The sequence below is a fragment of the Peromyscus leucopus genome, chromosome 15 (genome assembly GCF_004664715.2).
Source record: "Peromyscus leucopus breed LL Stock chromosome 15, UCI_PerLeu_2.1, whole genome shotgun sequence".
NCBI lineage: Eukaryota > Metazoa > Chordata > Mammalia > Rodentia > Cricetidae > Peromyscus > Peromyscus leucopus.
This window is the reverse complement of record NC_051076.1, coordinates 6,739,933-6,884,111: the sequence shown is the minus strand read 5'-3', so window position 1 is coordinate 6,884,111 and position 144,179 is coordinate 6,739,933. Positions and strand designations below refer to the sequence as shown.

Genomic DNA, 144,179 nt, shown 5'->3' with positions numbered 1-144,179 from the left:
CACAAGGCTCTTGGCTCTCATCACTTCATGGGACTTGCCAAATGGTTTAGGTTTGAAAACTTAAACTCTTTTGTGCTTCACTAAACCTTCCCAATCTCTCTGTCAAGAGGTTTCCTGAATGTTGGAAGAGAAAGTAAACCAAGCGGGCGTTTGTTTCTCATCAGTGAAAGCAAAGTGCTTGGGAGAGGTGCACTGCTCTATTTTTGTCCTTATGTAGTGGAGGGTTGCCAAGAACAAGCAGAGGCGTTCTCCTGTAGTCAACAGCAGAGTTCAGAGGTCAGGATTGGTGGTGCTGGGTCTTGATGCTGGAGAAGGAAGGTTTAAGAATAGAATTCAGAATCTGTGAGCTATCAGGATGGTCTTAGATCCACCTTCAAGTTCAGACCCCTTCTCCTTCACATCCCTGAATCTTCTTCTGCCTGAGTGAAGGACTGTGGAGCATTCCTTCTTCTGCTAATAGGAAGTAGACATCAAGCCTTGTGAGGGCCTTACAGTACCTTCATTTCACTGTGTGATGCTCTGACTGCTGGTATTCTGAGCCCTAAATGCAGAGGGCAGGCTCCTCTCCACGACATTCCTTGGGCGGGAAGACATGCTATGCGCTAAGGCACAAAATACCAAAGGGTCAGGTTGACTCAAAGCATCCGGGGACTGTCCTGCATTTGAAGGTTGAAGACAGCTCAGAGGAACGCTGACTCCACAGACCCAAAGAGTTCTGGGTTCCAGAACTTTGCGTGTGGGACCAAGGACAGCAGGGATTAAATGAAAGCAATTTGGGGACTAAGCCGCCCTGAGGTCCTGGATTATTTTAGCATTTGTGTTTTTGTTGGTGATCCATCGCAAGTGTGAATTCAGAGTGCATTAAAAGAAAACTAATATTTTTAGTGCAGATTTCAAAAATCCATATAGAATACGGATTTCTCAGTAAGCCTGAGATGACTCAGAAAACTTGAACATTTTTCTAATTGACTGCTGAGCACTTCGGCTTTAAGAGAAGGATCCTGGGCAGACAGTTGGCTGCTGACATCTAAACACCCTGCATGCCGTTTAGGGACTATATTGACAAGTCTACAAGGATAACTTAACACTAGGCCCGTCCAATCTTAGTAGATTCCCAGGGCTGCTGAGGGAGTGGATGAGATGATGTGCGGTGTGCTTAGTAATCACTCAATAAAAGCCCTCTGGTGGTGATTATATATGTACCTGAGCTGTATGTGGCATGGGACATGCAATTGGGTCATCCTCCTACCTGCTAATATTGCCTCTCTTGCCCCAGCAAGCTTCCTGCTTGCCCTATGAGGTACTTTGGGCGCCAGTCTGACTTTCTTGGATTTGCTTTCTATTCTTTTGGCAGACTCTGGAGCAGGTGTGATTCCTCTTTGTGTTTGTTTAGAAATGCTCTTGACCACTGAGAGGACTCAGGCCTCCCCCAGAGTGGTTTCATTTGCTTCCGTTCCTTTGTGTCTGTGTTTACGCTTGTGTTTATGTGGTGTAACTTCTTGGAACTGCAATGTGTATTCTCTGGAGACATGAGCACTAGGTAGACATAATGGCATTCCTTGGATTTGGAGGTCCCCAAAAAGTAGAAATTCTTTCCAGGCACTGGAACTACCCAGAATGGTTAGGATTTTGTTATTAAAACTAGAACAAGGGCCATTGACATGACTCAGCAGGTAAGGGGGCTTGCTGCAATCCTGATGTTCTGAGTTCAAGTCCCAGAATCCACATGGTAGAAAAAAAGAACTGATCCTGCAAGCTGTCCTCTGGCCACATGAGTGCTATGGCACACATAGCCCCACCCACAGAAAAGAAATATATATATATATATGCAAACAAACAACAACAAATAAAACAAGCTATAATGAGGATAAAGGCAAAATCTACTCATTCATTTCGCTATTCAGAAAAAAAAAAATTTTTTTTTGAGACAGAGTCTTAGATATCTCAGGCTGGCCTTGAACTTCTGATCCTGCCTCTATATACCAAGTCCTGGGACTATAGGTGTGTACCACCATGCCTGGTTTATGTGGTGCTAGGGACTGAGACTAGAACTTCACGCATGCTAGACGAGCACTGTACCAACTGAGCTATATCCCCCCCCTGTGAGCTATATCAGATGCACCAATGCAGGAGAGAATTAAGCAGCCATGCCCAGCCCAGCCACCTCTTCACACTATCTGCTTCACACCATCTGGTGCAACCCAGCCAGCCAAGCGGTTAATCTTCATTGGCAACCTGGTGGAATTTAGAATCACCATGGAAGTACACCTATGCGTCTTCCCATGGGGTGTTCCTGGGAAACGCTAACTGGAGAGAGAGGACACAACCTGAGTGTGGCCAGCGCCATTCCTCCAGCTGGGTCCTGAGTGAGAAAGAGAAGGTGGCAGAGCACACCACTCATCTTCTCTGCCTCCAGCCGTGGACACAGCGGACCAGTTAGTTGCTTTGATCTCTCGGGGCCACGCCTCTCCCACCAGGCCAGGCTGTCCGCCTTGGAACTGTGAGCCAATATAAGCCCTTCTTTCTTTAAGTTGCCTATTGTCAGGACTTTGGTCACACAAAGGAGAAGAGCAATTTATACAGCAGGTTGGCCCTCACTTATTTATCTCTCAGTTTTTGAATGCTTAATGTTTATTAGGCTAAGGGGTTGGTGGGTGTAGTGGTTTGAAAGAAAATGGTCCCCACAGGGAGTGGCACTTTTAGGAGGTGTGGCTTTGTTAGGATAGGTATGGACTTGTTGGAGGAAGTGTGTCACTGTGGAGGTGGGATCAAGCCACACCCAGCGTCTCAGACCACTTCCTGTTGCTTGTGAGTCTAGATATAGAACTCTCAGCTCCCTCTCCAGCACCGCCTGCCTGGAGGCAGCCAGGCTCCCAGCTGCCAGGCTCCCCACTGTGATGATAATGGGCTAAACCTCCAAAATGGAAGCTAGCCACCAAATGAAATGTTTTCCTTTACAAGACTTGCCATGGTCATGCTGTCTCTTCACAGCAACAGAAACTCTAACTAAGACAGAGGGAAAGTCCCTGTCTCAGGAGTTCGCAGTTTGGGAATTCAGCAAGATCAGAAACACAAAACTGTCACGTTTCAAGTTCTGTTTGGAGTGAAGGAAATAGACCACCACGGCTTAAGTGGTGAGGTCAAGATATCACAGACCTGTGCACGTACAAGAGCCTAAGAATTAAATTTACTCCAGTGAGTCATCATTCACTGAACATTTGCTGACTGCTTCCGAAACGCCTGTGGCTGAGCTCGGAACAGAAAAATGCAGTTTGTTTTTATGGAACAGTCCTCAGGAGAGTGAACTTCAGAGAATGAGAAAACAGATTGCCTCCCTGGGCCTCGCATTCCTCATCTGGAAATGGAGGGCCAGCAAGAGGGCTCAGTGGGTGGATATGGGGGAAAAATTCCATGGGTTGTTCTCTGACCTCCACACACACACACACACACACACACACACACACACACACACACACACACACACACACACACACACACACCATGCACACATACAATACTAATTTTACAAAATTAAAATGGAGAAAATAACGTGTAACACACAGCATCATTGGAATGACTGTTCTATCTTTTTTCCTAATGTTATATTTATTATTGTCTTGTGGGAAAGCACACAGCACGGTGTGCACGTGGTGGTGAGATGACCACTTTGCAGAGTCAATTCTCTCCACCTTTGCACAGGCTCCAGGGACCAAAATGAGGTCACCAACCTTGCAAGACAAGTGCCTGCCTTTACTTTACCTGCTGAGCAGTCTCTCCAGTCCCAGCTCTATCTTTTGGAAGAGCTTCAACTTAGCAGCTTTGCTCTATGTACCATCAAGTGTCGGTGTGAGTTACAGAGCCTGGCTGCTGCGCTGGACTGTGAACTTCCCAAAATAGTGACTGTTGCACTCAGTTTTTGTCTACTACAACAGTTGCTTGTTGTGGCTGTCCCCAGCTCACACTGGGTTTCAGAATCTGTGGACTAGGTGCCCCCGGAGCTGTTGTCCCTGATCCCATGCACATTCCTTGTCCAGGGGCCTCCACTAGGCTGTGTTAGTCCTCACTGTCTGAAGTGGGCAGGGTGCTGCGGCAGGCAGGCCAAGCTCGCTCTTCCACTGCTACAGGCTCCTAAGGAGTTCCTTCACTTTCTGCTCCCACCCATGCCCGGTTCTTGAGCTCGCCTGGCCCCTCCCTCCGCTCTCGCTGTCCAGGTCAGCACTGGTGTGTCTGCCTGTGCTGGCTTCCCGTCTGACTTTACCGACCAAGTCCAAAGCCCCATCTGTTTGGGGGTTTGATGGACGTAGCATTGTCTGTCTTATAAGGGCTCTAATGCCCCTCTCTCTCACCTGACAGGACACCTGTCAGCCTCTGCCCAACAGAACTGTGTTCTGGTCCACCCTGACTCACTCAGTATGCACACACTGGGTTCTGAGAGTGCACAGGGAATGTGCAGGTGACATGGCATGGCTCCTTCTGTGAGACACTGTCACGTCTTGTCTTCACACAAAAAAACTGGTCCCAGCAGTACGGAGGCAGAAGTGGACTGACCTCTGAGTCTGAGGACAGCCAGGTGCATGTGTTCTGAGCAGTTTATCTATCCTTGCCCCAAGTACTCTGCTTGGGAAGGGATTTGACAAAGAGTTTTAAAATCTCAACTGTAGATAGATAAGTTACAGAATATTCATCCATGGAATATTATATACCTCAATTAAAAGTCAAATCAAATATCCTTTCACAGAGCCTTTGAAACAGCAATTTTCAGCACTGGGAATTTATGATCCACACATACTCTCCCAGGAGTTCAAAGATGAATGTACAAGGAGGTAGTCTGAGGAAGTGTTTCTACTAGTTAAAAATTAGAAGAAGCAGCTGGACGGTGTCATAAAACCTGCCACCAAATCTGATGACTTGAGTTCAATCCCTGGGTTCCACATTGTGGAAAGAGAGAACCAGTCCCCACAAGTTGTCCTCTGGACTCTACATGTGCACTACACATAAGCACATGTGTATGAGTATACACACTGAAATAAGTCAATAAATGTAACTTTAAAAACAATGCTCTCCATAAAAAGAGGTTTTCTGGCACTTTTTTTTAAAATTGTGAGGCACATGGCACTGTGTGTGAGGGAGGTCAGAGAGTGACTTATGGGGTCAGTACTCTAATCTACCTTTATGTGGGTTTCAGGGGTCAAACGCACGTCATCAGGGTCACACACCAAGGGCCTTCACCCACTGTCTTAGTCACTGTTGTGCTACTGTGAAAAGACACCATAGCGAAGGCAACTCTTATAGAGAAATCATTTAACTGGGAGCCAGCTCACAGTTTCAGAGAGTTAGTCCATGATCATCATGGTGGGAAGCAGACAGGCATGGTGCTGGAGCAGTAGCTGAGAGCTTTACATCCTGATCTGCAGACAGAGGGAAAGACTGAGCCTGTCATGGGCTTCTGAAACCTCAAAGCCAAACCCTGAATCCTTTCCAAACATCTCCTGCAATTGGGGACCAAGCATTCAAACCCATGAACCTATGGGGGGGGGCGTTCTCATTCAAACCAGCATGGCCACTGAGCCATCCTGTCATAGTTTTTAGGTGAAAAAATGTAATGTCTACCTATTAGTGAAATTATTAAGGCCACTCTACATAGTTAAAAGGGAGGTTTATTTTGTGGGGTGACTTACAAGTGAAGGGATAGGTAGGTTGCATGGTCTGGGAAAGGTGTAGCACAGTCCGGCGGTGTTCTCTGGAGAACTCGGTCTGGTCTACCTCCAGCGTCCAGGGTCCAGGAACCAAGAGAACTGGCACATCTAGATCTCGGGTCTTCAGGGTCCTCTCTGGGCCCCGCCTTGTAGGCGTGACAGTTACCGAAGCCTCAATGGGGGTTGGAACTTCCAGATCAAAGCTGGAATGGCTACCCACTATATCTACCTATGTAGACAGTGATTTCTCCAGTAGACTCTTTTCCTTTTAGAAAAAGAACACATTCTCATAGTTACATATGCACAAATGCCTTTTAATAAAAATAAAAGCTGCTGTCTGAAACAGTGTAAAGGTATCTGGGAAGAGAATGCCATGTTATATTAATTTTAGACTCCTCACATGGTTCTGGGATTGGATCCAAGGTCTTGTGCATACTAGGCAAGTGCTCTAACCACTGAGCAACACTTGTAGTCACTAAGTTACTTTTATAATAAGATATGTATCCATTGCCATACAGCGCCACAGCAACACATTATAGACTGAGGCTCAAACAACAGAAATCTATTTTCTCCTGGTTCTGGCTGAATATCCCAGATAGGGGTATCAAGATGGTTGGTCCTGTCTTATGGATAGATGACTATGTTTCCTTCAGAGAAAGAGAAAAACAAAACTCTTTATTCTCTCTCTCTTTGTCTTCCTCTTCCCCACCCTCTCTTCTTATGGGCCCCTTATTCAGTGAGATTTCAACCACACCCTCAGAACTTTGTTTAACCTTGAAGACTTCCTAGAGCTCCTACATCTGAATATAGTCACACAGTGGGCCAGACGTGAGCAGGTCTACATGTGAAATGAGGCATCACAAGCTACAACTCTGATCGGGTCCATGCATTACTTCCACAATAAAGGTGAGGATTTAAAGCTTGAGGGGTAGCTCAGTGTAAGGGGTTTGGCATGTCTGGCTTGTTCAGGGTCCTGAGTTTAACCCCCAGAACAAGAAGGAAAAGACAAAACAAAACAGAGAAAAGTGAAATTTTGTTGCTGTTTTGTTTTGTTCTTTTTGTTTTTCAAGGTGGGGTTTCTCTGTGTAGCCCTGGCTGTCCTGCAACTCACTCACTCTGTAGACCAGGCTGGCCTGGAACTCAGAGATCCGCCTGCCTCTGCCTCCAGAGTGCTGGGATTAAAGGCGTGTATCACCACTACCCTGCTGAAAGTGAAAATTTAAGGACTTGAAAATTTGAGTATACTCAATTTTTATTTATTTTTTCTATTTTTAATTGTGTGTGTGTGTGTGTGTGTGTGTGTGTGTGTGTGTGTGCACTAAGTGCCCACAGAGGCCAGAAGGAGTTGGGGTCACATGTAAATGTGAGCTGCTTGATGTGGGTGCTGGGAACGCAACTCTGATTGTCTGAGTGAGCTGTGTGTGCTTTTAACTGCTGAATTAGTTACGGGGCTGGAGAGACGGCTCAGCAGTTAAGAGTGTTTTCTGTTCTTCCAGAGAACCTGTAGAGGCTTGAATGAGAATGGCCTCCATAGGTCCATATGTTCAAATGCTCGGTCCCCAGGTGGTAAAACTGTCTGGGAAGGATTAGATGATGTGGCCTTGTTGGAGGAGGTGTGTCATTGGCATCCGTCCGGCTTTGGGGTCTCCAAAGGCTGGAGCCTCCCCAGCGTATCATCTGTCTCCTGCTTGCAGACCAAGATGTGAGCTGTTCCTCTGCTCCGCCATCGTGAACTCTAACCCTCTGCAACTGCAAGCCAAGCCCCCAGTCAACTGCTTTCTTTTGTGAGTTGTCTTGGTCGGGGTATTTAGTTACATCAGTAAAAGTAACGAAGACAGGACCCAAGTTCAGTTCCCAGCACCATGTCACTGGCCTCTAGGGGAGCTGATGCTCTTTTCTGGCTCCCATAGGCACACACAGACACATAGACACAAACATGTACACATAAATAAATATAAAATAAACATTTTTTTTCTTTTGGTTTTTCGAGACAGGGTTTCTCTGTATAGCTTTGAGCCTTTCCTGGAACTCGCTTTGGAGACCAGGCTGGCCTCGAACTCACAGAGATCCGCCTGGCTCTGCCTCCCGAGTGCTGGGATTAAAGGCGTGCGCCACCACTGCCTGGCAAAATAAACATTTTTTAAGCCAAAACTTTCCACTCAGATTGGAAGAAAACAATGTCAAATTTTAGAGAATATTTCCCCCCAAAAAATAAACATTAATTGGATGGTAAATCCACTCTCGTTTTTTCTCTTCTGCATTGAAAAAATAAATAAATGAAGCTTTCTTCTTTTTGATAAGTTTCTTCCAAGAAGGGAAAGGTTGAATTTCAGGTCACTTGTCCACCCACTTCCTGAGAAAAGGCCACTTCCTTCATCCTCATGGTGAACCTGCCTGAGACCAAGGGAGGGCCTCCTGTGGGTCTGGTGCTCCTGTCAAAGTGCCTCAGAGGGGTCAGATCCGTCTGGAGACCGTTGATTTCCGTGGATTTTGTTTTTAAATCCTGAAACTATCTCCCAAGGAAAAGGAGGGGGTAGAGATCCAGGGCTGTGGGACAGAGAGAGTGGAGGCAGCTGAGCTACTTCCCTGAGTGACTAGCAGGAAGAATACCTTCAGACTCAGCTCTGTCCAGGCTCTCTCTACTTCAGGACCGCTTCTCTCACGGCAAGGGGCAAGAGAGGGAGATTCAACAAAGGCAAACGCTGGGCTGAGCTTGTTGGTTTGTTTTGGTTTGGGTTTGGGTTTTGAGATTAAAGTTTTACTGTATAGCCCTGGAACTTGTTATGTAGACCAGGCTGGCCTGGAACTCAGGGGGAGCCCCCTGCCTTTGCTTCATAAATGCTGGCATTATAGGCATGTGCTGTCCTGCCTGGCTTTGGCTGGGATTTTGATACTGGACAGGGGGGACACATAGGGGCCCTTTCACATCCCATACTATAAAGACACACTTGTACTCCGTAATGTAAAAAGGAATCAACACATTTGTTGTTCCTACACATTCTCTCTCTAGTGGTCTGTTTGTTCTAAGTTAACTTCCAGATGCCGCTGCAAGAGTACAAGGCGGACACCATCCTAAACTAATGAGACTACATTTCAAGAAAGCCTCTGCCAGGCGGTGATGGTGTACGCCTTTGATCCCAGCACTCGGGAGGCAGAGCCAGGTGAATCTCTGTGAGTTCGAGTCCAGCCTGGTCTCCAAAGTGAGTTCCAGGAAAGGCTCCAGAGCTACACAGAGAAACCTTGTCTCAAAAAAAAAAACAAAAAAAAAAAAAAAAAAAAAAAAAAAAAAAAAAAAAAAAGGAAGCCTCACTTAGACACCCAGAGACTACAGAGAGAGTACATGGGGTGGTGACAGGAAAGGCATAGACTTCACAAGTTTCAGACTTGTGGCGACCACCTAAGTGAACAGAATGGCTAGAGATGACTCAGATACGGAGGCAGTTCTTTTGTGTATGTGTAGTGTGTGTGTGTGTGAGTGTGTGTGTGTGTGTGTGTGAGTGTGTGTGTGTGTGTGAGTGTGTGTGTGTGTGTGTGAGACAGGGTCTCTCTACATAGTCCTGGCTGTTCTGGAACTCTCTATATAGACCAGGCTAGCCTGGAATTCACAGAGATCCGCATGCCTCTGCCTCCCAGTGCTGGGATCAAAGGTGTGCACTGTGCCCAGCTCTGAGGCAGTTCTTTAAGGATCTGACCTACAGCTTCTCAGACCCCTACTCTCTGAGTATGGCAGCCCAACATCCGCTCACTGACTTTTGTGGTGACTGCTGTAATGAGCATTGGCCTTCTGTCTGCCTCCAGAGCCTGTGGGACCCCATGAACTGGCTCACCCCATCCCTCAGGCAGAACCCCAACACCCTGCTCCTTTCATCCTTCACTCCACACCCCACCCTCATCCTGCCAGCCTTCTCATGGGAAGCTAGCTTCCAGTCCCATCTCTTTCATGAGAACATCCCTGGGCTTTGATATGATTCTAAAAAAGAGGGTGGATCTTAAAATGACTTTAAAAACAATAATGTACATGAGATTATCGCTATTGTCATTGATATAACGGTTGCTCACATTCAAGCCCAGAGACAGCCCAGGAGGAGGCATTGGGGTCTCCCAGCTGCTCTCACAAATTGTGACCTACAACTGAGGCTGGAACACCTGCCACCTGCTGGGCCAAAGTCGAGCCAGTCTGAACCAGCCCCAGGGTAATAGATGTGGGGCAAAAACAGGCTTTGGTTTGCACATCAAATCCCAAACTATTTTGCTATAAACACGTAAGAGTCACTTCCTGTGGGGAGGTCAGCCTCTCTGCCCCTACCTGCTGTCACCAAAACAACGTTCACAGCTTTGTCGGAGCACAGCAGGTTATGCGGTCTGTGGTCTCAAGGCAGAACCCAGACGGTCATCTAGTGGGCTCCTGAGACCCACACTAACTGTGTTCACATGAAAGTGCAGTGGGCCCCCAAGTAACACGTCAGCCCTGTTGATCTGTAAGCCTAGTTCCTTTCAGGGTGGGAACAGGAGGATTGCAGGGGTTTGCTGGGGTTTTCTAGCCTAGCAGAGAAAGTATGAGTGAGCACTCAATTCAGGTAGAGAGTTCCCCTCAGAGGAACGGCAGAGAGTCGTAGGGGATACCAAATGCCTTCTTCTGGCTTCCATGTGCACACAGCTGCAATACAAATGTGTGCATACACATAACACACACACACACACACACAAAACAATACACACATAACAACACACACACAAAACACACATAACAACACATATAACACATATACAAAGCAACACACACAACACACATACATAACAACACACACATAACACATACAACAAAACACACAATAACACACACAACACCACACACACAACATATACATAACACATACAACAAATAACACACACACAACAAAACATACACAACACACACACACCTAACAAGACACACATATACACACTAATAATTTATCTTTAAAAAAAAAAGTCAAAAGGTCATGAGATAAGCCAAGGCTCAGAGAAATTTTAGAACTGATGATGATGACTACCAACTCTGGTACTTATCAGTGTAAAAGAAGGAAGAGAAGAGAAGGAGGGAGGAGGAGAAGGGGGGTTGGCTGAGGTGGATCTCCCTCAAGGGTGGGCCCCACTTGGGTACCTTTGCTTTCTCCACTCTTCTCTGTGTACCCCACACCGGTACCCTTGGGTGTGTCTTATCTTTCATTCTGAGCACCTCTCTTTACCCTCACGCTAAAGATTTATTAAAATGTCCGTTCCTAGCTTTTTTCTTCTAAGGCAAGGAGACACGAAAGGTACCTGATTTCTGATCTTGGCTTCATATTTTCCTATTTGTGAAATGAAGGATAATAAAATCTGCCCTGTGTGACGACGCTCCATGAGTTGGTGTGGGTCTAGAAGGCAGTTGACTGGGGACGGTCCCAGTGTGTGCAGAGTGTTATTTTGAAGACAGGAATCACTTCTGGGGGCTCCCTGAGTTCAGTCCCACAAACCAGGTGACACAGGACATCAGAAGCGCTGTCACTGTGTGGAGACAGAAGACTGAAACTGTAACTGTTGGGGCCACGCTCCCCCAGAAGTCTCTAGCAAAGGCTCCTTCCTGCTTCCTGCAGCTGCTGCTAACACTGGGTGTTGCTCAGCCTACGGTTCTGTGCCTTCCCCTGTGTGCTGTTCCTTTCATCAAGACAACAGCCTCTGGGCTTGGTGGGGGGGCAGTGTCACTCTATTCCCACATGGCCTTAATTCCGTGTCATATGCTCTGGCCATGTTTCTATAGTGCACCCCTAAAGCCCAGCTCCTCAGAACATAAAGTCGTGTTCTGAGGAGCTGGGCTTTAGGGGTGCACTATAGCTTTTGAGGGGCACACTCAGAACTCATACTGTCTGGGAAGACACGAACCTGTTGTGACTTTAGGAAGAGCATGTTTTCTTGCCTTCTAAGAAGAAATGCTGAGGCAGAAGTGATGGACTGCGAGGGCAGTGTGCCGGAGGACAAAACACAGCTGGTTAATAAATACATGAACTCCTTGGCTCTCCAGATGGGGCCCTGTGAACTCCAGTGCCAGACTAATGTGAGAGGCAGCTGCAGGCAACATTTGCCACTGGAGAGCTTGCTCTGGAGTGTGCTGCTTCCCAAGGAGCCACAGGCTCCTAAACGGACCTGTGTGGGCCTGAAGCAACACTGACCTGATGCGGGCTGGGCCTCAGTCTGCCCGCTGCCTGAACATGCTGGATGGGCCCACACTGAAAGGACACCAGGGCGATGTCTTCCCACACAGGCCTCCACTTTCCTTACAGTGGAATCTTCCAGTTTGCATCCTGACTCAAAAGTTAAATGCAGCTGCAATCAGTTCTCCGGACAGGACATACATCAGACATTCTTGTCAGAGCTTGGGAAAACTGCTGAAGGGCTATGTCCCCAGAAGCCTATTCTCTGAGGAAGGCAGGGCTAAATCATGGCTTCTGTCAACCCTTGGCACTGCTGCTTTTGTGGGTCTTTCTTTACTTAAAAAAAAAAAAAAAAAAAAAAAAAATTAAGCCAGGGGCTGGAGAGATGGCTCAGTGGTTAAGAACACTGGTTGCTCTTCCAGAAGACCCGGGGGTTCAGTTCCCAGCACCAACATGACAGCTCACAAATGTCTGTAACTCCTGTTTCAGGGGATCTGACCCCCTCACACAGACATACATGAGGGCAAAACACCAATGTATAAAATACAAATAAAAAAAAAAAGCCAGGCATGGCCGCACAGACCTTTAATCTCAGCACTCTGGAGGCAGAGGCAGGAGGATCTCTCTGAGTTTGAGACCAGCCTGGTCTATATAATGAGTTCCAGGATGGCCAGGGCTGCATAGAAGGACTGTGTCTCAAAAAAAAAAAAAAATCAACCAACCAACCAACAAATAGGAGACTAGGAAGATGATTCAGTGGTTAAGAGTACTTGTTGCCTGACTCTGAAGACCTGAGTTCAGATCCCACATAACAAGTCAGGCGTACCCTCACACACTCCTGTAACCAAGTGCTCTCAGGGACAGAGAGAATGTATACATGCGGCATGTGCGTGTGAGGGCAGGTACCAACGGAGGCCAGAAGATGGTGTCAGATTCTCTGGTACTTGAGTTCCATGAGGTTGTGAGCTGCCCACCATGGGTGCTGGGAACTGAATCTGAGTCTTCTACAGTACATGCTTTAAACTCCAGAGCCATCCCCAGCCCCGTTGAGAAAGTTTTAGCAGTTGCACTGGGTCTAGGGAGCATCCTCAGTCATTTTAGACTATCCTCTTGCTGAAGACCTGGTCATAGTAGCCATGGTTCCAGATTAATAGACTCAACCAACCTTTGATAGAAAATCTTAGACAAGAAAAGGGTCTGTGCTGCATGTGCAGACGTGTTCTCTTCGTCTTAAATAGGACCCCGTGCTGTCTGTAACCAGTCTAGAGGTGACTTAGAACATGTGGGAGGATGTGTGCAGGCCGTGTGCAGACACTGTCTCACTGTATGTTATTTTCTGGCACTGCCATGTCATACACACAGTGAGCACCCGAGGAAGGTTCTGATGGATACCAGTGGACAGTCAGTATCCTTGCCTGTACTGGAACTTACTCTATAGACCAGGATGACCTCAAACTCAGAGATCTTCCTGCATCTGCCTCCTGAGTGCTGGGATTAAAGGTGTGCACCACCACCACCCATTTTTATGTTTTGTTTTGTTTGCCATCAATCTTTTAGACTTTGCATCTTCTATCCTTAGCTATAGTTTGAATAAAGTTGTCCTCCTCCAAATTTGAGCCTGGGTCTAATCCAGGGCTCTTTGCTCATGGTATTAGAGGGTGAAGACTTCTACTGATTTCTGTCTGCAGAGGCTTCAGGGCTGTGATTATGCTGCTGGGGTGGGGCCCCATATGAACCGTGTTGGCTTTACAAGAAGAAAATCTGACTCGAAAGATCTATATGCATTCCTGCTGTGGTGTGGTGAAGCCTTCACCGTCTGTTGAGACACGTCTTCAGGACTATGAGCACAAACAAACCTCTTGCTTTATTAAGTAGCCTGCCTCAGGTATTGAATTACAGCCATGAAGAGCTGACTAACACATCCTGGCAGCTATTATTTCCCCACACTGTTATGGTGGAAAAGCAGCCATCGACAGTGTATGAGCAAATGGGAGTGACCGTGATCCACTACCACTTACTTTACAAAACAGGAAGTGCACACCTGTAATCCTACACGTGGGAGGCGGAGGCAGAAATATAAGGAGTCCCAGGCCAGCCAGGATTATGTACTAAGATCTCAAAACAGTAACAAAACAAAGCAGGTAGAGAAATTGATCACAGATTTGGCCTATGGTAATAGCTTACCAAACCCAGATTCAACTAACCCAGTGGTTCTCAACCTTCCTAATGCTGGGATCCTTTAATACAGTTCCTCGTGTTGTGGTGACCCCAACCATAAAAGTATTGTTGTTGCTACTTCATAACTGTAATTTTGCTACTGTTATGAATTGTAATGTAAATATCTGATATGCGGGATGCCTGATATGTGACCCCGGTGAAAGGGTCATTCAACCCCCAAAGGAGTTGCGACCCACAGGTTGAGAACCACTGAACTAACCCACCTTTCACATCCGTATCATATTCTGTCTGGGTGTGTGTGGCACGCTGTGCCTTATGTTTGAGGTCACTAGGCCTCCTAGCACTAATGTCCTTCCTTCGTTTCTGGTTCCTTTAAAATAAATTATTGCATTGTGTTTATTTATGGAATGGGGTAGAGTAGAGGTTGGGTGTTCTCTCCTTCTACCATGTGGGCCCCAGGGATTGGATTGAGGATGTTAGGATTGGCAGCATGTGCCTTTACCCACTGAACCATCTCACTGGCTGGCTAGCCGCCTTTAAGTGAAGACTCAGAGCTAAAAGAGCCCCTAAGGACTGAGTGAGGGCATTCATTACACATGTGGTGTGTGGAGGCATTCCTGTATAAGGGCAAGATGTCCCTCTTTTCTCTCAAAAACCACATATGGATGGCACCTTTCTCTGCTTATTCACAAGCCTGACTGAGAAAGTTGTCTCTCTTCTCTAGGTGTAGAGGCTCACACTTGGAATCCTACACTTAAGCAGTTGAGGCACAAGGATCACAGTGAGTTCCAGGTCAGCCCAGACTACAGAGTGAGGTTCTGTCTCAACACACACACACACACACACACACACACACACACACACACACACACACACCACATATATACACACATACATGCACACACATACACACACACACATACACCACACAGATACACACACATCACACACACACACATACACACAGACTACACCCACACACACATATGTAGCAGGAATCTTAGAAGTTCTTATTAATAAAATCAAACCTGTGAGCCAGGTATTGGGGTGAAGCTGGAAGATCAGAGATACACAAGCCACAGCTTCCTCACCTTGCTGGATCCTCAGCTGGTCTTGTTTCCTCGGACTGGAGGGCTCTGAGTCCTCATCTAGAATGGGTCTCAGCTGAACTGTGCCAGAAGCCTGAATGCTTAACCAGCCAAATGCTTAACCAGTCCAAATGCTTCTAGTTTCTGGTCCTCATGCCTTATAAACCTTTCTGCTTTCTACCACCACTCCCTGGGATTAAAGGCGTGTGTCACTATGCCTGGCTGTTTCCAATGTGGCCTTGAATTCACAGAGATCCAGAGGATTTCTGCCTCTGGAATGCAAGGATTAAAGGCATGAGTGCCACCATTTTCTAGCCTTTGTATCTAGTGGCTGTTCTATCTCTAACCCCAGATAAGTTTATTAGGGTGCACAATATTTTGGGGAACAATACCACCACACACATACATACACACACACACACACATACAGACCACACACACCCCACACACACACATACACATAGACACACACACACACACATTCATGTTGCTAGAGTTTTCCTGCCTGGCCCACAGTCAGGACAAATCTGTCACCCGCCAGTCCCACAGCCACTCAGACCCAACCAAGTAAACACAGAGACTTATATTGCTTACAAACTGTATGGCCGTGGCAGACTTCTTGCTAACTGTTCTTATATCTTAAATTAATCAATTTCTATAAATCTATACCTTGCCACGTGGCTTGTGGCTTACCAGCATCTTCACATGCTGCTTGTCATGGCAGCGGCTGGCAGTGTCTCTGACTCAGCCTTCCACTTCCCAGAATTCTTCTCCTATTTGTCCCACCTATACTTCCTCCTGCCTGGCTACTGGCCAATCAGTGTTTTATTTATTAACCAATCAGAGCAACAGATTTGACATACAGAACATCCCACAGCACATTCACACAGACTACACCCCCACACACATATACATACACACACACACAGACCCCACACACACATACACATAGACACATAGACACACACACATTCACACAAAATAGTCTGTTGTCATTTTAGAAATCTCCAATGCTAAGTGCCCGAGGTCCCTCCTGGGTCTCCTTTCTTAGGAAGAATGCCAGCAGATAAACAGTGTAACCCTCAGTTATGTCAAATAGCTCAACGAGAGGTCTTAGGGTCTTGTTTCACTTCTCCAAGCTCAACTAAAAATTATTTTCTGTGGCATATACATGCGTGTATCACCGATAACTGCTTCTCTACCAGGCAACTGGTTTCCCTATGGCAACCACTACTGACTGAGCTGGCCAGACTGGTGTTAGAGAAGACCGCTCACTTCTCTGGAGTTGCCAGCGAGCCTGCCCTCGCAGGCGGCTCTGGTCTCTAACGCTCACTTGTGGCCAGTGTATCACGTTCAACAAGTGTACAGTGAGTGCTGAACCTACAAGCAAGCCAGAATCCAGGTACCACAGACAGAGCAAACGAGAGACGCCAGGCGAGGCATCAAACAGGAGTGCCGATGCTGCCCCCAAACCGGCTTCGCGTGCTCGGCCAGCTCTTCATCAGCGAGCCACACCGCCAGCCAGAAGCTGAGTTCTTTACCCGCAAAGCAGGAATCCAGATAAGCCCTTCTCTCCCCAAGTCCTGCCCACCAGACAGGGGCAGCACATGGAAGAAGACTCAGGCCATCTTAGAGAATCAGGCAAGAACTTGACCCTGAGTTTGCACGGAAGGCCAGGGTAAGGGTAGGATAAGGACAGAGGAGGCCCTCCGAGTCTTCGCAGACCTTTTCATTGGCCTGTGGTGGGAATGATAAGGAAAAAGCCCGGGGCTGGAGAGAAGGCTCAGAAGTTAAGAGCACCTATTGCTCTTCCAGAGGTCCTGAGTTCAATTCCCAGCAACCACATGGTGACTCACAACCGTCTGTAATGAGATCTGGTGCGCTCTTCTGGCCTGCAGGGATACATGCAGGCAGAACACTGTATATATAATAAATAAATAAATCTTTAAAAAAAAAAAGAAAAAGAAAAAGAAAAAAGCCCTGCCCAGGCTGATCTTGGCTTACTGTTGTCCTGAAGGACTAACAGGCAGGAGAGGGTGGCCTGCTCTGCTGCTAGGGTGGAGAATCTTCACTCTACCTGTTTCCCCAGTCTTGTGATTCAGGGAGGAGCCAGGGGTGGGGCATGGGCTTGGCATTGGGAATGAGAGAGATGAGGCTTACAAAGGACACAGTGGAGCGAGCTGGTGGCTCTGGGTGTGACTTTCTCTAGTAGGCAGGGGCAGATCTGGGGAAGGTATCCCTGTATAACTCAGCCTGTGACTCAGGCATCACTAGGCAGCCATCATCCATGACATCCATGCTCAGATGTCCTCAGCCCGGAACTCAGTGTGGCCATTTACTTCCTGTGGCCTTGGCAAAATCTCCAAAGATCTCAGAGCCTCTGTTTGCCCCTTTATAACATGAAATCAGAAAATGGGGAGGGGGCGGTGATGGGGACAAATGAGAACAAGCAGGCATCACCCCATTTCTAGTTTCTCTGGCTCTGGACAGTAGCCGGCACCCTGGAGCTGTGTTAGGTGGGACCAAGTTGTGGTTTTTTCAGGCATGGTTTTCTCATGAAACATCCCTAAAGTGATAGTTCATGGCTGTGTGGCCAAACAGATGAGCAGAGCCCACCCTGGGTTTGTAGTGTGGTCATTATTACTGTGCTCATTTCCTTCTGATTCTAAAAAAAATTAAAATGTTTCTGAAGGCTGTAAAACATCATCAACTCTGTGCTTTACACCTTCTGCACCTAATGGCAGCCTGGACTCAGGCCACAGCCACCCTGAGCTCAGTTCCTCTCTTCCATTGTTGGTGTTATATCGTGCGGGACACCAGCTGGCTGGGCCAGGGTATACCACATGGCGGGCAGATGCAGTGGCAGGGCAGGGGGGCATGGAACAGTCACTCACACCCAGGCACTGCATCCACGTGGAGAGTTTATTATAATAGGGAGATGACGAGAAAGATAGGAGAGAGGGAGACAGGAAGAAAGAGAAGGAAGAGAAAGCAGTGGTGTGCACACCTTGCAGAAAATGGAGAGAGGGAGGGAGAGAGGAAGGGAGGGTTTTTCCTTAAAATGAGGCTTTTATGTCAGGACACAGGGCAGCCCTAAGGGGCGAGTTTCCAAGGAGTGGGGCAGAATACTAACAGTTGAGTCTTGTTGCAAACCAGATGGACTGAGATGATGAATTCATATACCAGGAGGCCTTTGTCCGCCAATGTGTCCACCTGGAGGGGCCGTCTGGAGTGGGTGACTATGGCTTGGTCATGCTGAGTCTTTTCCTGCCTGCATTAGGTACTTTTCTTATTTCTGTAACAAAAACATTTGACAAAAGGTTGCTAAAACTCTTTCTCTAAGGGAGAACCCTCCCTTCTCACAAAATCCACCAAATTTCACCCTGTGGTACCAATGAGTTTATTAGGCTCACTTAGATCATGGATGACCATGACCAGAGAGCAGCCTCATTGGATGGTCTGCACCCAGCATGGATGATGGCTCCCCACCCCCATGGATATGTAGACAGACCTTCTTTTCCTAGGCTTCTCCAGCTTATATACTTCAGCCCCTCCCTGAGACCCCAGGACCTTGTACAACTAGGGCAGGATTGGGTACAATCGCCTGGGAAATGTTGCTGGATACAGAGTGAAGGTCCAAGGACCCTCCCTGCCTTTTTTCTGTGAGGGGTGTCAACATTCAAGCATCCCCACTGGGATGATCTTCTGCTGGTAGACACGGCTAGTCCTATGAAGATGATGGGTAATTGCTTAGAGTGGGTAATTATTCGCTTGGAGGATAGTGCTGAACACCACCAAAGCAGCCAAGGGTTTACTCTGGCTCACAGGTTAAGGAGACAGTCCATCTAGTGTGTCTTCTAGATGGCTCTAGATCCTGCTGAGTTGACAGTCAAGATTAACTGTCACAGTACGTGCAGTATTTCTGTGGTTGTTTTGATGCACCTGTATTGCAGGATGTAGCTCTCTTTGGTGGGGGAGGGCAATGTGAACACTTAAATGATAAAGTCCCCAAACTTTTATTTTTTACTGACTTTTTTAGTATCTACTACATGCCGAGCGCTGTTATAGGACTGTAGATGACAGTGCAGTCCCCAGAAGCTGAAGTCTCTGTCGTCAGACAGATTGCCTTTTGGAGGAAGGAGGCGGACGCCTACTGAATCAACCTCTGAGCACTCCTGAGAACCACCGCTGGGACAGTTTGAGCCACAAAACCATGAACTCTCACCTGGACCACTGGCGCCTCCCCACTGTCATGTCTGCTTCTGGACTCGGCCCTTCCCATCTGTTCCGAGCAAGCAGCCCAGGTGGCCCTGTGAGAGCCGAGTCAGACCATATCACTCCTCTCACACAGCAGCATCTCTGGTTGCATCTCTTCTGGTGTGCTCAGTGTGGTGACAGAAAGCCATGAAGAGGCACTGGGGACAGAATAATAGAAAGAATGGACCTGGAGTTTACTGGACTAGGTTTGGGTCTGAAGAGGTCACCAAAGTGTGATGATGAATAAGTTAATTGGAAATACTACGTTTTTCTGTTTTTGTTTTGTTCTGTCATTCAGATAAAATACCTGATGTAAAAACAAATGAAAAGAAAGGCTTATTTTGTCATGGTGAGGAAGGCCTGATGGAACAGGACAGGTCACAACATGGTAGCCAGGCAGCAGAGAGGGAGAGGTCTGGAGACAGGAAGTTGCTCCTCTCCTCAGACTTGTCCCTTGGGGCCTACTTCCTCCAGCTAGGCTCCACCTCTCACCGTTTCCAGAACCTCCAGAAACAGCACCACCATCTAGGGACCAGTCCTTCAACAACGACCCTGTGAGGAAATCTTCATAGTCAAATCATAACAGGTGCTCCTGGGGGGCATCGCAGATGGGGGCTACGGCTAGGATTCTTGTCTTTCCATGGGACAAGACAGTCTGAGGTTGGGGACCTCCTCAATACCAAGGAAACTCCCTGCAGCTGACCGCACAGTAGAGGGAGCAGCCCAGCTGTGGGCCTCCTGCAGCTAGCACTCATAATTGTTTTAGTCCCTGGGTGTGGGGCTGGATGATTTTCACTACAATCACAACCATCCAGGCACCATTCACACCCAGCTCAGTGTCCCACTACAACCCACAACCGTCTCAGGCACTGTTCACACCCAGCTCAGTGTCCCACTACAACCCACAACCGTCTCAGGCACTGTTCACACCCAGCTCACAGTGTCTCACTATAATCCACAACTGTCCCAGGCACCATTCACACCCAGCTCACAGTGGGCAGGCGCCATGTGTATCTTACCCACTTTCCTCCTATAGTAATGCCTTTCAAAACTAGAGTAAATTGCAATGAGGATAAGGTGTACTTGGTACAGTATCCAAGCCCACTCAGGTGGCTCCAGTTCTATCATGAGTCCACTCACAGTCAATGTACACAATATCTCTGTCTCCACAAGGTCCCTCTGTTGGCTTCATAGCCACACTTCCTTGCCCTCCCTTACAGGTGTGTCATAAAATGTCATTTCCCAAACATCTGGTGGGGGCTAATGGCATAGCTCAGCGCTCACAGAGCTTGCAAGAGCCCTGGGTCCATCTCTCTCAACACAGGGAAAAGAAAAGCAGGCAGAGAGCTGTTTTTAAATAGAATCATACGTGCGTATCCTCTTTGGAATTGCCTTTTCAGGTTGGCTAAGTTTCTCAAAATTCATCCAGTTGTGTTCATCAACAGCATTGGTTGGTAAAAACATGCCAGTGTGTCTCAATTCACCCGCTGAATGACACCTGGGCTGTTTCCAGGTTTGGGACTATTCTGAACAAAGCTCCTCTGAACATCTGTATACAGGTTTTTGTGTGAACATGTCTCCGGGACAAATGCCCAAGAGTACAATTGCTGGTACTTGGTAATTGGATATTAGATTTATTAAAAAGTGCCAAACTGTTCTTCAGAATGGCCACACAACTTAAGTGCCCACCCTTGATGTCTGACTCACTCTCAAGTCTTCACCTGCACGTGCTGATGCTATTTTATCTCATTATGACTTCCGTTTACATCTCCCTCCTGCTGGCACTCAATGCTTTCTGTCCTCAGCACAATGTCTGTCTTAGCTGGGCAGTTTTTAGTGTCAGGCTTTAAGAGTTCTTTGTATACTCTAGGTTCTAGTTCTTTGTTGGATATGTGCTTTGCCAGGTTGTGGCTTTGTGTGTGTGTGGGGGGGGCACAGGGTTGGTATTCACACACATGAATGTGGAGCCACAAATTGATGCCAGGTGTCTTTCTCTGTTCCTCATTTGGAGACAGGGTCTCTCACTGAACCTGGAGCTCACTGATTGACTAGACTGGCCAGTAAACCTTGAGATCCTCCTGTCTCCACCTTGCCCAGTGCTGGAATTGCAGGTGGATGCTGCCACACCTGGCTTTTTTGAGGTGTTGGGATCTGAAGTCACGTCTGTAAGCTTGCACAGCAAACACTTTACCCCCCCCCCCAAACCCTCAGCCCTGCGGACTGCCTTTCACACACAAACCAGGTGTCATTTACAGGTTACATTCATCACATTTCCCATCTGTGCTTCATATTTTGGTGTCGACTCTTTGCCTATCCCTAGAGCCCAGAGGTTTTCTCTTCTGTTTTTTCTTGTTTAATTTGGTTTTTTGAGACAGGGTTTCAGTGTAACAGCCCTGGTTGTCTTGGAACTCACTTTGTAGATCAGGCTGGCCTTGAACTCACAGAGATCCATCTGCTGGGATTAAAGGCATGCACCACCATACCCAGCTTCCTTTTTTTTTTTTTTTCTAAACTTTTCATAACTTTACATTTTATCTGTAAGTCCATGATCTAAAAAAAGTGCACGGAATATGTTTTCATTTCAGACCAGATAAGCTTATTTTTCCAGGGTAAAGAATTCTAGTGTCAGCAGGACTAGATAGCTCACACCTTTAATTCCAGCACTTGAGAGGCAGAAGCAGAGGCAGAGGCAAAGGCAGGTGGATCTCTGAGTTCAAGGTCAGCCTGGTACTCAGAGCATAGAGCAAGTTCCAGGACAACCTGAGATATACAGGGAAACTCTGCTTCGAAAATAAAAAAAAAAAAAATTTAAAAAAAGGAAGCCTAATGTTATCCTGGGAACCGCTGGGCATGAGTGTCAGCTTCCGGTGGGCTGGACAGCACAGCTGCAATTGCTGGCTGAGTGCTTCTGAGTGGGGCCAGCACCTCTGTGGCCAGTGGGCCAGGAGCCCAGACACCAACTGCTGAGTCCTCCTGTCTGCTTGGTTCCACAGCAGTTGCAATCTTCCCTCTGCCAAGTTCTTGATCGGTGAGCCAAGTCCTTCACCACTATCTGTGACTTTGTTTCCTTTAAAAAAAATTATATCTTTGTGTGTTTGTCTGCATGAGTTTATGTGCACCACATGAATGCAGGAGGCTATGGAAACCAGAAGAGGGCATTGGATTCCCAGGAACTGGAGTTACAGGCAATTGTGAATCATTGTATGGGTGCTGGGAACTGAACTTGGATCCTCTGCAAGGGTAGTCAGTGCTCTTAACCTTTGAGCCATCTCTCTGGACCCCATTTCTTTAACTCCCTGTGATTTCTCTTTCCTGATCAATGAATGATAGGCACATGAGGCTCAGATGTCTCCTCACCCTGTCTTCCAGGGCCACCTTGAAATGGGCTGAATCGGCATCAGTCCACTTGAGAGTCAATCCCATGTGAGGATGTTTCATTCTCCAGCTCTCCCAAGGAGCACTTTTAAGATCCTCAGAGATCATCTATGTTGCCACAGGTGTCAGCTGAGGGAGAGGCAGTGTAGCTGTGGGTGTCTGGAAGTTTCACAACCTTTTCCACTCTAACCTCAAAGCATCACTGTGCACTCAATGGGTGAAAGCCATGATAAACCATGGTGAAAGGAGAGAATGGAATTCAACTTTGTCTTCAATGTGGGAGTGCTAGCAGAATGTGGAAGAATACCTGTAATTGGAGGTGCTGAGCCATCTTTGGAAAACACCGTCTGTCACAAGGTCTCTCTACTCTGGTTAGCCAGAACATCAATGCTTCCAGCCAGAGCTGAGTTCTCAGAACTCTTCAGGTTGCTCCTCAGCACTCTGTTTCTTTAGAGGTTGCTTTTTGGCTGTGTGGAGTTTCACCCTGTGTACACACAGATTGGCACTCAGCCATATACAATGTTTTACATGGAGCTCCTTCTCCAGGTCATTAACTCCTCTTTGGCATTTGATCTAGTAAATTCCAGATGACCTGATTTCTCTGAACTTCAGTCCCTTGTTTCGCAAGCTCAGCAAAACCTTTGATCTGTTTGGGTCCTCCATTCTGGTGCTGTTATATGACCATTTCCTCCACAGCTGTGTGCCCACTTCATCTGGCTCCCTTCCCTTGGAGCACAGATCTGTGTCGCCTCTTGTCCAGTATTTGGAGATCAAGGATCTGTTTCCTTGATTCACTTTCCCAGCTGTTTGAGAGCAAGCCCTGTATCCATTATTCCTTTGTCCATAGAAGCAGAGCTGGAATTCTGAAGGGAGACCAGAAGAATTTGATTATGAATCGTTTATGGGCTGTAGAGACATACAATGACCAAGTGTTTGGCCTGAAATTTGGAGGGTGGCATTGCTGTAACCAAGCCAAGATCAGCTTTTTTTTTTTTTTTTTTTTTTTTTTTAATGCCGAATGCCGTTTATTGAAGGAGGAAAGAGGTCTTAAATACAGGCTTACAGCACAATGGGAGAACCCCGATGTTTTACAATCTTGCATCTAAGCTGTTAATGCCCATTATGCAGGATACACAGACAAGGAACTTCCCTTAAGCATTCAGGAGGGTGGAACCCGGCAGAGAATTAGCATAGGGAGGATATCAAGGTCAAGGTCAGCAAGCAAGGCAACAGTTACCCAAAATGGGGGCCAGGGCCCTACAGGTCCCCCTTTTACTAATAAATGAGCTTCTGACTTAGGTTTCGTGGGACATAGGCAGGTCACCTTACCGTCGTCATGGAGACGCCTGCCCAGGCCACACAGGTACTCTGTCTTAGGTTGGTGAGTGCCCCCAGGCATTACCCGTCTTTGAATACTCATTATTATACAGGCTCAATTGTGTGTGTGCTGCAGTTAACTGCTGCCAAAGAGCAAGATCAGCTTTTTAAGGGTTTAGTTTCAAGCATGTTAAATTTGAGAGGCCTGCTGAATGTCCAGGTGGGCATGCCTACTGCTTAGGAGTATCTAGGAGGGACAGGGACTGAACATTTAACCAGGAGCAAGGTCATTGTCAAGGTCAAGAGAGGACAAAGTCTCCTTGGATGACTTCATCTCATTCGATACTCCAGGGCCAACACTGTCTTGAAGCAAGTTGTTCTTGGTTTTGGCCCTTGGCTTCTGTGAAACTCAAGAATGATAATAGACATCCATTTCCCTCAGCTCCCAGCTTTTTTTTTTTTAAATATAACTTTTTTATTTGTATTTTATATTCATTGTAGCATGTCTGTCTGTGAGGGTGTCGGGTCCCCTGGAACTGGAATTACAGACAGGTGTGCACTACCATGTGGATACTGGAAACTGAACCCAGGTACTCTGGAAGAGCAGCCAGTGCTCTTAACCACTGAGCCATCTCTCCAGCCCAGCTCCCAGCTTTTTTGTTTGTTTGAAATATTTTTTATGTGTATTGGAGTCCTGCCTGCAAGTATGCTTCTGTGATGTGTCAGATCCCCAGGAACACGAGTTAAGAGTTGTGAACTGCCTTGTGGGTGCTGGGAATTGAACCCAAGTCCTCTGGAAGAGTAGCCAGTGCTCCTAACCACTGAACCATCTCTCCAGCTCCCCCACCTTGGTTTTTTTTCCCCCCCCAAGATAGGGTTTCTCTGTGTAGCCCTAGCTGTCCTGGAACTCACTTTGTAGACTAGGCTGGCCTAGAACTCACAGAGATCCGCCTGCCTCTGCCTCTCAGTGCTGGGATTAAAGTTGTGTGCCACCATCATCTGGCAAGCGCCTAGCCTTTTATCCAAAGACAACAGGGCAACAAAATTGCAGTCATGCATGAGTGTCATTCCTAAATTGGCTGCTGGTCCCATGTTGGTGCAGGAAAGGGAAGGAGGGAAGCAGAGCCTGCAGCTGGGCTCCCGCTGACTCAGGGAGTAGGGATGGAGTCTGTGAAGCCAAGGCTTTCTGGGAAGCACTGTTCCCACTGGACACATAACAGGTACACCAAGGCCGCAAGGGTTTTCAGTACCCCAACTGCTGGTAAGCTATTATAAATCCTATTATGCTGCTGTCCAGTAATTCTTGGAAGTGCTGGAGGTGTAGCTCAGTGGCATGTGTAAGGCCCTGAATCCTTCAATCCCAAGCAATACAGAGAACAAGGAAGAATGAGAACTTCAAATAATCCCTGGAAAATTGTGTTGCTGCGTCACACAAGGAGGAGGTGGGGAGAAGTAAAATTAAGCATAGTGCTGAATGACCATCAGTTGACACAGTACATTTGCTAACTCCAAGTCAACGACAAGGCTTGAGAGTCTAGTTCATCAACAAGCATTACCTGGTATGCGCTGCTAGAGGAAAGGCTGCTCTGTAGAATTACCTTTAGGCTATAAAAGCAAGCAACACTGTTGACAGGAGGGGAAAAAACTCGGCCCATAACATTTTAATTTGAATCCATGTTTTTGGCACAAATCCTGGAAGGGGTTCAGATGGCAAGACTGCTGGAAGACAAGAGGATGCCACATTCTGTATGTGCCTGTAAATTGGAAATCCGCACCTTGTGCACATTGGTGGCATGGGTTTGATATGCAGAAGCTAGGTGGAACCATGGCGTTACATTTGTCATGGATAATTTTTTGGCACCCATGTGACAATGGTAATAAATTGACTGGCACCAGAAGCAGCCTGGAGAAGGATGTCATTGTGGGAGCAAAGCATTCTGTTTTGCAGGCAGCATGTCAATTTTCTGTGTGGAGTGAAGTAGGTGCTCACACAGCAAGGGGTGCGCTTTGCATTTCCCTTCCTTTACTCTGCTCATTGCCAAGCTCACAAGAGAACTAGTGGGAACCAGCTCTGCAGGGCCACTCTGCTGCTTCCTCACAAAAGTGGGTATATCTGCAATAGGGCGCAGAGCTGAAGGCCAAGTCAGGAAAGAGACAGTGAGCTGTGTGAGCAGCCTGTAGCTTTGCAGCTGTTCCCATACAGATCTGTGATTTACAATCTCTTTCAACTGTGGCTGTGGGCAGCATATGAAATCATCTCTGGAATCTTTATGTGAACATGGGGGGACAAAGCCAAGACCTCAAGCACCTGGTGGATGGGAGCACATGTCTTTGATATGTACTAGTCGGGATTGTGGAAGGCCTGAGCCCAAGAAAAGCTTCCCAGCTGATTCTGCCTTGTACCCACACCTTTATAGATGGCAACCTCAAGGAAGCAAAAGTTAGAGAAATCAGAGAAATGGGTATAAATGGAACATTTCTATATCCTTGAAATGCTTTCCTGGCTTAGCAGAGAAGGCAGTGAGCTATGCAATCAAGCAAGCCTCTTTACTAATAGTGCCCTTGGTTGTGTAGATGCTTGCCGTACGTACACTCGGGCACACATGTATACGTTTCCTCATGTATGTATGCATGTGTGTACAGAAGCACAAGGCTGACATCAGGAGTCTTCCTCAGTCATTATCTAACTTAATCTTTGAGGCAGGGTCTCTTCCATTGAACCCAGAACTCTCTCATTAGACTAGTCTAAGTAGCCAGGTTGCTCTGGGAATCCTATCTCTGCCTTCCTAGAGCTCGATTACTAGCAGGCTGCCACACCCAGCTGGCATTTGCCAACAACCCAGCAATTGTGTGGGTTTTAGGGATCTGAACTCTGTTCCTGATGCTTGAAGCACCTAATTCATTTAACCTACTGCGTCCTCGTTCCAGCCAGTTTTTAAAAGTTGAGTCTATCCCCCAGCATTCTTTAGTAACCCCTATACTAGTATGCATTCAAATATTGCTCCACATAAAAGAAAGTTTTTTGTTGGTTTTTTTTTTTTTTTTTTTTTGCTTGTTTGTCCTCCCTCTTCCCCCCGAGACAGGGTTTCTCCATGTAGTTTTGGTGCCTGTCCTGGATCTCGCTCTGTAGACCAGGCTGTCCTCGAACTCACAGAGATCTACCTGGATCTGCCTCCTGAGTGCTGGGACTAAAGGCATGAGCCACCACCGCCCGGCTAAAAAAAGGATCTTCTATATTTTAGACAACAGAATGGCTACCCTAGTCTTGGCATCAGCACTAGTAAAGCATTCAGTTCACTCCAAGTTCAACAGAATGTGTTCAGCCTGCCTTTAACTTTTAACCAATATCTAAAGGGCCAGCTAGTTTTCTAGTATTTCAAGATTTAATGGTTAGTATGTGGCACAGGTCCTCTCAAAAATCCTGTGAGCAGCAATGAGGTGACTGAACAAGCATCGGCAGGGCCTGCACTGAGTCCTTGAGAACTGCCACGACTTTGGCTTCCTAGTGCATCACCAGTGACTCCCTTCCCATCAATGCTGTGAGAAGTAATTTCCACTGCCTAGTTGTGGCTGATTCTGTGAGACTTGGCCTGTGCTTTGTGAACAGTATGAAAGGAAGTCTGACTCTCTTGGGATCAGGAAAAGCACAAAAACAGCCCCAAGAGCATCAGTGTATTAAGATAGGCTCTCAACAAACACGTTGACCAGACATGTGATCTCTTTAAGAATATGGTCATAAGCTTATTTTTTTTCTTAAGAAAAAAATGAGTGTGTGTGTGTGTGTAGGAAATATGCACACCAAGGAACATATGATGGCTGGAGGACAGTTTGTGGGAAGTGGTTCTCTTTTCACCAGGTGGGTTGGAGGTGAGGGACCCCATGGTGGGTGAGAAAGAGACATGCCATGCAGACACGGTGGGAGGTGGTCATGGCGGGTGGGAGCTGCAGGGAAAGGCAGGCCATGCAGGCAGCACTCACATGGAAAGATTTATTAGGAAGGGAAAGGAAGAAAGTGGGCAGGGGCTGAGGAGAGAAGAGAGAGAAGGGGAAAAAGAAGAGAGGATGTGCAGAAAGACCTCGTGGGAAGAGAGGAAAGAAGGGAGAGGGGAAGAGAGAGATGGGGGAGGGGTTTTCTCTTAAAGGAGACTTTATGTCTGCTTATTGGCCTAGTCCCCAAGGAGTAGATCTGAATGCTAACAGATAGGGATTCAGGTCATCAGGCTCAGTGAGCCATCTCACTGACCCCATAGACCAATTTTGAGCGTACGTATGAGGAGTATTAAAGATTAAAGACAGACAGACACACACACCCCAGAGTAAATATGCCTACTATCCACAATGTATTCAAAAGTCTAAGCACAGTTCTGATAAGGGATAGGGTACAGGTTGTGGGCTGACCTCTTTTTCAACACAAAGGCAGCTACAGTTTGTCATCAATAATATGTGTAGCCCACAATAAGAGACATTTCAAGAGACTAATTATTAAACACCACAAAAACCTTGAAATAGCCAAAAGAAACAGGGAGGTGGTGGCGTGCACCTCCCACACAACTGGGAGGCAGATGCAAGCGGCTCTGAGTTCCAGGCCAGTCTGGTCTAAAGGGTGAGATCCAGGCCAGACAGCCAGGGCTACACAGAGAAATCCTGCCTTGAAAAACAAAACAAAAAGCCAAAGGAACTAGTATCAACATAGCCACACTGCTTGGAATATATCCAAATGGAAAAGTTTGGGATCAAAGTACTTATTTTGACAAAGAACTACTTTACCCGTGCTCCTTTACCAAGCGCTGCAGACACTGTTCTACTGCTGTGAAGAGACACTTTGGCCAAGGCAACTCTTGTAAAAGAAAGCTCTTAACTGGGGGCTTGTTTACAGTTTCAGAGGCTTGGTCCTTTATCATCATGGCAGGGCGCACAAGAGCATGGAGCTGGAGCAGTAGCTGAGAGCAGAGAGCTACTGATCCACAGGCCCGGGTAGGGCGAATGGAGGAGGGGAGAGGGAGACTGGGCCTGGCACAGGCTCTTGAAACCTCAAAGCCCACCCCTAGTAACACACTTCCTCCAGAAAGGCCACACCCCCTAATCCTTTCGAACAGTGCCACTCCCTGGTGAGCAAGCATTCAAACATCAGACTATGGGGGCCGTTCTTAATTCAAAACAGCACACTAAGTAACCGAAGTCATCTAAATATCCAAGGTCTGAGGAAACCGTTTATTAGAACCTCTTTCAGTTTGAATTAGATTATACTTTGTAAACAAACACATTTTACTCCACAAGCAAGCAAAAAGGACTCCAGATTATTACTCCTTTTTGTGTGGATTGCGTCTAGGTCAGTGTAAAAAGCTTGGGAAAGAACATCAGACAAGATAAAAAGGCTTATTATTTAGTGACTCCAAGTCTGATACTAAAACAGGCAGGGATAACTCCTGCCTTGTTACACAGCACCTTTGATACTCATCTGTGGTACTAGACTCCCAAGCAGACAGAGCCCGCAGTTTCTGACAGCACTTCCCCCAGCTTCCCTCACAGTGCTGCCAGATGTGGACATGAATCGCGTGCTTCACTGAATACCACCACTGGCTTTCAAAGCAAGAGATATCAACATTATTGGCAGGCATGCATCATTAAAAATACCCCCTACTGCCTAAGACTCACCAAGCAAACATCACTGCAGATTCCTCAACACTCAGCTAAAGCTGCGATGTGTGTGGTTTTTGACTAATCTGACTTCCTTTAATTTTTTTCTTGAATAAAATCAGAGAAAAATCAATGCTTATTCAGTCCTGCTTAACTTATGACCTCAAAGCAATTAAAGTTTCGTCCTCTCCATCCCCCAACAGGGTTTCTGTGTAATAGCCCTGGTTGCCCTTGAACTCAGAGATCCATCCACCTGACTGCCTCTAGTGCTGGGATTAAAGGTGTGCGACACCACCACCCGGCAATCACAATAGAAATAAAGTTTAACCAGCCCCCAGGGATTTGAAAAAACCTTTTCCTAACTGTAAGGGGGCACCTACCCTGACCAAAAAGTTTCTTTCTGAGAGCCTCCAAAGGAGGCTATAACGATGCTCATTTCATGAGGACCGACAGGTAGCATTGAAGGGAGAGAAGGGCTAAAGCACTTCACATACTATTTAGAGTCAGCTGACACACCCTCTGCACTAGCCATTCAGGTCAAGTGCTGGGTTTTGCTTACCAATATACTAGAGAGCTAGAGCCTTTTGTACAAATAAACTAAGCGGTGTTTTTCCAGGTTCTGGATTTTCAGTTCACAGCTAACATCTTTTATAAAAATACCAGTAAGAAATTACTTTATCTCAAAAATCTGATGACATTAAAAGAAGTCACAAACCCCAGAGAACTGAGAACTACACCTAAATGTAAGCCCTAGTTTCAGTGTATAATTACTGACTTTATAAGGCATCTCTCTCAACAAAGTGCTCAACAGCCCCCTACCGCACCCTAAGAGCGATGCTGGTTTGTGATAGAAGTCTGGTAAACAAAACAAACAAAATCCATGGGACCTCCACAGCTTTCTGTTGTTTCCTCCCTTAGTTGACATTAATCACTGCATTTAAAATAGGCATGACCTCAGCTCAAGATGCTGTATTTTAACATGGAAACAATAAGAAAGCACTTATGTGAATATCACATTTTACAGTTTGAAAAATACACACACAGAAGTATAGTGAACAGATGATATATTTCACATAAGACCATGCTCGCTTAAGTCATCTTCTTTAGAGGATGTCTTCAGACTTGCCTTCACAGACGGGCCCTGTCCTGGACACACTCCACCATACAGAAGTTTCAGGATAACAAGAGGCGTGCCTTGCTTTCTGCCTCCATGAGCTGGATGTCATTACCACAGACTGCTAGAAAAGGCTACAGATGACAAACCATCACATGAAATGGAAACAGCATTCACCCCAGGAAGCTGTGTCTACACTAGACAGTGTGACCTGACTAGGTCTGCTAAATTTTCCAAAATGAAAAGATGACCATTTTCTTAAAGACCAGAATTATAAAGTCACTTTTCACCCCCATCTTTGTAGACCCAAGTTCAGTGAACTTTCAGATTAGAATCTATAATTCAGTCGAGTGTTCAGGACTACAGAAGTCATCTTGGGACTTTCTACGAAAGTATGTACAGATCTTCCTCATGGAGCTGGGAGTAATGGTGACCTAGAAGAAAATGGAGAGTTAGAGACTTCCCAAGTTAAAGTTGTAAATTATCTCAGCAAGTGTCTAGGTTATAGCTGCCATTCTCCTGAGCAAATCAGACCCCTCAACTGATAAACCAGCTGTCACTTCTACATTGTTTTCCAATAAAGGAACACTTTTCTGATAAAGAAACATTAGTTGTATATGGTGGCACACTCCCATAATCTCAGCACCTGGAAGACTAAGGCAGGATTCAAAGCCAGTCTGGAATACACAGTGAGAACCTGCAAGTCAATAAAATATAAAAACAAACAAAACAACCCAAAACTTAATAAAAAAAAAAAAAAGATTAACACACCATTCTTAGAGCTTTGAGATTTACGTTACTGGTGAAAATGCTTCTCACCTCACCCCTGGTCATGGGGGTTGGGGAAGAACCAGAGGAGAGGGACACTGATGACAATGTTTTGGCTAGGAGCAGAGTTCTCCTACTTTTCAGGGAAGAAAACGGTTGTTTTAGCTTGTATAGCAAGGAGCTTTTATATATTCCTCGATTCCTTTCCTAGAAGCATAGCCTGGGCTAAGGACATTAAATGGAGCAGGGCACTCACCTCACTAGTACTGGCCTAAGGATATCTAACTTCTGCTCCTAATTATGGATTATGTTCCTGTCATCTTCCTCAATTCAGAGTGAGTTTTATTTATTTATTCTGAGTCATAATGGAGCTGAAAGCCCCTCCCCATAACTGCACACTGAATAACAGCAGCACTCTACCCCTCTGTTGGTGTCCATGGTTCACTCAATGCTCAGTTACCTCCACCACTCTAAGTCACACACTCTGCAAGGCTCACTTATTTCTCCCACAACATCTCATTTAAATGTCATGTCAGTCAATGAAAAGTGAATCTTAAAAAGATAAGTAACATTACACTGAATTGCTGAATTTAGGTTAAAAGAGCAAACACAAGTATTCAGAATAATGATGTATGTAAGATAATCACAAACTTGGGAAAAAGCCATAAAAAACAAACCAAGGAATCTGTAATTTAATTACTTTAAAATACCTAAGTTTCATTTTGATCATAAATGCAATTACAAGCTGAAAATCTACTTATGGATATTGGCAAGTTTCCCAAGAATAACAAACTTAAAAAAAAAAAAAAAAAAAAAAAGATGCCATACTGTCTCCCAGGAGAGATATTTTTGAACTGACACCCTAGATGGTGAGAGAAGACTTTCCTGAATCAAGCAGTAAGACTGAGGAGTATGAGCAGATGAAAGGTTTAATGGAGTAACAGGGCTGTCAAATAATTAACAAACTTAATCTGAGTCCCAGACAAACTTGAGAACTGCATTTGGTCCCCTTCAAATAGGACATACATCCTCCCACGCTGAAGGCTTACCGGTCCTGGTGACGTCTTTCCACTCTGTCTCCTGGAACTGGGTGTCTGGGATGATGGACTTCGTGGAGATGAATTCTCAGCCTTCCGTTTGGCTGCCATGGCCAACAACCAGTTCTTATTCTCTGGGGAGCTATTCTCTTTGCCCACCATTTCAGACCCTTCTCCACAAGGTCTCAAAGGAAGAGGCAGTGTTCCACAGCCTTCTGAAGCATAAGGACTGACTGGAGAAGGAGGCTCTGAGATGCCTGTACCAGCACCTTCAATCTGGCTTGATTTGGGAGGACCTGCAGAGTCCTTGCTAAGGGCTTCCTGGTTGTTGGAAAGGCAGCACAGATCCAAATGAAGACTCTCCACTTGGCCGTCAAGCTCAGTGACACAGTTGCAACTCTTCACACACTTTTGTTTCACACTCTCCAGACAGCTTGAGTCTAGACGCCTCTTCACTCTATTTCTAGATTCAGAGCAAGCATCTGCTTGTGATGACTTCTGGCTCACAGGAATGAGAGCTTTTCTTGGAGTTGAGATCTTTGTCTCAGAAGCAGGTGGAGTGACGGGTGGTGATGAGGAAGGTGTTCGGGTCACCCAGTTTCTAAGAGACATTTTGAAAGATGAGAGTGGCTTGGGGGACACAGATGAGATGGAGCCTCTTCTGCCGACTGGAGACCGGGTTTTGGCAGGAGTGGTTTTGACTAAGAACGTGGGGGTATTTGAAGGAAGAGGGAGGTCTCCAGCACAGTTTGGAGTACAAGCTGCTGACAACGGAGAGGAAATGGACGGACCGCTCTTGGCTCTGGGGGCTTTGGCAGGAGTACTCTGGCTACTTGATATCATTACTGAAAATGAAGAGGAACATGAAAATCAGAAAATGATGTAAGTCCTTGAATGCTCCCCAAGGAAAATCATATCCAACATCATCTAAGGGTTTATTTGCCCGTAAGTAAGCACCTAAAATCATTCCATTTCTACCATACCCTCCTAGTATTTTTCCTACCCCCTCTTTAACTGCCTGCTCCCTAAACACCCAAGTAAAACAGATACTTGCAAACCTAGGAAAGAAAACCTTTAAAGCACCAGCAGACCACTTCAAACAGCTTCTGTGTGTGCAAGTGACACATAGCACACCTCTACCTTGCTATATAAAATGAGATCAGAAGGCACATAGTGTTTCTGTACTTTTTACTATATGAATTTAAGGATAAATGTGATGTTCTGGCACATGTATACACTATAGAATGACTAGATAGATCTATGACATAATCCATCACCTCATAATATGAAGAGCATTTAAAAATCTATACTATTTGTGGTGACCATACTGTATGTTTATCCAGAGCCTTTTTCATGCTCATGTATGTGTACACACAAAATTTTTCATTCTTCAAATAACATCTGACTAGCCCTTCTCACAAGCCCCTGGCAATCACCATCCTATTGTGTGCATTGTTTCCTCAGATAGTATCTTACATGTAGATCAGGCTGGCCTCAAACTGAGATATCCACTTGCCTCTGCCTCCCAAGTGGCGGGATTAAAGGTACACACTACCATACTCAGTTCTCTAAAATTGATGTGTAAGGGTGTTTTTCTTACATGTATGTTTGTGAACCCCAAGCATGCTTGGTAGCTGTGGAGGCTAGAAAAGGGTGTCAGATCCGCTGGAACTGAAGTTATAGATGGTTGTTAGCTACCATGTGGGTACTGGAATTCAAACCCAGGTCCTCTGGTCGAGTAGCCAGTGCTCTTAACCACTAGGCAATCTCTCCGGCCCTGTTATTGTTGTTTTAGGTTCTCTGAGTTGGACAAACGGCTCAGTGGTTAGGAGTATTTGTTGTTCTTGCAGAGGACCCGAGTCTGTTTCCAAGTATCCATGTTGAACCCATGCCTGGCAGCTTACTACAGTCTGTAACTCCTATTCCAGGGATCTGACACCTTCTTCTGGCCTGCACAATCACACACATGTGGCATATACTCATGCAGACACATAGAAAAACATAAATTTTAAAAACAAAACAAACACAAGCTTCACATCTTTATGACAGAAGTATTAGGGGAAAAAAAAAAAAAAAAAAGACAGGGTCTCACATCTCTCAGGATGGCTCTGAACTCTTGATTCTCCTGCCTCTGCCTAACTCCAGTTTCTTTAAATTCAGTGTTTTTGGATTCGACATAGAAGAAATATTCAGCATACTTCCTTTTTGTGCTTGATTTCTCTTTTTTTCCAAGACAGGGTTTCTCTGTATATCAGCTCTGGTTGGCCTCAAACTCAGAGATCCACCTGCCTCTGCCTCCCAAGTGCTGGGATTAAAGGTGTGGGACACCACCTCCTGGCTGTGCTTGGCTCTAATGGCATAACTTATTTTTTTAAAATAAAGGCTCAAGAGTCCAAGTATGATGGAATATACCTGGTCTCCCAGCACTTGTAGGCCGAGGCAGGAGGATCATGAGTTAAAGACCATCAAGGCTACACAGTAAAACCCTGAATCAAAAAAATCTGATCCCTCCCTCCAATCTAGAATTCCTCACCAAGCAGTATTCTACTGCTATATACAAGTTTCTCCATATTAGTGGTTACTCTTATGCCAATTCTGTACTTGGACATTACACAATGACTGTAAGCGCAGATGCCTCGTCCATACACTGACCATCTCCTTTAGTTATACACCCAAAAGCAGGATCGCTGGATCATACGGGAGTTCTATTTTTAATTTTCTGAAAAACTGCTGTACCATTTTCCTAAAACAGTGGAAATAATTTCAGACTGACCTCAAACTAGAGACTTTCTCAGCCTTCTGGGATGACAGGTGTCTAACACCATGCCATTTTGATACTCATCATTCTAAGAAGGGAAGTGACTGACATTGTGGTTTGAATATATCTCCTTCGGTTTATTGGTGGAATTAATATTTTTCTTTTTTTTTTTTTTTTTTTTTTTTGGTTTTTTGAGACAGGGTTTCTCTGTGTAGCTTTGCACCTTTCCTGGAACTCACTTGGTAGCCCAGGAATTAATATTTTTCTACACATCTTTTGAAAGGTCTTTCGACAAATGTTTATCAACAGCTTTTGGCTCATTAAAAATTTTCTAATCTTCTAGCTGGGCGGTGGTGGCTCCTGCCTTTAATCCCCAGCACTCTGGAGAGGCAGGCAGATCTTTGTGAATTTGAGGCCAGCCTGGTCTACAGAGGGTGTTCCAGGACAGCCAGGGCTACACAGAGAAACTCTGTCTCAAACAAAAACAAAAACAAAAACACCCAAAACAACAACAAAAAATTCTAACCTTCTAAACATATTAACATGAGATCCTGTCTCAAAAGGAAAAAAGAAGAAAAAGGAAGAAATACAAGCCGCCTCTTACTGTATCACCAGCACATTAACAGACCCCATGGACATTTCTGGCAGGACACTAAGGAGCAGAGGCAATGTAACATTTAACGTGTGCCCCAGTGACTGCAACAGGAATGCAGGTCACTAACTATTTCAGTCCTAAGGGACAATGCCTTTCCTGTAAACACTCCCGACTAATCTGAAGGTAAAGAAGCCCTCACAGGGTTCTCAAACAGAAACACACAGACCTAAAACTTGGCACAACCACTCAGTATGTGACTTGGGCATAACCATCTCCAACTCATCCTTTCGTATCTGTGAAGTGAAAAATTTTATCCCTACAAGAAGTGATCCTATTGAGGTTATCAGGCCTCAATGGCTTTCCAGTTTAATTTACGAATGGCCACTAATTTCTACAAGTCAAAGAACATTCAGAATCCAACTCCTGCTCTGTGTGAAGCCAATCAAGCCTGTGGACATGTCTCCTCTGTGTCCTCATTCCACACACACCAAGTATTTCCTGAAAATTCTTACAAATTTTATGCTTCTGCTCTCTCAAATTCTAACAGCCAATACTGTATTTATTTTTTCACTTATCTTTTGAGCTTTCCAAACTAAATAACAAGAAAGAACCACTGATAGAGTCTGGGTCAGTCTTTTTTGTTGTTGTTTCTGAGGAGAGAGGGTTTCTCTGTGCAGCTTTGGAGTCTGTCTTTGAACTCACTCTGTAGACCAGGCTGGCCTCAAACTCACAGTGGTCTGCCTGCCTGCCTCTGCCTCTCAAGTGCTGGGATTAAAGGTTTGTGCCACCACAGCCTGGCGGGTCAAACAGTCTTAATTACTGAATTGCATCTACACAAGTGAATTTAATGGACTGACAGAAAAATGTCATCTAAGCTGGAAAGATGGCTCAGGGTTTGGAGCACTGGCTGCTTTTGTAGAGGACTTGGGTTCAGTTCTGAGCCTCCACACAGCATCTCACAATTGCCTGGAACTCCCAGAACGCCCCCCTTCTGGCCTCTTCAGGCACTGCATGAATGTAGCACACATATATACAGGCAAAAATACTCATTTAAAACAAAAATCTTAAAAATAAAAAAAGGAAATGCAATCTCTCTCTAAGCAAGAATAGTTTGCAATCTTAGTTTATTATCTTCTTCACTACTTTAGCAGTCTTGCCTTGAAACAGTTTTTCTTAACTAAAAATAACTTTAAATGTTTAATGCATGCATGCAAGAGCGCATGCACACAAGTCACAGGGCACCTTGTGGGAACTGGTCTCTCCTACCACGTGCACAAACTCGGGTTGTCAGGCTTGATGGCAGGCATCTTTACCCACCAAGGCATCTCAACAGCTCAAGAGAGAAATTTTTTAAAAATTTTATTTATTTGTATTTTATGTATATTGGTGTTTTCCCTGCATGTATGCCTGTGTGAGAGTGTTGAATCCCCTGGAACAGGAGTTATAGACAGTTGTGAACTGCCATGTGGGTGCTGGGAATTGAACCTGGGCCCATCTGGAAGAGCAGCCAGTGCTCCTAACCGCTGAGCCATCTCCCCAGCCCCGTCAGGAGAGGAACTGTATAAATACCCCTCCTTCAACTTTTTCCCTTAAGCAAGTGCTTAGACTTTGCTAAAGTGAGTTTGTCCTTCCGGTAAAGCCACAGCTGGAAACTTCACTGTCATAATGTGCTCTGACAAACAAGGACTCTGGTCATAGCATCACACATCTGCTCCAGAGCTTCAATACAGTCATGGCAGGAAGAAAGAAGCTGTCACTGGCTGTACTGCTCAGTTCAGGTCGTCACTTCCTCCATTTAAACAGCCACGTGTGTATTTGCATAGGACGTCCTTAAACAGTGCATGTCTAGTAACATACCAAGTCACAGTGAGGGTTTGAGGTAAAGGATAGACAGAGGTAAAGAATAGTTATCTAAGTTTCTGATACTTGCAAGCCACATGCTGCAAGTGTCTACTTAAGGCTAGGAGAATCCTAATACTGGAAAGCTGGGGAGGGACTGGAAGATGGCTGAGTGGTTAAGAAAGCTGTTTACTTTTTTTCTTCAGGCTGTTATGGTACTGGGGTCAAAGGACAGAGTTTGTGAACATTAAAGGTTACCAAAACTGGGCAAACTACTTCTTTATTTTAAGTAGTAACTAATTACAAACTACGAAATCCTACAGAAAAGAATCCTAACAGTGTAAAGGAAAAAGAGCCCTCTTCAACATTCTCATTTCACGTGTATTGTGCATGCCACAATTTCCCATGTGTTTATTATTAGCACACGCAAAGATATATGTGTTGTAGCTTAAACCCAACCAAGCAGGAATGCGTCTCGCTGTCTACACACCCATGTTCTGCACCTTGTTCTTCTTTCTCTCTGTAACTGTTTTCAGGACTCAGGTGCACTATCTTCTGTCACTTGGGAAGGTCCGCCTCTGACAACCATGTATGAAGTCTGATCACTTGGGGACTGAACTGTTGCCCCACAGCCTTTTCTCTCTCCCAGAGCTTTGTGTAAACTGGATAAACTAGACAAGGACTGTCAATCATGGAGCTACATCCCTGTCCTGAAAACAACCCCTCACTGGCTTCTTGCAGGTAGTTCTCTTGAGGAATTCTAGGTGCACTACTCTTCACCCTATAGCTTCTTTCTCTTCAAAGGTTAGCCATTCGGTCACCACCTTTTCAGTCTTCCACACACTACTTTAGGGTCCTGCAACAGGGGACAACTCACTGCTTTTCTCAACAGGCTGTGCACTATTATACCTCTGTCTCAGTTCATGTGTATTTTTGGCCCCTTCTTTGCTAGTCAAAAATCCCCATGTTTCAAGCATCCGGTAACCGCATATTCATACTCTTCTCCTAACACAGCTACCCTGTCACAGAAGACATGGGTTCCCAGAGCCTTTCACTAGTATAGCCAGGAGAAATGTTTACAGTAGTTACTATATAGTGAGGTAAACTCCAGCAAGTTGTTTGTTCTACAAGCTCCAAACTGCCAAAGCCAAAGGTTAGCTCATACATCTTTTTTTTTAAATCCTCTGGTCAAAGTCACACCTGTCATTTTCTTTGCTGACCCTGCTTCCAGGCCTAACACTGCTGGGTCTCCTGCTCAGGCAGTGTCTGTTCAAAGTCTGTGGTACCACCTCCTCCCCGAAAGAAACAATGATGGTGTCCAGTAACTCAGACCTTTGCTCTATTTGCCTTTCTATCTACAGCTGTTTTTACCTATATCATAATTCACTCCAAATTTATCACCCCCATCCTAAATCTCAGAATTAAACACCTAATTGCCTCTGTGACACCTCCCTTTGGATGTAAGATAATGTCATGTTCCATCAAAATCAAACTGTAGCAATTCCTATCTCAGTTAAGACAACTCCATCCTGTAGCCTCAAGTAAAAACCCAGAAATCACCCTTAAAAATTCCCCCTTATAGCATACATGTGATCTTTCGGCATATTCTGTGGACTTTCTTATAAATATACCCAGAATTTAAACAATTTTTAAACTTTGTTAAATATATTCTTTTTTGCTTTATTTTTTGTTTTCTTGAGACACGGTCAGGTTAGCCTCAAACTCCTACTTTTCCTGACTGTTGGGATCACAGGCATGTGCCACTACACAGGCTTTGATGGCTTCTGTCACGTATGAACTTCATTTTCTACTCCTTTCCTGCTGTCTCTCACAGGCCTCAGTGCTAGCGCTGGCCTTCTGGAGGCAGAGAAAATATGCCAGGTGCACTCCTGCTGTAGTACCTTAGCCTTGCCATGCTGTCTGCCTGGAGCAGTCTTCCAAATACCCACATGGCTCACCAATTACTTCCCTTCCCTCTCTATCATAGAAACATGACAGCACATTTCCAGTCTTCTCTTCTGCTACCATAAGCCCCTCCTGTTACTTGATGTATTTTACTTCTTTAGCTTATTTATTGACACTCATGAGTAAGAGGTTGATATCTGAGACAAGTCTTCTGCATTGCTAAACAAAACTAAGAAGAGCACACAGCACATGACAGTCCATGATATTTGATGACTAAATTCATTACTGTACTGGAGTCCTTTCATACATGGCTAACAAAGTAGTGTTTGGTTAGAGGGCAATTCTCTTTAAGAAATGCCAAGATGATGCTTTTCTTTAAAAATATTACAACACAAGGGCAAATCTAGCCTCCCATATACACAGTAGGACTCAACTAACAAAACCAAGAAAACCTTGGAAAATGCATGTTATCCTTACCTAGGCCAGCTTTCGCCTCTTTTTTCTTCTGAGAGGTCCAACCCACTATGAAATGTTTATCGCCTCCTGGTTTCTCCTCTAGACCTCTATTCAAGCGCCAGATTTTTAGTGTATTATCATCAGAGCAGGTAGCAATCTAAGAACCAGGAAAAGAATGAAGTTTCAAAGAGTCACAACAAAATCAAAAGGAATTGTGCCCTAAGGGCTCATGAATTATTTTGTCTGCTATAACACAACACAGATTATATCTGCAAGATCATCTACTTTCATTCCTTGTTTTAGAGAATCATTCTAGCTTTACCATGATGCAAACTTCATTTTCTTTTTTAAAATACATTTTCTACTGAGAAACTTATTACCAGTAATTCATTTTTTTTTAAAAATTATCTTAATGTGTGTTTTGCCTACACACATGTGTGTGCCAGCAGAGAACAGAAAAGAGCATCATATCCTCTGAGAATGAAGGTGGTGTTGTGTGCAGGGCACTGAATCTGGGTCCTCTGAGAGAAGAGCAAAGGGCTCTCTCCGGGACACTATCAATAACCTACAGCTTTACAATCACAGACCCATTTCCCTTTGGTCTCTGAAGAAGCCAGGCAACTCATGTGTTTACACTTTTTATTTAACTATATGTAATTAAGCTTCCCTTTTATTCTCTTTCTGTGAAATGATCAATTAGTACATATCATTACTATTCAATTTTTATAATTTTCTTCTAAATTCTGCAAGCTTTTTCTTATTGCTAAAGCAATGAGAACATTCCCAGATCAGACTTAGCCTGTGACTTCAGCAGGCCATGACAAGTACAATAAACCCATTTCTTAAGAGATGCTTTTTCAGATAGGTAAAGGAGTAATCCATGAAAACAAAAGTTCACTAGGCTGCAAGAAGTTAAAAATAACCTTTGCCCCTTTAAAAATATCCGACCATTCCTGATCTTGGTCCCAAGCCTTTTATGGCAGAGAAAGCCCAGCTTGAAGAGCAGGAGGCAAATGGCCACTGATGCCAGAGCTGTTCCCCAGCATTTGTTTATATAATTTCTCTATTTCAGTCACTAAACAGAAAGGAAAAAGAACACATGTTCTTTTAAGTCGTGGCCCCCAAGAGACTGGCAACATTTTCCTTCCCTTACTGGGAGGCCAAAAGAAGACACACACACTTCACTTCTCAGCGAGAACTATGGCCCCACAAGTGCTGCAGTGACAGCACTCACACTTCTAGGCATCTACTCTACACATGGCCCTCCTCCTCCTCCTTCTTCTTCTTCATATCAGGGTCTCTCTCTAACAGTCCTGACTGTCCTGAAACTCACTCTGGAGACCAGGCTGGCCTTGACTCAGAGGTCTGCCTGCCTCTGCCTCCAGAGTGCTGGGATTAAAGGTGTGTGTCACCACCATCTGGCTTCCTTTATGTTCTTTATCTTATTTAAAAACCCTTGAAAGCTGGGCACAGTGATAAGCACCTGCAACCCCAGCACCTGGGAGACTAGGGCAGGGCAGGAAGACAGAGAGTTCAAAGCTCTGAGCTGCATGTTCTCTCAAACACAAACAAAAATCCATAAAAGTAAAAACAAAAAACACCCCCCCAAACCTGAACAAACAGAATGCAATGGTGTATCTGATAACCTGTGTAAAAAGCAGGCATTCCAATAGAAATTACATGGAGTTTCAGAAAGAATGTCACTAGGATGTAATTATAGACAACTACAGTAATGAGTTTAAGAAAGGTCTGTATGAGCAAGTAACAATGCTTTTTTTTTAGTACATGAAAGTGTCATAATAAAACCTATTCTTATGCACACTTATAAAAAAGAGCTTTCATGAAGCTAACCAAAGAAATGTAATAGGGATACATATAAACAAACCCTATGAGAAATTTAGAGCAGTTCTAAAATGCCGTAAGTACGCCAATGCACTAGATAGTTTTTGGAAGATCAGAAAACAGCTAAAGTCAAGAACAAGACAAGCAACAAAACTTCCTACATACAAACATAGCTTCTATTTCTAGCCTTTTTACATTTTTAAAAACATTTTTGCATTTTAAGCTGTGTGGTTTTGGTATGTGCGTGAGCTTGTGAGAGCAGGTACATAAGGAGGACAGATGCCCTGCTTCCCCCTGGAGCTGGAGTTACAGGTGGCTGTGAGCCACCTGATGCTGATGTGGATATTAGGAACCAAACCGGGTCCTCTTTAAGCTGAGCCACCTCACTTGAGATTTTAAGATGAATCTTAAGTTCAAAATTTCATTCTATATTTAAGAAAAGAATGACTTAGTGAACTATAACTCCAACTTTACTCCTTCAGTATATAATTTCTCATATTGGTGAAAAAAAGCAGGGGAAAAACTGCGTATAGTATATATGTATCACACACTTCCTGGATTCTTTTTTTTTTTTTTTTGGTTTTGAGACAGGGTTTCTCTGTGTAGTTTTGGTGCCTGTCCTGGATCTTACTCTGTAGACCAGGCTGGCCTTGAACTCACAGAAATCCACCTGGCTCTGCCTCCCGAGTGCTGAGACTAAAGGCGTGTGACACCACCGCTCGGCCTGGACAAATGTCTAAACATAAAAGTCTGTATTACCCCGGGGAAAATGTCCAAATCTAGGATCCACTTTTTAAAACCAGTTATGGAGATCCATCCACAAACCTTGGTGAAGTCCGAGGGACACCAGCACACAGACGTGACCTCTTGAGAATGACCCAGGAGCACAGTAGGAGGATGCCAGGGCATGGAAACCTGGCCAAACCAGAGAAAACAAGTCAGCAGAACAGTGTTAGTCCCCACAGAGGTCTGGAACTTCCTTAACTACATCTCAGGGCTTTAGGGTTGTCAACAAAGGTAGAGCTATCTAGTTCAACAGTTAAAGTTAATCAAGACTATGGGTCTAAACACAGGACAGCTCTTATTCCAACTAAAATGCAATGCTGGCACTGTCCCTCAGCCACTGAGCTTTCTGAGCTAGGTTCTGTCCCAGGTACTGCTCTTCAATTCAGTCCTGTTTTTATACTGCATGGACACATCCAGATCTAGTCAGCTACTTCCAGGAATATTAAATCAATTGAATCGTGAAGGTACCTGAAATGGGCAACCAGCTCTTTTAGAATAAGAGGTCAGTTTCCCCCACCCCAAAGAAAGACATGATAACTATGACCAAAATACAAAGTATCATCCTTTCATTTTGAATGGAATAATCTTCAATTTGGAGAGACATAAGCTATAATTTATACCTTTTCATTCAAACTTTTTAGCTAATTTGTCTGAAGGACAATTTAAAATTTCAAGTAATCTCCCACATTTTAATATTTAATATATTTTTAACATATTAAGAGAGGTCAGATTGAAGTACTGTGCACATCACTATTTTTCCATCACTGGATGCTTCCAGTGATAGGCACTTGATAGCATCGTACAGCCAATTTGTTCAGAGCTATCAATACCTTTTACAGCACACAGAAACCCCAGCACAAGGAGTGTAAGCTCACATGGCTATTATTGGTATATGTATTTGAAGAGCAAGGAGCTTGGAGAATACATTCTCTATTTTCCTAAGGCTCTGAATCATGGATCATTTGCATGAAGTGGAGGCAACTTGAGAAAGAATATTTGTGACAGTGACTAAGTCAGCTGAACAGAGTCCTCAAATTAGAGCTAAGGACTTGATATTGATTCATGAGGTTATCTAACTCAATCATTACCACCCTTACCTCTACCTGGCAAATGTGCAATGATAAAATGGCAAAAATTAAGGACAGAACTTGATTTGCCTTGTTAAGTTAAAGTTTAATGTATTAATAGATAAGGTAGCTTTCCCCTAATCTACATAGATGTCATTGTCTAGTCCTACAATGCCATAGATCTTGAGTCATTCATTCAAAAAATATACTTTAGAAAGGACTTTTAAAAGATAGTCCCTTACTCTCCCAGCAGTCGGGAATTTTCCTTCCTTTCTGTTTGTGATGACCCTGGTCCATTAGGTTTCTCTTTACTCAAGACTCAAACAGATTAAAGGGAGAGGAAATCCTCACATCCCTGTGAACATCTCTGGTAAACATCACTTCTTCCTGCCATCCTGTGACCCTGCCCATTTTTTAGTTTCTGTATCATAGTATCTAGGAGAACCTAACTGTATATACAAAAATATTAAAGACTTATGGCTTGTCTATAAAATAGAATATTCTTCAGCATTTGGAAGGAATGAAGTACTGTGCAACATGCCCGAGCCTGGATAATACACTAAATGAAGGTCAGACACAAAGTGCCATATATTATGTGATACTGTTTATATGAAATGTCTCAAACAGACAAAAATCCAGAGAGGACAATATGGAAATCGTTAGGGGAGCGGCTATGAAGACATATTTACAGGATAATGTGGTTTCCTCCTGGTGTGACATTCAGGAATTAGATAGTGGAGAAGGTTGTACAACAGTGATCATGCTGATTGTACATTTGAAATACTATTTGGTGATGCTAGAGAATCAAATGCAGGATCTCCCTCATGCTAGGCAAGCACGCTAACACTGTACTGTACTCTCAACTCTTAAGTAGATCTTTGTATTTTCTTGTAAATAGCGGGATCTCCCTCATGCTAGGCAAGCATGATAGCAATGTATGTACTCTCAATTCTTAAGTAGATCTCTGTATTTTCTTGTAAATACAGTCTTGCCCTGCCAGGCTCACCTCAAACTCCAGATTCTCCTGTGTCTAATTCCTAGGTGCTGCAATTACAGGTGTGCACAACTATACCTAACCCCTAAATTCTGTTTTAATAAAAAGGAGAAGGAATAGAAGCCAATTGTTGGTTAAGTTTTTTGTGAACTTTGGCAACAAGGGCTTTGACAGCACAGGACTATCTTAGAAACAATACTTTGACTTCTTTAAATAAGATGAATTTTTTCCTCATAAAACTAAGATGGCTTTAAATTCTTAATATCAATTTATTATAAAAATCATTACTATAATTATTTGATTTAATTTTTAAAAAGCTTCCATTTTTGAGTAGGAAGGACACTTTTTTATTTTTTATTTTTGTTTTTTTCAAGACAGGGTTTCTTTGTGTAGCTTTGGAACTTGATCTGCAGACCAGGCTGGCCTTGAACTCACAGAGATCTGCCTGCCTCTACCTCCTGAGTGCTGGGATTAGAGGCCTGTGTCACCGACACCACCACCACCACCACCACCACCAAGCGGAAGGATACTCTTAAAGTTAAAAAAAAAAAAACCTAAACATTTTGGGGTGGTCAATACAGAAAACTGTCATCTTTTATATATTCTACTTTTTATAGAATGTTTAAGACACAGGGACCCCAAAGTTAAAATTAAAAGGCACCTCTTGAAGTAAATGGCTCTAACCTTTAGACCTCATAAAGCATTTTGAGTACTTAAGCATGCAAAAAAATCCATCAGCACTTTTCCTCACAAAATCTCCTTACTCTGCCCAATTGGAAACCAAAGCTAATCTTTATTTTTGCCATGAGATCATTTACACTTCCTACAGTGTCAGTCTCAGTGTTACACCAGTCAGCGGTAGAATGGCTGTGCCAAATCAGTTTATTTATAACGACTTCAGTACTATTCAGGGACTGATTCAGAAACAGACAGGGAAGGGTGGTGAAATACAGGTGGGACAAGGGGTAGGAAATTAATACATTTCTCTTTTAATGAGAAGGAGTGAGGACTCTACAAAAGGCCATTCTCTTTTACCAGAAGATACAAAACTCCTTTTTTTTTTTTGTTCTTTCCTTATATGAGGGCTTTAGCACACAACAGATTCAATACAAAAGCCTAATCTAACTCATTAGAGGTGACGCAGAATTAAAAAGACACCCAGCTTGCTTGGAATCCCATTTAAACTTCTCCTCCTTTAATAAATGGAAAAGAGAAACTGAGCCATCTCACTGGGCAAATTCAATTTTAGGAGCAGTAAACTTGCCAAGATCTCAAATATCAGTGCCTGCACACTGAGCTATGTGCAGACAGGCAGAACATCCTGTCTAAACCACGTCATTCAGGGTGACACAGAACTAAGCCTGGAAATTCAGTTAGGGTCATCCATATATTTGGTGGCCATAGATGAGATCTCTAAGAATGGGCTAGAAACACCACCAAACATAAAATTTTAAAAAGATGCTGTGCTAGAGAAACTTAAAGAATTGGCAAAATTTACATGTATATATTTGGTTATATACATAATCATATGTACTTTGTGGAATTAGTCATTCTATTATGTTATCTGATATGTCTAAAATTTCAGTTGGTGTTTTCTTTCAAGAAAGAAACCTCAAATGCCACAGACGTGTGGAATGAGTAAAATTCTGTAACTAAGTTGAGAGTTCAAGTAGAGAAATAACAGTAGTAAGACAGCGAGGGAAGAAGAAACAGAAAACCCAAAGAATAAAACTTTGAAACTCAGAAGTGGCAGTCTAAAAACTCCAGAAAGAGTAAAGAAAGCAGGTAAAAGCTATTTTTGTAAGATGGGAGTCTCAAGTATATACCCTTAAGACGATTTCATTGAAAACTCCAATGAAGAAACTTGTACATCAGAGAGGGGCCCAACTTAGGTGCCTTGGCTAGAACGGCATCTCCATCTTGTGACCACCGAGGAGACTGTCACTAAAACCTGTCAATGGGGAGCATGTTATTTTTGCACCTCCAGGTATTTCATTCTTTTGCATTTTCTCTAGTACTTCTTTCTATTAATGTCATTTAAGGCCGGGTGGTGGTGGTGCACGCCTTTAATCCTAGCACTTGGGAGGCAGAGGCAGGTGGATCTCTGAGTTTGAGGCCAGCCTGGTCTACAAAGTGAGTTCCAGGAAAGGTGTAAAGCTACACAGAGAAAAAAAAATCATTTAAATTTCTTGGCTTATGGCTTTAGAATATGGATATAAAATGTGGATTTTAAGACTTATGCATTCACTTAATAAACAGAAATGGACAATCTATAAAATAAGAAAATATTAAAAAACATTATTAACTGTCTTAAAATATTTGCTAAAGAAGGAATACAGTTATTATCCCGGAAGTTCTGCATGCAGCTCTGTGGAAGGACTGACACCTAAGGAAGAGTCTGATACTATGGAGCAGAATGGGCAGTGCCATAATTTAAGAAGCAAGACAGTGTTGAAGGTTCTAATCACCCCAGAACTCACCATCTCCCAACAATCTGTGAAGCAGGACACAGAATGACACTTTTTTTTATACACAGTATTCATAAAAGGAAGTGCAAAGCAAGGTGTGACCTTGCAAACACTTGGTGCAAAAAGCCAGCAGTGTGTGCTTGTAGCAAGCACACCTCATACTGGACAAACCCTTCTATTTGTGGGGAGCTGACAGCTTACCTTCCAAATGTAGGCAGCCTCATCACTTGAACCACTGATTAAAAACTGGTCATCTGGACTAAGACTTGATTTTACATAAAAGGTCGAGTTCTGGTGTCCATTGAAGACAGCCACTGCCAGAGGAGAAAACCAAGTTACTTGGCTCTTATCATTTCCAGTGTTCCAATAAATGCAAATGACACTCACACACAAGTCATACAAGTGCTTTCACTGCTCCAACTTGCTACCAAATAATAGGGAGCTAAGTGCTAAAAACAGAATAAAACAAAACACAACCTAAAAATGAGGCTTCTGTTAGACCCAATCTAGTGAATTCAACACAATCTATTTGGTATGGAAGTGAACAAATGTCACATAACATTATCAAATGCAGGATGCCTAATCCTATAATAAATGCAGATCATGCCCCCACCCTTATCCTATATGCGGATTTTCTCCATTGGTAACACATTGATCTTATTTCTCCACTGACTGTGAATTGAGGGTACATCTCACTTCTTTCTAGACCTTAGTACTTTAAACAGAATAAATATTTGTTAATTAAACTCCAAATATTTGCTGCACAAAAAGGTAAAAATGAGTGAAAAGAATTTGAATTCTGGTTGAGATACAGAGGTTTCTTTTTGTTTTTTGAAATTTAACTCTTTTAACAGGCTGAATGATAAATGGACCTAGAGTGGTACAATGTATGTTCATCTGTAAGCCACTTAGTTTGGGTTAGGTTTCTCCCTATTCATTCAGAAAGAGCAAGTAACCATATCTTGTACAATGTGCTCTTGAGACTGCTGGCATCAGAACACCACAGAAAATTTAAAGGAGAAAGCTCAGTAACCAGAGAATTTTAAGATAAAGCAGGGAGAAAAGAAATCGAATGCTTAACAGTGACTTTTGGTTAAAGTGCTCACAGAAATCCATTATATTTTTAAAATAGACTGGGGAAAAAAAAACTTTGTATTTACGCCTTTTAAAGAAAAACAAAATGGTTTTGCAGGGATGGCTCAAGAATTAAGAGCACTGGTTGCTCTTCCTGAGGACCCAGGTTCAATTCCCAGCACCACCAACAAGGCTCATAATTGTCTAGAATTCTGTGGTGTACACACATACACAACACTCATACACACTTAAAAATAAAAACCCTATCTATCAAATATTTTCTACAGCAGAGATTTTTACTATAAAAGTGAAGTTCAGCACAAATCAATTTAGATAGATATATTAAACTCACTATAACACCTGGGTGTTGGTGGCACATGCCTTTTGCACTCAGGAGGCAGCAGGCAGATCTCTGAGTTTGAGGCCAGCCTGGTCTACAAACAGATTGAGTTCTAGGACAGCCAGGGCTAAACTGTGAAACTCTGTCTCAAAAAAACAAAAAACAATAGTAATACCGAAACCAACAAAACTCTCACTATGATAAAAACCTACATAGTTAAAGAGGTTCCTTCATTCTGAACACTGCTCTGAAACTGAAATTATTCATTTTCTGTGCTGAACTATGAATGGAAAATTATAAATTGAATTTCCTACTAACCCTGTTTTTATTGCCCTCTGCTGGTTTAGGGAAAGCTGGTATGAAGCACATTGCAAATGTTTCAAATATGGTAAAATTTCTCCTAAAATCCTCCAATAGCTTTAATTATAATTAGTTCACTTTGTTTTTTTGTTGTTTTGAGGTGGAGACAGAATCTCATTATGTGGCCTTGAACTCCTGGTCCTTCTGCCTTAGTGTCCCAAAACACTGGGATTATAAGCATTTGCTACTATGCCTGGCTTCAATTTAGTTTTTTCAATGCTGAACTGGGCATAAGATATAACTATTACGTAGTACAATACAATATTATGAATAAAAAAAAAAATCACTCAAACATGAAGTTCCCATTCTTCCCAAAGTCTTGAAAAGGCAAGTAATTACCAGATGCATTTTAGTTACACATTTAATACATTCTCTCTCTCTCACAAATACACACACACTTAACTTTTTCTGAGAGAGTCTCTATTATGTACCTCTGCCTGTCCTCAAACTCACAGAGATCTACCTACCTCTACCACCTGAGTGCTGGGACTAAAAACACATGCCACACCTGGCTAGCATTCTAAAAAACTAATCTATCCACGAGAACAATTTTAAAAGGGCAGAAAAGGGTTACTAAATTATTAGCAAGCGTTTAATGGGAGAATGGCAAACTGCAGTCAAGACCCTTTTTGTGCTACACTATAGGAAAATACACATAAAAGAGTAGTAGTTGCCGGGCGTTGGTGGCGCACGCCTTTAATCCCAGCACTCGGGAGGCAGAGCCAGGCGGATCTCTGTGAGTTCGAGGCAGCCTGGGCTACAAGTGAGCTCAGGAAAGCGCAAAGCTACACAGAGAAACCCTGTCTCGAAAAACAAAAAACAAAAACAAAAAAAAAAAAAAAAAAAAAAAAAAAAAAAAAAAAAAAAAAAAAACAAGAGTAGTAGTACACACCTGATAATGAACCAGGATTAGGTTTTATCTCGTGTGTGTATCCCATGTACTGTATGAACTGACTGTGTGGAGGCCAAGTCAATGATATCAGATGTCTTCTCTTCACTATGACTCCACTCCCACCCCTGGACAAGACTCTCACTGAACCTGGAGCTTACCAATTCCGAGACTAGTCTCAGACTCTATTGTTATTGTCTTTTAAAAATTATTTACTTATTTTCTTTTTATGTGTATGAATGTTTTGCCTGCATGTTTGTGTACCTTGAACATGCCTAGTGTCCTACACACAAGCCAGAAGGGGGCATCTCTGATCACTTGGAACTGGAGTTAAGACAAATGTGAGCTACCATGTGTGTACTGGGAATTGAACTTGGGAACTCCACAAAAGCAACAATTGCTCTTAACTACCAAGTCATCTCTTCACCAACCCCGGCCCCCTAATTTTATATTTTTGAGAGAAAAGAAAAAGGTATGTTAGGGAAGAAAACACCTCAGGAGATAAATGGTCTTCACCCAACATTGAAAAGGTGAAAACTATAAGGGAAGTCTGTAAAACTCAATCCTCTAATTTTAACAGGACAAAAAGTTGAAAACAGTTTTCTTTATTCTGCAAGCTTAATTAAACAGAAAATCAAGATAATCTTAGGAGCTGGAGAGATGGCTCAGTGGTTTACAACACTGGTTCTTGCAAAGGACCCAGGTTTGATTCCCAGCACCCATTTGGTGGCTATAACCATGTATAACTTTAGTTCTAGGGGATCTGATACCCTCTTCCAACATCCAGACACTAGGAATGTATTGGTATATATACTACATGCAAGCAAAACTCATACATATAAAATAAGTAAACCTTAATGATAACCCTAAACATAGTCCAAAGAGCATGGCTTCAGGAGACTCAGTATCCACCACACAGAGTAGGAGTCTGTTTACTTATGGAATGGTCACAGAAACACACACTCATGAAACACCACAGGAACTAATTAAAGATGGCAGAGTCCTCCCTCATGTGGCTAATGTTTATTTTAGGAAAACAAAACAAAAAATGAAAACCACTACTGAATTTTCATTAGCAAAAGAGCAAGCATTAGTTTCCTGTAAGAGAATTTGAATGACTAATATCTTACCTGGAGAAGTCTTTAAGCCAGTCATGTTGAACATATAGATGTTGTCATCTGTGCAGTTGGCAAATAAAGTAGAGGCAGTAGAATCTAAAACCAAACTTGAATAACCTGGAAAAAGTTAATAGAATGTCAATGAGGTTAAACTGTGGGAACAAAACAATTCATGCCATAAGATAAATGCTTCTGCCCCCAACTGGATCAGGCCCTCTGGATAAGTGAGACAGTTGATTAGCTTGAACTGTTTGGGAGGCATCCAGGCAGTGGGACCAGGACCTGTCCTCAGTGCATGAGCTGGCTGTTTAGAACCTGGGGCTTATGCAGGAACACTTAGCTCAGCCTGGGAGGAGGGGACTGGACCTGCCTGAACTGAATCTACCAGGTTGAACTCAATCCCCAGGGGAGTCTTTGCCCTGGAGGAGATGGGAATGAGGAGTGGGCTGGGAGGAAGGCGCATGGGGCGGGGGCGGGGGTGGGGGGGGGGGGGGGGGGGGGCGACAAGGGAATCTGTGGCTGATATGTAAAATTAAATTAAATTATAAAATAAAATACAACATTTATAAAAAAGATAACTGCTTCTAAAATATATATAAATCAAAACCATATTGAGATTTTATCTTTACCACCATATACTTTGTCTCTCAAGTCTCTGCTGAAAATTAGCCTGGTATCAAAGCAATTTTTTTCTTAATTGAAATTCACATTTTACTCCCAAAATCCTACAGACAAATCAAAGGCTTACCTAGTTTTCGAGTGCTGGTACCTGGGTACAGGAAAGACTTGGATGCTATGGGTTCTTGTCGATAAGTAGTATAATTCTTGCGTAAATCCCATACCTTGATTATCCTAAAAACCAAGATTAAGCATTTTATAAATTGTCTAGACCAGTGGTTCTCAACCTTCCTAATGCTGTGACAGTTCTTCACATTGTGGTGACCCCCTCATCATAAAATGATTTTCGTTGCTACTTCCTGTGATTTTGCTAATGGTATGAACCATAATGTAACTATCTGATATGCAAACAGTCTTAGATGAGTCCCATCAAAGGGTCAAAGGGCTCACAGCCCACAGGATGAGAACCTCTGGTCTAGACTTATTCCAACAATTTTACTTATATGAGCGTGAAATGACTTTTAATCTATCTCCTCTGGCACAATACCCAGTTACACTGAGGCTATCTCATTGGGAATTCAATTTAGCTATTTTATACTATTGTTTCCAATGTCAAGCTTACAGTTCATACAAAAACGGAAACAGATGTGATCTGACCCAGTGATGAGTCACTGGCACTTACTCCAGGGTATCGGGAAAAGGAAGATGGAGGTTAGATGCCGATAGTGGATGTTTCATTGTTCTTTTAGAAAAAACAAAACAAAAAAAAACTTCCTAAGTCTAACTCTCTGCACATATCCCCCGAAATGAAGGGCACATACCCCTATGCTTTATTTCTATACATAACTCCTTAACTAAACACTTTTTCCTGTGGAAGGGGAAAAATATTTTTTTCATTTCACCTAGAGATAATTGTCTTAATCCTTACTTCTACTTTGTGGGTAATCTGAAACTACATACTTGTCATAAAATGGCAGCATTTTTAGAAATAAATGGAGCAAACTTTCATAGTCATTCACAAACAGTAGTAACTTTTCGTTAACTCCCCATTCTTTTTTTTTAAGATTTATTTATTTATTATGTATACAGTGTTCTGTCTGCATGTATCCCTGCAGGCCAGAAGAGGGCACCAGATCTCATTACAGATGGTTGTGAGCCACCATGTGGTTGCTGGGAATTGAACTCAGGACCTTTGGAAGAGCAAGCAGTGCTCTTAACCTCTGAGCCACCTCTCCAGCCCCCAACTCCCCATTCTTGCTTAAGAACTTGGTTCATATAAGAATTTTACTCCCACAGAAAACAATAGAAATCCTAATTAGTAAGTCATTTTTTAAATAAAAAACTTGAATAAACCAGGTGGCGGTACACACCTTTAATCCCAGCACTCAGGAGACAGAGGCAGGCAGATCTCTCTGAGTTCAAGGCCATCCTGGTCTACAAAGCAAGTGCTAGGGACTACATAGGAGAAAACCTGTCTAGAAAAACTAAAACCAAAACCAAAACAACAAAACTCAAATACAATGCATCTGGAAATATAATAGGCAAAAAGGTACATTTTAAAGAATACCTGCACGTAAATAATCTATTTTCTACAATACTCGGTAGAAAAATATATGGATAAGCACCACAGACTTACTTGGCCATCAAAATTTAGATCAATCATAGATAACAAGTATACAGAAGCATTTAGGCCTTAACTGTACTATTAAAAGGCAAGTAAGTTCCCACCCTGTAGCAGCAAATATTGTTCCTATGTGCTAGAGACATGTGCATGCATTATCTCAATTATTTGAGGAGTTCTGGCTGTTTATTTTCCACTGTGACCTGTAAACTTCTTCCCAGCTACAGCACCCACTATGTGGAATGAGATTAGGTACTACAGTAGCTCTACAAAGGCACTGGGGAAAAAGTAGAAGAAATAAAGTCTTTTACCCATCCACAGCTCCTGCTGAGACTAACGTGTTCTCATCCTGAAAGAGGACCACAGTAACACTCTGTTGGGAATCCTAAGAGCACAACAGAGAAAAAGAAGGAAATTCTGTTTTGGTCATCACAGCCTTTACCAGTAAGAAAACAAGGTACTTAAAACTAGCTTTTCTAAACCTGCTGTGTGATTGTGTCTTCTAGAAATGTCAGGAAGCTTCACAGATGATACCTTAACAATATGGCTGCCTAAACAAGACCCAAAGTACAAAACAAATAGACATGCTAACATGGAAAGGGGAAATCTCACAGGGCCCCCTACACAAAGAACCACAGGCAATCAAGGAATGCTAAGAGCTGAAAATTGACTTCCCACATGCCTGTAGCTGCCCTGAATGCTGTAAGAAGCATCCACTCACTTTCTACAAGCATAGCAGTTCCCCCATCCCAATACCATCAGCTACTGAGTAACTATGCGTCACCCTCACCAGGCTATATCCAGAAAATTAGGGAGACCCAGGTATCCCAGAGTAAATAACAGAGCTGCTGGCCACCCTCAAAAAAATGGGGAGAGATCAGACCTACACACTCTGCAGGGAGCAAGAGTGCCATGGGAGACTAAAATGAGGTGTCATATGTATGAGCAGACTAGAGGACTGGTTCTGGGGTATGTGGCTGAAACAATACAATGTTAGTCAGCCCATTTGTTAGTTCTGAAGATCAAAGGTCTCTCTCCTGTTGCGATAAAACGTTTTCAAAGTATGACAGTTTATTCACTTTCCTCTGGTCTATTAAGCGCTGATCCTACATTCTTCAAGATTAAGAAAAGATCTTGTAACTACCTAAGATGTTTAAGTGGTTAGTAATGACTCAGTTTTTCTTTTTTAACCATTGTTTCAGAGCAGTGGTTCCTAATCTTCCTAATGTTTCGACCCTTTAACACAGCTCCTCATGTTATGGTGACCTCCAACCATAACATTATTTTCGTTGCTACTTCAGAACTGTACTGGGTGAATGCTATGCCACTGAAGCCACGTACCTAGTATTCCAGGCCAGCCTAAGCACACATGGAGAACTTGTTCAAAAACAAGCAAACACAACAACAAAATCCTATTTATATGTATACTTCTCTAAAACCTTACCACAGAAGGAGCAAGTCCTTTGGAATTTTGTTTCTTCTTTGGTTTGGAAGGGGTTTGCTTGTCTGCAGTATTGTGAGCTCCGCTGATCTGATTCACCTGTCTATAAAATCCATCTGAAAAGTTCCAAGGAAATTGGTTTAAGTGTTTTCTGATTTCAAGTTGAACATAACATTTGAACATTTTTGCATAGGACCTCAAAATTGTGTGATTTTTTTTTTTTACCAATAAAATATAAAGTAGTTAATTGAACCATGGAGACAATTAAAAAAACAAAACAAAAACCAGTGGTGGCAAGGCTTAGTGAGGAAGTAGACATGAGCACCAGAGCACAGACTGATTCAGTTTAGGGCAACGAACTACTCTATGTATTACAATGGCAGACACATATCATCTACTTGTTAATATCCACATCATAGGGGGTGGTGGCAGCTTAATCCAGCACTCGGAGCAGAGCAGCGGATCTGTGAGTTCGAGCCAGCTGGCTACAAGTGAGCTCAGAAAGCAAAGCTACACAGAAAACTGTCTCGAAAAAAAAAAAAAAAAAAAAAAAAAAAAAAAAAAATATCCACATCATATGTAACAGGAAGAGTAAACACTAATGCAGATTTTGGATTTGGGGCTATCATGTGTCAATGAACATTTACCAGCTGAAAAATCTACACCCAACTGAATGTAGGTGCTGACACTGGGAAGGCTATGTATGCGTGGGTGTTGAGCATATATGGGACTCTCTACACTTCACTGCTGCTATGAAATAAAACTGCCCATAAAATACAGTTAATTATTAATATTTTAAAATCAGTATGTAAATTAGCAGTAAACACATCAGTGACCGCCTGCTTTAACACCATCACAATGCAATACAAGCTTCTATTTAATTTAATCCGATTCTTTAAAACTAAAAGGGAGAAATTATTTTTTTTAGTGAGGGATGAGGGAGGGGAATATATTCCATGGTGTCAGAGTATTGAGGTTAGAGGAAAACTTGAGAGAGTTTGTGCTCTCCTTCTACCATGAGGGACCTGAACTCAGGTAGTCAGGCGGTGATGACATGTACCTTTACTTGATGAGGTGTCTTGTCGGCCCAAAAAAGGAAAATTAAAAACAAATAAAATACCCAAAACAAACCTTTATCCGGTGAACCTATGCATTAGTAGTTTTAATTCTTCCATTAATTTAGGTAAATGGAATTATAATTCAGATACAATATGAGATTAAAAACATAAGTTAATAGCTTTGTAATAATTATTACCTTGAGAATTGAGCAATGAGCAGAAATGTAGGACTGTGAACACAAGTGCCCCCTGCTGGTATCAGATGAAATCACTAACATTTTCAGTATCTTAATTATGTTACTAAGCATAGGGTGATATCGCATTGATCCAAATTTGGAGAAAACCAGCTTACCTTTTTTGTTGCACCTGGTGTCCCAGATCATAATGTTGCCATCTCTCCCACCCGTACAGAAGACAGCTGTGGAAAAAGAGTTCATCGAAATGTTGGCAAAACGAGTCAAAGATATATTTTCCATTTAAATTTCCCAAAGAACACATTCTCCAAAAGTACTGAATTTGGCATTAGAGATTCTAGAAAAATGATAACCAAGCAATTGTTAACACAGAGGAGAGCTTACTACCTTAAGAAATATATACCATTCTACATACTTTTCACATTTAGTAGGTATATATTACTCTTCTGTTTTACAGATGAGAAACGAGCAGAGAAAAGATAAGAAACTCGTAAAAATATTCTCAGCAAAACTACTACAGAGATACTCCAATTTGGCAAGTTATGTTGTCTAAGCATGAGAATACGCCATTTCATCCATTTGTAAAAGGACTGCCTCTGGGTATGGAAGGGGGCACCATGATTGAAAAGAACACAGAACTTACATTTAGTTGTAATGTTTTGTTTTTTTAAGTAAAAATGAAAGCTAGGTACATGGCTTCAGTAGCATAGCATTCACCCAGTACACACAAGGCCCTAGGTATACTGCAAAATGTATACATAAATAAAAAAATTTTAAAAAGAAATTCTGCTTCTTATATGGAAGAATGAGCATTTAACAAACTGACTCAGCTATAATAGCTATAAATTGAACAAAGTACCAAAACAACTACTTGAGAGCTTTGTGGATACTGAACAAAAATACATGGTTAACTAAATCAAGCAACTAGACCGCAGCAAATGAGTCAAAAGGTAACTGAATGGAAATAGAAAAACATGCCACCTTTCTTTGGAGGTGAGAACCCAGGCAAAGATAGGTGGAGAGGGGTTCTATCACAAGAGCAGAGTAGAAGTGCTAGAGAGTAAACCTTTACTTCTGTCTCCCAGCCTAGTCTCATCTCGGGATGACCAGATTGGGGCTAACAAACTAAATGATAGTCATTGCCCTCCTGTATTAATTATTGCACATGTCATATGGTTTCAACAGTCTACCCGTTGTGCACCACCAGGTCAATGTGGAGCTCTGTGGTGGTACTGTGCTCCCCAAAATATTGTGTACCCTAATAAATTTATCTGGGGTCAGAGAACAGACAGCCACTAGATACAAAGGCTAGAAAATGGTGGCACTCACACCTTTAATCCTAGCATTCCAGAGATAGAAATCCCTCTGGATCTTTGTGAGTTCAAGGCCACATTGGAAACACCCTTAATCCCAGAAAGCGAGCCTTTAATCCCAGGGAGTGATGATAGAAAGCAGAAAGGTATATAAGGCGTGAGGACCAGAAACTAGAAGCATTTGGCTGGTTAAGTATTTGGCTGGTTAAGCTTTCAGGCTTTGGAGCAACACAGTTTAGCTGAGATTCATTCTGGATGAGGACTCAGAGACTTCCAGTCTGAGGAAACAGGACCAGCTGAGGAACTGGTGAGGTGAGATAGCTGTGGCTTGTTCTGACTCTCTGACCTTCCAGTATTCACCCCAATAACTGGCCTCAGGTTTGATTTTATCAATAAGAACTTTTAAGATTCATGCTACAGAGCTCAGCCCTCATCAAAGCAGCTTCTATTTGTAGCAGATGGAAACTATTTACAGAGACTCACAGCTGAAATGCAGGTACATCTATAACATAACCCTACACACAGGTCTCAGGAACACTACAGGAGCTGGAGTGTTAAAGATCTAAGGGCCGAAAGAGCACAACACCTGCTTTGAGATGGTGTCTTCTAGATATCACAAGGCTGCTGCACCTTGAAAACCTCAACAATGTGGCTACCTAATCAAGGCCCACAGAATGACAATACCAGCCAACACACCAGCATGTGTAGAGGAAATCTCACAAGGCTTCACCCTTAGATAAAGACTACAGGAAAAATCAATGGTTGTAGAGAGAGAGAAAAGTTAATTTCCTTTATGGACCAGCTGGGAAACTGATTAAGTTTCTAATCCTCAGTGGTCAGCCTTAAATTCATGTACATACAAGCAACACTAAACAGACTCAGTAATTATAAGTACATACTGTCAGGTCCAAGGGAAACTCCATTTCCCCAAATTCCAACAGGCAGATGGGAGACACGACTATCTGTTACCTATTAGCATACTGAAGCCCACGCTGGCTTGCAAGCTCCCTCAGTATCACAAGTACCTCTTCTCACCTCCTCCTTACTCTAAACTTCTCCAGCTCCCAGGCTTCCCTTACTCCTAGCTACTCATTCACCCCTTCTCTCTATCTCTGCTCTGCTCCTGCTTTTCTCTCTTGGCCCGGTTGGTCCAGACTGCTGGCCATGTTCAGTCTACTACTTTCTCTGCTCTTGACTCGTCCAGATACCCCTGGCTGTTCTCTCTCATATCTACAATAAACACCTTTCCCCTTAACCATGCCATGGAGTGGTCCTATTGTCAGTTTGTACAGATATGCATGCTAGTGTGGCCCACCTTCCCTGAGCCAACCAAAGCTCAAAATTCACAGAATTTTTACTTTTAGGTCTTGTCTCCAAACAGCTGTAAGCTTTAGCATACTCTTGATTAATAATGAAGAAATCAAAGACACAAAATTGAGGGAGGTTTGCCCATGATCAAGCAGAAAACAACTGGAAGAACAGCAGTATCCCCACAGCTACAGAAACCTGACACATAAATACATACGTGTGTATGCACAATTAATTTAAAAGGTCATAAATTTGAAAATGTGGAGTTATATGGGAAGAGTTGGAGGAAAGGGGCAGAAATGATGTAAATGCAGTACTCACGAATGAAATTCTTAAAATAAGTTTAAATTAAAAAAGCTATAAAAATATTCTTCAAGCTTAGCTGTACACTGGAATCCCTTGATGAGGTTTTAAAAAACAAAAACCAAAAACACCTGGCTCACCTCCCAGAGATTACCATTTAATTAATTAGCATGTTTAAAAAAAATCTTTAGAGAGCCAACGTTCACTGGGGTCGAGAACCAGTAACTTAGGGTGAAGGATTGGCTTTAAACTGAAATGAAGAATGAGAAAGGTTCAAATATGAGATGTAAGCTTTTAGGAGACACCACAAATAAATTTAATTAATTTTAATTATCTACCAGAATTCTAATGCTATCTTCTTTCTGGCAAAACCAAGTGTACATGTCTAATTTACAAATCTTCAGAAGGCAGCCATTCAGGGGAGATACATTTCAGTAGTATCCTCATGTCCAATTATGGTCACTTGTATGCTGTTCATATAGGGTTGAATGACTGTACCAGAGAACTTTTCCACCATGCTACTATAAAACTAAAAAACCATCCATACAAACACTTCATTTATAGTCTCCAGGGCTTAAAAAGTGGGTTCATATCGCACCTCTTTTTATGCTCACAATTATTTTCATGAATAAAATGGTATTGGGCACCAATCCAACTGAATTAAAAAACTAAGTCCCAAGGAGATCAAAATGACAATGCAAAGCCTAAAATAAAATGTAAAGCTGTCTAAAGCCATTCTATGCATGGCTAAGAGGAAGGCAGGCTGAAACCTAATCTGTTTCACCGACCAAACTATGGGACCTTGTGGGCAGTTTCCAACTAGGTTAACTAATGTACTACTAGCAGCCAGGATAAAAGCCCACCAGCTCCCTGTCTACCCAATGCCTTTTCTTTTACATATTAGCATAAGCTTATCCACATGTACACTTTTAAAACTTAAATCTAAGAGTACAACAAATCAGAACACAACACATTCTTAATTTCATATAACACACATGTTAATGACAAGTTATGTGGCAATTGAAACTCATGACATACAATACCTCTTCAGAATTTTAGCTTCACAGCAACTAGAGCAGACTAAAAGTAACACTGTGACCAGGGAATGGTGACACATGCCTGTAACACCAATGTAGCAGGCTGAGGTGGGAGGCTCACAAATTTCTGAGGAGTCTGAGACTCTGTCCCAGAAAAATACCAAAGTTTAACTTTGCCAAAAGCCTAAACCAATTCAATAGCTCAGTTTAATATTCCAGAGTATCTGTGTGAATAAATGATAATATTCTTTCTAAAAACAGAGTATTCTGCCAAGCACAATAGCATATGCCTTTAATCGCGGCATGTGGGAGGCAGAAGATGAATCTCAGGGAGTTCCTGGACAGCCTGCTTTACACAGTAAGGTCGACAGGGCTACACAGTGAGACTGTCTCAAAAACTCAAACAATTAACAATAGTACTATCTTACCATCTTCAAAGCTGGTCATAGAAAAACCAAAATTGCCTTAAGACTATTAAACTTCCAGGACAAGATGGAGATAATGACCTAAAAATGGACACAAGGGGCTGAGAGACAGCTCAGAAATTAAAGTACTGCTCTTCTATAGGAGCTGGCTTTGACTTTCAGTACTATCAGAGTGGCTCACAACCTTCTTAACTCTAGTCCCAGGAGGAATCCAATGCCCTATTCTGGCCTCCACAGGCACAGCATACATGCAGTGCACAGACATACATGCAGGCAAAATACCCATACACATTAAGAAAAAAAAAATTTAATGGGCCTTAACCAACTTAACTTCATTAAGATTTTCAGTCATCCTGAAATCTCCACCACCTAGTTAGATTAAATAAACAACTTTGACAGAACAAAGGCAAACAATTATGGCATTGTATCTCCCCATCATTAAGAGCTAAAATGATGAACACCAACATACCTTTTTGAAACTTGGAAAAAGCTACAGACTTGAGGCTGCACTGATGACCTTTGCATGTTCCCATCAACTCACCAGCTTTCACATCCCAAAATTTGGCTGTTTGATCACCTGCTGCTGTAACCTTTAAAAATAACATAGTTAAATTGAAGAAAGAAACCCTTTTTCTGCATCTACTCAGGCCTAATAAAAGTCACTTACAAGTTTAAGTTCACCAGGTACCCAGGCCAGGTCAAAGACAGCATTCCAGTGAGCCATCCACTCTAAACAAAGAAAATGTGAAGTGTGACATATCTAGATTGTGTTCTGTGACAGTCATACCAGCAGACGTTTAAATTATAAGATGGTGGCTAGTACTCTGCTGCCAACGGCCCTAAGAGCATCATGGAGTCATAGACATCACACATTTCCACGACACATGGGAGAGCTAACATCTAAAGCCAATTGAGGGCTGGGGAGATGGCTCAGTAGGTAAAGTACTTGATGCACAAGCAAGAGGATCTAAGTTCAGATCCCAACACCCAAATAAATACCAAGTGCAAGTCTAATTAATGAGCTCCAAGTTCAATGAGACCTTGTCTCACAAAGTAAGGCAGAGCACGATAAGGAAAACACATAACACCAACCTCTGGCCTCCACACGCATGTATACATGTATATGCATTTCCCCAAAGTCCCCCTTCCTGAAATAAATAAAATTATCTTCTGAGTATTAAAAGTATTCTCTAAAATGGGCCAGGCGTTGGTGGCGCACGCCTTTAATCCCAGCACTCGGGAGGCAGAGCCAGGCGGATCTCTGTGAGTTCGAGGCCAACCTGGGCTACCAAGTGAGAAGTGAGCTCCAGGAAAGGCGCAAAGCTACACAGAGAAACCCTGTCTCGAAAAAAAAAAAAAAAAAAAAAAAAAAAAAGTATTCTCTAAAATAGAATCTTCTCAAAACAGTCTCTAGATCTAAAACCTTCAAATCCTAACAAGGAAATAACTTTAGTCTGACATTCAAGGTCCCGCATGCTTTGACCCCTGTTTCTGCAGAGGAGCTTTTCGCTCACTCTTCTTATTACATACATGATTACGTATCTTATTCCACCCGGGCTGGACCACCATCTTAACACTGTGTCCTATGTTCAGTACATCTGTATTAAATAGTAATTTACCAAAGGCTTTATGAATTAAAAATGTTAAAAATGATTGACTTACCCTTGAAGCATGTCTTTTTGCTAATTTGTGATTCTGTGTTATATAACCTGACGAAGCCTTCTTCATTGGCAACTGCTAAAATATGCTCCATACCGGGAGCTGAATAGAAACAAAGAACATACAACAAGTTTCCAAATGAGTACAAAGGTATTAAATGACTCAAAACAGGGTCGGAGAGATGGCTCAGAGGTGAGAGAATTGGGATTTGACTCCCACACCCACATGACAGGTAAACAACTGTCTCTAACTCTAATTCCCAGGGATCCAAGGCCTTCTTCTGGCCTTTGTGCTGCACAGATACACAGACACACACATACAAGCAAAACACTCATATATATATAAGACTCAAAACCATCAAAATTGTCTTCAGATATTCTGCCTTGAGAAGGGCTAAATCAGAAGAGCAAGACACAGACTACTAGCAGATCAAGCTTGTTGGTTTTAAGTTTCCCTTTTATAACCTTTCTTTTATTAACTATAAGACTGGAGATAATACCTATTTCTGTTCACATTTTTAAAATGACTGCAAATAAAAACCACCCTTCATTTTAAAAACATCTACCTTATAAATCACAGGAGAACAATTAGAATAATTTTAACATCTACCTAAATTACTAATTTAAGGAAGTGTAGTTTTTCTCTTACCTGTACAGAAAGTGCATCCAAATGGAGGAACAGGGACTCCTGTTTCTCCGTAAGATGTGTGCTCATCATTACAGCTGCACTGATAACCACTTAGAAGGGATTGTAGAGGGTAATATGAAGACCATCCTAAAACAAGACAATTCCTTTAAGAATTAAAATGTAAACATGTTTTAGCATTTCTCACAAATCTGGAGATAAGTATCTTTAATTTTGTTGCTTGTCTTGAGGCATGGAAGTTGCAATGATCCTGTTTCTGCCTCCTAAGTGATGGGGATAATCGGTATGAACTATCATACCTGGCTAAATATTTGTTCATACAGAACTTTACATAATTAGCTTAGATCTACTCACTATCTATGTCTCTCCAGAATAAGCTGTTCTTAAGAAGAAATCAAAGCACAATCCCAACATCTGTTGAGGCCATTTAGTTTAATATATATCTATATCTATATATCTATGTATGTATGTATGTATGTATGTATGTATGTTTTTTTGAGACAGAGTCTCACTATGTAGAGCTCTGGCTGTCCTTGAACTCACAGATATACATCTGCCTCTGACTCCCAAGTGCTGGGATTAAAGGGATGTGCCACTATATACAGTTTGGGTTTTACTATCTTAAATGTAGACAATTAGTGTATTATGATTAGCACCAGTGCCCTTGTACATTAAAAGGAGATCTGACTCTTAGCAAAGAAACAGCCACTAAATCATTAACAATTAAACCGATACTCCCATGACAAGTTCATTTTGGGAGTCTGTAATGAGAAACTCTTAAGTAAACAGCAATCATTACATACAATCAGCATTCAAAGGGTAACTGTATCAACCTGTCTATTGTAGTTAGTACCATATTCACTAATAATTTAACTTCCTTTGCCCTAAGAGTGCTGAAATTCTAGGAGCCTACAATTCTAACAGGAACCCACTCACAGCATCTTAACATACATTCGAATGACTTTAAAGTGGTATGTACCTGCCCCAAGGAGTAAGGTCAGGCAGACTTCAGAGCTGAACAACTTAAAAGTAAATTTTCATTTCATTCAGAAAGAAAGCAAGTTTCTAATTTGCTTTATATTAACAAGTAGGTTGGTCCATTTTAAATACACAAATGTTGAATATTCTTTTTTTTGTTCTGTGACTAGTTTATTCACATAACTTTTTTTACTTTTTTTTTATTCAGTGTGTCTTTCACATCACGCATCTTGATCCCACTCATTTCTCCATCCTTTTGCCCCTTCATAGCACCCCAAAATAAAACAAAATTTAAGAGAAAAAAAGAAAAATATTAAAAGTCACAGAAGCTGCAGTGTGACACAATGAGTCACACAGTAAACCCCTTTGTCCATGTATCTTTACTTGAAAGTGTTCACTGCAGAGAGCCATTGGTCTGGTTCAAGGCCTCTGGTTTCTACTACACCAACGATGCTGGGCTCTCACTAAGATTCTTCTTGATATCCTGTTGTTGCCCTGTGTTGTGGAGATCCTGCAGCTTTGCCTTCTGCGGATCAGGTCCCTTCATGTGCTTCCATAGATGGGGTGGAGGTTAGGGCGGGTCAATTCATAAACTTGGTTCTGGTGCTGGGTAACTAACTGCAGGGTTGGTCAGCCCGTCAGTTCTCCCGTCCTCATCACCAGGGGGAGCTCTCCAGCACTGCCCTGGCTAACTCACCCTTGCAGCAATGAGCCAGGGGAGGGGCCTGTTCTGCTTTCATGCCCTCAGGGTTGGCTCTGTTGAATATTCTTATCCAAAATACTTGAGGACAAGAAATGTTTCAGATTTGCAAGAATTTTACTGGTTGGGCATCTTGAAGCTTTTGAACATATTAGCAAAACTTTCAGATTTTGTTGTTTTCTCTGTGTAGTCCTCGAACTCAAAGATCCACCTGCCTGTGCCTCCGGAGTGCTGCTAAGATTAAAGGCGTGTACCACCACCGCCCACTACACTTCAGATTTTTTAGATTAACATGCTCTGCCTCAATAAAAGAAACATTCATCCAACAAGTAATTGATGACTAAGGATCAGTGTACTGCAAATATTAAACAAACAAACATCTTAGAATACTGCCAATTCTCACATTTTTGTTTATTTTAAAATGTGTGATGGACACCTAGAAATTTGTAAATCTTGAGACATGCAAAGGGTGAGATGGGGACATGAGAATGCCTTCCTTTTGCAAAGTAGAAGGAAGTAATAAAAGTGATGAGAAAGGGAACCCCTCTGACAGAGAAGACATTTCAGCCCAAAAGAACCTCAGTCAAATCTAGTTTGAGAAGGAATGAGCAGAAAGGAGAAAAGGAACTCAAACTAAACTTAGTAATTGCTCCATAATTTTAACATCAAATATCATTGTAAATAATCTGTGAATCTAAAGAAATTAAATGTACACATATGGTACAGGATTTTTAAGTCTAATGGCTACAACACACAAATCCAAAGGAGAATCCAATAAGTCAAACAGAAGACACAATATGTTCTGGAAAATTTCACAATTAAGCTAATTCCTCAATTCTACCTCTTTACCTGCACTAATATGCAAACTGATAAGCAGTGTTTAAAGTGACTTACTGAGCTTACTTCATTACTTCTGCAGCTCCTCCCCACAACACACTTTTGTTGTTGACTGTGCTAGACTATGAACCTGTAGTGTTCCCCAGCCCCCAACACTCATCTGGAAAAGTCCGTTCTTTCCTCAGTAGGAAGTTAACAGCCTATCCTCACAAAAATAAGGCTTTTTGTTTTCTGAGGATCAACACCTTGACATTCAACAACTTCCACACAGCATTATTTCCAAAGCTGCTGTCTGAGAGGGTTGAGGGACTTCCTTTCCTATTACCTGTCACTTCCTTCAACTTTTATAAAAGGAAGATATTCTCACATCCGAATCTCACACCTTGCATTGTCACAAGATAAACTTCTAGGTGTTCATTACATATTTTAAAATAAAAATTAAAAATTAGTGAGGTCTTAATTATGAGACAACTGAGATCATAAGGCACTAGATACCTATATCCATTTCTTTAAAAGATGCATTTTTCAATACAATTTTGTTTTTTGCTTTAATCATAAAACGTTAGTTAGCTTCTAACAACTGTCCACTATTAAAATCTATGGTGATAATTCATCCCAAGGGAAACTTTCAGGACTCATGAGTATTAAAACCACAAAAAACAGCACTTTATATGTCTTTTGATGGGAGCATGATAGGGTGATAAGAACTTTTCAAGGATACATTAAATTACAATAGAATAAATTTGGGAGAAAAATAGAAATAAATTCAGAAGAAAATGCAAAAAAAAAAGAAAGAAAGAAAGAAAGAAAGAAAAGAAAATGCAACCAAGTAGTTAGAGTCTGCTCACATTTAATAGATAATACCATGACCAAGTTGCTATAGTGTTTATAGTATCAGATGCAGTTAAAGGTTAAGAGCACTTGAAATCTCAAGATGCTAACATTCACAATAAGGCTAGAAGTGACATTTTTTTCGTGTGTAAGATTATACTAAAAAACGTTTAGATACCGATTTAAAATACACAAAAGAGTAATCATATTTCCATTTACAGACATCAGTGGAGAAAGGAACTGAAAGCACATTTTGGAGGCTTGTTATAATCCAGAGAGTAAAGTATCAGGGTCCAGTCTAGGGAAACAGAATGGTGAAAATGGAAGAGATTCAGTACGTGGTAAAGAGGCTGAATCAGTGGGGATGAAAGAGATAGTTTCAAGCAAGCTTAAAGGAACGTTTTGAACATATAATAATGAATGGAGTCTTTGAGGCTTTGGTTGGGGATACCAGTTTAAAATATCACTCCCCAACCTGTAGGTAACAGGTTTTGGGGAAAAGTCAACTCAGTTTGGGGCATTAGAATTTAAGATGCTTGTATGCCTGACTGTCTGAGTGAAGATCAACCCACACAGCTTTCACAGAAATCTATCTAAAATATAGGGAATGGGGGGAGTGCAGGCAGCTGTAAAGTCTCTGCTAAGTGACGGGGGTGGGGGTGGCACAGCAACACTGCAGGGAAAGGAGATGCACTGATTTCATGAGTAACAGTACATGAATCCCAGCGCCTATCACTGAACGAGTATCTGTAAACACCAGAGAGACTGAAAAGCGGACAAAGTTTGAATAGCCTTCCTTGGCCACATAAAAAGGAGGTGGAATGGAAACTCAGGCGCTTTAACTCTAAAGATAGTTCACAACCATTGTGTGTGGGGGGCAGCCATTCCCAATATGGGAAGAACTTACTTGCGTAGAGTTCTAGGAAGAGAGGCAGTGTCCAAGGAAGAAGTATGAATACAGAGTTTTAGATGGGAGCAGGACGTTAAGGACCTTTTCATCTTCAAGTGTTTTCTTAAGCCTATTCTTCAAAGATTTAGTTCAACGACACATACATCTAATTGCGCCTCTGACTGCTAATGTTCTGTAAGACTGCCTTAAGAACTGTAGGAAATGAGCTGATATTCTATATGGTAACACGAGAATATGGCCGAATTCCACCGTGAAGTGAAAAAAAAAAAAATTCAACCCCATTCCTGGATATACCTCGGGCATCAAAAAACATCTGGAACAATACCCTTCAATCAATAGTGACCCGTGGTCACCTCGGGGGTGTGGCTATGGGCATCTTTTAGTCTGTAATTTCGAACTTTTCCGACGCCGTAGAGATGGGGGAGGGGGCTTCGGCGCTGGAAAAGCAGACGTCGTGTCTTCTCCGCCTGACTGCGTTCCTCAACTGCAGGCCACGCGCACTGGTGCGGAACAACAAACTTGCAGGGATCACCGCGGTCCTGCAGGGATCGCACGTCGCTGGTCCCGGAGCGCCCCCCACCCCCAACTCCCACAGGCATGCCTTCTCTAGTTAACGCGCGATATTGACGTAAGCAGCCAGGGGCCTGGGAGGCCAGTTAGCTCAACGTCCCAACTTCGGCCTCCGTCCCGACTTAGAAAAGCTCGACTCCGGTGAACAGCGTCCGGAGGGAAGCAGAGTACGCTTGTCTTCGGCGGCCCTCGCTCACCCGGACCCACTCCGGCCGCGGGAGACCTCGAGGCCCGGAGTCGGCAGCGATCCAAGGTGGAGCGCCTGGGGGAGGCGGTTCCCGCCGCGGCGAGCGGCCGTTAGGACCGTTACTCACCGTTCCGCAGGACGCCCAGCTGGGGCTGCCGGAGCACCGAGTTGAAGAGCATCTGGGCCTGGGGACAAGGCTCCGCGGAGGGAAACGCCGAGAAGATGGCCCCCGAGTTCCACACGAGCCGCCGCTTGCACCCTCTACACCGCGACCCGCGTTTGCCTCCAACTCCCGCCACTGTAAGCCCCGGCCGCCAAACTCCGCGCCAAACTGACGTCACGCGCTCTGATTGGCTCTCGCCGCAGCGTCCCGGCGCCTCGGAGGCACTTCCCCCTCCGAAGCCCCGCCCCCTTCGTGCTCGGCCGCGGGAACTCAGGGTTCGGGAGCTCCCTGAGCGCCTGCGCGGGGGGCCCACAGAGGCGCCGGCGAACGGCGGGGCGGCCGGGGCGCATGCGTACACTGCCTGACAGCGCGCGGAGGGAAAAATCCGCGAGACCGCGGCGGGAGAAGATGGCGGTGCTGGGGAAGAGTTTGCAATCTTTGTGACTAGACGAGCCGGGTAACTGCTCCGGCCATGGCGTCAAACTCAACCAAGTCTTTTCTGGCCGACGCCGGCTATGGCGAACAGGAGCTGGACGCTAACTCTGCTCTTATGGAACTGGACAAAGGTATTGGAAGGAGCGGGCGAAGCGTCTGGGGGGAAGTGGCGCCACCCTGTGGCCGCAGCCGGAGAGGCCAAAAGGCGCATGCGCCGATGTGCGGGGCGGGAAGCGCTTCGGCGCTTGCAGGACTGCTGGATTGGCCTTGCTCGGCTGTACCCGAGGCCGTGCTAGCAAGGACGCTTTTGACCACCTGGGGGCACAGTCTCCATATTTCCCCAACCGTAAATGAGGTCCTTTCTAAAAGTAATGAATTTTGAGATTATCTTTTAAAACGTTCAGTGGAGATGAGGTCTTCATCAAGAGAGCCAAAAGATTTCGTGAGCATTTTACAGCGATGTGTTTTGTGTGACTGCTAACTGCGAGTTCTAAAACAGGTTCCATATGGCTGAGAACATCTGAAAATCATAACTAGGTGCGCTCATTCTCTACAGACAAGTTCCACGAGTTACCTTTTCTAATGCAGGTAGCTAGGAGAAGAAACTTGGGGGCTAGGAGTTAAATTCCAATTCTGCCAATGTAATTGTGGAAAGCGACTAGCCTCGATTCGTCTGCACAGTGGACACAGTACGTCTGAGTTGCCAGCAGTGTTGCAAATATTAAATGACAATGATATGCAAAAGATGAATTTATTAAATGCTAAAGAGGTACGCCTTTGTTTCTAGACATGGATAAGGGAGGCAGGGGCAGATAGTTATCCATAAAGAACTCAAGTGTTAATGTGAAGCCTAGATAACTCTTTAAAGATCTGCCCTCAAGTCCACCTTAGCCCCTTTACAGCTCTGTGATTTGAACATGCCTGTTGAACCTTTAGGGACTTTGAAAAAAATAGTTATGTTTGTATGGGACTGCTATAGATAAAAGTTTCTCACATTTTACAACAGGCTGTCATGAAGTCCAGTTGGCCTGGAACTCTGTATAGCCAAGGATAACCTTCAACTTTTGATCCTCATTCTCAGCTTCCCAAGTCCTAGATTACAGGTGTTCACCAGCACATCTGGTTTAGTCAGTGCCAAGCACTTTACCAATTGAGCCACATCCCTGGCCCATTCTCAGAGACAGTTTCTCTGTCTAACAGCCCAGGCTGTCCTGGAACTCACTTTGTAGACCAGGCTGACCTCGAACTCACAGAAATCCACTTGCCTCTGCCTCTCAAGCGCTGGGACTAAAGGCATTCGCCAGCCACCACACCCAGCATCATTCTTAGATTCGTAAAGAAAGCCTTTACTTTCTTTTGATATATAAAAAAAGTTACAACATCCGAATTGGGTGTACATACTCTTCAAACAAAAATTGATGTTGAGCTGGGTTTTTGGTTTTTACTCTTACAAAGCTATGGGTCTTTTTACCTCTAAAATGTAAAGTTATAATAGGAACTTTATTCTTTAAATATTGTATAATAATTTCCTTCTCAAAGCTATTTTCTATCCCTCCAGTGTACCTGATCTTGTCCCATGCTAAGAGTAAATAATGTAGAACAGGGGTCAGGATATGAGGCATGGAAAAAAAAGATATCTAGAGTTACCTCTGAAAAGTATGCAGTTGTGGACCAGTGAGACAGCTTGCTCTGCAAGCCTGACTACCTTGCTGATCCTTGGAACCCATGTGGAAGAGAACTGACTCCTGCAGGTTGTCTTCCCTGTGGTGCTCCTGTGCCTGCCTTCACACACGTGTACATGTGCACACATGCACACAATAATAATAAGATAAGATTTACAGTTTTAGAAAGATTGCTGGTGCTGTAGGGATGACTTAGCCTTTAAGAGACCACATTGCTTTTGCAGGGGACCAGAGATCTGTTCTCAGCACTCACACCACAAACCTCACAACGTCCTGTAACTCCAGGGAATCTGATGCTCATGTACCTTCCCCTGCCCCCACATACACATAATTAAAAATAAAAATCTTAAAAAGGAAAGGTTGAAGTTATAAGGAAAAAGTTAATACAACCTTTTTTTTTTTTCTTTTTTTTTTTTTTTTTTTTTTTTTTGGTTTTTCGAGACAGGGTTTCTCTGTGTAGCTTTTTGCCTTTCCTGGGACTCACTCTGTAGACCAGGCTGGCCTCGAACTCACAGAGATCCGCCTGGCTCTGCCTCCCGAGTGCTGGGATTAAAGGCGTGAGCCACCACCGCCTGGCTACAACCTTTTTTATAAGAAGAGTTAAAATAAAATACATACCGTGTAAGAAGTGAATGGTGCATGTTTCACAGATAAGCCTCAAGCTCAGAGAGATACATTGTATGTGTCAGGAGCAGAGCAATGTGACACACATGGGTACTTTTGGGCAGAGGAAGGGGCCATTGCTAAAGGCAAAGTCTTACATGTTACTCAAAAAAGTGTAGCTTTTCCTAATGTAGATTCTTACCAATCCAAGGATTTTTCCCTCAGTTGATTGGAAGTTGTCCAGATGAAAACAAGCGAGATCTCTTTCGCACAGAGAGAAAGGTTAAATGATGTCACCCAGCCTGCTGGCTTTGGAAAAGATAAAGGTGACCGTGGGGAAGGGAGTGGTGACTCATTCATTCCCTTTCTTGCTGCACATGCAGTGGGAGAGAGGGATTGTAGAGGATGGGTTTCCTTCTGGAGAGTCGGTGAACTTCATGCTGTGTGAAAATCCTGATGGAGTGCTCATTGAACTGAGAACTGGGTAAGAGTCAGGACAGAATCCACTTACTAGGATTCCCCTAGGATGTTACTCTCCACCCAATTCCACACATTCTCCCTGTGGAAAAGAGTTCTGTTGTACTGCCCATGTTGGCACGAATGTAGTTGGTGTTAGGGTGATCGAGACTGTAACTCCATAGTCCTGACAGAATGGCTTCAGCCACTGAGTGTGTGCCAGGTGACTGACTCCATGTCATAATTAGTAGGTTTACAGTAGTCAGGTGAACAGCCAGGTGTGGTAGTGCACGCCTTTAATCCCAACACAGGCAGAGGCAGGAAGATCTCTGTAGCCAGCCTGATCTGCAGACGTGTTCTAGGACAGCTCGAGTTGTTACACAGAGAAACTCTGTCGGGGCTGGGGGATAGATAGATGGGGGACAGATTCAGATTATTTTTCTTGAGAATGTTTACTACCAGACTAAATTTAGTCTACCAGCATTGACAAGAGAATCTTTAAAGTTATATAGAACTGGGGCAAAGGCTAGGTTCAGCAACTAGTTCACTGCGATGAAGCTGAATTAGGAAGTACTGATTCTGCAGTCTAGCTCTTGACCCTCTGATGGACTAAATCACATAAACTAATGAGAAATCCAGGGCCCCTTTTCAGCACTTACTGAAACCACAGCTTCACAGGCTTATATGACTGATCTGTTTAGTCTCAAAAGTTCTTATTTTCACACATACAGACTGCATTATTATATGTCAGCGTGTTCGTTTTGCAATGGTTTCTGAAGTTTTGGGAAAGGGTATTCAGCAATTATAAGTTGACTGCCATTTCTATTTCTGGTTTCTAACTATGAAGTGCCTTTATTGTTGTCCACTTACTAGGCTGTGGATTGTGGGTTGTCTTCTGTTGTGTGGTTGTACTTGGTTTATTTCTCTGTAGTGCTGAGGGTCTTATTCCTGATGTGCTGCTGCTGCTCTGCCATTGCAATGTATCTTAGCCCTGTGTGGTGATACTTGGGTATGTGTTTTTATTCCCTGTTACAACAACATAAGCACCTTAAAAAAATGAATGTATTCAGGGCAGTGGTGGCACACACCTTTAATCCCAGCACTCAGGAAACAGAAGCAGGCAGATTTCTGTGAGTTTGAGGCTAGCCTGGTCTATAAAGCGAGTTCCAGGACAATGAGGGATGTTACACAGGAAAACCCTGTCTTGAAAAACAAAAACAAAACCAAAACACACATATATATGTGTGTGTGTATATATATATATATATATATATATATATATATCTGTATATATGTATGTATATATATATATATATATATATGAACATAGTGATTCAGTTTTGAATTATGTTCATCTCTAAAATGTTCTTTCATGGTAATGCTCCATCAGTGGTATTTTTAGTGAATGCTAGTTGTATTAGTGGTTACTCGGTATCTCATGAACTTTTTTTCATATGCTTTAAGAGTGACCCATATGAGCTCCCCACCCCCCCCCCCCTTTTTTTTTTTTTTTGGTTTTTCAAGACAGGGTTTCTCTGTGTAGCTTTGTGCCTTTCCTGGGACTCACTTGGTAGCCCAGGCTGGCCTCGAACTCACAGAGATTCGCCTGGCTCTGCCTCCGGAGTGCTGGGATTAAAGGCGTGCGCCACCACCGCCCGGCTAGCCCCTTTTTATGAAGGTGGAAACAAAAACTCTAGCTTGTGTTTCAAGAGTAGCATCTGACCTCTCAGGCCTGCTGACCAGACACATGACTCTGGTAGCTGGAGATGCAAAGAGAAAGCTCAGGAGTGCCCACAGTTCCTGTGGCTGTGGTGGTAGCAGTGCCAGCTGCATTGGTCCTAAATGACATAACTCACTGTAGCATCTCTTGTTGCTTAGCAACAGCAGGTGCCCTCATCCAGTCAGTTTGGCAGTGTAGTGTTAGGTATTCTTAGAATTTGGTAGTCAAGCCGTGGTGGCGCACGCCTTTAATCCTGGCACTCGGGAGGCAGAGCCAGGTGGATTTTTGTGAGTTCGAGGCCAGCCTCGTCTACAGAGCGAGATCCAGGACAAGCACCAAAACTACACAGAGAAACCTTGTCTTGAAAAAACTTTAAAAAAAAAAAGAAGAAGAAAAAGAGAAGTAGTAGTTTGGTAGTCTTAAATGCCAGATGCGGTTACATACTCTGACCTCAAACTTGCTATGTAGCTAAGGATGGCCTTGAACTGAGTCTTTTTCCTCTTCCTCTCATGATATAGCTATGTGCCACCATGCCCAGCCTCCAAATCACTTTTACATGCCATTTTTGTTTACTTTTATTGTTAACTATTTTATTTTGTTTGAACTGTAATCTTCCTGCCTCAGCCTTCTGAGCGTTGGGGTTATAGGTATGTGCCATCTTGCCCAGCCTTCCATTTTCAGTTTGGAACAGGAGTCATAGAGGTGCTTCTCTTAATTATTGAATAACTGTTCTCCTGGAGCTGTCCAAGTCAGTGTTTGATGTTTCTGCCCAGAGCTCCAGGTTGGTAATGAGTTCCTCCTATGCTTCTTCAACAGGTCTGAGGTCTGGCAAACTCTGGGGAGCAGTGTGAGGCGGTTGTCCGCTTCCCTCGGCTTTTCCAGAAGTACCCCTTCCCTATTCTCATCAATTCAGCATTCCTAAAGTTAGCTGATGTTTTCAGAGTTGGGTAAGTCTTTGTAATGCCTCAACATGCTAACTGCATACTTAGTACTGTCTTTTCTTCTGGCCCATTAGGACTGCTTGCCACTCAGGTGGATGCACATTGCATTGCACCACACTTTGGCATGAGATTTAATGACATTTAGCAAAAATGAAAAGTAAGGTTCAGAGAGTAATTAATTATTTCTTTAGGGAACAAGATAAATTAAATCAGAACAACCTTATTCTATTACTGTGTGTCTATTTTATAAGAATCTGTAGTTTTCTGTACAGATTGTTTTATGAAATTCCTGATTTCATTTAGTGATTTGTACCATGAGATGCATGTGTGTGCAGTTTTTGAAACATGTAAGCACTGAGTAAATGCCCATTTCCTCATTTCTGTCCCCACTCTTACCTTCCATATATACGTCAGGTCAGACCTGAGGGAGGAAAGCAGTGATGGGTACTGGGAGCGGAGGGAGGTCACCCTGGGCGTGGCCATGGTGTGACTGGGCCATCAGGCATCTTCGAGCAGGGCCACAGGTATTGCAGCTGCTTTGGGTTGGGATCCACCACGTACAGCTTAGTGGCTCTTCGTGGTGAGACAGGTTGTGATGGCATGAAAAGCAGTTGCCTCTGCTACTGCTCTAACCATTACATATGCCTCTCCTATAGTGAGCTCGTTTCTTTCCCCACTTTTTCTAGAAACAACTTTCTGAGGCTCTGTGTTCTCAAAGTGACCCAGCAAAGTGAAAAGCACCTGGAGAAGATTCTAAACGTGGATGAATTTGTGAAGAGGGTTTTCTCAGTGATTCACAGTAATGATCCTGTGGCAAGAGCTATCACTCTCCGGTACTGTGTCTCTGTGTGATTCAATACAGACTAGTTAAGCTGTCATTATGTACCTAAAAGGACTTGTTTTTCACTAAGACTACACAAACTATGGTAACCATCTTTGTGTGTAGATCCAGGTTAGCATCTGTAATGCTTTCTGGTTGTAAATTGCCTTGCTTGTGTTTCAGACATCCCACTGTGTAGGCACTCTGCTCTAAGAACTAGGTGGATTTCAGTACGGCATCACCTTGCTCTTTTGAACTTTTGAAGTTCCCCAGGCAGGCATTGAACTTGGGACCTTCCTATGTTAGCCTTCCAAGTAGCTTGGATTCCATCTCTATGCCACACCATGCCTGTCTTCATTTTCTTTCAATTCTGCTTGTATAATCACATGTATAATTTGGGGGCAGTTTTTTGAAACTCGGTTAATTAAATTATCGGTTTCCTTTCTAGCTTTCCCTGCCCATACTCTTTTTTAACTAGGAGGCCACTACTTTTTTCTGGGTCAAGCATTGGTACTTTCTTATTCAGGAATTCTTATTCAGTTGCTTTGTCGTTCTTCTGCCTTTTGATTAACATGTGTTTTAACGTTCTTGGGGCTGGGGGTGCAGCTGACTTGGTAAAAGTGCTTACTTACCTGGCACTGCTAAAGCCCTGGGTTCAATTCCCAGCTTCAGGAAACTCCATGAAACTGGGCATGGTGGTGCACAGCTGTAATCCCAGCACTTGGGAAGTTGAGGCAGGAGGTTCAGGGTCATTTTGGCTACACAGTAAGTTTAAGACCAGCCTGAGCTATATGAGACCAAAAAATGTTATTGAGTGTTACCTTTAAGAAACTATCCAGCTTGCTGGGCGGTGGTGCATACCTTTAGGCCTAGCACTTAGGAGGTAGAGACAGGGGGATCTATGTGAGTTCAAGGCCAGCTAGTTCTAGGACAGCCAGCTACAAAGAGAAACTGTCTCAAGAGAACAAAAACAGCGGAGCAGTGGTGGCGCACGCCTTTAATCCCAGCACTCGGGAGGCAGAGCCAGGCGGATCTCTGTGAGTTCGAGGATGGCCTGGTCTACAGAGTGAGATCCAGGACAGGTACCAAAGTACACAAAGAAACCCTGTCTCGAAAAAACTAAAAAACAAACAACAACAACAAAAACCCAAAAAGCTATCCAGCCTAGCATACTTGAGACACTAGGTTAAATTCCCAACACCACAAACAGAAAAGGGCTGGGGGGCCAGAGACTATAGCCAATGGGAAACTTAAAATTAAGACACTTAGTCTCAGCACTGGGGAGGCAGAGGCAGGAGGATCTCTGAGTTTGAGGCCAGCCATGGCTACATAGCAAACTCCAGGCCATCTATCCAAAAAGAAAAAAAGTTGCTGTGTGACTGTATATGAATGATTGTCACATTGTTTTTATAAAATAAAAAGTTGAGGAAGATTCTATCTCAATTGATAGAATATTGGGTAAAAGAACAGTATGTTTATACTAACACAGATAGGATGGATGGATAGATAGAGAGATAGAGAGATAGATAGATAGATAGATAGAGAGATAGAGTTAAAGGGATTTTGAGATTGTGTGTGTGTGCGCGCCTGTGTGAATGTCTGTGTACCACATGCATGCCTGGTACCCTTGAGGTCAGTGGGGAGTGTCCAATCCCCTGTAACTGGTGTTACAGGCATTGTGAGCTGCTCTGTGGGAACTGAACCCAGGATCTTTTCAAGAGCAGCAAGGGATGGGATCTACTTTTGCGCCTTCCTGTCAGTGAGTACATCGTCTACAGGTTCAGAAAAGATCTCAAGGAAGACTGTCAACAGTGATTATTTGGGGAGGGGTCACTGAGTCAGGGACTGGAGAGATGTGATGTTGAATTGTTCCCATAAGTATGCATTATTTTAGTTTTTATCAGAAACAATGAAGGAGAATAATAGAATTTAAAAGTGAATTTTTTGGAGGTTGAATATTTGACAAGGTTCATTTCATACTTGAGCATCCCACTCTGTGTGTAGCTTGTCCTTCACAGAGTTCCAGCAGTTGGGCCTGTAAGGACTATTGCTGCTAATAAAATTGGCAGTTTCTAGTAAACTTCAAAAGAAATATATTTTAAAGACAAAATATCGCCTTGTAATCTTCACGAGTAACAGTTGAAACACGTTTTAAGGAAAAGAAATTGGAGCTGCAGTCTTGCAGTAACCCTCCACCACTTGAAGAATAGCAAAGGGAAAGTTCCCGCAGGTCCTATGCTTCTTCCTGAGATGTCCACTCAGTCAGACAGAAAAGCTGCAGCTGTCGGCATCAAGGGTCCTGAGGGTTTGTAAAGTGAAAAACCAAACACTTCGTCCCCCCAAAGAAAAAGAAAGGTGTGTTTATAGTAGCCCCAACTATATGTGTGGCCAATGGCAACATGATATGAGAGGGTCAAAGTCTCTCTCTAGAGAATATTTAGTAGTCTTGGATTTTTTCCCCACAGGTTGATTACCTTATGTCAAATCTAGTTTCCCAGAGGCAGCCACTGTTGTGATTTTACTCTTAGGGAGCCTTGTCTAATGCTCTTAGAGCATGGATAGCCATTGGTATAAGACTTCTCCACTCAGCATTAACCCATGTGTATCAGTAATTTTCCTCGTGGGGTGCTGGCAGGCTGAGACTGGTTCTCCCTATGTAGCCCAGACTGACCCACACTCCTGATGTGTCTCAGCCTCCCATGGAACTGCACATGTGCACTGTTACAGAATCATGCCTTTTTGGTGCTGAGTAGTATAACATTGTATAACTACAAGCTAATTTGGTAGTCTTTTTTTTTTTTTTTTTTTTTTTTTTTTTTTTGGTTTTTCAAGACAGGGTTTCTCTATATATAAGCATATTGCGCCTTTCCTAGTCGTTTCTCACTTTGTAAGCACCAGGCTGAGCCTCAGAACTTCCACAAAACTATCACTCCTGCCTCTATCTCCCAAGTGCTGAGATTATAAGTGTGCACAACTATGCTGGATTATGCAGTGCTGGGGGGTCAAACCCAGGGCTTTGGATAGTCTAGGTAATCACTCTGCTACTTGAGCTAGATCCCTAGTCCCTTGCCCTTACCCCTTGAGTGAAATCACTAGTTATAGGTCATGTTTATTTGTTTGCTTTCTAGCTCTTAGCCATTCTAATGTGCGTAGTGAATTAAGTTTATATTGCCCTCGTGGTGATCTGGAGCACTGGGTCGTGTGCCTTTAGCCATTCATAAAGTGTCTGTTCCTGTCTTTTGTCCACTTTCCTTCATTAGATTGTTTAGATTTTTGCGGTGCTACTGTTTTCTTCCTTCTTCCTCCTCCTCCTCTCTCTCTTCTTTTTTGTATCCTGCATACCAGTCCTTTTGTATGACTATTTTACATACCACATAGGAAATAAAGACCTCTTTCAGATCCCAAAAGCTAGGAGCAGAATAATTTTCATTTTTGTGTTTATTAGTTTATATTTCAGCATTACTTTTTTCTTTAAGTATAAATCAAATGTTATATGCTTGAGAATGAGATACTTTGCTTTGACAATATAGCTCTGAGATCCACCCATTTGTTGGCAGAGGGAACCAATTAACTAAGCTGTGACTGCTTACAACAGTGCACTGCTGTGTATAGTCTTCAGTTTGTATGATAAGGTTCTCAGAATGTTGCTTTTAAAAAAGGAAAGACTCGGTCCAGCAAGATGGCTCAGTAGGTAAAGGTGCTTGCTGCCAAGCCTGAAGACCTGAGTTCAGTCTCAGGAACCCACATGGTGGGAGATTTGAGAGTTTGCCTTCTGGCCTCCATATATGTGCTGTGGCACACACACATACCAGATAAATAAATGAATAAACCATTTTTAGATAAAAAAGAAGTCATTTTTATAATTTGAAAAAGATGTCCATGTATTCTGGTCAGCTGGAGAGAGCTTCAGGTGTAAAGAGACTTGTTCCTGTCCCAACTCACTGGTGAACTGCCATGACACTGTCTTTGATATGAATAATAACACCATGCACACTTTCGACTTTTGTTTTGTTTTTGACAGGTCTCACTATGTAGTATTGGCTGGCCTGGAACTCATAGAAATCCACCTCTTTCTGCCTCTAGAATGCTGAGATTAAAGGCATGTGCCACCACACCCTGCCAACTGTTTTTTTTAAAAAAGTGGGGGTGGAATATATATATAAGCATGTGTGTGTACTGTGTGTGAGTGTGCACTTACACATGCCCGGGTGCATGTGTAGAGGTCAGAAGACAATTCTTATAAATCGGTGCTCTCATTGCACCTTTACATGGGTTCTGAAGATGGTTGCCAGGCTTGTGCCGTCTTGCCTGCTTTCATGGGACTTTTTCATAGAAAAACATTTCAGTAGTATTAATAGGAGGATTGTGTTAGGAAGAAACCGAACTCTGCAGAGGATAGATGTTAATGAATGTGTTCTCTCTGAGGATGTCCTTGCAGAAGGTTCTGTATTGTGTGGTTATTTGTTTTTGTTTTTTTGACTTTTTGAGACAGGGTTTCTCTGAGTAGCTCTGTTCTGGAACTTGTCTGTAAACCAGGCCTCAAACTCAGAGATCTGCCTGCTGCAGCCTCCGGAGTGCTGGGATTAAAGGTATACACTACCACTGCCTGCTTACATTTTTTTATTTAGTGTGCTAACAAAAGACAGATTTCAGGATTCAGTTCTCTTCTTCTACCATGTGGGTCCTAGAGACTGAATTCAGGTTGGCGGGTGTGGCGACAGGTCCCCACTGAGCTGTCTCTGGCCCCTGTGTTTTCTAGACTTTACTTTCCCTCACTGTTGCAGATACTGGCTTAAGCTGTAGGGGGCATCCTCCACCTCGGGAAAAATCTACTGATGTGGTAGATTAAAAAACCATCATGCTGGTATTTATTGATGTGGAATAAAAAATCTAGGATGTCTGTTGTACTTTGTGATTCTGCTTAATAACAGATATGTTGTATTCCTAATACTTTGTTAAAGTGGACTTTTTAGGCAACACTAGAAAATTGATATTTGGGATGCTTTAATAATTCAAAAGTTCTTTTCTGGGCTCTGATACCTGAGATGTACTTCAGAATGATTTTTTGGAAATGTAGTTTGTATGTGTCAGAGACAAGGTAAAGAGGGCATGTATCTCAGGGGTGGAACACTTGCCTTGCATGTATAAAGCCCTGAGTTCAATCCCAGGGCCAGGAAGAAAGGAAGGAGAGGAGGTGGGAGAGGGAAAGGAAATTTAGCTTATGCTAGGTAAGCTCTTTTAATATTTCTGATGTACTTCAGCATACAGATGTGCTTAGATTTGAGTTGTTACTAGATTCCTAAAACTAATAATTTTTAACCTGAAGTTTATAGAATGACCTAAACTTTCTGAGTTAATAATCTAGCTTGGCTTCCTTTTCCTTAACTATATTTGTGATCTTGGGTTTCTCTGTTTCTGTAGGATGTTGGGAAGTCTGGCATCAATCATCCCTGAGAGGAAGAATGCCCATCACAGTATTCGACAGAGTTTGGATTCTCACGATAACGTAGAAGTTGAAGCTGCTGTTTTTGCAGCCGCGAACTTCTCTGCACAGTCAAAGTAAGCTTAGGCCTTTTAGTAATTTGGCTTCCAGGGGAGTTTTTGAAAAAATAACTAATCAATATCTGTATTATAGAAAGATGTAAATGAGGAGATGTATTTTCCAAGAAGTCTTAAAACATGTTAGGGGAAGAAAATACAAATGTTGGTCCTAGAAAGACAAGGTCCTCATGGCCTGGTTTTGGGAAGCTGCTATTGATGTCTATTGAAGAGCACAAACACCTTCATAATCCAAAATTGCTACTTCCGATTGTCTTCTATTGCTCTTGGGTGTTTGCTTGCATGTCTGGGACACCTCCCGCTTTACCCTGCTGTATTTGCACATGTGTACCTGGAGCCCACAGAGAGCAGAAGAGGTCACTGGACGGTGGTTGTAAGCTGCTGGGTAGGTTCAGCATGGACTGAGTTAGGAATCCCAATTCATCTTTTCAGCAACTCCATCTCTAGTATAACCAAAGGCTGAGAAAACAAGTCTTTCCCTTTCAAACCAATGAGTCTCCCTTAAGTATAACAGAAATAGTTTGCAGAAACATTTTCTTTCATATGAAGGTATTGTTTAATTATACAAAAAAAGTTTGAGAAAAAGATTTCAAAGTTTTACCACAAAGCAAGGCAAAGTATACTGCAAGAAGTTTTTCCCTGGTGGGACTAGGCAGCATCTGCCCCTCCTGTAAGGTCCCAAAGACAATCCTGAGTTCCATTTCACCAAAGTTTCCCCTGAGGAACCTGGGTGAGGGCTTGACAGGAGTGTGGTGTCCCCAAAGAGACCACACTGAAAAGTCTTCAGTGTGGATGATGGTGTCCCCATACCTGTGGATCTAGTCCCCTTCCCCTAATCTTCTCCCTGCACATACTCTAGCTCCTTCCTGAGACTCCGAGGCCACATGCAGTTAGGACAAAATTGCATATAACTGTTTGGGAGCAGTGGCTGGATGTTCAGGTAAGGATGCTAGGGCCCTCCCTGTCTCTCCTTTCTGTGAGGGAATGGCAGCAGGCACAACCGAATTCATGAAGATGGCAGCTCTTTGGCTTGAGTGATAGTGTTGTACAACTTGGTATGTTTTTGCATTGACACAGGGAAAGCTTCAAGATATCAAAATCTTGATTAATTGATGCATAGCAATGCTCTGCAAGTTAAAATGAGTGGTCTGAGATAATACAAGTATACTTGAAGAATTCAGCACACTGGGTCAATCATGAACATACATTAAACTCATCACCCAAGACATTTCTAGGACTAGGGATGCAGCTTAATGAGCCTTGCTGAGTGTGTGTTAAGTCCTGGATTTGATTTCTAGCACCACAAAATAACAAAGAAAATTCTAGAAAGCAGAAGAAAGCACACATTGCATTAGCTGTCAAGAGATGAAGTCTTCACATTGTCTAGTGTGTGGAAAACTCCACTGTTGATTTGAATTCAGCAGAACATACCTTAGCAGCAGGAAATACTTTATTTAGACTTGCATTTAACTGCAAGCTGTACTTGCAAAACCTGCACATCACTTAGTTGGTCTGCATGAGCCAAGTTTGATTATATTTTCTCCCATATTATATAACATTTTATCTCAAATGCTCATGGTATTAAGTTTTTGATATTGGGTGATATTTCTGTTAGAGTCAAGAATCTGTGTCTTGGAACATAGCTTCTTTTAAGTAGTTTGGTCTTTGAAGAGTCTGTCTGTATTTCCTAGTGCGTCTCAGCCCCTTCAATGCTAAGGACTGGCTGTTTATTACTTATATAGTCAGAGCTTGTGTGTTAAGGTATATCCTCACACGTGTGGTAGTGGTGACCTTGGTTCTTTTCAATGGGGTTGCTGAGAAGTAGACTGAAGCAGCCTCCACAGGTCTGCGTCTCCTCAGTGCAGGACTGGAAGGACTGGCAGAACCTGCAGTCTTAGCTGCCATTTTGGAGTATTGCTCCTGTGATAATTGTGTTCTTTGCACTTATAAAACTTAATTTCATTTAATTTTTTGATTTTTAAATGTTTTTGCCAATTGTTTCAATTTTCTCTTTCCAAAGGGATTTTGCTGTAGGAATATGTAACAAAATCAGTGAAATGATTCAAGGTATGTACATTTTATTTAGTAATATGAAGAGACTTAATAGGAGTCCTGTTAATAATGGTTGTTCATGGTTATTAGGTATTTACTGTGTGCTAGTCATTATTTAAAATAATACTAAGAATCTTCTATGTGCCAAAAATGCCCGAGGTACTTAGGTATAGAAATAAAGCAAGGACCTTTCTGTCCTGTGTCCTGAGTTCTAGTCAGGAGCTGAGTGAGCAGTGGACAGGTACAGGAGACGGGATGTATAAAGACTGCAGAGAGAACTGATAGGGAGAGAGGCCCGAGCACAGGTGACATGATGGGCGGTAGGAGGACTTCTGCTTTACCTGCTTGATCCCAGAGCCCTAGTGAAGTAACCTGGAGGAAGGAAAGGACGCGGCATGCAGAGAGGGACGTCAGTGCCAGCAGAACCCAGAGCCAGGGCTTCTGTCTGATAACATCCCTCCAGGGTTTTGCAACCAAAATCAGGTCCCAATTCTGTATCATGACTTAGTTCACCTAAAGGATAGCTCATGTGTTAATCCCGTATTATCTTTACAGCATTTGGTAAAGGAGCTCTGGCTACAGCATTGTATGTTCTCAGGGGCACTGTTCGCTTTGCCTTCTGAGAAGTGGCATTGCTGTGCCATGCAGCTTGGTGATGTGTCAGATCTTTCCACACGGAGATCTGTTCAAGGTCACACAACTAAAGAGTATCAAGCCATTTGGTCTTGGCTTTTAACCTTTGTGCTGTCTTGCCTCTCTAGAGTATGCTCTGGGAAAGCTGTATTTTATTTGTAATTTAAAGGTAGAGAATTTGCTCACTTAAATAATTTTAAAAAGCACTCAGAGAACAAGGTAGAGCTTTAGCCTGTCCCTTTATTCCTTTGTCTTTTCTTCCTCCTTTTTTTTTCTTTCACCAAAACGGTGTTCCTGTGAGGCTAGCTTTGTGACATCAGAAAGAACATCACTCATTCACTGAGCAGGGTTTTGTGTTTTATTTTTTAAATTTTTATTTTGTGTGTAAGGGTGTTATGCCTGCATGTATCTGTGTGCACCCCCTGCTCGCCCTGGTGCCCATGAAGTCCAGAAGAGGGCATCAGATCCTGTGGAGCTGGAGTTACAGAAGGTTATGAGCCACCATTTGAGTGGTGGGACTCAAACCCAGGTCATCTGGAAGAGCAACCAGTGCTCTTAACAGTTGAGCCATCTCTGCAGCCCCTGAGTAGGTATATAAGAAAGGCCTGCTGTGTTCATATGATCTCTGAAAACAGATGATTCAAGGGGGTTTCTAGAGGAACCATTTAAGGGCTAGGTAGCTCCTGCTAGTGACTAATGTGGCCCAAGTCCCAGCAGTTCTTACAGCCTTCTAGGGCCCAGGGGCAGGAACTAAGCAGGAGAAACATCTTGCTGGCCCTACTGTGCCTTTTAAAGGCAGTGTGCCAGGCATGGTGGCACACAGCTTTAATAATCCCAGCACTTAGGAGGCAGAGGCAGAGCTCTATGAGTTCAAGACCAGCCAGTCTATATAGCAAGTTCCAGGCCAGCCAGGGCCACATAGAGACCATGTCTCCAAAGACTAATAAATAAAGCAGTTTCTATTACCATACTTTCTGAAAAACTACTGAACTTACTGATTAGTTCTAGTTAATTATCTTTAATGTTACAACCATTATGATACATTGTGGTAATTGTTTATTTTTTGAGACAGGGTCTCTCTGTAGCCCTGGCTGTCCTGGACCTTACTCTGTAGACCAGGTTGGCCTCGAACTCACAAGTGCTAGGATTAAAGGCGTGTGCCACCACCGCCCAGCTTGTACTAATTGTTTTTAAATGAAACTTAGCTAATTAAATCAGACCTTTCTTATTTTTAGTTTTAAAAAATTGTGAACTATCATGAAGTTGTGATCAGACACCTGAAGCCATTTGTTGTGTTCAGGCTTAGCCACACCAGTGGACCTGAAGCTAAAGCTGATCCCCATCCTGCAGCACATGCACCACGACGCCATCCTGGCCTCCAGTGCCCGCCAGCTCCTGCAGCAGTTGGTCACGGCCTACCCCTCCACCAAAATGGTCATCGTGTCCTTGCACACTTTTACTCTTCTTGCAGCCTCCTCTTTGGTTGACACACCCAAGCAGGTAATTTCCACTTTCTTTTACTGCTTATCTGTAAATGTACACATTTAGTTTGTGATAAAAAGTAAGAAGCAACCCTACATTTTAATAATGTTAAGGTCTCTTTTATAAAGGTCAGTTGAATTTCTCTTTTTTTAATATTTATATTTACAGTACTATTCTTTTTTTTGGTTTTTCGAGACAGGGTTTCTCTGCGTAGCTTTGCGCCTTTCCTGGAACTCACTTGGTAGCCCAGGCTGGCCTCGAACTCACAGAGATCCTCCTGGCTCTGCCTCCCAAGTGCTGGGATTAAAGGCGTGCGCCACCACCGCCCAGCCTACAGTACTATTCTTGTGAGCCCTGTAGGACAACGAAACACTAGGAAATATGTAGAAGAGTGTGTTGTTATTAGGAAAGAAAGGATGGTGTATCTTAATGCTAGATCCTATGGTACCATTTGTGTACCAGGAGAAAGAAGTTCAAACCTTAGTCCTTAGCTAATAGGGAGAGCTCTGACCTGAAGGGGTTCTCTCTGTAATGTAAGAGCCTAGGTAGCACTGTCCCCACTGACACCATTCACAGAGTGACTTTGCTGTCTTTGTAGATCCAGCTTCTGTTGCAGTATTTGAAGAATGACCCCAGGAAAGCAGTGAAGAGACTTGCTGTGCAGGATCTGAAGCTACTTGCTAATAAGACACCACACACCTGGAGTAAGGAGAATATTCAGGTATGTAGTACTTAAGAAAAAGAAACACTGAGTTACCTGAGCCAGGGTGTACCATGGTCAGATGAAGTTTTTGCCCCTAATACTTCAGTGTGGTTTAAATTTCAACAAACCATAGCAAAATCCTTATACACTTGTGTCTTGCCATGTGTATTTTAGTCCCTCTGTCATCAGATAATTGTCTTGCTTATTTGACATCTGAATGTGTGTTCATGTGAGTGCAGATGACGTCTGAGGCCAGAAGGCATCAGATCCTTCTGGAGCTGGACATCCAGGAGGTTGTGAACCACCCTGTAGTGGGTAGCCATTGTAAGATGGTCTTTCAGAAATCCTGCTTCTGAAAATGGTCTGTCAGATACTCTAGGCCTGTAGCCAATTTGAATGCACCAACAATGCTGAGAAACATTAGGTGACTGTCCAGGCTGCCAGCTGACTCGGTCTACTCTTGCAAGATTCCTGAAAGTTGCTTGCATCCATCTTGCATTTATCAGGTACCATTATATTCCTTCTCAGGTCTTTGATGGGATTGAAGACTAGCAGTTATAGTTACAACTGTGTGTGTGTGTGTGTGTGTGTGTGTGTGTGTGTGTGTGTGATATCTTAGATAGAATATATTAAGTATTAGATTCAGGTTCTTTAGGATAGGATACCCTTTGGAATGATCTTTATAACATGCCATTTACCTACGCTCTTGACTTCTCTGGATTTTAGTATGTGTTTCTTGCTTGATATTGTTCGCATTGATTGTAGTTCCATCTTATCTAGGTCATTATCCCTCATTACTCCTGGACAATATTTGATAACCATTCCTTTGTATATAGTCTTGTATTAAGTTAGAACCTTCTTAATTTAGACAAAAGGGAAATGTAGTAGGTAGCCATTCCAGCTTTGATCTAGAAGTTCCAACCTCCATTGAGGCTTCGGTAACTGTCACGCCTACAAGGCGGGGCCAAGAGAGGGCCCTGAAGACCCGAGATCTGGATCCGCCGCCTTCTCTTGTTTCCTGGACCCTGGACACTAGAGGTAGACTGAGCAGAGTTCTCCAGAGAACACCGCCGGACTGTGCTGTGTCTTTCCCATAACCTGCAACCTAGCTATCCCTTCATTTGTAAGTTATGCCACTAAATAAACCTCCCTTTTAACTACATGGAGTGGCCTTAATAATTTCACCAATACCACCTAGTGTGTGGAACCAAACACGGGTCCTCTGCAAGTTACTCTAAACTGCTGCGCCATCTCTGCGGCCCCTACCTCTCCCCCACAATGATGTATGTTTTTTTTTAATAAATCAAATAAAATAAAGGTAGACAGTACTTCTCAACCACTGGGTCATGACCCTCCTGGGTTTTTTTGATTGAACGACCCTTTCACGAAGGTTGCCCAAGAACATCAGAGAACACAGATATTGGCATTGCTATTCATAAGAGTAGCAAAATTACAGTTATGAAGTAACAACAAAAATTTTATGGCTGGGGATCACCACAGCATAAGCAACTCTATTAAAGGTTCACAGCGTTAGGAAGGTTAAGAATCAATCACTGCTCTAAGATGTTTTGCCTTCCATAAATGGAGTCACCATTAGAATGAGTAAACTGGAGTCTCATTTCCTGAAGGGAAGAGTAAGAGTTTGAGATGTTCTGGATATGACATGGCCAGTGTGATCATGAACATACAACAGCCTTGGTTCCCTGCACAAGAGCTGCCCAAATAATAGGACATGAAAGTAGGGAGGGTACAAGTCAGGAAGAAGGTCTGTAGGAGTAGGTGGGGCATAAGAGAGGGTAACAGGTGACTATTTTCACAGTGTATTGTGTATATGTAGGACATCATCAAATAGTAAAAGAAAGAAAAAAATCTGCATACATAAGACACTGAGAAAGAAAATAAACAAGAGGCATCTAATTGGAGAAGTTAAGGACATCTGTGTCTGGAGTTCAGAGAGCAGATACAGCTGATGTCGCAAAATGAGAGTCACCAGGGTGCAGATAGTGTTTAAAGCCTCCAGATTGGATAACTGCTTGTGAAAGAACATGGTAGAAAGGATGTGGATAACAATGAGAGAGACACTTGAGTGCTGAGAGATTGTAAAGCTAACAGTTTTCCTAGCTTAACTCTGTCATGTTTTTTTTTTAATGTTTGTTGATGAATAAATGCATAAAAATAGTGAAAGTGTAAAATCCAATGTGAAGTTCCACAGCTTCAGAATGACTATTCTAACTGAATAGAAGTCATTGAGATGAATGGACCTTGTATCTGACTAATGCAATGTGGACTACTTTATTTGAAAGTTCTTTATTATAATAAATGTTAAATAAATTAGTAGTCATGAGATACTGTTGTTCCTGGCCTATTGGCTGAGAGTCAGAGCGTAGAGTCATACCATACTGCACCTGCATTCTCCCAGAGGACTGCAGCCTGGCTCTGTCTTTACCAACACAGAATGGTTTTGCTGCTGTTGTCAGCTGGGAAGAGGACAGCCTGCTTCATACAGATGGAAGTGGCCAGAGAGGAGGCATACAAGGCAGTGTCCTTGATAGATGGGCCTGAAAGGGAGCCAGTGTCCTGGGTGATTTCACACAGGTCAGGAAGAGAACAGGGTGATGGTGCTAATGTCGGTGGGTGGGTGGGTGGGCAAGTGGTACCAACTTATAAAAACAAAACAAAAAGCACCTTGTGACTTTCCTCGTTTATTTTCATACTTATTTATCTGTTTGGGAGGATGAGCGTGTGTGTGTGTGTGTGTGTGTGTGTGTGTGTGCACACATGGAGATCAGAGGACAATGACTTATGGGAGCTGATGTTCTCCTCCATCCACCATGAGGGTTCCAGGGGTTGAACTCCAGTCATCACGCTTGAGGGCAAGTGTCTTTAACCACTGAGCATCTCTCCAGCCCTATTTATTCATTTCAGTTAATTAGGAAAAAATAGTGATTGCATGTGGATGAGAATGAGAGGAAAGAGGTTTGCAGAAGCAGAAAAAAAGTTACACTTAGAAGCAGAGGCTTGCCAGGGAGTTGAGAGATTGAGGGCAGCAGTGCTGTGGTGCTGACAAATGTATTTCTTCCTTTCTTTTTTGGTGGCGGTGGCAGGGAGGTGTTTTGAGATAGGGTTCCTCTGTGTAGTGCTGGCTGTCCTGGAACTCGCTTTGTAGACCAGACTGACCTTTAACTCACAGAGATCTGCCTGCCTCTCCTTGAGTGCTGAGATTAAAGGCGTGCCCCACCACCTCCTGGCTATAGACAAATATGTTTCTAAGGCTCTTTGAAAAGCTAAATGATGGGTAAGATAATTTTGAACCTTTCCTTTTCCTGGACTTCAGTAGATTTTAGAGTTGAGTCTACACAGTCTTATTAAAATGAGCTGGGTGCTTTCTCTTTCCACATTCTGTAGCAGCTAGAAACAGTCACGGAGGGCATGGCTACTGTGCCATAAACTCACCTGAGTCTGAGACTACCGAGGAAACACTGAGAACGTGTCCCGTTACTCTGGTCATCGCTGTGATGTTTTCTGCCTCCTTGTGAGTCGTTGCATGGGAGTCACTCTCTCCAGCTCATAATGTTTCAGTTTATAGCACACTTACTTTATTCTTAATATTGTCCATCTGTGCATACCCTCTTGTTGCCTCCTTTCTTTCTGGTTGGTTGGTTTCGACAGTGCTGAGGTTGGATTCAGCATACACACCCAGTGCCCTGTGCTGTGTTCCACGCTGACTGTACTTTCCAGGAACTTGGCTTTCTTGTGCTTTTCCAGTGTTTTATTTTCATTTTTCTTGCTTAATAATGAAACACTTAAAGCTATTAATTTCCTGTTTCACATATTGACCATATCCCATAAATTATGTTGTGTAATGTTATCATTGCCATTAATTTGAAATGCATTTTTAAAACTTACTGTGGTATAATTTATTTATAGAAAGCTTTCTGGGTCCACAATTTGATGACTTTTTTATACACTTATTCATTCCTCTAACCACTGCCACAAACTGAAGAGCAGATCATTGTCCTCACCCAAAGCTTCCTCAGATTTGTCTATAGAGCCGTCCTTTCTCCAGCTCCTAAGAACACCAATCTGATTTCTGCCCCAGCACATAAAAGCGGTTGTCTTGTAACCCTGACAACCCGAGTTCAATCCCCAGAACTCACGTGAAGGTGGAAGGAGAGAACAGACTACCAAGGCATGCTCTCACCTTCACCTGTGTGCCGTGACATGCCCATCCTACCTGTCTGTTACATACATATAATACGTACATAATAGTCACAAAGTTAAAACAGTTTTGTCATACAGACTGTATAAATGGGATTACAAGAAATGTAGCCTTTTAAGAATACGCATTTATTTGTTGGGCCAGGGTGGGCGTTCATATGCCTTGGCATGAATGCGGAAGTCGGAGAATAGCTTGTCTAACTGGGTTACTGCCTTCCGCTGTGTGGGTTCTGGGGAGTGAACGCGGCTTGTCAGGCTTGGCGGCAAGTGCCCCTACTTCTCAAGCCTTCTCGCCAGCTCTGACGATGATCTATTCATGATGTTTCTGGAACACGTCCCTGGTGGCCAGTCCCACTCAGGATAGAGAAGAAACCTGTATCTAGAGACCAATGCAAAGAACAGCAGATTCCACACAGAGCCTTGGCTGGAGCAGGGAGTTGAACCAGAATTGAGGGGATGAATATTTAGACCAGATAATCAGGAGAAAAGCAATAGGTGAGTGAGAGATTCCATTAAAAGAAGTTGTTTGACCCCTCTGTGGATATTAAAAGTGATCCTGTGAGAATGATGGGGAATGTCCTTGAACTAGATAGTTGAAACCTATTTTATCATTGAAATGTGACTAATGTGACATCTCTAAGGTACTTTGTGATTTGCTCTGTGAAGCTTTTTTTTTTTTTTTCCAATTTGGATCAATGAAGCTTTGAGTCATTTTGTGCATATTGAGACCATGATTAAGTTTCTGATAATGTGCTCCAAAACAGATAAGATGGTTATATTCTAAGTAATTTTATCAAAGTGTAATATTTTCTCATGTTTTGCTTAGCTTTTCAAATGGTAGAATTTTTTTTTTAAAAAAATTACATAAAAGCTATAGTTTTAAGCAGTAATCGTTTTTTAAAAGTGTTTCATTTGGACTTCAGAAGCTGTATTTGTAAATTACTTCTCTTTTATATATTTGCATTTAGATCTGTTTCCCTTTTACTTTTGTTGAGACATTTAAAAAGACCATCAGTGTTGATAATACTAAATCATCTTTTTCTACCTACATCACTTTAGATTTTTAAGGCATTCAACACAGCCAACTGCCCCTTCTCTTTCCTGACACTTACCAGTTATGGCTACATACTCTTCCCATTCTGTGGCATGTGTTTCCTCTGTACTTATCACCCCCTTATCCACTATGAAGTTCTGTGGTTCTGATGTGTCCCAATACCAATGTGTGGAGCCTCCACCTGTCTGCCCAGTTCACCGAGCTCAGCCTGTGTGTTTTCTGGCATCATCGTTTCTCAGGTTGCAGAACACTGGCTTCAATCCTACAGACATTAGATGTTGCCCTACTTTTACTTTAAATTTAAATTTTATTTTTTTCTTTCTTTTGTGGTATTCATCCACAGTCGGCAAGTACTCTACCACTGAGCCACATCCCAGCTCTGATTCAGTTTTTTCTAATGTTAATGCACTCATGGAGAATTCCTGAACTGCCGAGGCGTTCAGTGATGTGCTTCTGCTGTCCACATAGCTCCTTTGCCCAGTGGCCACCAGTGCCTGATTTCCTGCATTTTTCCACAGATACTTTATGTAAAAACCAACAGTTCTTTATAAATATTTACTCTCACATACAGGTAAAGACTTTGACATTCAAAGATTTCTGTGACTCAAATCACAGATTCAAACAGAAGAACCAGAATTGTGGTGTAGTCTAAGTAGGTCTCAGACTCCAAATGTCTAGTGGCTGCTGCTTCTTGGATTTTGTATCTCCTACCTTCTGTCCATCCTCTAAAACTGGCTTCTCTTCTAATCGATAGAGTGTTAGTCTACATAAATGGACTCAACATCTGGCCACCAGGTTTGAAATTTTTTAATATTAATCGGATCTTTCATGTTCAACCTATTTCCTAATGTAGTCAGTGTAGAGTGCATGTGTGGTCCATGCACAAGGCTGGATTCAATTCCAAGCATCCCCCTCCCAAAAGCCCCAAATACCTCTCATCTCTATCCTGTAATCTACAGTTTAGCCATCTCATTGCCCACGTGGGTCACTGCCTAACGTGCAGGTTGTCTGTAAGTTTCAACTCTCTTCTTTACCCTTGCCAGAGTCGTTTTCTCTAGCGCTCTGCCAGCCATTACTCTTCTCGGCAGCTTCCTTCTGTCCTTTCTCATTCTATTGAAATTTCTCTGCCTAACTCTTAGGGCTCTCCACAGTCTGACCTCGTCCTCCGTTTACCCTATCTCAGGCACAGCGAGCACCCCCCTTCTGGTGTAATTGTCAGCGTTGTTTGCACGCCTTGACTGTCTTCTCCCATTTACAGCGGTCTGCCGAATCTTCCTGGTCCCGGGCTCCTATTTGCAGCTGCTGCTTTTGATGCAGTTGTTTGAGTAGGTTTTTCTCTTGGTTGAAAATGGATCCATGAGCCAGGCAGTGGTAGTGCCCACCTTTAATCCCAGCACTTGGGAGACAGAGGCAGGTGGATCTCTGTGAGTTGGAGGCTAACCTGGTCTACAAAGTGAGTTCCAGGACAACTAGGACTATTACACAGAGAAGCACTGTCTCATAAAATAAAAAAGAAAAGAAAGAAAGAAAGGGAAGAAAGAAAAGAAAAAAAATAGATCCATGAACATGGTAATTTCCCAGAATTCAAGCTGGACAGTGAGTGAGGCACACGGGTCTTCTTCTCTTGGTTTCCTCTGCAGAGGTGATGACTATTCATGAGTAAATGTCTCCCCTGGCTCGCAAGGAGCTGTGCCTGTCTTTCCCACACAGGCGAGAATGTGCTTGCTATGTGTGCACTCTGAAGCTTTGCTCACAGCAACAGTCCACCTTAGGGACATTGCTGTTAGCAGACAGTGGTGAGGTCTTCCCAGCTGTACAGTGTCCCTTTGTGTTCCAGCCTCACTGGTAGGAATTAGAATCATTTCTCGTACTCTGACTTTTTGGCATTGGCAAACCTTTGTGAACATGAGTTTCCAAAAGAGGAATTAAAATAATACCTTTAATTTAAAAAGTATGGGTGAGTTTAAATACCTTCAATATTTAAGTGGGTTTTTATAAAGTGTGTCTATACCAATTTCATTGGGTTTTGTTTATTATTAGCAGGAACCTGTGTGAACTGCCTGGCCTCATGTGATGTAATTTGTCAATTAGGTTTTTCCATATTGACCTTTTGTGTTGTTTTTTGTTTTGTTTTGTTGGTGGGAGGGGTCACAATAGGATCTCACATAACCCAGGCTGTCCTAAAAATGACTAGATCTTATCAAGGATGACCTGCACCTCTGATGCTCCTGCCTCCACTTCTCAAGTGCAGGGATTACAGATGCATGACACCACACCTGGTTAATGTACTGCTCGGGATGGACCCTGGGCCTCATGCATGCAAAGCATGTACCCTACAAACCAAACTGTATCTTCAGCCTACTCTATATTGACTTTCTTTGTTGATTTTATTTTTTGAGGGATCTCTATGTAGCCCTGGTTGGCCTGGAGCTTACTGTGTAGACCAGGCTGTCTTGGAACTAGCTCTGCAGACCAGGCTGATCTTGAACTCACAGAAGATCCACCTGCCTCTGCCTCCTGAGTGCTGGGATTAGAGGCCTGCGCCACCACACCTGGCATCACATTGACACCCCCCCCCCCCCCGAGACAGGGTTTCTCTGTGTAGCTTTGCGCCTTTCCTGGGACTCACTTGGTAGCCCAGGCTGGCCTCGAACTCACAGAGATCCGCCTGACTCTGCCTCCTGAGTGCTGGGATTAGAGGCATGTGCCACCACACCTGGCATCACATTGACTCTTAATAATTTTTATAGTTGTATTTTTTTATTAACCATAAGAAAATAATTTAGTTTTATTTTATCCAGATGATTGACCAGTTGTTCCTTCGAGTTAAGTGATTCATCTGATTTGAAATGTCATTAACATATTTTAAATTCTGGTATGTATTTGCATCTATTTCTTGACAGAAATTTTCTGAATTTAAAAAAAAATTCTTTTCCATGCTGAAGTGGTAGTGTATGCCTTTAATCCTCCTAGCACCCAGAGGCAGGCAGATATCTGTGAATTCAAGGCCAGCCTGAACACCCTGTCTCAAAAAAAAAAAAAAAAAATTCCCATGTAATATTTGTAATTAGATGTTCTAAATCACATCCCTCCCCAAATCCTATTAATGGTTTTATTGGGACCTTACTACATTTATGATTTCCAAAATTTTTAATTTTTCCTTGTAAGTTTTGCTTATTTTCTGAAGTTTAGGAATTAGTTTAATTCAACAAGACAGTCATCCTGATACAGGCCTACATCCCCAGGAAGAAGTAGAGTCCTTGTGCTCTGAGCACACGCTGCTGTTGAGTGCAGTGAAGGACAGGCCCGCACCGTGTTTGTGCAGTACCTTAGGCTGCGGCTGTCAGCAGAGTAATGGCCAAACCAACCGGAGCCAGCGCGCTTCACATGTACTGAATTACTGAGAAGGTAGCACCATACCCAGTTCCCCTTTATTGGCAATTCACATTATTAGTGCAGTACATTTGTTAGGAATGGGCCCCGAGTTTAACCTCAGCACTGGGAAAATGTAACCAGAAAGGAGGAGGAAAAGATAAATGAACTAGCTAGCAAGTCATCCTGCCACCACACTGTGCTTTCTCTGGGTCTCTGTTTTACCTGTGTTCTTTTTCCTGTTCTAGAGCACCACACTACAGCTGGTCGTCATGTCTTCAGAGGGACGCTAACGAACTTAGATAAGTTTGAGAGTATAGAAATACGTATGTGTTGATGTGTTAAATTTTAATGTTCATTTCTCCCTTGCATTTCAGGCCCTCTGTGAATGTGCCCTCCAGACTCCTTATGATAGCTTGAAACTAGGGATGCTGTCTGTTCTTTCCACGCTATCAGGGACCATCGCCATCAAACATTACTTCAGTGTAGTTCCAGGTGAGGCAAAGATAATGTGAGGATTCCTTTACCTGTGTTCCTGTCTCAGGTTCCTCTGGAAAGCTGTGAGCCAGGCAAGGCTTCCCTTTGGGAACCTGCCGTGTGCTGATGATTAATTTGATGCGGCATCTTATCTAGCACCTATCGTAGCAGAAGCGTGTGCCCTGCATCAGAGCTGCCTTGTTAGTACCTAAGGAGAGACTGCCTATCCGGTAGACTCAAGGTTAAAGTGTTTCGTTCTTTCAATGAAAGTTTTGTTGCATCTCTGTTGCTACTTTTTCCAATCAGTTAATTTGAACTCAATTAAATAACTCTAATGTACACTTCATTGTTCCTTTTATGACTATATGACTGCATGGTGTGAGTTTATTGGGTAAAGGGAATTCCTGCCATATGTCTTGACAGGAACTAGAAAGTATGATGTTTCTATTGCTCTCATGATGTTCTACATCTCCTTGGCTGTGAGGGTCCATATGTGGTCTGGACAAATGGTTCCTGCAACAAACTGAATTGGGAACTAGTAATAAGTGTAAGTGTTGGAGAATCCATTGTGGTGATAGACAGTGACCATGAGACATTTGGTTTCTTGAAGGAACTGCCAGAGTGGCTGTATGTCACAGCTGGTCCCTCTGGTATCTGTATAAACTGTGACCTAGAACCAATAATGAGGCCACAGTGTGTCGGTAGATTACATATGGGTTTGGGGCTTTGATCTTGGCTGCTGTTTAGCTTCTCTCGATAGTCTAACCTTAGTGTTGCAGTCTGTCTAGCAATCCTGTGAGCTACTTGCTGTTAACCTGTTCTATATAACAAGGTATTTGAGATTTTGTGGTTTAAAACTATGACTGTTGTCTTTGCTCTTCTTCCATCATTCAACAGTTTTAATTGGATTCCACTAGTACTTCTGGTGTGTCCAGAGTCACTCGTGGCTGCAGTCCTCTGGAGACTTGACAGAACTGTGTAGTCAAAGGTCACCTCATTAATGGTCTAGACCAGTGGTTCTCAACCTTCCTGATGCTGTGACCCTTTAATACAGTTACTCATGTTGTGGTGATTCCCCAACCATAAAATTATTTTTGTTGCCGGGCAGTGGTGGCGAATGCCTTTAATCCCAGCACTCGGGAGGCAGAGCCATGCGGATCTCCGTGAGTTCGAGGCCAGCCTGGGCTACCAAGTGAGTTCCAAGAAAGGCGCAAAGCTACACAGAGAAACCCTGTCTCGGAAAACCAAAAAAAAAAAAAAAATTATTTTTGTTGCTACTTCATAACTGTAATTTTGCTACTGTTACGAATCGTAATGTAAATATCTGATATGCAGGATGCCTGATATGTGACCCCGGTGAAAGTGTCATTCAACCCCCAAAGGGGTTGCGACCCACAGGTTGAGAACCACTGGTCTAGAAGGTGCCGGCTTTTAGCTGAGATGCCTGAGGTGTCTCTCTCCTCTGTTTGACTCTCAGCTAGTGTGGGCTCGTTCTCAGGATGCTTGATATTGCCAGATAAAAGTTATTCTGTTTCATCTATTGTCTTTATTAGCCAAAGGAAGCCATATGGCCAGGCCTAGCTAGATGTGAAAAAAATAAGTAACCCTTAATAAAAGAAAACAGAAGAAAAAATCACATAGGTTGGGCAAGATTGCCATAGCTTTCTCTATGAACAGTAGTACATCAGCTATCCAGCGTGTTTCCATTAAATTGTTTCGTTTGGTTTTTCAAGACAGGGTTTCTCTTTGTAGCCCTGGCTGTCCTGGGACTCACTCTGTTGACCAGACTGCCCTCGAATTCACAGAGATCTGCCTGCCTCTGCTTCCCGAGTACTGTGATTAAAGGCGTGCGCCACCCTTGCCTGCAAATTATTCTTTTTAAATCAGTTATTCTTGTTTTTTTAGCTGACAGTTAACATCCTTGCCTCTAGAACCATGTGACTTTGTCTTAGGAGATTATTTCAAATGAGTTATAATTAAAATTTTTTAAAAAATCACCAGGCATGATGGTGCAGGCCTTTAACCCCAGCATTGGAAGGCAGAGGCAAGGGAATCTCTGTGAGTTCAAGACAGCCAGGGATAAGAAGACTGTTTCAGCTCTTCCGGGGACGGTGCGAGAGGCACTCAGAATGGTCCAGCGCTTGACATGCCGTCGTAGGCTTTCCTTCAACACAGCCTCTCAAAACCAGGCTGTCTTGGACCCCTGGCAACAGGACTGTAAAGTTTACCTTTATACCAAGAAGGTTGGAAAAGCACCTAAGTCCGCATGTGGTGTGTGCCCAGGCAGGCGTCGAGGGGTTCATGCTGTGAGACTGAGGTTGTCTAAGATCCAGAAGCACATCAGCAGGGCCTACGGTGGGTCCCGTGTGCCAAGTGTGTCCGCGACAGGATCAAGCGGCTTTCCTTATTGAGGAGCAGAAAATTGTTGTGAAGGTGTGAAGCACAAGCACAGAGTCAGAAAGCGAAATAAATATGCAGCTTTTTTAAATAATAAAGGTCAAGGCTTGGTCTGTGACCAAAAAAAAAAAAAAGACTTTCAAAAAAACCAATAATAATAAATAAAATAAAAGTTAAAAAACCTTATGCCTTAAAAGCATGATATTGGCCATTATATACATATCTGAATGGTGTGTAAAATTCAGTTTGCATTGATGAGCATAAAGGGAAATAAAGTTACACAAGGAATATTCTAAAAAGTCAGCAATTTTTTATGCTGGCTTACGAGATTTGGAGAGATTTCTGTTTCCTCTGGGCTTTTCTACCTCCCTCTCTCACAGATTTTCTTGTAGTAAATTTTAATATTAAGAGGGAAAACATACCAAGTTACAGAACATCACATGAACAAGAAAAAGAATGGCTGCACCCTAGGAGTTCATTTTCCACAATTCTGAAAAAAATTGGCTGTGTAATTTCAGCTTTGTAATATTTTGTCCATCTTAAAACACAAGGGTTTTACCTAATCTTGTCACATCCAATCAGTAAGTGGTTATATGTCCAACACTGTCTGGAACCGGCTTGGCTCATGCCTGTTGTAATATTCAACAGTGTCAGGAAATAAGGTCCTCTTGCTGAGAGACAGCTGAAGTGGACAGTAGTCATAAGAGGAGCAGAAAAGTCAGATCCGATTCTCCTTGAGGCTCACGCACTTAAGACCAAGAGTTTCAGCCTTATAAATTAAAATATCTGCAGTGTAGGACTTACATCAGACTTGGAAATCTGAGTTCCGATACTGTAGAAGAGTGCCACGTGGTTAACTGGTCTCGTGACTGTGATGATGGCTCCTGGAAGTCTTTGAACTGGTCTCTTGTATAAAAATAGAGTTGAGTCACAGAATCCAGGTCCTTGACAGCTGTGTGGTCACGGATTCTCACGTGAACCTTCTGAGGTAAAACCAGCAAATTGGGGCTAGAAAAAGCAAGCAAAGCGTTCTTTGACCTTGCTTTATCTGACAGGAAGATGACAGTGGTGTCATTCATTTGGATGAGAATCCATCAGTTCCTGAAATGCAGCCTGGAGTTGTCTTGGCTTTGTACTGTTTCTCAGTCAATTTTCATTAATGCTTTTATGGGGAAAGGCCTATATTGATTTTAAAATACAGTCATTGAGAAACGGGTGACATACCCCTACCAAGGAAAAGAAAATGGTAGTGTTGTATTATTAATGAAGTTGAGGTAGAGAATACTGTTAACTGGAAATTTTCTCATAAAACAGAAAATTGAACCTGCAAGTGACTGTGTTCTTAAACTGTATGAATGAAATGTAATCTGTGTTGTTGTTTTTTTCTCCTTTAGGAAATGTAGGTTCTTCTCCCAGATCTTCCGATTTAGTCAAATTAGCTCAAGAGTGCTGTTACCATAGCAACAGGGGCATCGCGGCTCATGGAGTGAGAGTGCTAACTAATATAATCGTGTCTTGTCAAGAGAAAGGTAAGTGCACTCAGAACTAGTTTATATGGCTACTGAGTGCAGCTTGGACAGAGCCCTGTGGCTGGGTTGTTCAGTCCATTTTTTTTTTTTTTTTTTTTTTTTTTTTTTTTTTTTTTTTGGTTTTTCGAGACAGGGTTTCTCTGTGTAGCTTTGCGTCTTTCCTGGGACTCACTTGGTAGCCCAGGCTGGCCTCGAACTCACAGAGATCCGCCTGGCTCTGCCTCCCGAGTGCTGGGATTAAAGGCGTGCGCCACCACCGCCCGGCCTCAGTCCATTATTTTTAGCATGTGTGCACTGATGTGTTCTAATGCAAGTGTCTTAGAGCAGCCTGATCTGTGTGAGCGCTTGTGACTGCACTGTGGGGTTGAAGTGTCTTCCAGGGCATTGCCTGTTTCCTCCCTCTGTTCATTGTGGTGTGTGTGGTACTGGGGACAGGGACAGCCTACATAAGATGTATATTCACCTACACAGCAACTGGAAGTTAACTCAGGTTATACAGGTAGCAAGTACTTTCTCTTAGTGGCGGTTGAGCTCTCAGGAACATGATTTCATTTTTCACAGAACTCATCTCTAGGTAAATGCAACATTGAGCTGATTTGCACAAACAAGGAGGATATATTTTATTATCTTCCTGACATCTTTTTAACTGTAAGACTAGAAATTTTTTATGCCTGCATTCAAGAATGGCAAGTACATTTTGAACAGTAAATGTGTCTCAGTGCTCATTGACCTTTATGGGGGCCACAAGCTCAACTTTCCTCCTCCTGCCTCAGCACTGTGTGCTCCTAGTCCCAGTGTTTCTTCACACTGTTCGCCAAGGCCCCACAGTAACTTGGGAAACATTCTCACACTTTGATTGGTTTGAATACTTGAGTTTGTAAAAGCGTTTCTTGCATGTGGTTTAGGAAACTACAGGATGTTCTTAGTGACCTGAGTCACTTGTCATGGTTACAGCCCCAGGGACCTTCAGGCGTTTGGCAGTGTGGTGCTGCGGCTGCAGGATACACCAGGGCTTGCCTCTTAGGGCACCTGCACGGTCTGTCTGATGGGTTTCCACTCCTAGTGTTTTCTTAGCTGAGCTGGTAGTGAGTGATCTTTCAGTGTCTCTTTATTTATGGCTTCATGACTTTACCTGGTGATTTAATGTGAGTATTTTATAACCTTCAGTAATGTGGTGGAGTTAAAGAGGGTATCTGAAGATAACCTTTATATTTTGGGAACTATTGCATGTGCTTTTATAAAATTATTTTTAAATTTTTCATATAGGGCATTCATGTTTTGATCATTCATTCCCCTTTCCAGCAACGTTACACTTACATCTGTGTCTCCTGTGTTAGACTTGATGTATCTTTCTCTCTGTGTTTGTGTGTGTTAATCCTCTCCTGATTACCCTGAACCTTAATGTTTTCTTCCAGATCTCTTGTCACTGGAGCAGGATGCTGTCTTCGGCCTGGAATCCCTTCTGGTGCTTTGTAGTCAGGATGACAGTCCAGGTGCTCAGTCCACTGTGAAGGTGATGACGACCTCACTTCATAGACGCCATTTCCACTGCAGCGGCAGCGTGACAAAACGGGGGGAGGGGGGTGTCCACTGTGAAGGTGATGGCGACCTCACTTCATAGACGCCATTTCCACAGCAGAGGCAGCGTGACAAAATGGGGGGGGGGGTCACTGCTCTGGTACAAAAGTGGGACCCAGACTTAACCCATGGCAATAGTTGTCATCCCCTGCCTTAAACATTTGCCTTTGACATTCACTTTAAAAATTGTCACTATTAGCCTAGTGGCAGTAGCACTCAGGAGGCAGAGGCAAGTGGATCTTGAGGCCAGCCTGCTCTACAAAGCAAGTTCCAAGACAGTCAGAACTGTTACACGGAGAAACCCTGTCTCAAAAAACAAAAACAAACAAAATTGTCACTATGGCCTGGTGGTAGTACTTGAGAGTCAGAGGCAGGTGGATCTCTAAGTTCGAGGCCATCCTGGTCTACAGAGTGAGTTCCAGGATAGCCAGTGTTACACAGAGAAACCCTATCTTGAAAAAACAAAAACAAAACAAAACAAAAAAGCCACTATGTGGCTCAGGCTGATCTGGAACTTACTATGTATGTAGCCCAGGATTACTTTGAATTTGAAACAGTTCTCCCACCCCTGCCCTCCAGAGTCTTGGAATTACTAACATGTAGTGCCATGCTTAGCTTGAAAACTGGCTGTTTGGTGATATTCTAAAAGGAAGACAAGATAGGAACCTGAGACTTGGTGCATTTTGTTGTAAGCTGTTTGTGTTCATTAAGTTGCTGTGGACTCCTATGATAGTCATTGGCAATATAGACAGGCAGAACTCCAGCTCTCTTACAAGTTCTAATCTGAGATAAACCCTGATAAGACCATGAAATAAAAACCGGATGAAATTACTACCCATTAATGTCTAAGTATTTATTAATTTCCAGAGTATAGAAGTTTTAGTACCTTTAAGAATTTTCACCTTTAGGGCCTGGGGAGATGGCTTAGCAGTTAAAGTGTTTGTTGTGCAAGCAAGAAGTTGGATCCCCAGAACTCATCTGAATGCCAGGTGGATGTGGTGGCCCACCTGTAATTCCAGATTAGAAGATGGAAATAGAGGGTCTCTGTAGCAAACTGGCAAAGTAGCTGGATCAGTAAGCTCTGGGTTTGATTGAGAGACCCTGCCTCAAAAGAGTAGGTAGAAGAGACATTGAGGAAGATCCCTAGTCAGCTTCAGGCACACTTGTACACATATATCCATGAAAAGAAAGGATTTTTTAAAAAAAGAATTTTCATCTTCAGCCTGGCAGTTCCAGCACTGGTTGGGGAAGGACAGAGACAGGAGGATTGTTGTGAGTTTGTGACTGGCCTATGCTACTGAGTAAGTTCTAAGCCACCCAGACTACACAGTACAGCTCTGTCTTTATTGTTGTCACTATTTTTTTTGAGATTATACTATAATTACATTATCTCTCCCTTCCCTTTCCTCCTCCAAACCCTTCCGTATACCCCTCTTTATTCTCTTTCCAATTTCTGGCCTCTATTTTTCATTCGTTGTTGTTACATGCATGATCATGTTACTTGTATGTGTCTTTTCAAGACTGATCATTTGGTGTTGGGTAACCAGTTGGTGTGCTCTTCTCCGAGGAAGACTGTTCCTCCCACCCTCAGCCTTCCTTCCCTAAGTTCCTGTTATTTTTTGTGTATGGTCGAGGCCTCCTGGGCTTTCCCTGTTCATGTGAACATGTCTGTTCTTGTTGTCCTTGTTCAGGTCATGTTTAGGCAGGCATGTTGGTGAGACTTCATGGGTGTGGTTTCTGACGTTTAAGAGATACCATTCTCATAGCAACTCCTTGATCCTCTGGCACTTAGCTCTTATCCTGCCCCTCTTCCACAGTATCCTCTGAGCTTTAGGTGTGGTAGTTTTAGATGTAGCCATTGAGGCTGGGCTCTACCACTCTGCATTTTGATGGGTTTTTTGTTTTGTTTTGTTGTTTTTTCTTTCTGTTAGAGAAGTTAGTAAAGTGGTGGTTATAGGTTCTCCTCCAAGATAGATGACTTCACTAGCTCTGGGTAGCTGGCTGAGTTCCAGTGGCAGGCGTGATCTCCTTCTTGTTGAGAGGGTCTCACGTTTAACTAGAGAACCACTGGTACTGAAAAGGTGAGCACACCACTGTTGCACCCTAGGTGTATCGTACACGTTGGTTGTTGCTGTGGTTCATGGGTGTCGTAGCTGAGGAGGACTGTTGGTTGCTTCCCTACTTGGGAAGTTTGCCTGGTCCCTTCTGATACATGAAAGCTGGTCCTCAGGAGGAGGCTTTCAGGTCAGCTCCTGCTCAGGGGCCTCTGGGCCTGTGTCTGAGATGCATGGTGTCTTCAGCAATAGGACTTACCTTCCACCTCCAGGATGCAGCCAAGGTCATTTGGGAGTTTCCTGGACAGCCCTGACCACCAGCTCAAAAGAGGATTTCTTGTACCTGGTGTTGGGGTTTTGTTAGATAGTCTTTGCCTCTTGGAGGCGTATTGTCAGCCAAGTTGAGAAATTTTCATTTATACACACTTACATGTATTATAGGGTTTTTTTTGTTTGTTTGTTTTATTTAGGTGTCTTGTTTTATTTTCATTGTTGTTGCATGCATATATGTGTATACATATATATTCTTAAATATATAAATGCGATCTGCTCCCTTTATATAGTGTTACTTGTATGTATCTTTTCAGGGCTGGCCATTTGTTACTAGGTTAACCAGTTGGTGTGCTTTTCCCTGGGGAGGCTGTTACTTTACCTCTTCTCTCTTCTGTATCTCCCTTCTCTCTGACTAGAGACCCCACCCCCTGTTTTTCCTATTTCAGGATTTTCTGAAATTTCCTATCCTTGATCAGATCCCTTGTACCCTGCTCTCTTCTCTATAGTTTCCCCAGAGTATGAACTCAATCTGAAGATTTGGAGCTAGGAGCCTAGGATGAGAGAGAACATGCAATGTTTGTCTTTATGGGTCTCAGTTACTTCACTTAATATGGTCTTTTCTAGTTCTAGCCATTTACCTGCAAAGTTCAAGATTTCGTTATTCTTTACAGCTGAGTAGTACTTTGTAGTGTATATGTACCACATTTTTATTATGCATTCTCAGCTCTTGTGACTAGAGAAGAAATGAATATGACTGAGAAAATACCCAGGAGTAGGGTATTGAGTCCTTCAGGCATGGCCGGGGAGTGCTATAACTGAGTCATATGATAGATTTATTTTTAGCTTTTTGAGAGTTTTCCACACCTGAAATCGGTAGCTGGACCAGTTACAACCCCACCAACAGTGAATGAGGGTTCCCCTTTCCCCACACTATGAAGTTGAGGCTGGCCTTACAGACAAAGTTCTAAGCCAGCTAAACTACATAGTTAGAATCTGTCTTTTAAAAAAGGTGGTGGTTGTTTTGAGACAAGGTCTTTCTGTATAGTCCTGGATGTCCTGGAACTCATTATGTAGTTCAGGCCAGTCTCAAACATAGTGAGGTCTGCTTGCTTCTACCTCATGCTTGCTGGGATTTAAGGTGTGTGCCATCGTGCCTAGAAATTTTCATATTTCTTAAGTACAGAAACCATTAAAATACATTTAGAGTTCATAAAATGTGAGGTGAGACCACTGTTGAAATCATACATGAAGTATCTGTGATGGTGCTAGGCAGTCACTCTGCTAATAGGCTCAGTTGATAGCCAGTGTGTTTTCTCTTTGGTGTGCAGATTGCTCTCAACTGTATGGTGAAGCTGGCCAAGGGCCGACCCCATTTGAGCCGGTCAGTGGTGGACACTCTGCTGACTCAGCTGCACAGTTCTCAGGACACTGCCCGAATCCTCATGTGCCACTGCCTGGCAGCCATTGCCATGCAGCTGCCGGTCCTCGGTGATGGAATGCTTGGTGACCTCGTGGAGCTCTACAAGCTGATTGGACGATCAGCCACAGACAAGCAACAGGAACTTCTGGTAAGGAACTGCTTTTAATGACTAGGAGCCAGTCTGCTGGGAACCTAAGAATACCAGCACTACTGTTAAACTTTAGTTGAAAAGCAAAGGGCAGGTTAAAGTAGTCACTAGGTCTAGGGAGACAGTACAGTGGTGCCATGCTTGCCCAGCCTATGGAAGGCCCTGGCTTCCATCACAGACCACAAAAACTATTTACAAATAAAACAGTCCCAGTAGCTCTTGTTTGTTTGTTGTTTTCTTTGGAGACAGGGTCTGACTGTAGCGCAAGCAGGCCTTGAACTCATGACAGTTCTCTGGCCTCAAACTCACAAATGCTGGCAGGGATTACAGTTGTGAGTTGCTGCACCCAGCTGCCAGGAGCTTTTTCTACAAGTTGAACCAACCTCCTTGGTTTAGGAATCTAGTACCTGAGCTGCCCAGAAGCCCAAAGTGTGTAAGCAGCATGGATCTCTGAGTAAGGACATTCAGTGAGCAAAGTCTATGCTGAAATTCCCAGTATCTGGAGCTCATTTGGTCACAAGCATTTCAAAAAGAGACAATGAGCCTGTACTTTCATTTGCTTTAGAAGCCACATCTAGTTTAGGTTTAAAACAACTTTCTTAGCTGGGCATGGTGGGAACATGCTCAGAATCCTAGCACTTTGGGAAGTGGAGGGCTGGAGTGTTAGGAGTTCAAAGGTAACTTCAGCTGCATGCAAACAAACAAAAACACCATTGTGAACTTAGAGAATGTTTAAAATTCTATAGTGAACATAAACGCAGCCAGATTAGTTTTCCATTCCAGGACCTCTAGCTGCTCGTCACTCAATTCAGGCTTTTATGTCCTGATACCAAGATGGAGGAGTTAGGAAGGAACAGAGGCAGTGGCAGTCTCCAAGGCTGAGCATTCATTGTTGTACAGTCCATGAAAAGCTATCAGATAGGGTGCGGGGGAAAGCAGAAGGAACTTACTCAAGCCTCTATGGACATCCACTTCACCATGTGCTGTCACTATGGCTATCCTGAGAACTCAGTGGCAGTAGTTATGGGAGTGACATCATACAGTGACCACAACAGGGATCAATGATACAAAGAAGCATTTAGCCAAGTTTGTTTTTGTTTTATTTAAAATAGATTTTTTTTTTCCCTCACATAATATATTGTTTGTGTTTTCCCCTCCCTCTACTCTTCCCAGTTCCTTCCCCAACACTGCTCCCACCCAGGTCCACTCCCTTTCTGTCTCTCATTAGAAAATAAACAGGCTTCTAAGGGATAATGATGTGATGTGATGTGATGTGATAACTAACACATTGGAGTGGGACAGGACAGACAAGTAGAAGCAAAAGAGCCCAAGAGAAGACACAAGAATCAGACTTGTTCAAGCACTCAGGAATCACATAAAAACACTAGACTGGAAGCCATGATATATATGGTAGAGGACATGTGCAAACCCATGAGGTCCTGTGCATGCTTCCTCAGTCTCTGAGTTCATATGAGCTTTGATCATGCGGATTTAGAAGGCCTTGTTTCCTTGGTGTCCTCCATCCCCTCTGGCTCTTAGACTTCTACCTTCTCTGCTGAGGGTACACTGAGCCTCACGGGGAGGGATTTGAAGGAGACGTCCCATTTAGGGTTGAGTGTTCTAAGGTCTCTCACGCTGCAGAATGCCTTGGCCAGTTGTGGTCCCTCCTCTCAGATGACTTTAGCTTGTGTCAGGTTGACATAAAACCAGCACACATGGGGATTCTGAATAGTCAAAGTCAACTGTCTCATTCCCTATGTCAGCTCCTCCTCCTCCCAGGGGAAACAACCATCTTTCTTTGTGTGCTGTACTTGGATAACCTCAGTATGTACCCCTAAGTGATCCATGCTTTGCTTTGCATATCTTAACTCTGGGTAAACCTTATGCTACAATTCAGCTTTCATGGTTTGCCTGTCTTGCTAGTAATTTTTAGTGATCTCTATGCATTTCACTGACATATCTCACTGTGTGATCATATAATTTATTTGTTTTTAGTGGTGAGCATCTTTCTAATTACTTGCTTATAAATAGTGATCTGAGTTAATGGAATAAGTTGCGTAATGACTTAAACATGATAAATGAAATAATGTCAACAGAAAACCCATTTTGTTCCTTTTTATCGTGCCTATTCAGTTACTTTGTGTAGGTGTGCACATTGCACGTGGGAGGTCTGAGAGCAGCTCTCAGAAGTCACTTCTTCCCTTCCACCGTGTAGGTCTGAGGTGTTGAACTCAGGGCAGCAGGCGTGGCGGCAGGCATGTTTACCTCCTGAGCCATGTCATTGGCCCTAAATTCTATTCTGTTTTGATAATCTCTAATTTTTATCTTTGTCTTTGAATAAAGTTTCATGTCTTTCTTACTTGTTTTCTGTTAGGTAAGCTTGGCTACTGTGATTTTTGTAGCCAGCCAGAAAGCACTGTCTGCGGAAGTCAAGGCAGTAATCAAGCAGCAGCTTGAAAGCGTCTCCAGTGGGTGGACGGTATACCGGATTGCCAGGCAGGCTTCCAGAATGGTATGTATGGGCTTCCCTTCTGGTGCTTGGTGGGATGTCAGAGCGTGTACCTTAAATGGTGTGGTCATTATCAGTCAGAACCCAAAGTAAGATGTCTCAGTCACTGTTCTACTGCTATGAAGAGACGCCATGACCAAGGCAACTCTTACAAAAGAAAGCATTGGATTGAGGGCTTGTTGACAGTGTCAGGGGGATTCGTTCATTATCATCATTGCAGGAGGTGTGGCTGCAGGCAGAAGGTGCTGGAGAAGTAGCTGAGAGCTTTATATCCTGATCCTCAGGCAGAGAGACCTTGAGCCTGGCTTGACTTTTGAAACCTCAGAGGCCACCCGCAGTAACACATCTACTCTCACAATCTCTTCAAACAGTTTCACTCCCTAGGGACCAAGTGTTCAAACTTAGGAGCCCATGGGGCCATTCTCAGGAAGTGCCTGTTACTCATGGGCTCTCAGAATGCCAAAAGAAAGGACCTAACCTAACTTTCCTCATAAGCAGTGGTCTGTTGTATTCAGCTTTTCAGTAAGTCCGTGGCGGTGCACACTGTTTGGAGATTGTTAGACTCACTATACTTTGCTGTAGGTTGTGGTACCCAGGGCCACTCTCCCTGCTGTTTCTGGCCTTACTTATCAGCACACCTTTTTCTTCCCATTCTTTCTCCAACCTGATCATTGAGTTGTTTTAAGAAATACAAATCGTAGCCCAGAAACCTAGGGCTGAAAGTGCAGAGAACAGAGTGAGGAGCATGGCTCTGGTGGTTGAAGCAGGTACTCTGTTTCTGCCATCTTCCACAGGAGGACACTTGGCCAGACTGCTCAGTGTAGTGGCATGGCGTGTTGGTGCTGACACAGCGGGGTCTCAGGCATCCCCCTCCACCCTAGAGTTCCCTTCACCTCCCTAAATAGCTCCTGCAAATGACACATAAGTACTTAGATTTTCTGTATTTAGATAACATTCTAGACTTGAGTTACAATGCACTCCATTTATTTTCTCATTGGAACTGTTTTATTTAGTAAAGAGTTGAGGCGTTATGTCATAAATAAATATTTAGACTGTCTGGAGGAATTACCTAATCTGAGACATGATATTCGGGCTTGTTCTGAGTTTTTCTTCTGCTTGATGAAGTAACAGTTTCGAATGTAGAGCCTTACCTCTGGCTGCCTCCTCTCTCAGGGCAACCACGACATGGCCCGAGAGCTCTACCAGAGCCTGCTGACTCAGGTTGCGTCCGAGCACCTCTACTTCTGGCTGAACAGTCTGAAGGAGTTCTCACACGCCGAGCAGTGTCTGACCGGGCTGCAGGAGGAGAGCTTCAGTTCAGCGCTGGGTTGCATTGCTGAGTCTTTGAAATTCTACCACAAGGGGATTGCCTCCTTAACAGTGAGTCCTCCCAATCGTGGTGAATGCTGTGGGTGCTATCCTGCTTTGGGTTATTCTCTTTTGACAACTTGTGAGACCTGGTGGTAATATCAGAATAATACATGTGCACAGAAATAAAACTCTTGCTAGTATTCTTAAGTTGATAAAAGCTTGTGTTTTATTTTTTATGAATTACTAGGTACCACACATACAGACAATTGCTGAATCCAGGCAGAAGAGTAAGTGGAGAAGGCATAGTCGTCTTCTTCCAGGTCCTCGATTGGTGAGATGCCAGCCTGGTCCAGTGCTGCCACCAAGCACAGGCCCATTCTTCTCTCCTGTCTGGCTGCTCACTAAGTAGAGGTTTGCAGGGTGTTTTGTAATGTGAAGGCTTGACCCTGGAGCCTTGTGCATGGTAGATGAATGCTTGGTCATTGTTTATAACAGTGGTTCTCACCCTTCCTAATGCTGTGGCCCTTTAACACAGTTCCTCATGGTGTGGTGACCCCAACCATAAAGTGTTTTCATTGCTACTTCATAACTGTAATTTTGCTACTGTTATGAATCTTAATGTAAATATCTGTGTTTTCCAGTGGTCTTAGGTGACTCTTGGGAAAGGGTCATTCAGTCCCAAAAACGGGGTCATGACCCACAGGCTGAGAACTGCTATTTTATAATAAGAAAAAAAGTGTTGAAAATTCTAAGGTGCCACTGTTTTAACCCTCTGTAGTTTCCAAATTAACAATCACCTACAACTCTTACTCTGTCTGCCAATAAAGGAATGCAGAAAGGAGACCCTTAATTTTTCTTACTTCTTGAAATTTTTACCAATTTCTTGAAATGAGCTGCATATCTAAATAAGAACTTACTACCTAAAAATAGTACTTTCTGTTGGTCAGTTCTCCCTAAAAGTGAAGAGGTTATGTGTTCAACATTAAACGTTTTTAAAGCATTGTGACACAACTTAGAAAATTATATATATTGAGCTGGGGCCTATTTGCACATGTGAATAACATATTCTATCTATTATTAAGCAATAAGCATAAAGATCCATAACATTTCCTCCCCCATCCCCACTCGTCCTTCCCTCTCACCCCAACCCCAGCTAAGCCCTGAGCAGCCTCTCCATTTTCAAGGGCAGCACTGACTGCCGCTTCCCTCCCGGTGCTCTGGAGAACGGAAAGGTTGTTACGCTTTTATCAGGCTAATGTGCCATAGAACATTCAAAGGTGAAATTACTGGTTTGGATCAGTAAAATCGTTTGATTTTTCTAGTTTATGTAGAATGGGAGATTATTGACCATTCAGTGGTAAAAAGTGCTGGGCGGGGCTTGATGTTCAGTGCCCACATAGTGGCTCCCAGCCCTCTTATTCTACTTCCAGTGGATCCAGTGCCCTCCTCTGGCTTCTGCAGGCATTAGGCGCGCACGCACACACACACACACACACACACACACACACACACACACACACGCACACACACTACATAGACGTGCATGTGGGCAAAACTTTCACATAAAAATAAAATTATTAAAAAATGAAATCTGCGGGCTGGAGAGATGGCTCAGTGGTTAAGAGCACTGGCTGCTCTTCCTGAGGTCCTGAGTTCAATTCCCAGCAACCACATGGTAGCTCACAACCATCTGTAATGAGATCTGGTACCCTCTTCTGGAATGCAGGGATACATGCAGACAGAATACTGTATACATAATAAATAAATCTAAAAAAAAAATTTTAAAAAATGAAATCTGCCAGGCAGATAGATTCACATAATAGTGAGGTAGATGGAAATAGTTTTTTGGAAAGTCTGTTAACTATTTAGCACTCTTCTGTTTTGTATAATGTCTGTAGTTACTGAGACTTGCTAGAAATTGAAGACTGGATTTTTATTTAGGAAGAAAGCACTTGACTGACAGATGAGATTTGACTGAGATTTGATTCTGTGTTAGTCCAGTGTGCCTGAGGTAGAGCTCTGTTGAATGGAATTACTATATTCAGCACATTACAGAAACTTGCCAAACACCAACCAGTATTCTTTGAAGATAAAAACAGGAGCTAGGAAGCTGCATGTGCTGGCTCATCCCTGTAATTCCAGCACTTAGGAAGCTGAGGCAAGATGGTTGTCCTATGTATGAGTCTAGCCTGGACTGCCTAGTGAGTTGTTGCAGGCCAGCATGAGCTACAGTATGAGACCCTTTTGGAAAAGAAAAGAAGATACACATACACCACACCAGAAGAAAACAGCAAAAGGAAGAGAGAAGTGGAAAGGGTTCAAAACTCTGCTTATTACATCCTTATTTAGGTGCCATTAGCAATGCAGTATTTAATTCCCATTGTAATGCTTTATAGGAGAGGGATCTTGCTTTGTAGAAATAAAGATTGTCATATGTTAAGGAGATGGGTCTGTGATTCAGTTGGGGAGTATTGCCCGGCAGGTGCACGGTCCTGGCTCCATCCCCTCATTACAAGGGATGAGGGTGCACATACTCTAATTCACAGAGATAGAAAGTAAGATGTGGGGTTGGGGATTTAGCTCAGTGGTCGAGCGCTTGCCTAGCAAGCACAAGGCCCTGGGTTTGGTCCTCAGCTCTGGAAAAAAAAAAAAAAGAAAGTAAGTAAGATGTGGTTGCCAGGGCTGTGAAGCAGGGGAGAGTGTGGGTATGAATACAGAGTTCCAATTCTGCAAGGTAAGAAAGGTTACTTATATAACCAAACACACTTAAAAGTAGCTAAAATTGCTGGGCGGTGGTGGCGCACGCCTTTAATCCCAGCACTCAGGAGGCAGAGCCAGGCGGATCTCTGTGAGTTCGAGGCCAGCCTGGGCTACCAAGTGAGTTCCAGGAAAGGCGCAAAGCTACACAGGGACACCCTGTCTCGAAAAACCAAAAAAAAAAAAAAAAAAAAAGTAGCTAAAATAACAAGTTTATGTTACTGTTTTCATACATCAACATTCATACCTTTATCAGGTTTCTTTTTTTAGCCTAATTAGATCTGTAACACAAATATAACTTTACAAAAAGCAGAAACAAACAAAAACAGCATGAAAAAATAGTGGGGAGGAAATAGCCACTGAAGTGAGTTGGGACTGCTCTGCCAGCTGGTAACCTCGGCCCAGGGTGAAAGGAAGTTTGCTTTTCCTTTTCCTGGGGAGCGCTTGGGGGCAGTTTTGACTATTCCCAGTGTTTGCTGCATCTGCTGGCCTTAAAACCGGCTCATTTCAGGTTTAGCCCCAGTGTTGAGAAGAGTAAATGATATCCTGTTGTCTCTCTTTGACATTAGTCAGACTCACACAGACATCTCCCATCCTTTAGGCACTGTGACCTGTAATATGCTTTAGCCATGAAGAACACTGCTCTTCGATGTGTTCTTTTCTGTGTGTTCTACATGAGCATTGCTTTTCATCCTGTATAAAATAGTAGGTAAGGGTAAGAGAGATGGCTGTTGAATACTTGCTGCCCTGCTAGAGGACCCAAGTCTCTTTCCCAGCACCCACATCAGGTGACTCACAGCTGCCTGTAATTCTAGCTCCAAGGGATCTGAAGCCCTCTTCTAACCTCCATGGGTACTTACACATACATGACATGCACACATTAATTAAAAATGCTAGTTTTAAAATTTATTTTATTTTATGTGTTTTGCCTGCATGTATGCCTGTGGCTCACATGCATACTTAAGGAAGCTAAAAGAGGATGCCTGGCCCCCTGGAACTAAAGTTACAGGTGGTCACGAGCTGCCGTGCGAATGAGTCCTCTGGAAAAGCAGCCAGTGCTGTGAGCCATCTCTCAGATGAGCCCATTAATAAGTTTTTTAAATTTGCAAGTAGCAGTTAAAAAGGCAGAGGAAATAGAGGATCTCCTTCCGTCTTCCTACAAGAACAAATCAAACCTAAGACATTAAAAACAATTGAAATAATCTCTTTAGTATCTTAATACAAGTTATAATTGGAACAAAATATTGAAAGGTTGAAAAGGTCAACACAGTCAAATATTTAGGATAGTTATTTCTCCATTGCACACAGTGCCTCAAGGGTCCTTTCCATTGGAGAAGGGTGCAGGCAGATGTGTGCTTCCGTAGAGGATGCAGGAGCAGCTGTACAAGCTCCGTCTGTCATTTGTAAGTTGAGAGCTCCACTGAGGACAGTGTACAGCTCAACCAGACGGAAATACTGTGACTGACTCCTAGAAGCCAGCTCAAACTAACAGAATAGTGTGGGATGCACTATGTACTAAGAAGCCACATCAGTCTGTTTGCAAAAGCCATCCTTAAGAGGATATACCTACCATTTACTGTTAAATTAGCTCATTTCTAGTGTGTGCCTTGTATTGAAAACACATTGCTGCACTTCCACTAGGACGCTTGCTGAACACACAGCTCTCCACCTGTGCAGCTGCTGGGGCTTAGCCGCTCCCCACTCTGGGGCTGCTGCTCTGTGCTCTTGCAGACTTCCCTCTTGTGCAGATGTTCCCCCTGAACATCTGTGTGTTCTCTTTACAGTGTCAGCTCAGAACCTCTTTAGTTACTATGGCTAGAAGGCTGCTTTGAGGCAGTGGGGCTGTCTAGAAACATTTTACTGCCTTCTTTTCCTCACTGCCTAACTTCTCAGCACACTGGTAATGGTTTGGTGATGGGAGCCGCAGCTTGGAAAGGTAGGAGAGTGGTAAGATTGAGGGAGATGAGAATATCTTTGGACTTTCAGAGGTGGTGTCTAGGTGATAATTGAGCAAGCTGCGTGTTAAGTGCAGGCAGCGAGGACCCTCTGAATGCCAACAGAGTTCTCAGGCGATGCTGCCAACCGTGAGTTTCTCTGATGTTAGATCATTCTCATTGTAGTATAGTTATTTACCCATCAGTGTTATTAGGACTTGTGCATAAACTGACAAATGCAGTCCTCCCGTGCTTCCGGGAAGACGATTCTAAGACACTCAAAAAGCCACAGATGTCCAAATCCTTGGATGCTCAAGTCCCCCATTGTAAAGGTGCAGCTTTTCATGCGCTCCGTGCATGTCCCCTCATGCTCTAACTCATCTTCAGGTTCCTACAATCCCAGCACAGTGTAGATGCTGTATAAATAAATAACTGTTATGCTGCTGTGCTTTGATGCTTTAGGGGGAAAAGACAGGAAACTCTGTTCATGTTCTGTTCAAGCGCATCTTTCTCCTGGGCATCTTTTATATTAGGTTTGCTCGAATCTAGAGTAGCAGGCAGGTTACTTTGTACTAAACTTCTTTCTTTATTCCAGGCTGCCAGCACACCACTGAATCCTTTAAGTTTTCAGTGTGAATTTGTAAAACTCAGGATTGACCTTCTCCAGGCCTTCTCGCAACTTATCTGTACTTGTAACAGCCTGAAGACGAGCCCTCCTCCTGCCATCGCCACCACAATTGCCATGACCTTAGGAAACGACCTTCAGAGGTGCGGCCGGATCTCCAATCAGGCATGTCTTAGTTTCTCTCCATTGTGGCTATTATTTAGACTTCAGAGATTTTAGAGGATGAAGGGCTGTACAAATTAAAATCAGTGGTTTGTGCCAAATACTTAACTCATCTGTGTGGCAGAATAGGATGATGTGTTGTTTAAACAGCCCTGGTGCTGTGCATTATACAAAGAGAATGGAATGCCATTAAAAAGTTGGGAATGTCTCTAACAGTGTTAGTTACCTTAGTGAAACTTGAAGAAGCTAGGATGCAGTGTCTTGTTTCCAGACATTGCTAGTCAATTATTACACACTGTGAACATTGGTAGCTTCATTCCCGTCTTTGTTGATTCTATGTAATTAAGTTATGAAAATGATAACTCCGTTTTTATTTGAACTGTTATTGATGATGAGCTTTCTATGCTTTAATTTTGATGTTTCCCCCCATCTTTGTAGATGAAGCAATCCATGGAAGAATTCCGAAGCCTTGCTTCCCGGTACCGAGATCTCTATCAGGCATCCTTTGATGCCGACTCAGCAACTCTGAGGAACGTAGAACTGTATCCTGTGTTGCTTGGGAGCCCTTGTTCTTGGAAGTATTCTCTGAAATACAGATTTGATAATCCTTATTTGTTACAGTTAGTGATTTCTTCCTTTGAACTTTAGTAGGGACAAAATAACTGTACTGTAAACTTAAGCTGATCTTTTTAAAAGGTCTGACTTCCTGGTGGCCTTGTCTCCCTTCGGGAAGAACTGCCACAGCCGAGTCATGCCCAGGGCAGTGACACAAGCCTGTTGTCCCAATACTAAGGAGACTGATGCATGAGGATTGCTTGAGCTGGGAGCTGGAAACCAGCTGGCAACTCTGGAAGGCCTTTTTGAAAAAAAGCAAATCAAGCCAGGGTCCCACCAGCCTTTTGCTCACGTGAGCAGCCCCAGCACAGTACATGGCTTATGGGTGACAGTCCTAGTCCATCCTCTTTGTTATGGTCTCTACCACATCTGTTCCCTCAACCCTCCTGAGGCCATCCATAGTTTCTTAGTAGCAACTCCCGGTCTTATTGGAAAGAGGGGGAAACTGTTGTGAAGTTGTGAGGCTTGTGAGTTTGTAGTTCTTAGAGTTTTGATTGATTAATTGATTGAAGCTTAATGAATGCTCAGGATGCTCTGCCATACAAGTGAGTGCATATAGGCAAGTATTTGTACACACACTCAAGTCTAATACAGTAGGGGTGGCAGACCGCTTGAGTCACAGCTGAGGAATTGTCCAAACAAAAACTACAATTGGCTATCTGTGGCACAAATCTTAAAAGGTCTTATTAATAAAAACAAACCCAGAGCCAGGTATTGGGGTGAATGCTGAAATATCAGAGAAGCAGAACAAGCCACAGCCAGCTCACCGAGGTCCATCTGCTTCTTTTTCCTGAGTACTGGGATCACAGGTGTGTGCCGCCATGACTGGCTGTTTGTGAGAGCAGTTTAAAGGTGGGGGGGGGGTGTTATTGAATGCTCAGTGGTGGAAGCACACGTGTGTCATGTACAAGACCCTGGGCTCAGTCCCTTGGGGTAAGGTGCAGTTGCTGTGACTGAGGAAGGCGTCTGTGCCCACATTGGGCTCTGAACCACCCTGCCTGGAACAGGGTTTAAATTGCTGGTGTAACCAGTGTGTGCCCCTTAGAAGGGAAAAGCGCCCTCCATCATGGAGTGGGTAATTGTAAAGTGCAGTGCTCGTGTTTACTCATCTAGTCTCCAGACAGCGAAAGTGTGAGGTGGTTTGTGTCCTCGTGTGACTTAACATGCTCCAGACAGCAGCAGAGTTGCTTGCTGATGTCCCATGCCATAGAAGCCCTGGTTTTGGATCCGGAGTCCGCAAGGTGAGTTGAATGATGCCTGCTTTATAAAATTTCAGTATCCCTCTTCAAGTTTGTTTAGGATTCAAGAGTTTTGCTTCTTAGCTCTGTCAGAAATGTTTGAGAGGAGGGGCAGGAAGGAATCTAGGTTAGGCTTTCCTAGTGTGCTCTGTCCCAGAATGCCCTGCTCGGTTTCACTTCCAGGCTTTATGCTGACACCGTTTCCTCAGCCATCTGAGTCTGATGGCATTCTGACCTAGTGATCTGTTAGCCTGCTCTCGTGTCTGTATTTCTGTCTGTTATTTATATGATGTCATGTAAGTGTGTTACTTGCTGGCCCCTTCTCAAGTGTCTTTTTCCCTATGGTGACACATTTAAAGACCTTCATGTGAATAGTTAAGAATGATAATCATTTGTAGTCAGATTTAGCTTTAAATTCCAGCTTGTCAGTTAAGAGGTGTACGACTGTAGCCCATGATTCTTTCCAAGTCTGTTTCCATGTCTGTAATTGGAGATAACTTCAGTTTTTAAAAGATGAAGTGAGAATGTGGACCATGTCCAGCCAGTACATGGAGGCACTGAAGGGGTCACTGCTTGGATGGGTTAATTGTGCTGGTCTCTGCTTCAGCTTCCAGGAGTATGGATCCACGGGGGCTGCCCATGCTGACAGTGAGTATGAGAGAAGAATGATGTCCGTGTACAATCATGTCCTCGAAGAGGTGGAGTCGCTCAACCGAAAATATGCCCCTGTTTCCTACATGGCAAGTGGCATTTGTTTGCTAAGTTTTTATCATTGAGGAAGTGGATATTTTTTAAATACATTTCTGGTACTTTGTTTTAATAAAACTTAATTGTAAAGAACATGCAAATTAAAAATGTCACACAAGGAAATTAGCCAGACCTACATCCAGTGCCTATCAGTGGACTTCTATGCATTTAGAATAGCCATTCTGCAGTCACGGAACTTTGATTTTACACTGTCACTATTGATTGTATTTTATGCACTTATCCACCACAGATATCAGTGATAAAGATTAAACGAACCCGTCCGTGGCCGCATCTAGCCCATCTCTTGACTGTATGACCACATATCAAATCTCACATGCCCAGGTGCAGGCAACTTTTCTCAAATCTGACTTGCCTAGATGCAGACCAATTTTTTTGTTTTACTCTTTTTAAACAATCAAATTGAAGTTGTAGTAAGTCTTAACTCTCTCTCCAAACTAGAATCACTTTGGGAGCTTTTTAAAAACTCTATCGGTATCCAGGCATCCCTTTCTGACCACTCCCCAAGGACAGCTGACTCTAAATCTGGAATGGAGGCCTGGTTCCCTACAGTGATACCAGGAGTTAGGTGGAGGTCCGGCACCTGGATAGTAGTACCAGGAGTTAGGGTAGAGGTCTGGCACATAGTCAGTGGTGTGGACAGTGATACCAGGAGTTAGGTGGAGGTCTGGCACATAGTCAGTGGTGTGGACAGTGGTACCAGGAGTTAGGTAGAGGTCTGGCACATAGTCAGTGGTGTGGACAGTGGTACCGGGAGTTAGGTGGAGGTCTGGCACATAGTCAGTGGTGTGGACAGTGGTACCGGGAGTTAGGTGGAGGTCTGGCACATAGTCAGTGGTGTGGACAGTGGTACCGGGAGTTAGGTGGAGGTCTGGCACATAGTCAGTGGTGTGGACAGTGGTACCAGGAGTTAGGGTAGAGGTCTGGCCATAGTCAGTGGTGTGGACAGTGGTACCGGGAGTTAGGTGGAGGTCTGGCACATAGTCAGTGGTGTGGACAGTGGTACCGGGAGTTAGGTGGAGGTCTGGCACATAGTCAGTGGTGTGGACAGTGGTACCAGGAGTTAGGTGGAGGTCTGGCACATAGTCAGTGGTGTGGACAGTGGTACCGGGAGTTAGGGTAGAGGTCTGGCACATAGTGGTGTGGACAGTGGTACCAGGAGTTAGGTAGAGGTCTGGCACATAGTCAGTGGTGTGGACAGTGGTACCGGGAGTTAGGTGGAGGTCTGGCCCATAGTCAGTGGTGTGGACAGTGATACCAGGAGTTAGGTAGAGGTCTGGCACATAGTCAGTGGTGTGGACAGTGGTACCAGGAGTTAGGGTAGAGGTCTGGCACATAGTCAGTGGTGTGGACAGTGGTACCGGGAGTTAGGTGGAGGTCTGGCACATAGTCAGTGGTGTGGACAGTGGTACCGGGAGTTAGGGTAGAGGTCTGGCACATAGTCAGTGGTGTGGACAGTGGTACCGGGAGTTAGGGTAGAGGTCTGGCACATAGTGGTGTGGACAGTGGTACCAGGAGTTAGGTAGAGGTCTGGCACATAGTCAGTGGTGTGGACAGTGGTACCGGGAGTTAGGTGGAGGTCTGGCACATAGTCAGTGGTGTGGACAGTGGTACCGGGAGTTAGGTGGAGGTCTGGCACATAGTCAGTGGTGTGGACAGTGGTACCGGGAGTTAAGGTGGAGGTCTGGCCCGTGGACAGTGATACCAGGAGTTAAGGTGGAGGTCTGGCCCGTGGACAGTGAGTGGTACTAGAGTTAGAGCTTTAAGCCTCACAGAGGTACAGACAGCAAATGTTTCAGAGTGCTCAGCCCATTTCATAGTCAGTAAAGCATTGAGTAAAGGACATGAAATATTCACTGCTTCATTATAAAGCAGGCTTTGTGGTAGATGACTGGTTTTGCCCACATAGTAGTTAAAATAAGTGTCTGGGTACTTTTGAGGTAGACTGACCTAAACTGTGTATCATGTTCAGTGTATTTAAATGTCTTGAGTGCAACTGGACTTACAATACTTTCAGCCTCTGGTAGTTTTTCTGCCCCCCCTTCTGTATTTTTTTTATACATAAATGTGAGTTCTGTGTCTGCATGGATACCTACATGCCAGAGGAAGGCATCAGATCCCATTATAGATGGGTGTGAGCCACCATGTGGTTGCTGGGAATTGAGCTCAAGACCTCTGGAAAAGCAGCCAGTGCTCTTAACTGCTGAGCCATCTCTCCAGCCCCCCTTCTTTTTCCCCCCTAGGACTAGCTCTGTAGCCCAGGCTGGCCTTGAACTCACAGAGATCTGCCCGCCTCTGCCTCCCAAGTGCTGGAATTAAAGGCATGTGCCACCGTGCCCAGCCTGCCTCAGTAGGTTTATTCAGCGCATAATCTTGTCCTAAGACAAGGGACAGCACTTTTTAGAAGTGTCCATGTGATTCTGTCATGCTACAGGGGTTGAAAACACACAGAAAATAAAAGTAGTAAGTCTTTATTAAAGTGTGTGTGTGTGTGTGTGTGTGTGTGTGTGTGTGTTTGACTGAATGTGTACTGCATGTGTGCCTGGTACCTGAGGAATCCAGAGAAGGGTGTCAGATCCCCTGGGTCTGCAATTACAGATGGTTGTGAACTGCCATGTGTGCAGGGAATTGAACCCAGGTCCTCTGGAGAAGCAGTCAGTGCTTTTAACCACTGAGCCATCTCTCCAGTCCACTGATTGCATCTCTGGACATGAATGATTTGAGTTCAACCATGTATGGTTGTGAATGTTGTACCTGCTTGCTGAATGGTGTGTACTCTGGGAAGCATTTGTGTGAGCGTGTGTTTCCAGCTCTGCCCGGAACGTGCTGTTTGTTGGTAAGTCTGCAGGTTTCTTTTCAGCTGGCTTTCTCTCTCCCACAGCACACAGCATGCCTCTGCAACGCCATCATCGCTTTGCTGAAAGTTCCTCTTTCATTTCAGAGATACTTTTTCCAGAAACTGCAGTCCACCAGCATCAAGGTAAGACAGAAAGAACACTTAAGGCTTAAAAATCCAGCTCAGTGAGGCTGATTTGTTGATTAATGAATGTCACCTGACCACCTGATATCTGAGCTCAGTCCCCAAGGCCTACACAATAGAAGAGAATGACTCCTGCAAGTTGTCCTCTGACCTCCACATGTATGCCATGGCACCCACCCCCAACACACACATACAAATGTAGTAAAACTCAGCTAGCTAGCTTCTGAAGATTGAATGGGACATAGCTAAGGTTTAGTATCTTCACTTTGGTGTAGATAAAAATTTAGTTCTAAGACTTCAGTTGTCTGCCTTTCCGCCCTTTATTGGATGATTTGAAGAAGGCCGTGGGGCTTGAAAGTTGCTGTAAGACAGACATCTGGGTAACGGAGTCCATCCGTCATCTCTTACCTCCAGAAATGAGTTCTTGTAAGTCCGTTTCAGTCGCCTTCCAGGGTCTTGAACTGAGTCTGTTGAGAGCAGACCCAGCTTTGATTGAACCCGGCCCAATGCAACATCACTAGTCCTACTTTCAGGTTCTCTTGCCGTGGAAGGACAAGTTTGGAGAACTAGCCCACAGGGAGAGTTAGTGCGTTGAGATACTTAAGCCACTCAGAATTCAAAAGCTATTTTTGAATTGTTGGGAAAGAAGGAGATTGTCCCCTGAGAGAGATGCTTGGATTCTGCCTGTCAGTGAACTTTCGCATCCATTTAATACTTTTGGTTACAAGTAACATTTCAAAAAGACCTTAAATGTTCGGAAAGCTGATTATGGAAGGGAGCAGGCCTGAGGCAAGCTGTCTTCACAGTCGGTGACAGGTTCAGAGGCTCAGTAACATTCACCTTTAGCCAGACTTGAGCTTTCTACAATTAAGGTACATCTGGGATTTAAAGGAAAACTGTAAGTTAAAAATGTTACTCAGACCAGGCAGTGGTAGTGCACACCTTTAATCCCAGCACTCGGGAGGCAGAGGCAGGCGGATCTCTGAGTTCGAGGCCAGCCTGGGCTATAGAGGGAGATCCACAAAACTCTCCAAAGCTACACTCTCTCAAAAACAAAACAAAGCAAAGCAAATGTTACTCAGTTAGCATCCTTGGTACCTCAGGATCAATCCCTAACACCCCTAATTGTTTTGGGGTTCATTGTGGAAACTGGCTTTTTTTAATGCCTATTAACTTCACTATGTGAATTTTCTTAGAATTTTAAGTTTGTTTGCATTTGAATTTAGCTATTTTAAAATACTTAAGAGAATTGCACAAAAAAAAATGTTTTTCCTAGAAGCAAAGAGATATCCAGTGGATATGAAAATCTATACATAGCATTTCACTTAAGGAAGTGGTGGTTCATTGCGTCCTCCCCACCCCGCAGCAGAAAGCCTGCCCACAAGAACCCTGGCAGATAGCGTCTTCGACTGCTTCCCTCAGACAGCAGGTCTAAAGGAAAGCACAGCACATTTAAAAAGGAGATGAAGGAAGCTTGCCTTGGAAGGCATGTCTGCAGGGTGGTGCCAGCACAGGGAGGTCCTGGGAATACATACTGCCAGGGACAGTCACACGAGGACGTCCATCTGTCCTGTGATGGGGAGCCGGGTTTGTTGAAGGAAGCTTGGTTTGGGTTGTCGCACTTACTTTAGTGTTCCCCCCAGCTTGCTCTGTCGCCATCTCCCCGGAACCCCGCGGAGCCCATTGCCGTACAGAACAACCAGCAGCTGGCCTTGAAGGTGGAAGGGGTCGTTCAGCACGGGTCTAAACCAGGACTCTTCCGCAGAATTCAGTCTGTGTGTCTGAGTGTCTCTTCCACACTGCAGAGCAAACCTGGCCAAGACTACAAGGTAACTCGCATGTGGAAGAACTGTGTGTAGCGTACTGGCCCCAGGTGGGGCTCTCCTCTAGTCTGGCAGCTTCCCCTCCACACAGATCAGGAGGTCATAACAGAAACATAACTGAGGCCTGGGGAAACTGTTCGTCTGTTTTCTCTGCTTGAACCAGTTAGTGGGCAAAGCATTCCAGCAGAGATCAAAACATGAATTCTGTGACTCTTAGTGCAGTCTGGAACCTATCTGAGGTCCACACAGCGAGAGTTCTGTGACCATGCGCCTCTAATCGGGTTTCCCACCCCGCCTAGTTTCATGCATCTCAGAGAGCTCATCTCCCCATGCCTGCTTCCTTTCCTGAAACCTTGTTCATAAGACCCACCTCCTCTGGTACCATCTCAGCTCCACCTCCTCACAGAAGAGTGCAGCCTGCTGTGGGGCATAATGTCCAAAAGAACCTTGGGAGTTAGCTACCTTGAGATGTCATGAGGTAGGTTAAGTGTTCGCCAGCATCAGTCAGGCTATGTGCTATGTGACCACGTGCTTCTGACAAGGTTTCCCACCAACATCAATCAGCAATTGATGTTGCTATCCAAAACTAGGATATTGCATATGTTCACATCAGTATCATTGTATCTTTGCTGAGACATTTCTTTCCAATTTTGTGGTGATTTAATCCACAGTATGTGCCCAGGTTACTCTGGTATATTTGAACTAAGTCAGTATAACAAGAAATAAGGTGAAGGTTTAAAAGGCGATCTCTAGGCCAGAGAGGATGCTCAGTGGGTAAAGTACCCGCTCGCAATCATGAGGACCTGAATTTGGATCCCCACAACCCATGTAAAAAGCTAACCCTGAGTAGATGCCGAAAATTCACTCGCCAGCCACCCTGGCCAAATCATGAAAACCAAGTTCCCTGAGACCCTGCCTCAAAGAATAAAGGTGGAGCATGATTGAGGAAAAACATCCAGCATTGACTTCTGGCCTCCACTAAATGTGCTCATGTGCACATGCACTCACACACACACAGGCACGCACACGCACATGTACATACATACCCACGCTAGCAAGTATATGACGTGTGTACACACATGTATATGAACATTTCATCATCATGATTTTAGGCTAAAAAGCTGAGGGAAGGACTGGCGTGGTCACCATTGTCACTTGGTTTTCTTGGATAGCGTCCTCTCACCCAGCACTCTGTCCACTCCCTGAGGCTCAGCCGTCATTCTCTTCCCGTCTTTCTTCTGACTGATGACACAGCATGCTGCCCTTAACCTCTCCATAAGAACTTGGGGAATGCCGTGTGAAGGGCTGTGTGGACTGCGCTCAGATACCTGCTATGGTTGAGTGATCTCAGATGTTGCTGGAAATCGTAATGAGAATTCATGTACTTATCCTTAGACAGGGCCTGGCTCCTAGAGAACACTGAGTAAGCAGCTCTTGCTGGTATTTAACAATTCCTGTGTTCCAGATTCCCATCGATAGCATGACCAATGAGATGGAGCAGAGGGTTGAGCCACATAATGACTACTTCAGCACCCAGTTTCTGTTGAACTTCGCTGTCCTTGGAACACACAGCATTACAGTGGAGTCCTCGGTGAGAGACGCCAACGGCATTGTGTGGAAGACCGGCCCCAGAACTACCATGTTTGTCAAATCCCTGGAGGACCCCTATTCCCAGCAGATTCGCCTACAGCAGCAGCAAGCCCAGCAGCCTTTGCAGCCACAGCCGCAGCCGCAGCCACGCAGTGCCTACACCCGGTTTTAAGTGTGCTCCAAACATACTGCACAGCCGTCAAAGTGCAAGAAGAGTCTGTGTCTTCGTGTGCGTTAAGTGTAAATGTCACAGTGTGAAGTCCATCACTCACTAATTTCTGTAGTGTGGCATTCTGGAGATTGTTTAAGAAATCACCCGGCTCTCAGCCAGAAGATTACATCTTTTCATTTCTTAAACGAAGTCTTCTGCCTCACACTTAGCATTTTAGTTGTATTGTTCTTTCTGATTGGTGAGCTTTTCTTCCAGGAATAGTCACAGATCACTGGTAGATTTGACTGTGTCTCTACCAGAATTATTGTGCTAACTGGCCCAGACCTGGAGTTCTGAGACAGGCAGTGGGAAGTCCTGTCCAGTGTGTGCCAGGTTCATCCAGGGCTGGAGAATGAGGCCTTCAAAGGGGTCTGGAAATTCTGTGGCACCTGCCTTCTAGACTGTGCAAGCCTGTGGTCCACAGGTATAGATAGCATCCTGCTGCAGTGGTGCCACCTTTTGTCTGTTTCCTGTGCTGAAGCAATGCTAGCTTATTGTTTTGGTCTTTAGTTGACCCCAAATTTAATTTCTATGTAGCAGCTAGCAGCTATATAGAAAAGTTGGAAATGGATAGTATGTTGTTTTTTTCTTCATGCGACTATAATGTAGACGTTTTACATTGTTTGTAGACGTGAAAGTGACTTGATAGAATGTCTTCACCTTTGATTTAAAAGGGACAGACCCTTCCCTCTGGTTTCTACTGGATGAGTTACAGACTCTGCACTTGATGTTTAGACAGCAGTCCCCATGGCTGGGATGCTCAGCTAGGAAGCTCAGGAAGCAGAGATTTATGGTTAGCCAGAAAAGCCCTTTTTCTATTTCAGTCCTGGTTGAAAACGATATGACACCTTACTTTACCTTTATACCAGGTATGTTGAACTGTCCTTTTGTAAGTGCTCGGTGCTTGGGGACCACAGTTAGTAGACAGCATGACCAGCATTGCCAGTAGCGAGTGTGCCGTCAGTGGGCAGGCTGCAGTGCAGGGACTGAGGGCATGAGCCTGGAGTCCTGTGTCAATAAATCTCTTCATTTCTATGCTTGCGTTTTACTGTCTTCTCTTCAAAGTCATACTGATTCATAAGAAGACTTGAGTTGTTTTTAAATGCTGTTTGAGGTTTTTTGTTTGTTTTTTCTTGTCACATTACCTCTGGGGCTGAGAAGTGATTGGCAACTTGGGTTCCCCTGAGGTCACTTTGCTTTATGAGATGTTGCCCCCAAATAGCAAATTCTGCTTATCATAGCATGTACAGGTCTACAGTTTCCACTCTAAGTGATGTCTCCCGGAGCCACCACGTTGCACACAGTGCACAGTCTGCACTTGGTCAGCGTCTGGGGAAAACTTCTAGAGCGTCAGGGAAGACGCTGTGTGGAGCCCGCTGTCCTTGGCTGGATGTAGAAAGAGCTGAGTCAGTGTTCCACTTCTGGCTCTACAGCGAGTTGCTGTGTCTGTCTGGATAGAGTCAGACTTGGGTCTTTACAAAATGACTGAATTAGGCTAGATTTCTCCAGTCAAAATCAGTGATCAGGTGACTGAAAACATTAGGGAAATGATGTCTTTAATGAGAGATTCTGCTAAGGGCCAAGGATCCATCCCCTTATTCTACCACCAGCCTGACTTGGTCCTCAGAAAAAGACTGTTTTGTTTTATTTTTGTTTTGGCTGTCCTAGAACTCACTCTATAGACCAGGCTGGCCTCAGACTCAGAGATCCACCTGCCTCTGCCTCCTGAGTGCTGGGATTAAAGGCATGCACCACCATGCCCAGGCTCAAAACTTCTTTTAATAACATAAAATTTGGGGAGGTCACGAAAGAAATTGGTGGCCTACTAGATTTGTTTTCTTTCTGGAGAATTCTACATGGAACAGTGCCTGAGACCTGAAATTCACTCAGTAATACAGGCTACTTAAAAGTAAAAAGGATAGGCTGGGCATAATGGTGCACACATGTAGCTGGAGTTTTCTCTCTGGTCCCGCCAAGCCCGGCAGTCCCTTGGCCTACTTATAAAATAAACATACAGATGCTTATATTATTTAAACTGCTTGGCCATTAGCTCAGGCCTATCATTGTCTAGCTCTTACTCTTATATTCAGCCCATTTCTATTAATCTATACTTTGCCACGTGGCTCGTGGCTTACTGGTACCTTACATCTTCCTTGTCTTGGCGGCGGCTCCAGCAGTCTCCCCCTCTGCCTTCCTGTTCCCTCAGTTCTCCTCTCTGTTAGTCCCACCCATACTTCCTGTCTGGCTACTGGCCAATCAGTATTTATACAGAGGGATATCCACAGCACACACCTTTAATTGTAATATGGGGGAGGGGAACAGAGGCAAGCAGATCTCTGTGAGTTCGAGGCCAGCCTGGTCTACAAGAGTGAATTCCAGGACAGCCAGTGCTACACGGAGAAACCCTGTCTGATAATTGTGGTTGTCAACTCTTGGATTTTGTGTACTGGGACCCCATACAAAGTTGGAAAGCAATTAAAATAAAAGCAGGTCCTGATAGTAGAGAGTGCAAAAGTAATCGAAACGGACTAGACTCAGTGTCTCGGATAGACCCAGGAGTGGGATCGTCTGGCTTTATGTTCAGTAGTATGCACTGTGGTTTTTATATCAACTGTTATTCAGGGAGAAGATGTGTTTATAATTTTAACACTAATGAATGAAAAAAATTAAAAAAAGATGAGCATGCTAGTTAGGAAGTAAGCATGTTTCCCAATTGGCAGTACAGGCACTGAAGAAGGTCCACTGACTCAAAGGGCAGTCCTGCCTTTTCTTAGTCCTTAAGTATTGTGTGGCCTCGTGACTGACTGAGTGCAGTCTTTGCGCCCACACTGCCCACATTCAAACTTGCGTTACCTAAGTTTGTGGCCTTAGGAAAGCTAAATACTCGGTTCCTATTGCTGTGATGAAACAGCATGACCAAAAGCAACTGGAGAGGAGAGGGTTGATGGGGTCACTTATCCTGAATCACAGTTCATTTAGGGAAGTCAAGGTTGTAAAACAGCAGGAGCCTGAAGGCAGGAACTAATGCAGAGGCTGTGGAGGGATGCTGCTTACAGACTTGTTCCTCATGGCTTGCTCAGCCTGCTTTCTTAGAGAACCACCAGCCAGGGATGACCTCAGCCCTGTACAGTGGGCTGGGCCCTCCCCCTCAATCACTAATTAAGAAATGCCCATAGGCCTGCCTACAGCCCACGCCTGTGAAGATATTTTCTCAGTTGAGGCCCTCTCTGATGACTCTAGCTTGTGTCAAGTTGACCTCAAACTAGCCACCATACGCACTGTGGTCCCTGACATGTGAGTAGATGGGGGCTCGAGGGCCCTGTAGACTGTTAGGGGAAAGCACAGGACATGTCTCCACAGGGCAGGTGCCCTGCTTACCCTCAGCATTATCGCTCCTGTTGTTACTGTGCTCCTGTTGTTTCACAGGGTTATGCTTTGTTCTTTTTATTTCTGAGAAGGCTCTCGAGTAGCCCAGGTTGGCCTTAAGCTTTCTCTGTGGCTGAGGCTGAATGTGGATTCTCCCTCCTCACCTATCAAGTGCTGACTTTGCAGACGTGCACTTCCCCCGGCTGGTCAGTTCTTAAATTTCCTACCAACACACTTCAGGCTACACTGAATAATAAGATAAAATGTTTACCTGGTCAAAGTGGGATTTCTTACCAATGCATATTATAAACCATTAAAACATTCAAAAGCAAATATACAAAGACAATTATAGGGAGTGGTTTCTGCCGGCTGCCTTCAGTGGCGATGTGGATGGTGCATTGGCTTGCTATGTTCCAGTGTAAATGAGTTCTCCCTGTGTGACCTGTGGAGCTCAGAACGACCTAGGTGGCGGCGATCTGCAACAGTAAGTCATGTCACTCTTTCCAGGCCCTGGATTCCATCCTCTGTACAGAATTCCAAAGGGTTGGGGCTGGGCGGTTCAGTGAAGACAGAACCGACAAACATGGGTAGCCAGGGCCCCCAGGAAGGCACTTGATCGTTCTGTGCCATATCTGCCAGCAGACTGGAGAATCGGGTGCCTGCCCACTGGTCTCTAGAACTGGACCAGCCCGGGGTGATGGCGGCAATGTTGTGGATGTGCTGCATCAGCCGCTGGCCACACTCGCTACGCAGTCCTTAAGAACAGCTCACGTGAGGGGACCACAAGCATTCATTCCCTCTACTTCAGTTCAGTGTGAAAGGCTGCTATCACTGCAGACTTGCTCAGTGAGGAGGGAGACTGAATGGGGACTCACCCTTGGGATCTAGATGAGTCTGTGGAACCTTGCGCACTGGAGACTTGTGTCTGCCCATCATCCAGCAGTTGTGTGCCATGCTTCTGGTCACTCAACACAGTGTTGCTTAACGAAACCCTGCCCTGTCCACAGTGCTGTCCTTGGGCCTCTGTCAGTCTCACACCTTGACAAGTCCAGAGGAGAAGGGCTTAGACCTCCTGCCAACAGCCCTCCAGCAGCTCACTCTCCTCGTTTCCCGCCTATGAACACAGACCTTTCGAATCAGAGCTGTGTGTTTCATTGTCTCTGTTTGACCCAGTTCCCATCCTGTGGTAGCTCAGTCTGAAGTGCGGCAAACAGCTGAGCTTTGACGTTTTTCTCCTCACCACCGAGGCCTGTAACCACTGTTTTCCACAGACTAGTAAAAAATCCTGAGTATTGTGAATTTACTTTTTAAAAAGCTTGATTACAGCTGGGCTGAAGGGCTTAAGAACACCGGCTGCTCTTGTAAAGGCCCTAGGTTCAGTTCCCAGCACTACATGGTGACTTGTGGCTGTCCATAACCCCAACTCCAGGGTGTCTGACACCCTCTTCTGGCCGTGTGTGGTTCATATGTATCTGTGCGGCAAAGCACTCACACATACACAGAAAATAAATCTCGTCCAAACTAAAAAACAAAACAAACCTACAGCTACAAACAGGTTTCAGTCTAGATTTGCCCTTCATCCATCCCTGCCTATCTCCCCAGAACAATTCTCTTTCAAACAGACAAGTTTGTTGTGCAAGAAATACTCGTCCTCTTTATTATTGAATTCTGGGTAAAGACTGACACTAGGCGGAATAAGTTTGAGGGATGTCTTCCTCACAGAGCTTGTCTGCAGGTCGAACTTGGTACACTTTTCTGGCAAACTTAGACTAAAAACACTTCCTTGCTATTTCCAGGTAGGTCTTTTGTGGTAGGGTTGTTGCTACTCTTGTTCTAGTAAAATTATAATACCACGAGTTGGGAAAATCAGGGCCATTAGCCACCCGCCACCCTCTAGAGAGGACGGAGAAGGGTGGTGTGCAGGAGAGAACTGCTCCAACCCTCTTCACTCTTCGCAGTGATTTTGCTTGTGAGTTTGTTGTATTGGTTTGGTTATGGGTTTTATTTTTTGTTTTGTTTTTGAGACATGTAACCCTGGCTGTCCCAGAACTCTATGTAGACCAGGCTGACCTCAAACTCAGATCTGCCTCTGCCTGCCAAGTACTGGGATTAAATGGCGTGGCCCTGAGCGTGAGCCACTGTGTTGACTCATTTTGCTGACACTTGTTTGGCAGTGTTTACAGTATTAAGAACAAAAGGTGTATGGGGTCTGTATTAGACTGAGTTTGTCAAGGGGCTCCAGTGTCTAGGTCTTTGGTTTCCCAGCATCCTAGAAGGTAAAGTGGGCTGCTGTACCTGAGGTGCCTGCCACCCACTGAACTCTGGAGAACAGGCATTGTATCCATCAATGTCTCCCCAGCAGCATGGGTGGGGGATGGGGCCTGAGCGGTGAGAGTGGCGAGCTAGAGCCTAGGTCCCTCCTCCCTGTCTCTTCCTACCAGCAAGGGCAGACACTGGGTGATGAGGATCATTGAAGAAGCTGGGGCTGGAAGAATGTTCAAGGCCTATTGTGAGAGAATGAATAACAGTGGTTATTTTGCTAGAGAATGTGGAAAGGGTGCAAAAGTGTCATTTCGGCAACTTTTTATTATTTCATGTGTAGCACAGAGGCCCAAAGAGGGCATTGGGATCCCCTGGAACTGGAATTACGGGGGTAATGGGCCTCTGCGTGGCGCTGGGAACTGAGCTCAGGTCTTCTGGAAGAGCAGTCAGCTCCTAACCATGGAGCCATCTCTCCAGCACCTGTTTCTGAAGTCTTAACAGTGTCCTGTGTGACACAGGAAATGATCGTGCGTCATTGGGAAACTGGCCACGCTGACATTCCCTCCTTTTGCAGCACTTGGAAAGCATCTCAGAAACAGCTGAGAGCCCCTCTCCCGATGCGAGACGTCTGCTGCTCTTGCCAGGCTGCTGGGTGATTTGAGTTCTTCAATGTCACGCTGCAAGAAGACTGTAATGGCAGGATCACGTGGGCATCATCAGATCTATCAGTGTTACTGTGTCCCCTGGGAGACTCAAGAGTATATTAGCCCTGGCTAAGATTGCACTGTCAGGGAAGAACGCATCTGGGCTCCTGTTCTGTGGAAGAGTCTGCCCTCAACACTGCCCCACCTGCATGCCTCGGTGACTGATGGAAAGCAGCTTTGTCCAAGCAAAAGTTTTTGAACTCAGCTAGTTCCCAAATTATGCCCAAAGCTTGGCCAACAAGACCACCGTTTTGAATTCATTAACTACTGAGCGTGTACCAAGTAACGGGTGCTGGAAGTACAATGGTGGACAAGTTCCTTGTGTTCAGGGCCATGCCATTCCTGTTTCTCGCCCAGGGTGTGAGCCAGCTGTTAATGAGAAGCCTCCCCTGGCCTTGACAGCTGGATAAACCAGCCTCCTCAGAACCGGACTGATTTCTCCTTGAGAGGGCAAAGAAGGGTCTGAATGGGCATCTCCAAGTAGCTGCTGACCGCTGCGGTGAAGTGTAGCCTCTGGGAAGCCGCACTCAGCCCATGCCTGTCCTTCAGTGTCGCTCAGGTTTCCTTTCTGTCCCATCTAAGCCGTTCATGGCGGTCTTAGCACACCTCAGATCGCTGTTTGGGGGAGATGGGACTCCTACAAAGCCTGGGCTCCCCCTGTCTCCACTGGCCTCTCTAGACTCCCAGGAATACCCTCAGCCAAATTTTCCAGACAAGCTCTCTTGTGTTCCTCTGTGACCAGTAATCTACCCAGAATTGTGTATAATTAGCTGCTCAAGAGTTGGCTTGAACATGGAGTCTCGGATATATGGTGGCACATATCCCTGATACCCTCTGATGTACTGTGCCCCACAGCAGCCCCTGGCACATCTTGGAGTCTCCCTTCTCACACCTGACTCTTGGGTGTCATCTGTCCTGTGGAGCTAGTAATAACCCTGCCATACAGCACTGTGAAGACTCACATGCTAGATACCATGTGGGATCCTGGTATCTGGCTAGTCTTCTCCTGGAGTCACCCTCCCCATGTGGCCTGGTGGCCCAGGAGGTTTCATGGAAAGAAACAGTTGCATTAAACTATGGTCTTGGGGGGCAGCTCTTCCTCTTGAGAAGAATGCTGGGCCATTTGAGGGCGCAGGTTAGAGAGGAATGTATTCTCTCCTCTTGGGAGGAAGCTGTTTCCATCCCTCAGGCTTAACTGTGGGCACAGCCCTGGGCAGGGCCAGGAGCAGTAGATGCTTCCTCAGCATAGCCAGCTAACTTGGGCCTCTCTGAGTCTGAGGTATTTACAAATGCATAAGCTTATAACCAAGGCTAATTCGTCATCACATCACGGTCATGGCTCAGTAGATCCTGCATTGCTAACATCATAACAGCTCCATTCTCATAACATTTTAGAGAGATAGCTAGCCCCTCCAAACAGCATGAAAGGAGGAGACCGTTTCTGCAGAGACATTGTTGAGGGTGAGGAACAGTTTGGGGGGGGTGGGGGCTGTGAAGATGACCTGTACTAAAGAGCATGTGTTCCTGAAGAGCTGTAGGACAGGTCTGCCCAGCCACCAAGGGAGTTTCCCAAGGACCCTCTGGAGGCAGAGGGATAAACTATATGACCTTGGTTTCATGCCTTCACATGGAGGCTTTGGCTTCTGGCCCAGGACTGCCTGGGAGATTGAGTATGGTCTCCCCACCAAGCACCTGCCCTCCAGAGGGTTCTGGCCTACAGATAGAGATACAAATAACCCAAGAGACTGCCTGTCCTTAGAGCAAGTGGCTAGGGTTGTGGCACAGAAGGGAAGGAGGGACCTGGAGAAGATGCACAGAGCAGCCCTGAGGGTAAGGTGGGGTGGGGTGGGATGAGGTGAGGTAGGGTGGAGCAGGGTAGGGAAGGCCCCTGACTGCTGAGGAGAGTAAGGGCAAGAAGGCTGTTCCTCACTTGGTGCAAGTTTCTGAGATGTACCCTGACAGGAACTGGACTACTTGTGGACAGAAGGGGCTGTCCACAGCACACACACACACACACACACACACACACACCCAGGCTTAGCCCCCCCCCCAGCTCCCAGCACGCACGCACACACACCCAGGCCTAGCCCCTGAGCTCCCAGCCTCACACTTTCCTGGAGCGCTGCCTTTTACTTGTTTCAGCCTCTTTCAGCCAATGGCTTTCCGTTACATCCCAATTCATTCCAATTTGGGGTCGGGGGAGTCTTCCCACTGGGTTCCTGACGTAGTCTAAGATAAGTCTTTGAATACCCTGCGCACTTAGACACCAGCATGTCAGGAGCTCTTGACACCCTCTGTGTATAACCCACACTGCAGAAAGTAGCATCCTAGCCAAGCAGTGGTATTGCACGCTTTTAATCCCAGCACTCGGGAGGCAGAGCCAGGCGGATCTCTGTGAGTTCGAGGCCAGCCTGGTCTACAGAACGAGATCCAGGACAGGCACCAAAATCTACACAGAGAAACCTTGTCTTGGAAAAACAAAACAAAAAGAAAGGAAATGGCATCCTGGACATTGCATGAGCATGCTGTTGTGTATTTGGTCAACCCTTCTCCAGCCCAGAAAAGCCAGGTTGTCTATCCATGTGATTTCTCCATGTTCCTCCACAGCCTACTTCGTTCACTCTTGCCCAAACTAGTCAGGCCACCTGGGCTCTGAGGCTGGCCTCACTGGACATTACTAAGAACAGACTGGCTCTCCATGCCCCTTCCCACCTCCATCCCTCACACTGGCTGTTCAGTCCTGAGTGAGCTGCCTGCCACTCCCCTCACAGTCAGAGGTAGAGAGACAGACTTGCTGTGTGTTCTGGACACCACACAGTGTGAAGATGAGTGCATGGCCCACAAATACCAGAGAGGCCAGTGCAGTCCTTGTGTACCAAGGCGCTGGTCGGAGTCTGGAATGGGAAGAAGTGCAGCAGTAGTAAAGCCAATGCTCACAAGACCCTCTTTTCCTTTAACCCAGATGTGACAGTGCACACCTGTACCCAGCACCCTGCAGACGCAGGGTTGTGAAGCCAGCCTAGGTTATATAATGAGACCTTGTCAAAAGCAAGGAGCAGAAGAGGTGGAAAAGGGGGAAATAGCACAATCGATAAGTGCTTGACACACAAGCACTAAGGGCCTGAGTTCAGATCCCCAGCATCCACAAAAAACCTGGGTCTACCAAAAATACCAGTAGTCCCAGCACCATGGAGGTGGAGTCAGGAGGAGCCCTGGGGCTTGCTAGCCAGCCTTTCTAGACAGTTGTTGAAAACCAGTTTCCTTGAGAGACCCTGTGCTGGGAATGTCTTTCTGTATGCTGTGAATATGTGTTACTCTGATTGATTGATAAATAAAACACTGATTGGCCAGTAGCCAGGCAGGAAGTATAGTATAGGCAGGATAAGCAGAGAGGAGAATTCTGGGAAGTGGAAGGCTGAGTCAGGAGACACTGCCAGCCGTCACCATGAGAAGTAAGATGTAAAGTACCAGTAAGCCACAAGACACGTGGCAACTTATAGATGAATAGAAATGGGTTAATTTAAGATATAAGAACTAGATAGCAAGAAGCCTGCCATGGCCATACAGTTTATAAGTAATGTAAGTCTATGTGTGTTTACTTGGGTCTGAGTGGCTGCAGGCTGGAGTGGGACTGGAGAAAATTCCAACTCTTGTCTTTAAAAATACCATGTGAGTGACTAAGGAAGTAAACTGACATTGACCTTTGGCCTGCACAACCACACACATGTGCACAACACATGTACACATACAACCACACCCAAGAGAAGCGGCAAGCACTGAAGCTTGTTGATCATCTCCCTAATGGCCCTCCAGCAATGTAGTCTTTGGAAGTCAGTCACATTCTCATGAATTGACCAAGGCCCTCGTGTAAAGAGGTGACACATTTAGAGTCCCTCAGGACACTCCTGACACCAGGAGAATCTGTTCATTCTTGGTGCTGAGGTCTGTGAGGCATGAGAAGGGCACCATCAACCAAGAAGGCAAATACACTGCCTCTCAGAAGATCCTGTGGCAGATGGAGAAGACAAAAGAAAATGACTATGTTGTGGGCTATTTTAATTGCACTCAGACTGACAATAAAGTTTACTTTGAATCAGAGGGCAGAACTAGCTACTAGTTGATCAAAATTAACCATAGAGGTTTTGGAGGACCGAGGACATATAGAGAGACACAGGAAGTTGTAGGGAGGGACTGAGAGAAAAGCTCGGCCCCTTTGGATAGAGGAAGGAGAGAAGAGGTCACTCGGTTGCTTCTCCATCATTTCTCTGATCAATCAGGTTCTTACCCGATATCTGACTCCCAAGTTTTTATTGATAAAGAATAATTAGATAAGCACTTCACAGCAAGGACAAGAAAGGAGAGGAAGTCAAACAGCGGCTTTGCCGCATCGCTGTAAGCCTGGCCGTGAGAACTGATGAGAGGCATCAAGATTCCTAGGCGTGCCGCTGCTGCTTACCAAGTTACTGCTCTCCCCTCAGACCCCTAGCCCATCTGCTTTCACCTGAAGCCCCTGCAAAGGATTTTGGCTCTCAGAACCTCTCTCTGGGGAACTAGCCCAGTAGTGGGGAGCCTTGCCAGTGCCCCCGCTCCTGTTCTGTCTGTAGTGACAGAAGGCAGTCCAGCCTCGCTCCTGCCCAAGGCTTCCCGAATAGCCTGATGTGGCAGGGGCAGCACTCCACGCCAGATCTTCCCAGTCTGAGGGATGCCAGGGGGAAAGTGGAAGGTAAAGCAACAAGGCGAAGAAGGAAAACAGCAGCCAGCACCTCAACATCCCAACACTGAGAAATGCCAGGAATAGATGAAGGCTGGGATAGGAAGGCAGTGGCTGACCATGGCCACTTGTGACATATCGACTGCCAGTTCATTCTCAGAATCCCAGGACAGGGCACTTGGGTCTCAGTGTTCAGGGACATCTCCCTCCAGCTCTTCCCAGCACAGTGTGGCAATCTTCTCTTTACCAAAGCCAAAGTCCTTTCCAGAAGCCATCTCCAGTGCCTCCAGAGCTGGTGCTGCCAACTCCCGTCCCTCCTGGACACTTCCCGGTGTCCTTTCCTAGACTATGACCCACAGAGGTGTTGGGAGTACATCTTTATATTTCTGGGGTCTAATATGGTGTCTGGCATAAACCAGGGCTGCTGCTGATAGTTAATTACTTAGAAGTCAGACTCAAATGGCCTCATGTAGTTTTTGCCTCGCCAGGCCCCTGACAACTGACTATAAATGTGAGAGCTGTTATTGCCCAACCATTTTCTGGCTTTGCTCTCCTCAGTCTTCAAGTCAACAGCAGCTGATCCTAAGCAGGACCACAAAGGCACATCGACCCCTGCTGTGGGCCTGGCAGTCTGGGGCGGTGCAGGCTGCTCCTAGAGGAACAGCTGGACTGGGGCTTGTCTCCTTTGTGACCGAGGAGCAGCTCTGTCCCTGCCTCTAGGCTTCAGTGTCTCCTCTGTCCTGAGGTTGAGTCTTAATTAGAAAGCTCTCAGAATCCCTGAAAGGACTTGCATTGTGCTGTGGGACAAAGGGCATTATGTCAGAGTGGTAGAGTGAGGCAATTAATGTGAACGAGGAAATAATAAGGGCTGATTCCCAGAAGCACATTGATTTAAACCACAAAAGCTCCTTGGAATGAGGCTTGAGAATTGTAAAAGTCTGAGCAGTCAGCAACCTCAAGGGAGGGGAGCCACACCAGGCCCTGCCTGAGAGTTCGCTCTGTTGCTGGAGGCTGGGTTGTCCCCCGGGTGTTCTCAGTGGTGCCGATGCTGCAGTGATCCGCAGAGGACAGCTGTGACTTCCACCCTTTTTATTTTTTCTAGAAGCAGCAAAGCATTGGCTATCCCACAGCTCGATTCATTTTCCATTCTCTGCAGGATGAAAACATCTCTGGGTAGAGGACGCTCTGCCGCCATGTTTGTCTCTGAAATCTGCAAAATAGACATGAGTTCCCATGCTGCTGGGCATCTGGAGAGCCACCGGGTGCTCCGTGTCTATATAAGTAAAATCCACTTTAACAGTCACATCCCTGTTAGTTTTCTGGCTGCGTTGTGTTCTTACCCTGCAAGGAACGTCACGAAACACGACAGAATCCGCTTATAGAGTTTATTAGAAACAAAGGACAGAAAGTGCAGGCCTGTGGGAGAGACACGTGCGTGGAGAAGAGAGATGGGGAATATCGCGCCGGACTTTTAAAACCGGCTGGGGGCGTGGCCAGGTCACGTCACTACTCTACGCGTGTGCGTAGAGCACATGGTCATGTTGCGCGCTTACATCACCATGCAACGCCACAGGACTCTGATCACGCGAGACCCCTTGGCCCGGAACTTGCTAGGTGGAGATATCTGGGCCCACCAGGTATCCTAGCTACGGGACGCTTTTGATGCGGAAATGGCTAGGCGGAAGTGTCCGCCCAGTAAATGGAACCGCGTTGTGAACCCTTCAATCCCCCAGACTGCACACATGGGACTGCACACACGGGACCACACACATGTCTTCAAGCATGGCTCTCACAGCATGTAGGGCAGAACTTGTAAGAAAAGTAATAAAACTTCTAAATGGCAAAAATCACCCCAACCAGCCCGGCGGTGGTGGCACACGAGAGGCAGGGACAGGCGGATCTCTGTAAGTTCAAGGCCAGCTTGGCCTACATAATGAGCTCCAGACAGCCAGGGCTACATAGATAAATCATGACTCAAAAAAAACAAAACATCAACAATAACAACAACAACAAACTAACTGGAAACAACATATAGTTTTGTTTGTATGTTTGGTTGGTTGGTTGGTTTTGTTTTTGTTTTTGTTTTTTTAAGTCAGGGTCTGGATATGTAGCCCTGACTAGACTGGAGCTCACTATGTAGAGAGTCTAGCTGAAACTCAGGTCGTCCTGCCTCAGCCTTGAAGGCTGGGATCACAGACACGCACCACTACAGCTGGCTTCATATCTTCAAAGCTTTCTCTTTTCAAGTATAGGGATGTAAGGAGGAGAGCGGAAGGTCTGTGAATAGTGATGTGGCCAAGCCGCACTTGCTGCTCTTCCAGAAGTCCCAAGTTCTATCCCCAACCCATACAGCTGCTCACAACCGTTTGTAACTCCAGTTCCAGGGGCTCTGATGTCCTCTTCTGGCCTTAGCAGGCACCAGACACACATGTGGTACACAAACATACATGCAGGCAAAACACACATACACTTAAAAATTTTAAATGTGGGTCACAGTGGCGCATGTCTTTAATCCCAGCACTCAGGAGGTAAAGTCATGCAGATCTCTGAGTCTGAAGCCAGTCTGATCTACATAGTGAGTTCTATAACAGCCAGGGATATGTAGAGATCCTGTCTCAACAAATAAATAAAAATTTAAAAAATAATAAACTTTTAAAAATAATAATGTAACCCTTAATGGTACATATATTACTTAAGTAAAGGAAACATTCAGAAGATTTAATTTTTAATAGGCCTGCAGTAAGAAATGAATTCACTTCAACTGTTTACTTCCTGAGATATGCCACAGGGATGGAAAAAGCATGTGTGTGTATTTCTTATCACAAACACCCTGAAACATAAATGGAAGCCCACAGCATGCCAGGGCCCTTTACATGTAGATGGGCCCTTAGCAGAGCACACAGTTCAAAAGAGGCTTGCAGATAACTTCAATGTGTCTAGGGCTTCGCCTTCTCCTTGGCCCAGCCTCTTTCTGGGATGATTGATGTCTGTGGGGAAGGCACCGGAAGTCCACAGTCCTCAGCCACACCTCTGTCAACACCTCCCAGCTGTCTTCTGCATCAGGCAGCTGAGAGGATGGACAGGAGAGCTATGCTGAGGGGTGGAGGGCTCCGCTGAGCTGCACTGACTGTGGAGGACACAGCCCGGCTGCTCCGAGCACGGGAGTCTTTATTAGGCCTTCCCTTCTCTCCAAATCCATCCCCAGACCCTCATGAGTGCTGTTAGGGACAAGCAGAGTCACCAATGGATTCCCCCAAGAAAAGCCTCATGGACAGAAGCTGCTTAGAGCTAAACAGTCCCTGAAGAGCTCTACGGAGGGCCTGTGGGCTGGGGGTCATCCCACAAGCTCACCACTGTGCGCTGGGTCATATGGCCCCACTGGTTCCTGTCTCCTCTTCCCTGACCTTTGGTACTCTCCATGTGCTCTTGAGGTCCTTTCTGGTGCTTAGTGTAGTTGCTGGGACTCGGATGGACATCTACTCCATGATGAGGTGTCTAAAGAAACAACCGTGGGCTCCCCTCAGCAACCTCTCCAAACGGTGTCATTCTAAGACAGCCCTGGAAGTGTCCATTGTCAGGGAGGCTCTTCGATTGGGCACTGCCCGGAGATGGAGAAGAGTGGCATCACCTCTCCATCCTCCTCCCCCTTTCATTTCCTTGTTCTGGTGCTGGGGACAGAACCAGGACCTCAGACAGCTAGGCCCTGGCACTGCCATAGTCCTTCCTTCACTTAATAAAACCAAAAAACTGCCAGGTGGTGGTGGCGCACGCCTTTAACCCCAGCATTCGGGAGGCAGAGCCAGGCGGATCTCTGTGAGTTCGAGGCCAGCCTGGGCTACCAAGTGAGTTCCAGGAAAAGGTGCAAAGCTACACAGAGAAACCCTGTCTTGAAAAACCAAAAAAAAAAAAAAAAAACCCAAAAAAAAAAAAAAAAAAACCCAAACCAGAAACGGAACGAAGCTGGAGAGTTGGTTCAGTGGTTAAGAGCACCTGTGTTCTTCCAGAGGACTTGAATGTGGTTCCCAGCACCCACATCAGGCACCTCACAACCACCATAACTCCAGCTCTAAGGAATCCAACTCCTTCTTCTGGCTTACACACACACACACACACACACACACACACACACACACACACACACACACTCACACATCACACTCACATACTCATACATAAAAACAGAGAAGAAACACAGGATCTGGGGTAGAGCTTAGTGGTAGAGTACCCGTCTGGCATGCACAAAGGTCTGGGTTTGACCCCCAGTGCTGATAGACTGGAGTGATGGCTCAGGCCAGTAAGGAGGTACTGAGGAGGTACAGACAGGAAGTCAGGAGTTCAGGGTCATTCTTAATGAATTTGAGGCCAGTCTGGGCTACAGAAGACCCTATCTCAAAAATAAAACTAGCTAGCTAACTAACTGACTAACTAACTAACAAACTAACTAACGAACGAACTAATTAACAAGCACAGGCCTTTACCTAATGCCGGTTTTCTAACTCATAGCGGTGTGTGGGTTCAAAGAAGGATGAGTGATGTGGGAATACCATCTGCTGTGTTTACTCAGCACTCTGAGCATGTGCCAGCCTAGTCATTCCAACTTAAGCAGTACCCCAGTGCGGGGAGAGCCAGCCACGAGGGAGGCCTCTGGAAAACCAGCGTGAGGAAGGCATCACCTGCAGACATCAGACGCTGACAAATGGCCTCCATGTCCCAGCTCAGTGATGGGGCAATGAAGCCAGAGAGGTCAGATGGAGACAAACAGGAGTCAGCTTCTCCAGCCAGCAAAATCCGTACAGTGGCTCCCAAGCCTAAGATGCCATGACTTTATACTCTTTGTTTACTGAATTCACACTGAGGGTATGAGTTTCCTTCCTTGGTGGCATTTTCCTCCTTCTTTATTTCTTCCCTTCCTTCCTTCTTTCCTTCCTTTCTTCTTCCTTCCTCCCTTTCTTTTTTCTTTCTTTCCTTCTTTCATTTGTTTTGTTTTTTGAGACAGGGTCTCTGTGTAGCCCTGGCTGTCCTGGATCTCACTCTGTAGAGCAGGCCGGCCTTGAACTCAGAGATCCTCCTGCCTCTGCCTCTTGAGTGCTCTGATAGTATTTTCTAATTGGAAATCACATCCAGGAAACTAGTCCTGACACCAGCCACAGCTGGGCCCGGCCTGCATCACATCTTCGGACCACCTGCCAGACACAGGGCAGGAAACAGCGTGAAAGTGAACCAGGCAGAGGTCAGAGGGGGGAGGAGCATGGACTGTGCGCAGGAGCTCGAGGTAGCGTGCACCTTCCCAGCAGCACACACGAAGGGGAGGCAGCTGGTGAGGAGGGACAACAATGATACAGACGGCCTGGTGCCAGCAGGAAAGAGATGAGTGCTCCCCTGCAGGACCCACCCATTCCTACCCGAATTGGTCAGCACTGAATGGTGGGAGCAGAACCTGTGTGCCAGTCAGGTGTTGGGAAGTAAGGGGTTTAGTACAAGAAGTAGAAGCCCGGGATGCAAAGGTCTGAAAAGGGAGGCAAAGAGTCACAAATATCATGAGTCATCATGCTCAGCCTGGCCTGGGTGAACATTTCCCAACAGCAAGGCGGGGCAGCCTGCCCTCCTGGGCTCCTTGGGATGGGCGTGCCCTGCTGCTACAGGGAGCTGGGAAAGGTATGGGGGGGGGCTGTGAGGTCACTGTTAAAGAGTAGGAGGGTAGTCGAGATGAAGATCTACCACCATGTCTCACCTAGTAACCCAGGCATGCCGCGCCTAGCTTCCTACTGCTTCCCACACCACATGCCCCTTCATCCTCAGACAGCTGTAACCACAGCCTCACACTGGGCAGTTCCAGACAGTGGAGTCTAACACACTAAGTGACAGAGAACAAACCGTGCTGACCAAGGGAAGACAGGAACAGAGACAAGTTTTAGACATAAAGAGCCCCAAGGTTTGTTTGTTCGGTTTGGGTTTTTGTTTGTTTTTTTTTCTGACGCCTTTTTAGTCAAGTATAACGTATAGAGAGGGGCTGTTGGGGAGTTTCTGTTCATTAGACCTCTAGTCGGGGCTGGAGAGCTGGCTCAGCATTAGGAGAACTGGCTGTTCTTCCAGAGGACCTGGGTTCAATTCCCAGCACCCACATGGCAGTTCACAGCTGTCTGTAACTGTTCCAGGAGATCTGACACCTTCATACAGACATATATGCAAGCAAAACACCAATGCACATAAAATAAATAAATCATTAAAAGTATATTTTAAAAAAAGACTCTAGGTTGGTAGGAAAACTAAAATCAGGACAGTGGGGAGAAAGAGACAGGCAGGCGGGTGACTTCTGGGAATTCTGGAGTAGCTCAAAGAAAGAGGGGCTGGTGGAAAGTCACCAATGGTCAAGACGTCCGTGCCTGGCACACAAACCCTTACGTCGTCCGCATTTGTCTCTTGCTGTTGTTTCCTTTTCTTTTCTATTTCCTTTTCTCTTAAGATGATGTTTCATTATGTAGCCCAGGCTGACCTCCAATTTACAGCAATCCTCCTGCCTCAGCCTCCAGAGTGCTGGGACTTACAGAAGAGCCACCACTCCCAGCTCAGTAGCTCATTTCTTCTTTTCTCCAGGCAGTGCCTTCCCCTCTCAGGGTCTCATGAGTGGCTCTTTGTGGTCAAATTCATACAGCTACTTGACAACAAAGTAAAGAATGTTTTCCCACAAGCTGTGCTGAGAACAAAATCCTTAGCTCCCACCCCCGACACACACACACTTTGGCATTGACCTTTGGCTGAATTCCTAGGCCAATCATCACTGATGGGTGAGTAGGATGTTATTATGGTTATCGTGGATGCCCTTCCTACACACCCCAGAAGGAAGGGACCAGAACTTTGATCAGCAGCCTCTTCAGCACTTTTCAGGTAACACTCAATTGTTAGCCGGCAGAGCTGTCAAAAGAGAAGGAAAATTCCTTGTAGGTGGTGATATGAGAGGCCTGAGTCTCTTAGAGACCTGGAGAGATTTGTTCTGGGTCACTCAATTATTAAGAAAGAAGACCAGGACTCTCCAAGACTATCCCCATTGAATAAATTAATATGACCACTCCGGAGATTTGAGGTATTATCCATCTGTCTTCCTGGGCACAAGTGGACTGTTTTCCTGGAGCAGAAAGAACAGACTGGAACCAGGGAGATTTCTCAGAGGTTACAAGATAAAAGACATGCCTTGGAATCTAACAAAACCTCAGCAACAGAGAGTAACATGTCTCTGAGGATTGGTTTGACCTTGGACCAGCAGCTTTTGAGGGGCCTTGGATGGGTAGGCAATTTGATTTGCCTCAATCCTCTGCTTCTGCCCCATTTTTTTTTTCCTGGACAGATTTTCTCTCCAGTTTCCCACCACTCCAAGGTCACTGGTGCCCTAAGTGAACGTACCACCACCATCGGCCTTGCCAGCCAGGCCACAGAAGCTGAGAATTGAGTGCAAAGAGACCCAAACTCATAAGAACAGGTCAGAAAAATCAAAGTCCCCACAGAGGCAGCTCAGCCCTTCAACATATCCAGGGCAGAATGCACCGGCTGGATCACGTTCAGACCTGGAAGATGGGCTAGTCTCACAGCTGCAGAACAGCATTGTGTGAACAAGGACCAGGCGGGGGCCACTCAGCTTTTCCGCTCCAAAGGCCATTCCTTCTTTCCAACATTGGAGGCACAGCAAGCCTCTGAATACCCAGGCTGAGCTCAGCCAGGTGCACGGAATGAGTATCAAAAAAGTGTTCAGTGAAGGTAGAGGAGAGGCTTGGGGAGGATGAAGAAACTCTCTTCAAGCCCAAGATGGGAGATGTATTAGTCAGGGTTTTTATTGCTGTGAAGAGACACCATGATCATGGCAACTCTTATAAAGAAAACATTTAATTGGGGTGGCTGGCTTACAGTTTCAGAGGTTTAATCCCTTATCATCATGATGGGGAGTATGGTGGTGTGCAGGCAGATGTGGTACTGGAGGAATAGCTGAGAATCCTACATCTTGCAGGCAACATGCAATCCACTGAGGGAAGCTTGAGCAAAAGAGACCTCAACACCCGCCCACACAGTGACACACCTCCTCCAACAAGGCCACACCTCCTCCAACAAGGCCACACCTCCTCCAACAAGGCCACACCTCCCACTAGTGCCACTCCCTTTGGGGGCCGTTTTCTTCCACACCACCACAGTAGGAAAGATCCCAAGAGGCTATGCTATCAATTCAATCCAAGACAAGGCCACTGTGGTCAGTCCCCTAGAAAACACCCACGGAAATTGAGTGCAGGAAGTGTTAGGCATGCCCTTGGGACTGTTACAAAGGACTAGAGGGGAGGGATTGAGTTCCACTGAGAGGGAACAAAGGTTTCAGGTGAATCTCATAAGACAGTTCTTTGGAAGTGTCCCACCTGAGACCGGGGGGCTGAGTCCTGAGAAGTCCTCGTCAGGCAGAGACTGCACACACTTTACCTCCTGGAGATGACAGAAAGGGAGGTGTTTCTCCTGTGACTGTCAGCGGCCAGCACCTCCAAACAGGTGCATGAATGACGGCTTCGGTGTTGATGAAGGGGGCATGTCAGCACACCACAGCAGCAGACATCCCCGCAAGATGATTAGTGCCAGAGATTCCCAAACGTCTACCAGAGGACTCCAGAGCCTCAGCATCCTTGGAAGTTGGTCCAGGATTTGACAGAGCTGTCAATGTGCATAAGCAGAAATGGAAGTTAGATTTTGGGTGCCCAGCCTATCATCAGAACCACACAGAAGACAGAAGACAGGTTCTGGGCCTGTTTTAGGGATTTACTACTTGAGGGTCTTAAGCCAAGCCCTGAAAATTGGCTCTTATGCAAGGATCTAGGTATCCATATGTGGCCGTTCTTCAGCCTGTGGCATCTAGTGACCAGGATGACAGACCACCGTGCAGACTGTGAAACAGGTGTGGCAGCATTCAGATGTAATCATAGCACTTGGAAAGCTGAGGCAGGGTGGTCATGTGTCTGAAGTCAACTCTGGTGATATAGAAGATCTCAGGTAGATCCCCAGTGATGCTCACTCCTAAGTTACTACTATCCAAACTTTTATCTATTGATAACATTAATAATAAAACATATATCCCCTGAAGGTAATCCCAGAATGAAAAGAGGGATACTACTTGAGATATTCAACAATTTCAGCATCCTTGGTGTTGTACAAAGGGTCTCACTACGTAGCCTAGGCTGGCCTCAAACTTGAAACCCTCCTATATCATCCCACAGAGTGCTAGGATTATAGGAATGTACCATTATGCCTGGCTAGATTGATATTTATTGACAATGAAAGTTGTTTATGGCTTTAAAACTATTTTAAAATTTATCTTATGTGTATGGGTATTTTGCTGTCATGTATGTCTGAGTACCATGTGCATTCAGTGCCCACAGAGGCCAGAAGAGGGCACTGAGTGCCCCAGAACTGGCATCACAGAGGGTTGTGAGATGCCATGTGGGTGCTGGGAACTGAATCTGGGACCTCTGTAAGAACAGCCATCTCTCCAGCCTGTGTATGGTCTCCTAAAAAGTCAACAGAGAGTCACTGGGGTGTTGTGGATTAGAACACAGATTCTAGATTCTAATGAACCACCTACATCAAAATCCTTTCCCAGCACTCACATACGACATGACCCTGGTGAAATTACTCACTTCCCTACATCTTAGGTTCCTCATCTGTAAACTGAAGGGGCTGGTATACAATCAAAGTCAAATGTTATTCAAGTTAAAACACACTTTGAAAGTTATAGCATGCCAAACACATACTAAGCTCTGTATAAATATTCTGTGGGTTGTTTTGTGGTTGTTGTAAAAACTCCCTTCAAACTTAACAGTCTAAAATGTGACGACTCTCATGGTTCTTGCATTCTTCGCATCATTTGGTATTACTGTGCCCTGGGGCAGCTGGCAGGTCCCAAGGGTCCTCATGTGCAGGGTTGATGCTTGTGGCTGGTCACATATGTGTGCTCAGCTGACTGCCCATCTAGCTTGAGTCCTCCATGTGGTACCCCTATGAGGCTGCAGACCTCATCATGTGATGACTGGGTTTCATGAAGAGTTCCATGGCTATATCCACTATCTTCTGTGGAGCCAAACAGGCTTCAGACCTCGCCCAGATAAAACTGGGGTGGAAGTATGCCCCACCTTCCATTGACAGGGGTGTAAAGCGTATCTACCACAACTTAACACTACTCTTGTAAAAGTGTATGTAGTAGTGCGTCTACATGAAGAAAATGTTTGATAGAATATACACTATAACTGAGTAAGTAATACATCCATAACAAGAAAAACAGGTAACTTTTCCTTCCTTCTTCTTTTCCTCTTTATTTTGTTTGCTTGTATATTTTTTAGCTAAAGTACCTGTAAGTAGCCCTGGGTGCCTTAGAACTTGCTACATAGACCTGACTGGTCTTGAATTTGCAGTTATCCTCCTGTCTCTGTTTCCTGAGGGTCCACACTCCACCTACTAATTTTCTTATTTTGAAAATTACACAAAAATTAAAAACTCTTGGGAGGAAGCCAGCCTGGTCTATAGAGTGAGTTCTAGAACAGCCAGGGCTACACAGAGAAACCGTCTCAAAAAAACAAAAACAAAAACAAAAAAAAAAATGTTTTTTTTTAAACTTACGTGATACTCCTACCAAAAGAGAGAGAGAGAGAGAGAGAGAGAGAGGAAAAGGAAGGAAGGAGGGAAGAGAGAGAGAGAGAGAGAGAGAGAGAGAGAGAAAGGCCAAACTAGTTCAAATTACATACATTAATAAAGTTGTGGGTCTGGCTGGGCATAGTGGTGCACGCCTTTAATCCCAGCACTCAGGAGGCAGAGGCAGGCGGATCTCTGTGAATTCGGGGCTAGCCTGGTCTACAGAGTGAGTTCCAGGATAGCCAGGGTTACACAGAGAAACCCTGTCTTGAAAAAGCCTCCCCCCCCCAAAAAAAAGTTGTGGGTCTGAAGAGACAGCTCAGTGATCCAGAGCATTTCCTGTTCCTGCAGAAGACCCAGGCTGGTTCCAGCACCTGCATCGAGTCACAACCACCTGGAACTCTGGCTCCAGGAGGGTCTGGTGCCCTCTTCTGGGC

General features: G+C 44.2%; 2 protein-coding genes and 1 pseudogene across 4 annotated transcripts; 2 read left to right on the top strand and 1 right to left on the bottom strand.

Moving 5' to 3' along the window:
* Positions 1 to 29,271: 29,271 nt before the first annotated feature.
* On the bottom strand, positions 29,272 to 71,231 carry Dtl (denticleless E3 ubiquitin protein ligase homolog). Of its 3 annotated transcripts, none has more exons than XM_037211127.1 (15): positions 70,849 to 71,231; positions 62,754 to 62,879; positions 62,109 to 62,207; positions 61,114 to 61,175; positions 60,916 to 61,036; positions 56,219 to 56,284; positions 54,812 to 54,924; positions 53,679 to 53,752; positions 51,877 to 51,980; positions 51,141 to 51,245; positions 47,549 to 47,661; positions 42,858 to 42,947; positions 40,212 to 40,347; positions 32,650 to 33,482; positions 29,272 to 31,266 (listed from the first exon to the last, which is right to left on the bottom strand). In XM_037211127.1, exons 3-15 carry the CDS (start codon positions 62,197 to 62,199, stop codon positions 31,168 to 31,170), a joined length of 2,007 nt encoding a protein of 668 aa, XP_037067022.1. In that variant the 5' UTR covers positions 62,200 to 62,207; positions 62,754 to 62,879; positions 70,849 to 71,231; the 3' UTR covers positions 29,272 to 31,167. The 3 variants fall into 3 exon arrangements, with proteins under 3 accessions (XP_037067022.1, XP_028738688.1, XP_037067021.1); XM_028882855.2 differs by lacking the exon at positions 70,849 to 71,231 and adding an exon at positions 67,891 to 68,081; XM_037211126.1 differs by lacking the exon at positions 70,849 to 71,231 and adding an exon at positions 67,301 to 67,808.
* Positions 68,297 to 123,087, top strand: Ints7 (integrator complex subunit 7). The gene is given in 21 exon segments (XM_028882854.2): positions 68,297 to 68,492; positions 73,639 to 73,658; positions 73,660 to 73,769; positions 74,450 to 74,596; positions 80,005 to 80,142; positions 82,163 to 82,209; positions 84,128 to 84,327; positions 84,908 to 85,030; positions 94,034 to 94,151; positions 97,925 to 98,059; positions 99,475 to 99,572; positions 103,293 to 103,532; positions 105,907 to 106,044; positions 107,215 to 107,421; positions 112,639 to 112,833; positions 113,269 to 113,372; positions 114,618 to 114,686; positions 115,291 to 115,423; positions 118,330 to 118,428; positions 120,072 to 120,257; positions 121,717 to 123,087. Coding segments are annotated over 21 exon segments (2,898 nt in total). The 5' UTR covers positions 68,297 to 68,398; the 3' UTR covers positions 122,014 to 123,087.
* Positions 95,967 to 96,603, top strand: LOC114702417 (annotated as a pseudogene).
* Positions 123,088 to 144,179: the final 21,092 nt, after the last annotated feature.

Bases quoted from the DNA above. Each gene is read 5' to 3' on its own strand.
- Dtl (XM_028882855.2), bottom strand. From the start codon at position 67,942: ATGCTCTTCAACTCGGTGCTCCGGCAGCCCCAGCTGGGCGTCCTGCGG. The intron at 62,208-62,753 runs GTAAGAGAAAAA...GTTTCTATTCAG, and splicing joins TGGATGCACTTTCTGTACAG to CTCCCGGTATGGAGCATATT. The intron at 61,176-62,108 runs GTAAGTCAATCA...TTCTTTGTTTAG, and splicing joins CAAAAAGACATGCTTCAAGG to AGTGGATGGCTCACTGGAAT.